The sequence below is a fragment of the Sciurus carolinensis genome, chromosome 8, assembly GCF_902686445.1.
Source record: "Sciurus carolinensis chromosome 8, mSciCar1.2, whole genome shotgun sequence".
In the NCBI taxonomy this organism is placed as follows: domain Eukaryota; kingdom Metazoa; phylum Chordata; class Mammalia; order Rodentia; family Sciuridae; genus Sciurus; species Sciurus carolinensis.
The window spans coordinates 89,908,849-90,053,027 of NC_062220.1; the positions used below are offsets into that span (position 1 = coordinate 89,908,849).

Here is a 144,179-nt window from a genome sequence, read left to right on the forward strand (position 1 = left end):
GCTCTCAGGATGCATAGCCTGGGGTAGTGAACAAAAACTAAGATCAGATGCAGGCAGGAACAATCCTGCGGGCCCAGGGAGTGGGGCAGATAGTAAGTACTCATCTGGGAGTACATGGGCTTTGTTAGGCTTCGGCCCCTCTACAACTGCCTGTGCCAACTTGACCTTTTTAGTTCTCCAGATTAAGCCTCAGTTTGCTCATGTGTATTAGGTCGAACAGGACTACAATAACAGTAGCAATAGCAATTTATTCAGCATCAGTGAACAAATGAAACCAATGAAAACTACTCTGGGATGCATGTACTATTATAATTTACTGTTGTTGTCAAGAACCTGGGAGTATATACTAACATTTCCTTGTGCATATGAAGAACTTGGGGTTCAGAGAGGTCAAGTCACTTCCCCAAGTTCACAGAGCTGGCAGGCAGGCATTCTGATTGATTTAAAGACACCTCTGTGGTGTAAGCACCCTGACCCCTTTTCTGGTCATAAAACTTTCTCCAGAGCATTACATTTGAGGACATCCAGATAGGTACCACAAAACTAGCTAACCCCGACTCCTTGTTAGGCCCGGGATTGTGGGGTCAGAGAAGAGCCCAAGGAGGGTCTAAAACATGCTCGGAGGACATAGTAAGGAGAAAAGGACTTTTTCCCTCTGGGTGTCATGCAGAGGGTGGAAAGGAAGGAGGCGAGACAGGGGAAGGCCCCACTCAGCCCCGGAAGCTCCGCGACAGTTTTTTTTTGGGGGGTGGGGGGGTTGTGGGATGGGATGGAGGCTGTCACCTCCGCATTTGCGCTCGGGGGCAGGCTGGTCCGGGTGCCTCTGCTCCAGCTAGGTCTGTGCGGCAGGCAGGGTCCTCTTCGCTCTTGGCACCGACTCCCCTCGGCCTAACCCCGCCCCGGGAGCTCATTGGTCTGCACCCCATCCCCAGCCTGAGAGCTCCGCGGAGGGAGGCGGTGGTCGGTCGCCTCCCTCCGGTCCCCCGCCTGGCTTCGCGGCGGAGGCGGCGCCTCTCCCGCAAGACAGAGCCCCGCTGGGCGGCAGGGCGGCGCGGGGCGGGCGCGGGGCGGCGAAGGCAGGCGCGGGGCACCGCGCTCCTGCACCGGGCGGTGACTGACGGCCGCGGCGGCGGCGGCTCCAAAGCGAGCGCGGTCCCCGCGTGCGCACACGCACACGCCGCCGCGCAGGGACACACGGACCCCGGCCGCCCGCGGCCACACGGACGCGGAGACTCGGCTCGGCGCGCGCGCTCCTCGGCTCACACGCTCCGCATCCCCTGGCGGCGCCGGGCGCGGACTCGCGGGCTGCGCGCCCTCTTGGCGGAGCCTGTCCGGGAGGACCCGGAGCACCCGCAGCCCCCGGCCCCGCGGCCCCACCGCCAGGCCCCGCAGTGAGCAGGTAAGGGCCGCCCGGCCGCCCCTGCCCCTCCACTCCCGGCAGCCCTCTCCCAGCTCCAGAACCTTCGTGGAGCAGGGCCCCGGGACCCCCTCCTCCAGCTCGGCGGTCTCCCCAAGCCGCGTCCTCCACCGACGGAGGAGCGGCGCGGGCCAGCGCGGGGCAAAGCTTCGGAATCGGCGAAGCTCTCCCGCCGCCGCTTGCTTCCTGCGCGTTAGTCTCACCCGCCTCCTAGTGTCTGGGGCCGTTGCTTGGGGGACCCATCCCTGCCGTTCACTGGTGTGGGGGTCGGCCGTGCCACTTCGCGTCCCAAGAGGCAATCAGGGGCAGGGATGACACTGAGGCCAGAGGGTCCCCAAGGGACCTGTCTTCCTTCCCCCAAGGCCGAGGGACGCGCCTCCGCGGATTCCAAAGGCCATGCTGGAGGGTCCCCTGGGACAAGGTGCCGCAGTCAGCGCGGGGTTTGAGGGGTGGGCAGGTGGTGTGCTGGAAAGGGGTGGGGTGGGGGCCAGTGTAGAATGTCTCCCTGTGGGGGTACACTCGGAATCGTTCGAAAGAGCGTAGTAGTCCCTCGGTTTCCCGCGGCTCCAGAGGATGGGGTTAGGAATGCCAGGGCTTTGGTGGTCCCGCAAGGAAACGCCCAACGAGGCCTATGGGACAAACGCTGGGCCTTCCCGGGCTGAAGTGGGTCCACCCAAGACCCCTGCCGGCAGCCTTAAAGGCCCAGGCACCTGCAGCAGCTGCGGGAGTGCGGGATACATCCTCAGCTGGATCCGGAGCGGATTGGGGACTCAGAATGGACCCGGGTGCCAGTGAATGGAGCTAGACCTTCAGGAAGAAGCTCGGCGGGAAGGTGATGGCATTTCACATGTGGAGCTGGGGAGGGGGACCCCTGAAAGGAGCTTAGGCTCCCTTTGGAAGATTCTGGGGGTGGAGTGTTGGAGCCCTGCTAATTTTTCAGACCATTTCCATCTTTCAGTGCAGGTGCGTCAGATTCCCTTTCTTTACCTCCCCCAGCCTCCTGGTGTGTACAACAAGACCCCCGCCCCCAACAAAGACAAAAACAAGATAGCATTTGGCTTTTCCTGTGTGCAGCCCTGGAGTGGGGGGTTTGGAAGGGACTAACCACAGTATGTGGAGGGCAATTTGCTGGGACTGCAGTTGGCCAGAGGCAGACTGATACCCTGAAGGTCAGCTAGAGGCTCTTGGTGGCTGTGGGCTTCTGAAGGAGATGAGAAATTGTGTGAGCCTTGAGGGCCAGGGCGGCAGCAGCACCTAGGTGTTCTCCAGAGGCCACATCTGAGTTTGGTGCAGGGTGCATCAGGGGAGTGAAGCACCCAATCCCAAGCTGAGTGTGGGGTTCCAGCTCCTCACTGACCTTGGAGAGAGCAGGCAGGAGCATCAGTCTGGGCACAAGCAGGAATTTGAACATTACAAACTAGACAGAACTCACTGGGGTGGGCCCTGAGCCAGATCCTCCAAAGAATCCATCAACAAGTGTGCGTGGTGTGACCAGGAGGCAGATGCGGTTCCTTCCTTCTTCTGCCATCAGAACTGGCTCATCGGTAGTGGGGGGTCTGCGACAAGACCCCTGGGAGTCTGTCCCTGAGTGCAGTGAGGGGGTGTCTGTGGGGACACTCTGGGAGGCCCCTTTCCTGCATGTTAAGGACTGACCCAGGCAAGCACACATTAAAATCCTGTTTTGTGCAAGGTTCAGGCCGGCAGGGGATTGATTGCAGAAAGATTTTGGGACCCATTCATTTTCATATGGCCACCTCTCTCTGCCATGCTCCCATGTTGGGACACTTACTAAATCTGTGTTGATGTGTACATACAAAGGCTGTTTATAGGTCAGTGCATGTGGGAGGGGCTAGGAAAGACCGCAGCTACGGCCACAAGGTGCTTTTCTCCTGGGGAGGTGGCTGAGGCTTGAGTGTCCCAGGCTTGCTGGCCTCCCTGGGATGGACATTTCGCTGAGCAAGGGCTGGCATTGATTAACTGGAGGACACCCTGTGCTGCCTGCCAGAGGGCAGGACCAGGGTGTGCCAAGTGCAGTGCACCAGCTCCGCTTGTGCCAGGAGGGCTTTGCTTGCCTGAGAGCCCCTCACCGTGGAGCTGACACGAGGGCTGACGGTGAATTTCCTGTCCTGGAGAGGCCTGAGAGCAGAGGTGGAATGCCCCAGACGGGAAGTACGTGGGGCTTTCTGCCCAGAAAGGACTACAGGCCTCAAGACCCCCTCTCACCTCTGAATAGAAGAGTCTAAGGGGTCTGAACAGTGGTCCAGCTGCCTGGCAACATGGAGGTTGGACACTCCTCAGATGTGATGTGTTTGTACTGAGCTCTGGATGCCGTCAGAGGCACACGGTGACAGCCACCCCCACAGTGACACACAGGGAGGGAGTGACACACAGCCGGGGAGGCATGTAGGCTTCCTATGACACCTACCAGGGAGCTGGGACAAAATAGAGTAAGAGAGATGAACAGGGAGAGTCCTCACACAGACCTGGGCAAACCTGGGGACTCAGGCATTTGCCCAATGATCACAAAAGCCTTCCTCAAGGAAGGTCCAGATGCAGTTGAATTGAATGGAGAAAGTGTGTGTGTGTGTGTGTGTGTGTGTGTGCGCACGCGCTTGTGCGCTCGAATGCAGGCGTGTACTTTGTGCTGCATGAACCTAGAACGAGGGTCAGCAGCCTTTTTTGTAAATACAGTATATATTTTAGACTTCATGGTCATTATTCCCTGTTGCAGTGATTTCTTTTGTCTGTTGTAGCCTGACAACAGCCATAGACAACCGTCAAAGATTTGTAAACAAAAACAAAGCATAGAGGTTACGCTCTGATAAACATTTGTGGACACAGAATATATTAGTTTGGGGCAAATTTGCACGTGTCCTGAAGGGTGCTGCTTTTAATTTTTTCTAACCATTTAGAAATGTACAAACCATTCTTGGTTCACTGACGGCAGGTGATAGTCTGGTTCCAACAGGCTGGAAGGGTTTGCCGACTCCTGGAGCAACAGTTAGAAAAGAGAAAGGGTCAAGAGAGGAGGAAGGCCGGCAGTCGGTGCTGGGAGCTCAGAATGACTGTGGGCACCTTGGTGCTTCACCCCGGTCTGCATGGAGCTCACAGAAGCCTGTCCACACACTGGATCAGGCCCCGGAGAGGTCCTGCCTGGGCTGGGCACCCCACCCCAGAGCCCCCAGTGCATACAAACAGTAAATCTCGACTCTGAGGATACCTGGAGATAACATTCACGAAAAACTAATTGATCACACCTGATCCCCAAATGGTTCCTAAGCCGAGCCCCTTTTCCTGTGTGCCCTCTGTGGCCAGGTCTGTGCCCACCCCTGCTGGGAGGGATACCACCCTGGAAGCTGGCAAGCACCTTGTTTCCAGCTACTATTTTGAGTCTCACATTGAATGTGACAAGACGTGAAGCAACCTGGGCAGCAGACAGGGGTTCTTCATCCCAGGATTGGGGGTTCTTGGAAGAGGGTGAGATTGGAGGGGGAGGTGGTGTAGGAGGTGAGGTTGGCCTTGAGGAGTAGCTGGGCAGGCTCCTCCTGGCTCTCTGGACTCCATGCATGGCCCTGGCTGGCCTCACCTTTCCTCCTGAGAAATGGGCACCACAGAGGGTTGGCTGAGAGTAAAATGTACAGCTCCTGTGTAGGTGTCTCGGAATCTCCCAGCCTCTGAGTTATTAGACTGTGTAGTGAACCTGCACTGCTTTCTGTTTCTTCCTCCCCCCTGCTGTCCCTTTGGGACATTTCTTTCCTGCCACCTCCCCCAGGGTGGGCCAGGGAGACTTTCTGTGTTTTTCTGAGTCTCTGGATTCTGTTTGTCCTTTCTGTTCCAGCTGCCTATCATCTCTACCCTGATCCAGAAAGGGGCCTCAGGAAGGGGTCCACCTGCACCCTCTGCTCTGCCCTGCTCACCAGCCTTTGGAAGGCTCTTCCCTAGGGTTCAAGCAGAGCTCCCTGCTCCCCTGCTAGACCTCTCCAGGGCCCATCCTTGCCTGCATTCCAACCCGCTAGCTTCCAGCTCCCACCTTCTCCCCTACCTTCCCATCTGCTGATGTTTGGCCCTACCCAGACACTGTGGTCACCTTCCTGGGCCACCCTGCAGGCACTCGTGCGCTTTCTGGGCACACATCTTGTGTGTGCAGGTGCCGGGAGCGCGTGCAATAGAGCTGGGCTCACACCCTTGGCGTCCGTGCAGAGTAAAGGTACCATCCGTCCATGGGGCAGGTCACCACTCCCATCCTAAGCCACGCCCCTGCCTGGAGGCCCTCAATAAGCATGATCCCCTCAGCACTGCCTCCGGCTCCGCTTCCTGTTCCCTCCCGCTCCTGCTCCCGCCGCCCACCCTTCCATGCCTCTCTTCCCTTTCCTCTCTCCCCCAGCCCTTGTCTTCTGCCTCCTCTTGGCCCTTCCTCTAGCCTGGCCTGGGACCTGGCAGCTCCCCCTGATCCTCCAGGACGGGAGGCATTCCTGTGCTCTCCGTTGTGGAAGGGGTTCCTCACAGGACATTTTTTTTGGGGGGGGAGTGGGCGGGGAAGGACTTTGCAGTGTGACCTTGTAAAAGCTTCTTGAGGTCCCCCACACTCACTGGTGGAAGGGAACGATGCTGCCAAAGTGCACATGCGCGCCCCAGCCTGGCCTTTCCTATCCTGAGTCCTGTTCCCCACTCAAGCCTGTGTGATTTGTAGGGTGTGGGTGGAATCATTGCTGGGGTCTGTCTGGTGACCTGGTTCCTGTGGCACTGTGGACAGAACCTGAACAGCTCTGAAAGGATGATTTAGTCACCAAAGAGGAGAATCAGTGTGAGTGACTCATCTTGGCATTGCCAGGAAGCCCCTCACTCAGGGCTTGGTTTTCATCAGCTCTGGCCTACTGAGGAGGAAAGAGGTGTTAGAACTCACCTTCCTCCCCTGGGACAACTTTGGTCCCTCCTTTTGAGGGGAATGGGTAAGGGGCGGTGTTTCCTCTTTTGTGCCTTCCCTCTCTTCCCAATCCTAGGAGGGAGAGGAGGAAGTGGGGGTGGGTCCTGTTTGGTCTCATTAATAAAGGCAGCATGTGGAGAGCAGGGGAGGTGAGTGATGTTCTTTTCCTGGCCATCTTTGTCTGTGTGGTGTCTAAGCTTGGCACTCACTGCTCTGTGAAAGGAAGGGATGCTGAGCCAGAGGATGCCAACAGGAGGTGACTCACATGACCCTTGCCTTATGCAGTGCAGACTAAGGACCCAGGGCTGTGTGGCCAGAGGAGAGGGAGAGGATGGTGCTGACCTCACACCCGTGTAGGGGCGTCTGTAGGGCAGAAGAACGTGTGCTGCTCAGGGCTGGCTGGAAGGATGCCGGGAGACACCAGAGCTTCCCTCTGAGTTCCGGGACCAGCTGCTAGAATGGGACAGGCGACCCGTGCCAGGAGCCAGACCCTCAGCTGGGGTGCTGCTGAGGGCGCCCTCTGTGTCTGTTGCAGTGAGGGGCGACCGGAGGGTCTCTGAGTCCCCTCCTGCTCAGATGTGGAGAGCAGCACCCAGTGAGTCACCGCTGGCTCGTGTGCTGACTGATGACGCGTCTTCCGTGTGCTGGGCCACCGCCGCCTGAGCCGCGGCTCGCAGGACACAGCGGCTGCTGCTGCTGCTGTCAGTTCCGGGCTCAGGCACTGGGCTTAGGGGGCCTGAGGAGGGTAGGCTAACCCCAGTTGAAGGGGAGATGGAGCCACTGGGTCCCCTCAAACTCGCCTCAAGCTCAGTTATCTGTTACACATCCCATTCATGCCAAGGTCACGCTGTGACCTTGGAAAGTGTCTCCCCTTCTCTGACCTCAGTTCCCCACGGGTACCACGGGGAGGTGGCCTTTAATGTCTGTTTCAGGCCCGAAATGCTGTGTTGATCATTAACTCTTCCCAAGGAGGCAACCAGATACAGGTGGGTGGGCAGGGCGTAGCTGAGGGCCGGGGTAGCAGAGGGCCTGGCCAGCCCCGAGGGTGCGGCAGGGTCACCATGGGGCAGCGGGAGACTCTGAGCTGATGTTCCTTTTGCCAAAAGCAGAGCAGCAGAAGCCCAGGATGCACAGCCTTCGGAGCCAGGCTGCTTGGGCTCACTTTCCCAGTCTACTGTGAACATGCAGTGTGACCTTGGGGGAGTCTCACCGCCTCCCTTGGTCACCTCCTCTGTAGATGAGGATGGTGCCAGGAACTACTTAGTAAGTTTCAGGAAGTTGAAGGAGTTAATGCACATTTATTACTTGGAAGAGAGCCTCGCACATACTGAGTGTTTAATAAATATTAGTCATTGTCAAATAAAGGTACAGCCCTGCTGGGGGTGGAGAGAGACGCCAGGGTGGGAAAAGCCTGGGCCGGAAGCAGCGCGGCCACAGTACAGTTAACATGGATAGCACCCACTGGGTGCCAGGCTCTGGCGCACTCTGCAGTTTATGTAAACGGTTGAGGCCTTGAAGCTGTACCCATGAGACAGGCACTACTAGCACTCCCATTTTGCAGATGTTCAAAGGGAGGCACAGAAAGGTCAAGCCACTTGCCTAAGGTCCTGAGGCAAAAATCTCTAGCAAATATGGTTCCCCTGTCTGCCCCATTAAATGTCGGGAGGCAGAGATTGTCTTCAAAGCCCATTGCCTCTCAGAGCCTGGACCCAAGAGCAAGGTCATGGGATGTGGGTGACCAGAGCATGCTGAGACATTTTACATGGTTGGGTCCAGGAACCTGATGGCCATCCTTATAGCTGTGGTGGCTTGGCCCTTACAGAGTGGGTCACCTGAGGAAGAGGCAGTGGGGATGGGTGGAGGAGGAGCAGCTGATAGGGTGGCACCTGGGGGCCTCAGAAGGCTGTCCTCTGGCAGAGGAGCCACACAAATGCCCAGACATGTGACCTCAGACTGCAGATTCTGGGCTCTGTCCATTAGGGCCAGTATAGAGTGTGGGCAGGGACAGAAGTGCCTGGAGGGACTGAGGGTATCAGCATGCTGGAAAGGCTGTGGAAAGTGATCCTGAGGTCCCCAGAGGTAGGTGATTGGGAAATCAAGGCCTTGGAGCCCCCAGGTCCTCACTCCCCGTCTTTGCTGGGCAGTGCGTGCCCAGCTGTACAGGGGACGGGCAGGGGCACAGGGGAGCGCAACACTGGAGTCGAGAACCCTGGGTCTGGTTCCAGAGGAGGCGCTGTGCCAGGAGCCCCCAGCCTCTTCACCCGGTGCTGCTGGACTGGGACACCTCTGCTGACTCACAGTGGCTTGAGCAGCCTGAGGGTAGCGCAGGCTGCTGGGGAAGGGCTCGGCCGGGGCCTCTTCTCCGGCTTGTTTTCAGTCCACTGAAGCTATGGTGGAGGAGCTGCCTGCAGAGCAGGCAAACCTGCAGGCCAGGGCTCCTGCACGTGTGCACATGCTCACGTGTACCCGTACCTGCACCCATATCTCACTCATGTGTGTCTCGTTGCCTTGATGTGTCTGGATGGCTCTGCAGACGGAGCACGTGCATCAACATACATGGCCTGACAGATGTATCTGAATGTCCCAGGCTCTGCCGCTTGCCTCTGAACGTGCCTTGGTTCTCAGAGTATGTGTCTGTCGCTGTGAAAGAATGCGTGTGCAGCATTGTCTGCTGGTCTTGGAAGGAATTGCTGCCGTGTGTGTCCCTTCTTGGGAGTTTGTACTGATACTTTCAAGTGGGAACTCTGGGGATCAATATCTCTTTGTGTCTGTGCGGTTGACATGTCTTCACGCTCATCTCCGTGGACCAGTTTCTGTGTATTTGTGTGTGGGTGCACAGCGTGTGGATCAGAGAGTTTTGGAGAGCAGCCAGCCCGCACCTGCCCCTGCTGTCATCTGCCCGCTCCTGGAGCCCTCAAGCCTCAGCTTTTGTGTGCACACTTTCTGGGTTCTGATAAAGGTGAAGACAAACCTTTGCAATTCTAACTCTGCACAGTGCCGGCCCCGGCTGGCTTGCGGAGAGGCTCTGAAGCTCTGCTGGTGACTCCAGTGGGCAGCCCAGGTTTCACACTGATGCCGCTGAGCCATCAGGACTGAGGGAGGAGGCACGGGCCACCACTGGGGGGCAACCCCATCCTATAGTGGGCAGTGCTATTGCTGGCTCAGGGTATCTCTGAGGACAAGGAGCTCTGTTTCCCTGTTTTTGACCTGAGATTGTCCAAAGTCCAGGGAAGTCACCCCCTGATCTCAGAGACTTCTGTCTTACAGTATCTTCTTCTCCCATCTGCTGTCCACGAGAGATGGACTCCAGCTCCTGCTGAGGATCACTGGGCTCAGGCACTGCTCTGTCCCAGCCAGGAAGGGCAGGAGGCCATCTTTCTTTAAGCAGGATCTTGTACTTCCCAGGGCAGGTGGAGGTGACAGTGCCCTTTAAAGAGCCCCCCAGGGCCATGTCAGAGGCAACCTGTAGCCACCAGGGCTATGTAGGAAGCTGGGAAAGGGTACAGAGAGGGAAGTTCCGGTGTCTGGTGTAGCCCATCTTTGGTGTCTGCAAGTGCTGGGGCCAGGGCTTTCCACCCTCCCTGACCTGCCATTAGCACCGCTGCAGCCCCCTGAGCTTCTCAGAGTAACTCCTGGGGTCCCCGAGGCCTCCCTCAGCGTCCCTGGGTGGAGATAACACGGGGGCCCTTTCCTGCAACAGTTTTTATTCCTCCTCCAGGTGCTTGCTGATCACTAGCTTGAGCTTGCAGAGGCTGTAGGGGACGCCAGAAGAGATGGGGGAAGATGGAGTAGGCAGAGAGCTGGGACGCAGGGGACCAGGGGTCCCGGCAGCTGTGCCCACCAGGCATGCACTTGCTAGGCCTCGTGGTTGCGATGCAGGAGGAGCGCTTGCCCCAGCCCCTCCTGGCCCAGCCAGACACGTGCCAAGCAGTGCTCCTAATTTGGGCCTACTCAATCTTTTTTATAGCAATATAATAATAACAGTAATGATCATTTTAAGCTGACGATGTGGTATTCCATTGTGTGGCCCTGCCAGGGCCTGTTAGCAGGGTGTGCGGGGTGGCTGCTGCTCTGTCCCCTTTTTTTTGTCGCAGATGCTATTTTAAATGATGCTGTAGTAAACAGCCTTGCATAGCCTTCTTTTGGTTCAACTGCAAATATTTCCCAGATGTGGAGTTGCTGGGTTGCAGGGTGTATGTGTTCGTCATCGGTTTCGGAAGCAGAGTGTGCTCTGCCGGCAGTGAGCTGGGCCCCCGGAGCTCCTCAATCAACTCCCTGCAACCTCTCTGGTCCCTTCCAGGGCCCCAGTCTCTTCACGCCTGTCTTCTTTAGCTCCTCCAGCTCTGAGGCTTGAACACACCCTCTAGCAGTCATTGGGCTTTCTGTGTCCCTGTATCTTGAGGACAAAGTGGGGTGACATAGGGCAAAAGGAAGGTATATTTGTTAGGGTACCAGCCTAGGTGACTGGAACAAATAGGTCCTTAGGAGAGTAAATCAGATGGAAGTTTATTTCTCTCACAGAGCAGTCTGGGGCTAGGTAGGCCATCCAGGCTGGAGGGTGACTTAGCTCCACAAGATTCCTCAGTGGTCCTTTCAAAACGAGGCTCCCCACACCCTCAGCTGGCTTCCTTGTCTGCACTCAGGAAGGACAAGAGAGTCGGAAGAATGGCATGCCAAGCCCTTGTGCACAGATGCTGCACTCGAGGCTCACGTTGCTGTCTGTCGTGCTCCTAGGATGCCAGCTTGATCACATGCTCTGGAGCAGGGGAGAGGGACGTGTCACCTCTAGGTGGGCCTGCCCGTGCCAGTCAAACCTGTCCATTTGTTTTGGAGGAAAGGGAGCATGCCAAGGTGTGGGGAGACAGCTGGTTTGCTACAGACCACACCGGACAGTCCCGTAGACTGATGGGGCTGAGCCAGCCTCTACCCCACTGTATCCTCAGCGTCTAGAGGATGTAGACCCTGGCCGCACACGTTTGTGGGAAAGGGAAGAATAAGATGGACGCAGGGGTTTAGCATTGGGGGCTGGGGATCATGCTGCAGATGGGTGGGGAACAACCCAGGACTCACGCCTTTCCTTCCTCCCTAGCCTGTGGACCCCTTGGGGCTGACCAGCGGCAGCTGGCGTGGGAGGCCAGCAGTGCCGGCTGAGGAGCACCATGGCCAGCATCCTGCAGGTCTCCCTGGCTGCACTCCTCCTGCTGCCTGTGGTAAGACCCGGGACCCTCCCCTCCACGAATCTGCAGCTCAGGCTCACCTGAGGCTTCCCCCAGAGAAGCTGTGTCTTTCCCTGCCCTCAGCCAAGCTGTTCACCTGACTGGTATCTCTTTCAACACCTCACCAGACCATCTAGCACCTTTGGTGAATTAGAGAGGTGCCCTTTTTTAGGAGGCTGGACTGATTGGACCTGAATTTGTTACAAAATTTCAAATTTATTGTGATAGTGGCATGCGGAGTTGTGCAGTCACAGCCTGCTCAGCTGGTTGCAGGTGACCTGGTTAGGTCTGCAGGAGGCTCTTTTGATCTACTCTCCAGCCTGGGAGGCCTGGCCGGATTTGAATTCAGAAGCCTACTCTCTGCTCATGTCTTTGCTGAGGAAAGATGAGGACAGAGAGTGGGAAGAGGAGGCTTCCCAGGTACTGGCCCCATCATTCCACCTGGACTGGCAGTGGGTGAGGCTGTCCTCAGAGCCCTGGATGCCAGTCCTGTCTCTGTCCCGCTTCCCTGTGTGACCACAGACGAGTGCATCCCTCTCTGGGGAAGCCACCTGCACATCTGTGAGCATTCAGGATTGGAAGTGTCCCTGAACTTGGCCCTTGGCAGTTTAGATGTCTGGCGACTGCTTCTACACACTGACGGTCCCCTGGGAAACCATCCTGCCGGGGGGTTGAGTTGAAGTGACAGCATGCAGAGGCAGCTGTCATGATAGCATACATGGCTGTGAAGTTACTTGATACCGAGCTAGAATCCAGATCTGCCAGCAACCACTGCCTGACCTTGCGCTGCACTTCCTTAACTCCTCTGAGCCTCAGTTTTCCCTCTCAGTAAAGGAGAGTAGTGAGCAGGCCTCGCTGCCTGCAGCCGCGGCTCCTTCACCTGCAGCAGCTAGGGGGCGCCCCTTCTTCAGGAGCCAGGAGGAGAGAGACCCTGAGCCCCTCTTCCACCTCTTGATTGCCCCTCAAGTACAGCTGGATCCTTGTGGTCTCTGGAGCCAGACCATCTGGGTTCAGATCCCGACTTGACGTCTACTAAGCCATGTGATTCTGAGCAAATAACTTCTTATCTCCCTAATTATTTTCACATATGGAAAATGATCAAAAATATAGTACTTACTTCCTAGTGCTCCTGAGATATGTGTACCACACACACACACACACACACACACACACACACACACAGCTCAGAATAAAGTATGTACTTAGTAAAGTGCTACATATGAGATTGCTAAAATTATTGTAAGATGTGGAAACTGAGGCCCAGGAGGGGAGTGGTATCTGTCCAAGACCAGGCATTGAATTGCTGACTGAAGAGAGCCCTCATGGCTCACATGACTAAGAGGATGTCCCCCCTGCTGTCCCTGAGGTCTTTCTGCCACTCTCTTCTTCCTGTTTCTGCTCCTCATTCCCCCCAGGACACTCCCCTGGGATTTAGACTGGAGGTCTCATAGGTGGACCTTCCCCCACCCATACCATGTGTCCCCTGCAGGCCACCACCATGCACTCTGACTGCATCTTCAAGAAGGAGCAGGCCATGTGCCTGGAGAAGATCCAGAGGGCCAACGACCTGCTGGGCTTGAACGATTCCTCCCCAGGTGAGCCGGGTGGCAGGGAGAGGGGGCGTGGTGTTCCCAGAACATGAACGCTGGCCTTTAGCACCAGCTTCCTGGCCTCAGGTCCACCTTGCGCAGGGTGGCAAAGGGTGCAGGCCTCTGGGAGGTGGTGTCCTACATCTACTCGGGGCAGGCTTGGGGGTTGCCCTGATCAAGGTCAGTCTGCCCTGGGTGACTCAGGGCTGTTTAGGGTGGCCAGGTGTGGCCACCTTCTCTCACCTGGAGGCTTGATAGAGCTGGTGGTGTGTTGGGCAGCGTCTGTCAGAGAGCTTGTTAGCAGGCCACAGGGGCCTGGTGGCAGCAGGGACACAGCTGTTGCTGGCAGCTGGGCTGTGGAGCACCTGGTCAGCTTAGGGCAGAGCATAGGGTCATTTCCTGTCTCCTCTGCTCATTCCATCAGAAGCCAGGGGGAAAGGCAGCAAGCTCCCCAGTCCCAAAGACTGTCTGGCGTAGGGGTGGCCACATCTGGGGAGGGGTACCATGCCTTGTGCTTGACTCAGCCACATACTGCAGGATATTTAGCAACCTTAGCTTCTCCTCTTAAATGTCCACAACACCCCTGATCCCAAGGATAACTAAAAACGTGCCTCCCAATCTTTCACATGTCCCAGGGAATGGTGCAGCCCTGATGAGCCCCAGTGGTTCCATGTCACCCTCTCCTTCCAGCTCCCCTGCTGTGCAGATGGGCCCACCGGGCCCAGAGAGGTGAAGGCGCCCTCTGCTCCTGTCTGAGGGGCTTTCGGGAGCTGGGACATTCCAGGGGCCTCTCCAGCCTTGCTCATGACTCCGTTGCTGGAGGGCTGGCTGCGTGTCTGCCCGAGGTGGGGCTCTCTGCTCAGACCAGAGGGATGCGCTTTTCCCTCTGGATCCGCGCAGCTCTTCTGAGCACCATCTGTTTGAAGACTTTATTAATCTCCAGTCCAGTTAAATGTAGCAGTCCCGCTGGGCCCGACTCCTCAGCCAGCTGCTGCTAGGTGCAGACGGACTGGGAAGGCGCTGCTCCTGGCTGAGCCCGCGTGCCCCAGCAGCCAGCGGACACTGCTTAGCCCTGACTGAGCGCAAAGGTGGATGCTTGACCCCACCAACGAGGGACACTATAGAAGGGGGCCAGATGGGACCCTCTTCCAGATGGGTACAGTTGGAGGAACCTCAAAGACCATCTGAAAAATATCCAGTCCAAGTCTCTCATCTGTGAGATGGAGATGAGGACAGCCCATGCTCAGACCACATGGCTGGGTCTGGATTTCAGGTGTCCTGCCTCCCACCCCAGGGCCGTTGTTCCTGCATCCATGTCTCAGGGTGGAACAGTACAAGCATCCAGCCGGCAAGAGTAGAGGTTGGGGGTGGGGTGGAGGCAGGGACCACGGGGAGAGCTGGGTGCCATTTAATTATACCCACCTGTTGGACCCTGGACTGAGAGAGGACAAGATAGGCTTGCCCACAGGGATGACCTGGCTGAAGCAAGAGAGCGAGATGAAGGGACAGACACCGTCCCGGGACAGGCTGACTAGTGTTGGGGAGGTCTCATGGCAAGTGTGCTCAGGGCAGGATCAAGAGGTAAGTCCTCTGTGAGGAGATGGGGAAGGGCTGATGGGGAAGGTGACATTGAACCTAGATCCTTGGCTTTCCAACCTGGCTGTATGCCAGGAATGCCAGGAGAGCTTTTAGAAGAATGTGTTCAAACCGTGATCCAGCAGATTCGGTCAGAGCCTCATGCAGTCTCTGTTAGATTCAGAAACTTCTAGTGAGAAGCTGAAGCTGAGAAACCCTGAGCTAGGCCCCAGGGATGGGTGGGCATTTGACCACAGCTGAGAAGTGAGAGTGGGTGAACAGGAGAACATTCCTGGCCAGGGAGCCATAGGGACAAGAGGCCAGGAGGTAGGCGCCTGACCTCTGAGGGAACTGAGTCCCCTCTTTGCAGCCCTGTGTGGGGTGTGGGGTGAGCCAGTCCCAGGGCTGGTTGTCCCAGGGAGTGGGTGTCTGCACATTTCATGTCCATTTCCACTGGAGGTGGAGGTAGTGGAACAGCTGTGGCCGGCCCCCACTGGGCTGGCAACCCTGCAGCTTCCCCAGAACTCCATTGGGCCCTCCTCAGGGACCCTGTGAAGCAGGGATGGCACAGATCACTCCCAGACCTGAATTGGGTGGGGACCTGAAGACTGTGGAGGACACTCACTCACACACGCCCCCGCCCCTGGGTCGTTCGTTCATCCACTCTCTGGCTCCTTCTCTCCCTATTCACTCACCTTTCCTTCCCCTATTGAACTCACAAGGAAGAGTTGGGTTCTTAGGTGTCTGGCCTGGGTGGAGTGAGGCAAGGCCAGGGTCAGGGGAATGCAAAAACATGATAGCCCTGAGGTCAGGTTCAGAGAGGTCAGAGTCAGTGGGGAGAGCTGGAGCCAGTGTGCTGGGAATTCAGGGGAGAAGTCGTTTCTCATTGGGCAGATGAATGTAGGGATGGGCAGGCTAGGCCTAGAGGGGGCAGGGAGTGAAGGGTTCTTCAGGAGGTGAGGACATAGATCTCTTCTGAGGGAGGGAGGAATGAAGAGAGAGAGAGAGAGAGAGAGAGAGAGAGAGAGAGAGAGAGAGAGAGAGAGAGAAAGAGAGAAGGCTTTGCCCTCCCATGACCTGCTAGAGGAGAGGAGAGTCTCACATCTCTTCCCTATCTCTGCCCTCCCTTGAGTCAGAGGGTAGGACTTCGTAGGATAGGGCTGAGAGTGAATTAAGCAGAAGGAAAGAACAGCTATCAGTAAAGAGGGGGACCTTGAGGGCCCAGTGAGACCACTGACACTGTGACTCTGGGCTTTAAGCTCTCCTTTTCTAAAATGAGGAGGGTGGAATGGATCATGTTAATGGCCAAATACTTTATACAGACTTACTGTATTTCAGGTACTGTGTGAGTGCTTTATTCAATCACCAAAGCAGCTTAGGGGGCTGGGTCTATGAGCGCCCCTGTTTTATACATAAGGAAGCTGAGGCATCAAAGGAAGTTATGCACCTTGCTTATGGACGCAGTCCATTAAGGGGTAGAGGTGGACCTTGAACCCAGGCAGCCACTGGGACACACCGCCTCAGAACCACATGCTTGGAACCTAGCACCTGTTCCCAGATCACCAGCTGTGGGACCTTAGAAGGGCACTAAACACCTTAATTTTCTTGTCTGCAAAATGGAGGAAAAAATAATACCTACCACATAGGATTATTGTGTTAAATGACAAAGTCAGTGGAAAGGGCAAAGGATGGTGGTGGGTTTACTAAGTTCCCAGCAGAGGCAAAGGTTATTACAAGTGGTCATGTCGCAGCATGAGGGCTTCCAGGGTCTGTGACATGTGGAGACTTTGGTAGGCATGCAACTTGGAATAGTCCACAAAGGCTTTCTGGAAGAGCAGTGGGAAGCTGCTTAGACCTCGTAGGGAAGGAGGGAAGGCAGAAAGGCGGGTCAGTGAGCCAGGTGGGGATGGCCTGGGTGAAGGTGGGAAGGGAAAGAGGTGGGTGGCAGGTGGCAGGGAGCATCACAACCAGCACTTCAAGCCAGTCCGTGGCTTCTCCATGTACACAGCACACGCTCATGTAAACTGCATCACCTCTGGGCTGGACGGTTTCTACCCGTGTCGTACAGATGAGGCTGCTCTGATCGAGCCTTTAGTTCCTTGCCTGCTACCAACTGAGCCCACACAGAGGGTGGAACCGTGTGCATTTGGTTGGTTCCAGAGCCACCCTCTCTGCCACTGCACTGCACTGCAGCTCAGGAATGAGGAGGCATCGCTCTTCTCTCCTTCTTGTTGGAGGGAAAGGTTAGATGGCAGCAGAGGAAGTTGAAGTGAGACTGGAGAGTGGAACTGGGAGAGGTGGGCCTTGGGTATGTGCCCCAGCCCTGCACTTTTCTTAGCTAGTGAGGGCTGGAGGGTGTTCATTTTTCCAAGAGCCAGGATAGTGCAGGTTCTCAGCTTCCGGTGACCTGCTTGGGAAGGAGAAGGGCAGGGAGCAGGACAAAGGGAGGCCTGTTGGGGAAGGCTGACCTAGAAGGAGCTTGCATCTGGTCTGTGGTCTGAAAAGTTTGTCTCCGCAGACTGAGGTTGCAGGACCCTCTTGGGCTTTAGAACAGGCAGCCTCTGGGTTCCTTTGCAGGGCTTAAGTTCAAGGACAGTGTTATCCCACTGTCAGCTGCCAAGGAAGGGCCTTAATTTTCCCCTGAGCCTCATAGGAGCCTCAAGCCTGCTCCTAGGAGTGTCCTTGGCTGGAGCTGGGCTTTGTGGCTCCAAATTAAACACACTTGTGCAATATGAGCAGTGACCCCTGGGCATGGTGCAGTCCATGATAGCTCCCTGGGACATTGCAAGATGCTGATGTCCAGGCCCTCCCCAGAATCATTAGCATTTGTACAGCATCCTCCACGTTGGTATGTGTTAAGATCCTCTCGTGATTCTGAAGAGGATCCAGGGTTGAGAAACACCTGTTTGATTTGAGAACAGCACCTGCCAGGGCATGTGATGTGAGGCCTGAGAGCAACTCCCATGGCACAGCCCAGGGAGCCCCTTCCCAGCAGAGACCAAACCTGAGAGTAACCATGATTGACAGTTGTGCATTAGGCTATTAACCTGGGCTGGGGATGAATTGAGAGAGACCAGCCCTCCTGCTGCTGGGATGTCCCTAAGCAAGCACACCTGCAGAGAAACTGGCCCAAGGGCAGCTGATGCCCTTGAAACACAACTGAACATGGAAAAACAAAGTCTGATGGCTTGTTCTGGTGCCTGTGAGTGTGAACTCAGGGCAGTGCTTTTACACATGTATGTGCACACACATCTACCAGCATTCCTCCATGGGCAATAGTGAAACCCTCTTAGAACTGCTTCATCCGTGATTTGGTGGCGGGTGGTGCCTCATGGTGCACTTGCACAGCCTGGGTGCTATAGGCCAGTCCCTCCACATGGCCCCTTGGCTCCACCAGGAGATGCTGTGACTGTAAGACATATGAGGCTGCAGAGAGTGGCATACAGTTTTGCAGTAAACTTTGATAAGTAGAGGTACAATCTAAAATGGTGCAAATTATAGTGTGGTAAGTATGAAAACCAGCAGCATAGCTGTCTGTCATCAAGTACTTTGTACTGTACATCATGACATGGGTTATACATATTTTTTTAGCATAGCAACATTTTACTTATCACTCATGCTCTGCTTCTACTGCGTGTCAGCTGGGGGCTCACTCAGTCCAGGATTTAGGTGAACGGAGCAGTCACCATCTTGAACATGCATGGCCACTACAGCAGGAAAGGGGACTTAGCAAACCATGTTCTGGCTCTCACAGCCTCTGCCCGGAAGCATCGCATCACTTCTTCCCATATTGTATTGTCTAATTCAAATGATATGGCCACGTCTTGTTCTTTTTATATATATATATATACACACACACTTACTGGGGATTGAACCCAGGGGTGCTTAACCACTGAGTCACATCCCCAGACCTTTATTTATTTTTTAATTTAAATTTTTTATTTTTTTTGTTCTAATTTGTTGTACATGACAGTAGAATGCATTTATACATTTTGATAGATCATATATAAATGGAGTGTAATCTCTCATTTTTCTGATTATACATATCGTAGGATCACATTGGTCATGCAGTCTGTACATACATGAGGTAATAATGTCTGTTTCACTCCACTATCATTCCTTCCCACATATTTTTAAACGACTGGTGGTGCAGGTTTGTTTTACCACGAATGCAGGAGTCATGCACTGTGTTACATACAGTACAGTGACTGTGACGTTACTCAGTCTTTGGAGTTTTCAGCTCCATTGTAATATTACGGAGCCACTGTGGTGTGTGTGTTCATCACTGACTTAAACACTGTTATGTGGTATGTGGCTGTACATGGTTTTCATATGCTTATGTACATTGAGTTTCTCCCTATTGTCTTTTAGGTCTAGTAAAGTAGATCAGTTGGCCCTGGTGTGTTAGAGGTGAGGGGTGGGCGTGTGGCACTGTTTGATTGCGGGTAGGGGGTTTCCGGGAAGCCACCTGCACTCCCTCAAGCTCTGGCTCTTTGCTCATTCTGGAACCACTATCCCAGAGAAAACATGGGATGGTAATGCGTATGGTGACCTTCAGAGTGGAGGCCACCAGAGCTCTGCAGGCAACTGGGAGAAGCCAAAGATACAGGCAGGGAGGTGGCCACGGACAGAGGAAGCAACTTGCTTTCTGACTGGATTTTTTTAACATCCTCTACATGTCTTAAAGGAGTTTCTGGAGAAGAAGGGAGAGGTCTTCATCTCATTCCAAACCCCTGGATGCTGAATGAGATTTGAACCAACCCTAGTCCAGCTCTGTCACGTGACCCAGAGCCGCTGAGGCCAGAGGTGGCAGTCAACTGGCGAGTCTCACCAGGGTTAGAGCCAACTCTGGGCCAGTATCCAGGTCTGCCACCCCAGCCAGGGGGTGCCATTCTGCGGCAGTGCTCTTGTGGCCAGAAGAGGCGGAGAGAGGACTGCTCTGCGTGGGAACTGCTGCTCCACCACATAGTGCCCCGGGCCCTGCAGCCCTCAGGCAGCACCTGCTGGGAGGCACTTTGTTCCCGCTGCTGTCCTGGGGCAGCCCGCCAACCCAGGGACAGCCAGCACCTCCTTTTCCCAGGGCTATTGATTCCCGTCAGCCTGGAAGCCATCCCTGCCTCCTGGCGGGGTTGTGCAGGTGTGGTTCTCCACGGGACCTCACATGCTGGAGCAGATGGAAGAGGGTCTTCTGAACCCTGTCCAGAATGCCAGGTGCCTCAAATCAGCTCTTCCACCTTCATCAGAAGGGAGAGGCCTGGAGGAGGGAACCTCTTCAGCACCAGGCCGGGGCTTCTCCATCCTTGAAGCAGGATGAGCTTGTGGTCTGATCCTTGAAGCTGCTCAAGGGTGAGCAGGCACCAGGCATGGGGAAACAGGTGTCTGCAGGTTCTCTCGCTCTGCTCTGAGGGAAGTAGGGCTCCCTGTAGGGCTCAATGCCAAATCTGACAAAGGGCTCCATTTCTGTCCAGACCTACGTCTTCCTAGCTGGGTCGTTCTGAAACTCGAGCATATAACAGACTCTCTGGAGGTTTGTCAAATGCAGGTTATTGACGCCCATCCCCTGCGTTTCTGATTCCTAGTTTTCAAGTGGTGTTGCTGGCCTGGGGTCACACTTTGAGAACCTCTGACTTCCAAGGGGGAGGGCTGTGTCTGGTCCTTCCCCTCCCCTCCAGCACTCACCTCTTGTGGAGGGGGGGCGGTCCTCATTGTATGGAACTGAAGCCTTGGCTGTAAAGTGAATTTCAGTAAATCGAATCATTTTTTAATCTTTGAATTATACGCTTAGATGGGGGCCTCGTTCTCACAATACCTGTGGTGCCTTTTTAAGGGAAGGACCACGGCTTTGTCTGTCGCTCTGGCATCCCTGGTCTTAGGAGTTCTGAACACTATCTGGAACTGGACAAAATCATCACCATGACAACCTGAGATTAGCTCCTTATTTTGTTCCAGCTGAAGGCTAATAGCTCTTGTACACTCTCTCAGTCCGACCTGCCTAAGTGGTCTCTATCCCTCCTGCTGTCACGAGTCACTGCCATCCCTTGGCTACTTGTAGCATGTCCTAGGTAGGAACAGTTCAGAGAGTGTACAGAATCGCTGGCTGCCCACTGCCCAAATTCCTCTGACCAAGTTCCTCAGCAGGGCCTGCGCAGATCAGGCCAGGAGGCATTGGGGTGGGGCTGGCTTCGAGTTTCGGGATGATAGGAGAGGTAGGGAAGTCTGCCGGGAGTGGAGAGGTCTCTTGATGCTTGGCCTTCTCTGGAGGAGGAAGAAGGGGAGGAGACTGGATGCTGGCTGCACTTGACTGTTTTCTCCCTGCAACATGCTTTCCTGGCTGCCGTGGCGCTTTCCTGTCCTGGTTTCCCTCCTCAGTCTTCCCTGCCAGCCAGCTCCTCTTCTAAATGTTGGCATTCACTCTTCTGTCGGAGCCAGGCTATTCTCCCTCTTTCTTCTCTGAGCTCCACTCTCTTGCTGAACCATCCAGTTCATGGCCTAAATAGCATCCCTGCTGACCCCATCCACTCCTCATCTCCAATTCCAACTGCTGTGGAACCCAGACTTTAAAAAAAAATTTTTTTTGGTACCGGTGATTGAACCCAGGGGCACTTAAGCACTGAGCCACCTTCCCCACCCCCTTTTAAATATTTTATTTAGAGACAGGGTCTGGCTAAGTTGCTAAGGCTGGCTTTGAACCTCAGCCTCCTGAGCCACTGGGATTACAGCTTGAGACACCACACCCAGCAACCCCAGATTTATTAACCGCCTGTTTGATATCTGTCTCCACTCTGCTCTTAGCGTCTCTCAAACTAAACATATACCAGACCAAAGTCTTTATTTCCAACTTGCCTAATTCCTCCTACAGCCAGGCATGGTGGTACAGGCCTGTAATTGCAGCTCTTAGGAAGTCTGAGGCAGGAGGGCTGCAAGTTCGAGGCCAGTCTGGGCAACTCAGCAAGATCTGGTCTCAAAAAAAAAAAAAAAAAAAAAATTCCCCTCCATCTGCTGCTCGCCCAGCCCTTCCCACTGTGGTAAATAGCATATTCATTCATCCTTCCAACTGTCTATCTGTCAGTTCATCCATTCATCCATCCATCCAGACACCCAAGCCAGAAACCTGGGTGACATCATGGTACCTCTCTCCCCTTCCCTGTATGACTCAGGATAGTGACAAATCAACCTCACAGTCTCAGAGATATAGCACAGTGACATTTCTTGCTTGATATGTTACAGGCCAGTGTGGCCAGCAGAGTGGAGGTGGAGCCCTGATAGTTTATCAGTGATTCAGACACCTCCCAAATTGGAAAACTGCCACCCTCATGCGAACGCTGCATGTGACATCCAAGGGTCCTACAGAGAAGGAAGAGAGACAAAGGCTGCAGAAGCCTGTGAGGGGCATTTTAGAGACTCGTTCATCCCTTCCTGCCACTTGCCAAGGCTCAGAACTCAGAATGTGATAAGTCATGTATAGATATGGGTGAGCACTAATCATCTCTGGCACCATGGCCAGCCGGTCTGTCACCAGGACCTGTCATTCCTGCCTCCACACTGCCCTACACAGGACTCTTCTCCATCTCTGCTGCCATCCCTCCATGTCAAACTCCTTCATCCCTCCCCTGGAGGTCAGCTGGATTCTGACATGTCTTTCATGTCTGCTTTCGGCTCTTGAAATGTATTGTCTCCATACACCACCGAATGAGACAAGTGAATGCTTGTTTTAAAACCTCTCTGGTAGGCAGAATAAGGACTCTGCCACTACCCAGAGACAGAAGGCACATCCTAATCCCCAGAGCTGTGTGAATGTGACTTTACATGGCAAAGGGATGCAAATTTGGATATGCAGTTATGTTAAGGGTCTTGAGATGGGGAGATTATCCCAGGTTATTTGAGCAGAGACAGTATAAGTCCTTCTAAGTGAAAGAAGACAAGAGGGTCAGAAAGGGAGAGAGATTTGAGAATGCTAAGCTTCTGACTTTGAAGATAAGGGAAGGGGACCGTAGGCCAAGAAATGCAGGTGGCCTCTAGGATCTGGAAAAGTTAAGAGAAAAGATTCCCCTTTTAGGACCTCCAAAAGTGGAGACCTGCGGACACCTTAACTTCAGCCCATTGAGACCCTTTTCAGACCTCTTAACTCCAGAACTAATAAGTTGTGCCATTTGAAGAGAGTAAGTTTGCTTACAAACTTTTAGCAGTAATAGGAAACTAAGACACCACCTGGTGGCATCTTAGCTTTTAGCATAACATCCAAAACCATTAGCATGATCCAGCAGACTCTTGAGTTCCGTGAAGCAGAGGAAGATCCTTTCTCTTCCCTCCTGTACTGTTCTGCAGAGTCTGGCTTGTATTTCTTAAATATGGATCATAAGGGGGACGGGAATAGAACAGGGAGAAGAGAAAAAAAGAAAGGATAAAAGTAGGAGGGACAGGAGAAAGGAGAAAAGGCATCTTTGAGCTTCCAGACCCATCAACCTAAGGTGTGTTGAGAGACTGGAGTGTGAAATGAATGGGAATGTGGAAACTGGTCGCATTTTACGTGAGTGGCAGGAAAATACCTTGCTGTCCTCAGCTGGAGAAACCTAAGGCCCTCTCAAAAGCCCCCTCATGCTCTCCTCAGCTCCAAGGTCGTGAGTTCCCTATGGCTCAAGGATGTCCACCAAACCAGACACTGGGATTAGGGTCTGGGTCACCAGGTCTCGTTTTAGGGTTCCTATCTACTCTGGTGCCACAGGAGTTGCCCCTAGGACTGGAGGGAAGCCAGGATGGGGACAGATGAAGGCACCATGAAGACTTGGAGAGTTATGGTAGAGGGATCCTTAGCCTTCCCAGGTCATGTGGTGGGGTTGGGTTGGGAGCCTTGGCCAGGGCCCCTTGGAGGGCAGCTTCTGCCTGCACCAACCATCCCTGAGACACCAGCAAGTCCTTGCGGAATCTCTGTTCCCGATTTGAGCTCTGATCACTCAGATTTGGGAGTCTCAAGGGACACAAGGCCCTTGATGGGCACATCAGGAATGTGAACCATGACAGAGGTGGCCAGAACACAAGTCTGAGACTTCCAGTGCGGAAGACCCCACCCTTCCCTGGCTCTGCCCTCAAATGTAAACTTCACAGCTTTGTCTGTTTTCTCCAGTCCTGTATCCTGGTGCCTAGGTGGTCCCTGGCACATGGAAGGCACTCTAAGTGATCATCAGGAGAATGCACCCCTGTCCTGCTGCCACACCTCTGACCTCCAGCCCAGGAGCCCCTGTCACCCCTCATGCCACCTACCTGGCTCCTACTTTCCTCCCTGCCCCTCTGCCCTCACATCTCTGCTCGCTGTTCTGAGTTGGTTGCCCCCGCCCCCCAACCTCAGCAATGTCAGCTGGCAGCACCAGCTGGCTGTGCCAGGGCTTAATGCTCCACATTACAGGAACATCTGTTGGCTGGGGCCCCTGAGGCGTGGGCCAGACATGGTCACGCTCCATGGCTGCTTCACGGTCAACACAGGCTGTGGTGGCCAAGGATGGGCTGTTGGGTCTCTTTCAAGGACATAATGTCACAGCCAACGGCGTGCTGGCTAGATGTCCTGCTGTAGTGGGTAGACAGGCATCACTGACAATAGCCTATTCCTGGGAACCAGGGCTGGCTCCCCTCCTGGGGCCCTCAGTGTCCTTGCCCTCTTCGTGTACTGTACTCAACTTTCTACAGTAGTCCCAGCTCCCAGACTCTGTCATTCCATGAGTAGAATGCTATCGGTCAATGCCACAGGGTGTGAATTCTAAAATAGCAAGGTCTAAATTCTGGGAGACAAGGTTTTCTGCACCTAAAAGCCATAGATATCTCTGGGTCCTAATGGCACCCAACAGCATGGACCCTGACAGAGACCATGGCCTCATGAGGCCTGCTCCAAGTCCCCTCCCCTACCTAGCACCTGTGCAGGGACACCTGATTGGAACAATGAAATTGATGCTAATGACAACAGTGGGCCTGCAGGGAGTGAGCCTGGTGCTATTTGAAGAACTTTCCATGTAGGAACTCATTAGTCCTCCTAGCAACCCAGTGAGGTGGAATGCTGGAGGCCACTTGCCTCCCTGATGTGACATGGAAGCCGTCTCTGTGGCCCAGGGACTCTCTGCAGACTAGGTTTCTTTCCTGACACTGCTCTGCAGTGTGACGTGCTGTGCTTCTGCCACCCCACTGCACCTTGGCACACTGCCTAATTGCATCTCGGTGTACTTCCTTGGCTTACCCCGTAGATGCCAGTGAAGATCCCCAGACTGGCCCCCTCTGTGACCTTCTCACTTCACCTCCTTTTCTCATCACTTCCTTTATGCTGGAGTTCAGGCGAACAGTGGGACTCGGCTGAAGAATTGGGGCGCTAAGAGCACAGAAAGCTTTTAACTGCTGGTGGGGTGTGTGCGACCTAGCTGGATACTCCTTTTGAAAAACGTACAGTCATAGCTGTGTGGGGTGGGTGGAGAGGCAAGAGGAGGCTGTAACTGTGGTCCCAGGGAAGGGTGACGGACTCCACAATCCTCTGGAGGGAAATTCAGCACGATTTGTTACAGACCACAAAGAAGGAGGTGGAAGGAGGTGGAGTGCGGCTCCCAGGCTTCTGGGGCTGGACGGTGCTGAGGAGAGGCAAGGACTGCTCCTTCTGCTTTTGAGTGCTCTTGGGTCCCCCAAGGTGGGAATGTCCAGCAAGGTAGGTGGCCATGGGCTCAGCCCTTGGGGAGTGGCTGGAAACAGAGGACTGGGCGTGTCATTCTGTTAAGAACCTGAGTAGAGGGAACTCATCCGGAATGATGGCAGGTGGCTAGGGCAGGGCAGCCAGCAAAGTGCTGAAATTGTCCTTTGAATTTGGCAGCAAATAGGTCACCATTGACATTGGTGAGATCAGCTCAGGATAGAGGAGGGACGGAGATAATGAACAGGAGGCTGGCAGTGGCTGGAAGGAGAGAGAGTATACAGTAGGCAGAGGGGACAGCGGGGCTCCCGAGCTCCCCAAATCCAAAAATCCCATTCCTCTTCCTCACAACTCATGTCCCATGAGTCACCAGATCCTCAGGATCCCTAAACACTTCTCGGCGCCTCCTTGCCACCCTCTCCATCAGCCTGACCCTGTGACACGGTGCTGGCCTCCCCACGGTGGTCCCTGCCTCCTCCATCTCTTCCCACTCCAAGGCTCCAAGTCCTTTCACAGTTCCAGCCTGGCACACGCAGCCTTCTGCCTGGATGGCTTTCCCTTCCCATCTGAGGAATTTGTGCTCTTCCTCCAGGTGCCAGCTGGATGCCAACTGCAGGCTCCATCCAGGCCTGCCCTGCAAGTACTTCCAGCCCCACCCCTAGGGCGGGCGACCCCCACCGAGGGGCAGAGCTGAGGCCAGACCACACAGTGCTGGCTGGCACTGGCAAGGCTGCTGGAAGAGGCAGGGAGGCTGGACCAGGTTGTGTGGCCGGGGCTGCTGGAGACACCCAGCAGTCCCTTTCTTAGGGGTCCTGTCCTGGCCTGGTGCTTCTTCCCTCTGCACCACCCTGCAGGACTAGGGGACAGGTGAGGCCCCCTTTCTATCCCAGGACCACCTGCAGAGGCTCGCACCTCATCTCTTTGAGGGGTTTTCAGGTACAGGCCTGAGCCTTGCCTCAGACAGGAAGTCCACTTCCCACTTCAGCTGCTCCCACCGCCCTCAGCAAGAGCCTGGCTCGTGAGCCTCTGTGTATGTGTGGTGGGGAATACAGGTGTGCGTGCATGTGTGTGGCGTGTGTGCTGTACATGTGTACATGCACATCAGAGCGCGTGTTGTGGGATGTGTGTGTGTGCACGTGTCTAGCTGGTTGTGCGTGCTGTGTGAATAGTGTGTGGGCACATGTGGTATTTGTGTGTGTGCGTGTGTGTGTGACTGGACCCATGTTCATCATGGTTCTCTTCCCCCAGGCTGCCCCGGTATGTGGGACAATATCACCTGCTGGAAGCCCGCCCATGTAGGTGAGATGGTCCTTGTCAGCTGCCCCGATGTCTTCCGGATCTTCAACCCAGACCAAGGTGGGTAGAGCCCAGTCTTTAGGCCACACCGGTCTAACCTGCTCTCTGGACTCAGCCCAGGCTCCCAAAGACAAGCACCAAGGACTGGCCACCCTGTGAGCAGATATCTTTGCTCCAGAGCATGCGATGGGGGTGTTGATGGAACCACAGCCCCTCATACACTTGGAAGGACTTGTGAGCTCTCCTGCAACATGGCACTCAGTACCCAGGGACACCTGGGTGTGCCTTGGTGTGGCTGGCAGCAAGCTGGACTCTGAGGTGTGGGGTGGATGCCAGCTCTGTCTCTCACCCTCCTAAGAATCTTGAGCAAAGCAGTTCACTCCTCTCCCCTAAGTCCCTGGTCTGCCAGGTGGGAATACGGCATGGGGCTCCCTCACAGGGTGTCTCTAAGGCTAAAGTGAGGTCACACATGTGGATCACTATGGAGTGCAGGACTTGGCACATCCTGAATTTCCAGTGGTAAATGTTAGCTGATGTTGTCATTGCTGTCACTTAGCCACAGAGATTCTCAGAGGTCCGAGGGATGCGTGGACAGGGATCTGCAATTGGACACCCTCAGGCCGAGTGGGAGTGTGACGAATGCAGTCAGGCTCAGGACACCCACCCACGTCCACACTCACAGGCCACTCGATGTGGGCCTGGTGGCCAGGCCTCACAGCAGGCAGGCCCCCACGTCTGCTAAGCAAAGCATTTCCTCAGCCCTCGCTGCCCTTAGGCAGTGGACAAGGATGGGTGTCCTGGCCTCCAGGGACTTCTGGGCTGCCAGGAGAGGACCCTAGGCACAGTGGAAGCAGTGTAGTCCATGACTTATGGATGCCAGTGTGGGCGTGGGTACATGATGGCACCCTCCCTGCCAGGGAAGGTTGGCTGAGTGGGGATCACAAGGAAGTCAGTTTTGGGCATGCCTGAGTTTGAGATCTCTGGGGCCATTGATATTCTGTGGGGAACTCTGGGGGCCCCAGATTGTGTCTACCCTGTGCCGTCGACACAGTAGCTGAGCTCTGTGATGCAGGATACAAAGACATGGGGCAGGGAAACAAGACAAGGCCCAAGTGGCTTGGGAGGCTGAGGCAGGAGGATCGTGAGTTCAAAGCCAGCCTCAGTAATTTAATGAGACCCTAAGCAATTTAGCAAAACCTTGTCTCAAAAAATAAAAATAAAGGCTGGGGAAGTGGCTTAGTGGTTGAGCATCCCTGGGTTCAATCCCTGGTACAAAAAAAAAAAAAAAGTAAACCCTAATGGCTGCATCTCCACTGGGGGTGTCCTGTGCTGTGTGAGAGGTAAAAAGCAAATTCAATTTCCAGCCTCACACTCCAGCATCCTGGAGGGCAAGAGATTTGCAGGAGGTGGCAAAGAGAGGTAGTGGCACATGTTGGAGTCCCAGGTCTCATCCTTGGCTCCCATTCCAAGAAGATAGGGTCTATCTACCACATACCCCACCTTGCTTTGTCCCACATCCCTCACACCTCCAGACCTCTGCCAGTGCAGAAGGAGGGTGAACCCCCCATCCCAAGGGCTTCGGGACTTTGAGTGACCCAGAGCAGGCCAGAGAGTGAATATTGGCGGAGGAGACTGGCAGGGCGGGCTAGAGTGAGGAGTACCATGAATGGAGGGTTGCGAGGCACAGTGGCAGCCTGTGATTCAGCCCTGTTCCTCATTCATTCCTTTAGAAACCAACTTAGTCACTTCCCCCATGCATGTATGGCTTCCATTCAGTCATTTATTTAAAGTTTCCTGAACGTCTACTCTGGGTCAGATTCCATGCCAAGAACGCTTCTTGCTACAAAAGGCAAAAAGAATCTGCAGTGAAGTGAGATTTCCTGGAGATACACTTTCCTCCGGCTTCCCTCCCTCAGCAGTGGGGCGGTGAGGTGACACCCCATTCCTAATGGTTCATTAAGGCAGGGCCTTTTAGCACCTCTCTTCACAGCCTTGATTGGTGGGGCTTGCCTTTCCGCTTAGAAGTGTGGGTTGGGTGTCTCCTTTGCCTTCTCGGTTCCCAGGAAGCTCCAGTGGTAGTGTGGCCATGCAGGACCTTGGAGATGTTGGACATGTAGGAGCCCCACCCTCTCTCCTCCTCCCGATGCCTCTGCGCATTTCTGTTCTGGAGGTGGAGGGAGAAGTCTCCCCTGCCTGCTGGTGCCCAGCTTCTAGTCCTATTCCTGCACCCCTGCAGAACTCTTTCCAGAATTTGGGGGTGGGGAGGAAGAGGAAGTGATCAGTGAGAGCAGACCTCCACTGCAGACCCCCGCTTACCTCTGCATTTTCTTTCTTTCTCTCTTTCTCTCTCTTTCTGTTGCAGTCTGGGAGACGGAAACCATCGGTAAGAGGAACCTTGGTGAGGACAGACCGCTGTCCATCTGTCCATCTGTGTATGTAGCAGGAGCCTAGCCTCAGAAGATCCCAGGCTCTGGCTGCTGGGATCAGCACTGAGTTGGGGTGGAATGGCAGGCTCCTCAGGGACCAGGTTCTTCTCTCCTTCTCCCCTCCCCACACCCTAATTCAGCCACCCTGAAGGTGGCAGTGATGGAGGACACAGCCCTTGGCTTCCAGGTCCTCAGGAACTTGTTTGGAAAGACTAGACTCACGAGAAGGTAGAAAGCAAGCCCATGTGTGTGCCTAAGCATGTGCACATGTACACGCGGGCCTGAACCTGTGAGTGAGTCCTTCCAGGTGCTGACATCCCTAGTTGCTGAGAAGTTGGAATGTACAGGAATCGAGAGAATAGAAGAGACCTAATGATGTAGCACGTGGGCAGAGCAGTGAGATCATGGGAGGCTTCCTGGAGGAGTTGGCATGTCTGCTTGGAAACAGGATTTTGAGAAAAATGTGGGTTCATTGCTAGGCTAGCATGGGATTTGGGCATAAGGAGAGGGTGGAAATGGGAATAAAGAGTAAGGAGAGAAGGAGTAAAATTCTGGGGATGAAGTCTTTGGAGTTCTGGGTTCCCTTTGATGAAGAGTAGTGTCTGGAGACTGAGATGAGCACCAAAGAAACTCCAAGTCCTGGACCCATGTTGCTGTTTTTTTGCCCTTTTCCATTCCTTCTCCCTCCTCTCCACTCTCCAGGAGTCCCTCCCAGCCTCCTGACAGCGCAGGGCCCATTTCCTGTTTCCTTGGGGTGGGGGTGGGTGGCTGAGTCATGGACCATCCTGAGCATCCAAGAAATGCAAATCCAATGAGATGGGTGTCAGAAGGTGCGTGAGTCAGAAGGGTGTGCAGCCGCTGTGCCTGCTGCTGCCTCTTGAGCCCGCCCCCAGGCCCTCCAGACCAGGCATATCAGGGAAGGCAGAGAGTGGTAACGTGGCAAGTTGATCAACCAGGCATTTTGACACATGCCCACATCTGTGTTTTACAGGAGAGTTTGATTTTGCTGGCAGTAACTCCTTGGGTCTCTCAGGTAAGGGACAGGCTGGGACCCACCATGGGCTGGCTGACCGGAGGGCGTCTGCTGACATGGGAGCTTTGAGAGTCCCATTGCAGGCTGGGCTCTGCCCTCTGTGGCTCTGTGATCTCTAAGACTGGTGGGTCACTTTCGAGATACAGGTACAGCTTGTCTCCATGGGCAAACTGCACTTAGGTGCAAAGGCAGAAAATGGTACCTACAATTTCACAGGAGCTGCAGATCTCTGGAAGCCCCTTTGTGGATTCTAAGCAAATAACCCCTGTATTAGATGGTTCCTGATAGTTTTGAACTCCAATATGTAGACTAGAGGTTTTCAACCTAAATTTAAAGTTGCACATCCTAGTCATCTCCTGGGCTGGTTAAAACACAGATTCCAGGGCCTCACTCTCAGAGTCTCTGATTTACTCAGCCTGAGGATGATCATGGGAATTGCTAGCCAGATGTCCAGGTGTGTTTTACGGTCTGATATGGGGAGGCACCCACTCAGGAACCTCTGTTCTAAAATTCTGGGCTCTTATGAAGCTACTGGAGCAAAGCAGCCTACTGATGTGGGCACTGTCACTGCGGGGTTCTGACTCTCTGGAGAGCGCTCTTTCAGAGATTTCTATCAGAACAATATTCATGGAACAGTTCTGGAACAAAAAGGTTTATACTTTCCTACATTAGGCTATAAAAAGAAAAAAAAAAAAGGAAGAAAATAAAAGAAAGGAAATGACTTTTCTCTCCAGGACACTTTTATAAAAAATTGTTTTTCAAAACTGCTTCCCTTTCCTCTTCCCACCACCTTGAGGAGGCAGAGTAGGGAGGGGATGAAGCCCAGATGAGGGCAGGGGCTTAGGCAAGGCGCTGGGGCAGTCGGACTTTCTCAAGAAGTATTTAGAGGGCCTTGGAAGGGATTGCACGTGGCAGCCCGAGCAGATCTGCTGGAGGAAGGAAGAACTTGGCACCACACTGTGGGATGGAAGTGAACTCTTTGGCTTTGCCTGGGCCTGCCAGGCTCCTCCCCAGCCTGTCCACAGAACTCAGCACTAGAGAAGTGATAAAGGTGACAGAGACCAGACTCCCCATCCCCGCTGCTGGGCAGAACTCACCTTCCGGGCAGGGCCCTTTACCCCACGTCTCCAAGTCCCAAGAAAGAGTCTTGACTCCTGGCTGAAGAGGACTGGCCTTCCATCTTCCAGTTCTGCCAGCAAGGATGGAGGCTGGAACGGTAGAGGAGCCTCCCCTCTCGGCCTCCACCTCCTATGATGTGTCTCCTTGACCCACTGCTCGCCTTGTCTCCTTCCTAGCTCCCCACAGGTGGCTCAGGTCACAGAGGGGAGGATTCTGTCCAGCAGAATGTGCCCTGTGCTCCTGGTCGCTGAGTCCTATGAAAGGAAGAACCATCCCCATGTGTACTAAGAGGCCAAGTAACTCCCAGAAACCCATTCTGGAGGCTGATGTCTATCTGGGGCCACATCGAGGTGTTGACTGGAGGAAGGGTCTGCTTACCTTCCCTGATCATCTGTGGCTGTCCCTCACAGAGGGGAGGTGATGGGAGAAAGAAATGAACCAAGCAGCCTTGAGAGGCTAAAACAGCCCCACGAAGGGTGAAAATCAGGCTGAATGCTTCTTTGTAGCTAGCAGATGGCTCCATGGCTGTGTCTCACTCTGCTCCCCTGAGTATCGCACAAGACCTCCTTAAAGTCAATCAAAAGAAAAACTAAGTGACAGAAAATAGACCAGCAAACCCTGAAAGGCAAAACTTAACCAAAAACCAAACTGGAGCATATATCTTAATAAGGTTCTATGCTAGTTCAGTGGAGTTCTGGTCCTTGTTAATTAAGCAAGATGTCCCATTGATGTGGAATGTCAGCTGCTTGGGAAAATGCCACCTGTAGTGTGGGCTCAGGGCACAACTCTAGTCACCTGAGGCGATTCCTGGACATACCCAGCTGTCCTGCTGAGAATCCCTGAGGCTGCGGGGACTGGAATCTGCATTTGTGATCAGTCTCAGGACAGTTCTTCTGCACATGGACCTTTGAAAAGTACTGATCCAGGGCCCCAACCATTTCCTGGCAAGCATTTGGGAATATTCCAGAAGGAGAGCGGCAGGGCTGCCAGACTCGCGGGCTCAGTCCCCTTACCCTTGGTTAAGAGATAACTTGCTCCAGCCCCATGGCTCTTAGTAAAGACTGAGCTGCAGGCCATCGGCTGTCACTGATTCCTTGGACCTCTGTCCCATGCCTCCCAGTGGACACATGGGTTTCTGGTTCCTACTTAAGCAGTAATGTTTGTATCTGAATCTCGGGGCTCTCTGAAGTCATTCTGTGCCTCACTGAGTGTTCTCTTCTCTGCAGACATGGGTGTGGTGAGCCGGAACTGCACGGAGTATGGCTGGTCCGAGCCCTTCCCTCATTACTTTGATGCTTGTGGCTTTGAGGACTATGATTCTGAGACTGGGGACCAGGTGAGTGTCTGTGCCCTGTCAGGCATAGAAGTGGTGGGGCAGGGGAGAAGACAGGTCTCTAGATAGCATTCATTAGCACCTACCCTGTACCCAAGCCAGCTGCTGTGACTGAGAAGCAGCTGTCATGCTGCCTGATCCTCCAGTCCTTACTTCCTGTCCCCATAGCCCTGGTAACACTGTCTTGCCTAGGACCCAGCACCTGAGAGGTTAATGCTGGGCCCCATAGGACCCTCCCCATCCCATCTTCCACTCCTGACTACAGGGTACGTCTGTACTGACTGGTTAGTGCTCTTGCTTTGAGCAGGTGCTGGGGATGGAACCCAGGGCCTGGTGCATGCTGGGTAAGGGCTGGGAGTAGGGGAGGTGGAAGTCAGATGGCTAGGAGGAGACTGGGAGAAGCTAGGCCCAGAAGTGTGTGGTGGACAGACTGGCTGGGGAGACTGGGTGCAGGTCAGGGGGGTGAGGGATGGGTAGGGCCTGCCCCATGTGGATCCCTGTGTGTCCTGTGTCCTGCTCCAGGATTATTACTACCTGTCGGTGAAGGCCCTCTACACTGTCGGCTACAGCACCTCCCTCGTCACCCTCACCACTGCCATGGTCATCCTGTGTCGCTTCCGGTGAGACTCCAGTGATACTGGAGCCCGTACAACCCACCTCTGCTGAGAGTAGTGCCTCCTAATCCCTCCTTCTGCATGTCAGCCCTGGAAGGCCCCTTGGAAGCAGATGGGAAGCTTGGCCCCAGAGAGGGCAACTGACTTGACCAGAGCCACACAGTCAGGCAGAAGCTGGGCCAGAGGCCTGCACTCCTCACTTTCATCTTCCTGGCCTAGATAGAGAGGCCATATGGAGGAGAAACCCGGACGTGTGTTAAGGGCCTAGAAGTCAGGATCAGAGAGGTGGGAAGAAGCAGGTAGCCTGGGTGGCAGACCCCGCTGAGACAAGACCAGGAGCAGGTCCAGGGCAGAGCCCAGAGTGGCGGGTGTGAAGTGCTTTGGGGTTGCCTGCTTGGGGTCAAGTCCTCCTCTCCTCCCCTGGCCTGCCCCTGCAGGAAGCTGCACTGCACCCGAAACTTCATCCACATGAACCTGTTTGTGTCCTTCATGCTGAGGGCGATTTCTGTCTTCATCAAAGACTGGATCCTCTATGCTGAGCAGGACAGCAACCACTGCTTCATCTCCACCGTGAGTGAGCTCAGAGGACCCCAGGCCCCTGCTGCCAGGAAGCCCCCTCCCCGCATCATCTGGGACTTGCTCTCCCTGCCTGAGGCCTCGAAGGCCGAGTGTGTTCCTGGGATGAAGGCGCTGTCCGCCATTCACATGGAAGCCCAGGAATCAACATGTCCCTGGCGTCACTTCTAGCCAAATTATCTTTAGTCCCTCAGAGCAATTGACTCCCTCAGGTCAGTTGACTGGAGGAAATTGAGTCCCAAGAAGGCTTCTGTGGGCCCTGGCCACTTAACCAGCTGTGCGAAAGCCCCAGTGCTGATTGGCTAGGGGTCTTTCCATACGTCTCCTCGTGCCCCGGGCATTTGGAGGAGGTGATCTGCAAGTACGCCAGGGTGGGAAGAATGGTCTAGAGTCCAGCCCTGGACTGGGAGGGCACACTTGAAGATTTTTCTGTGAGAAGGGGTGTCTGGGGCCAGGGCGAGCACTCCCTCCACCTGGGAAGTATCCAAGTCCCATTTTGCCAGGAGCCCCCTGTGGGGGCCCTCTGGCTGCTTCCTCCTGCTCATCTTCCCTGTGGGGGGAGTTGCAGAGGGACAGGATGAGCCTGGTAGACTGTGTCTGCCTGTCCTTTTCCTGCCAGTACAGACATTTTCCACTTAGAATCATAGGATGCTACAGATCTCAGCACCATTCAGGAGTGTTGACTGTCTTAGATCCTGGGAATGTTCGAGCCCCAGCATGCTGGAGCTGAAGGTCCTCAGGACTCCCCTAGGTTTCAGGGGTTTGCATGGGGGCAGGAGAGGGAGTGTGACTTGCCCTGCCTGGTGGCTCTTCCCGTAGGTGGCATGCAAGGCCGTCATGGTTTTCTTTCACTACTGTGTTGTGTCCAACTACTTCTGGCTGTTCATCGAGGGCCTGTACCTCTTCACGCTGCTGGTGGAGACTTTCTTCCCTGAGAGGAGATACTTCTACTGGTACACCATCATTGGCTGGGGTAGGTCCCCGACTGGGCCTGGATGCACTCGGGCCTCATAGCCGGTGTGTCTTTGGTCCTACCCGAGGCTGACTAACCGTCTTTCTCTTCCTGCCTGTGGGAAACCCCCTGTTTGAGGAAGAAGTACTGCCCAGGAGTCCTCCTGAGAGACAAGATGGTCTGAGGTCTGGGGGAGATGTTGACCTCCCAGGAAGCCTGGGTGTGAGGGACTGTAAGAGTCCCCAAGAACTCCAAGCGTGAGAGGTGTGGTGGCCTCTGGGAGCCCCATGTCTGAGGGAACACTGTACATACTGGCCCTCCTGCTGTCATGGGCCTCTTTTTCTTGTTCTCCAGGGACCCCAACTGTGTGTGTGACCGTGTGGGCTACCCTGAGGATCTACTTTGATGACACAGGGTGAGTATGTGCCCAAGAGTCAGGGCCAGAGCAAGAATAGACACCTACAGATGGGTCCTCAGTGTCTAGCGACTTCACAGGAACTTTCCCAACCATCCATCCAACACCGGGCACAGACTGAAGCCCAGCCCCAGGTGCCACCTGAGCCCTGACCCCATGCAGGTGGGCCACATCTCAGCCAGCAGCCCAGCAAGGGAATGGGCAAGGTTTCTGAACTCTCTTTGCTCTGGGCCTAGCTCTGAGAGTTTGTGTTCCTTTTGGGGAGGGTAGGAAGAACATTGATGGTGAGCTTAGTCCTCAAGAGCTCTGGGTCTGAAAGGGAGACCTTTCCCAGGAGCCCACTGGTGACCCCCAGCTCTCTGACTCCAATCCCTGTCTTGACAGGGATGCAGAGGGAAAGAGCAAGGCTCAAAAGACAGGTATTCCTATGACCAGAACTTGACTTCTAGGTGATCCCTCTTCAGGAGCTGCAGGGGAATAAAGGTCAGACCCTTAGCTAGCCAGGGCAGTGTCCTGCAGGCATCTGGACTCACCTCTGGTCGTGATGTGATCTCCTTTCTCTCTGACTGTCTTTCAGCTGCTGGGATATGAATGACAGCACAGCTCTGTGGTGGGTGATCAAAGGTCCTGTGGTTGGCTCGATCATGGTGAGTGTCCTTGGAACAAAGAGGAAGAGAAGAGACAGGGCCTGGGCAGAAAGGCATGTGAACAAGAAGGGGACATAAAAGAGTCACCATACAAATTGGGCTTCATCTTTGCCGTGGCTGCATTATATTCAGGCACACAAATTATGTTCCCCTAGGGGTGAACATGTGTCTTACTGCATTTGTTTTTTATTATGAAAGATGCTACCAGGAATAGTTTTTGTGCATAATTTTAAACATTTATAAATATTTCTTTAGACTACACCTCTAGAAGTGGGATTATTGGGTCAAAAAGGGTGTACATCTAAAATTTCAGGCCCCAAATTGTTTTGCAAAAACCCCTTAATAATTCACACCTCCTCTGGAAGGGTGGTTCATTTCCCCGTGTCATTTTCTGCACTTACAATATCAATCATCTAAGTTTTTACACATTGTTATGGAGGATAATGGTAAACTCACTGACTTAACATACATTTCTCCATATTGCTAGTTAATTGGCCAATTTTTCTGAACATTTAATAATAATTTGTTTTTCATTCTGCATATTCCTATCTATCTAAATTGTATTTCTTACTGTTTGAAGGATAATAACCCTTCATTTGTTATATGAGTTGTGTTTCTAAGACAGCATAAGTGCTCTGCAGTGGAATCCTCAGGCTTTGTCTTTATAAATTCTTGCCTTTATTATTTCTTATTTAAGGAGTCCTTTCCTAACCTAAAATATAAAAATATACTTAATTGTTTTGTAACACTTTTGTGAATTGTACTGTTATGTGTACACCTTTAATCCAGCTGAAATTTAATTTTTTGTCTGGTCTGAAATGATATTTAATTTTGTCTTTCTAATGGATGTACATTCTACGTTCTCAATTCTTTTTATTGCATCCTTTTTATTGAAATGTTATTTTTGGATCCAGACTTTCACTTTTATGCTACTAATCTATTTGTTTATTCCCAAGGCAGATGCCCTATTGTTCATTACTGAAACCTTGCAGCATGTTTTGGTATTTGATATGCAGATTTCTCCTTCCTTATTCTGTTTTTCTTCAAAAATTCCTTGCCCATTTACTCTTTTTTTTTTTTTAAAGAATTTTTTAGTTGTAGACGGACACAATACCTTTATCTTATTTATTTTTCTGTGGTGCTGAGGATCGAACCCAGTACCTCGCATGTGCTAGGCAAGCACTCTACCACTGAGCTACAACCCCAGCCCGCCCATTTATTTTCAGGTTGACTTTTGAATATCCTTGACAAGTTGCAAAATATAAAATTAAAAAAGTCTGTTTGAGATCTGTGTAGGAATCACATCGAATTTATAGGCTAATTTAGAGAATTCATTTTCTTAAAAAATGGAGTCTTCCTCTCCAAGAGTGTGATATGATTCTATTCAGTCTTTGTCATAGAGTTATTTTGGTGGACGTTTTTAGATTTCTTCTTTGTTGTTGTTTACCTCTAAGGCGTTTTCCAGTTTGACCTTTTATTGAATCTAGGAATCATTCTTTCTACTTTCTGATGGGTTTACTGATGGTATGTAGGGAAGCTATTGTCTTTTGTGCATTTTTTTCTTAGTTACATTTCTGAGCTCTTTTATCAGTTCTTGTGCCTTTTCTGTTGGTTCATGTGGATTTTCTAGGTAGAAATTACATTATCTGCAAATGAAAATAGTTTTGTCCTTCCTTTCCAGTATGTGTCCCTCTTATTCCTTGTTCTGTACAGGATGATGTTTTCTCTAGCTTTTGGCAGTTATCCTGCACTGAACTGGAGTTATCCTGGCTTGTTTTAGTATGAATTTTTAAAATCTCAAGCATAGATGTTGCATTTTATCAAATGCATTTTGGAGACATTGAGGTGATCATACCCACAGTGATGAACATTGAGAGTTTTCCAATCTTTCTTCATAATGAACAAGGAATATATATTTGTGCCTTTCTTTGACCATATGTGAATATGCCTTTAGAGTAAAACTCTAGGAGTGGAATTTCTGGGACAAAGGGTGTGTGCATTTAACATTTTCATAGACATCAGATTGCCCTCTATGAGCAATGTATCATTTCCGGTATTTCCCCTACCTTTGTTGATGTTTCTGTGACCAAACCATTCACCAGTTAAGGGGGTGTTAATGGAAGCTTGTCATAATCTGTTGTTATAACAAACATTAGATTTTTTTTTGCATTCCTAGGTTGAAACCTGTGGGTCATGATCTGTTTGTTCATTTAATCATTTCATACACTATTAAATTCTGTTAATATTTTATTTAAACTTTTGTCTTGCTCTCTGTAAGTTCTGTGGTCTTCAATGTCTGTGTGCCTATGCAAGTGTTTTCTGTACTTGGCTGGCTTTTGTAGCAGGATTTTGTTAGCCTCATAGATAATCTGTGAGGTTTTGTTTGCTTTGAAACAACTAAGTAGCACGTCAATTACATCTTCCATAGAAGTTCATAAAAATTTTCTGAGCCTAAAGCCTTTTAATGCATACACCTTGACTACTTTTTAAATTTCTTCTGAGATGATTACTCAGATTTTCTATCTCTTTTTAAGTTGTGTTTGTTAATTTTTATTTCCTCATTTCATTTGGTATTCTCTCATGATTTAAAATATTCTGCACATCTTGCCTTATGCTCTTTCTCACCTTTAAATTGGTCTAACTGTATTTTCTCATTTTGGATTGACTAACACATGTAGTTAGAGATATTTGCTGAGCAAATTCCAGGCACTGATTAGACAGCAGGCATGTAGCAGAGAACAAGATGGACAGAGTATGGTGTGTGCTTTATCATTCCAGTTGATCTATAAAAACAAAGAAGACAAAAACAGAAATAGTTATTTTTGTCAATTGAATCTCCTATTTTTTCTAATTTCTCTTATGACTTTTACCTATATAAAATTCCTTCTTATATAAGTTCAATTGGTGATAATCTTGTCCTTGCTTTTGATTTGAATGCTTAATTAGTTTTCAGTAACTATGATTTTTTTTTTTTAATACACTAACTTCAGGCCCCCTGTTTTTTCCTCCAAGGCTGCTTTGGCTATATCTCAAAGACATCCCTGAGCAGTCCTCTGGCACCTCAATTCTATTTATTTGCTCTCCTTCCTCCTTCTTTCTCACGTACACAGAGCTTCCCACTTTGTTTAGAAAGCATTTGTCCCAGATCTTTTCTGAAGGCAAATACTGCTATTGCTGTTCCCAGGCAGCCTTGTAATTAGCAAGGCTTATGGCTTGCCTCACAGATTCCCCATATTCCATGACTCTCATCTTGGAATTTTTCCAGAGAACAGCTCTCACCTCTGCAGTTGCCTCTTCTCTCTAAGTTGTAGCTTTTCCATCACCCTGGTCTTAGTTTCTCTTTCTCCTCCAGAAATTGCTCACTTTCTCGACTTACCCATGATACCCCTTCCTATTTTCCAGTACTCTTATGGAATTCTGTTTCTCATATCTTTTCCTTCATTTCAGTTGGTACTGTGGGGGATTAAGGAGATGCATTAGCGCTCTCCTGCTGCCATCTTGGATTAGAAGTCTGGAAGGGGTCTGGACTAGCTGGGGAAGGGTCCTAGTGGGGGAAAGTAACCTATACAGAGGCAGGGGTGAACAAAGTTTTGCCCAGAGTAATTTCTGTCTACCTTTTCTTTGGTCCTCAGGTTAACTTTGTGCTTTTCATTGGCATCATTGTCATCCTTGTGCAGAAGCTGCAGTCTCCAGACATGGGAGGCAATGAATCCAGCATCTACTTGTAAGTACCATCATGTGGATGCCACAGCCATTTCCAACAGCCACACAGGCCTGACATTCAGTCACCAGCAGGAGAAGGCTTAGGCTTTGCTGATAGGGTACATCATATGGGCATTTGCAAAATTTCTTCCTGATTGAAATATGACCTTTAAAATATAGTTACCCTCCTAAGCTTCAGCCAACCCAGGAGCTCCTAATTTGCATGTCATTACATATAAGAGGAAAAAGAGACTGACAGAGCCTGTGTGACACTAGAAAAGCTAAAGTGGAAAACACCAGATTTCCTAGGGTACTTAGGGATTTGGTTGTTCAGAAGCTGGGTTTCCTTTGGGGATGCTGGTTCTGTGGGAAGCTTGTGAGCACCATTGGATACACTATTGCCTGGTAGGCTTAACCCGTAGTCCAACATGTAGAAATTGCTCAGTGCTCATGGTGACACAGGTGGACATTCTCATTGGCCTGGGTGTTGGAAGGGGGATTCTTTCTCTCCTTCACCTTCCCTCAGGGCAGCTCTGCCTCTGCATCTACCTGCTCCTACTTCCGCACTTCCCTCCTTCCTGAGCAGAGGGATATCTGATTCTTTTCTGCTTATTGGGTTCAAGTGCAGCTCTTTCCATTGAGCACAAGACTTTCCTACTTCCATGACCATTTGGTTTCCTATAACTATTTTTATAGTCATATCCCTAAGAGCATATTCCTGCTGGCACTGTTTGACCTTTCTACCAGCCTTGCCCTATGTGAAATCAGAGACAGCATCTGCCACCTCACCCTTCTGACCTTGTGAATGGAGCATGACCAGCTGGGGCTGTGAGGTGGGGGTACAGTTTGATGCTGAAGAGAAAGGTCAGTGGTCCTCTACAGTTGACGGGTGGACTCAGTGGAGGCCAAGAGTGTTGTTCCCTCGGTTCCTTCAGGAACGAGCAGTTTAGAAGGAGCTGTGGCTATCACCAGTACTGTCTTCACCGGAGACCCCAGCCTTAGATCACAGCCTTGACCACTGCCAGGGGAAAAAGAGTGGAAGCAGAGAGACCTCAGCAGAGGGCTCCCAGCACCTCAGCATTCTCCTGGAAAGAGGCAGAGGGAGGGATTGCTCCAGGGCCAAGTTCCAGATCCTTCTCGAAGGTTTCTTGGGAACTTCCTGGAAGAGGTGGAGCTTGTTCTTGGCTTGTGTGTCTGTCCACCCTGGTATTTCCCCTTGGGGAAGCCCTTTCCCTGGGGGCTGGGGACTAGCCCATGGCCTGGGTTGTTCACCATGTTTTCTTTGCCAATAGGAATTTTTTTTTTCTGTAATTTTTTTCATGTTTTTGTAAGTTTTTGCCAACTTTTACTTAATGTGACTATTACATAGTAGAAAATTATTCGTTGATATAAGCCTTAAAATCTAGTGGGGCCAGCCCTTTGCCACTACCCAACCTGCCCTGGAGACATCCTTCCTACCTTTATTTCAGGAGTCACAAAATAGGGCCCTGCTGCTCCCCTCACCTCCCTGGGGTGTTGGAAAGCTTATCCTCGTGTGGCCTTAGTTTCTCCTGCTTGGTTAGGCATTGGTTCACCCACTCACAGTTACCTCTGGTATTAGAAGCCTGCAGTAGCTAGGCCGGTAGCTAAGTCAGCCTCATTCTCATATGAGCTTCAGCCGCTTCATCTCTTACCTTTCCTGGTAGGATCTGTTTCTTCTTCTAAGGCCTCTGGAACCTCTTCTTTGTGGGTCAGGGGTGGGGTTCCTTCCAGCTTCCCCTCATTCTGCCTGTGCAGGGATACACATAGAGGTTCAGTTCAGCCTAAGCAAGGGTGCTCTGAACTCTTTGCTGACTCAAACATCCGGGCCTCGGCAGCAAGAGCCCCCAGAGTCTGAAGGGAAAGAAGCATGGGCCAAGGTTTCTCAAATTGTCCACACAGTAGTCCTGTCCTAGCATAAATGCATGGGTGAGAACCACCTGCAATTAATACATGGCTTAATTGTTAATCCAAGACATTTGAAGAAACAGCTCATTGCTTTTCTTCTATAGTGAAAAGCATCTCCTTGACAACTCAAAAAATCCCTTTTTTAGAGAAAGCCAAACCTCTGCTAGTTGCAAGCCCCACAGATGAAAAACTCAGGGGGATGAGGGCTGTGATCCAGGTGGGCGGGCTGATGCTAGACAGGGAATCAATTTGATCCCATTGACTTCAGCAACGTGGTGGAGTGTTCCCAGGATGGAGGACACCCTTTCCACGAACATGAGCAATAATTCAGTGACAATGCTGCTAAGAACTGCAGAGCACTTTAAAGCACTTGCAGGTTGACCTGTGCACATTTCATGCTCACAAACACCCAGCACATCTGGTGGGCTAGGTAAGCAATTGGTAAACAGAATTCCCATCTTAGAGCTGAGGGAATTAGTTTCCAGTGCAATGTCATGAGTTCTGCAGGGAAGGAGTGAAGCTGTATCTACAGCGCAGGCAGGCTCCTTGCTCCAGGCCATTCCTGTCCTCGAGGATCTGCAGATGGGAAGGTGGTGTCCAATAAGCAGATACAATGAGGTTTCCTGGAAGAAGAGGCTCCTGGTGGGCTCCAACCTTGTGTAAAAGTGTCCCCAGCCCAGAGGGTGTGGAAGAGGTTCTGGCTCTGAGCGGGGAGGTGATTGCATGGGGAGGTGGGGAGAAGCTTGGGGGAGGTGGAGAAGACAGGGCTTGGTGGGAGAGAGAGATTCCAGGGCTGTGCCTGATCCTCTGGGGCACCAGAATTATATGCTGGGCTGTAAAACCACTTCATATCTGCCCACAACAGCTCTCTGGTTTTTTCCTCTGTTTCCAGAACAAATTTAAGCCTGGGAGTCCCCAAGAAAACCCGAGAGGACCCCCTGCCTGTGCCCTCAGACCAGCATTCACTCCCTTTCCTGTAGGTTGGTTCCAGCTGCTCAGATGATAAGGGTTTGTCCTCCGTAGACCAAGATGGCGCTCCTGACCCAGCCTCAGAAGGACCTGTTGGACTGTGGGGCCCCTGCAGGGTCCGGTGGTGCTGAGCCATCCACACTCCTACCTGATGCTCCTGGTAGAATGAACGGCTGGGATCAGGGTTTGGCAATGGCCAGGGATGGAGTCAGGGCCTGGGTCAGGGCTCAGCATGGGCCCATGGTTGGCTTGCTCTCAAGCAGGAGTTAATGCTGAGGATTCTGCAGGCAGGGTCAGCCTGCCTTTGGCTGTAGCTCTGAGTTTACCTGGTTCCAGAAAGGGAGGGGTGAGGTTTCCAAGGCAGACACCCACTGTACAGGGAGAGCCTCAGACCCCCCCTGGCATGGCCTGACTTCTTTCCCAGTGACCTCCAGACAGAAGAAGGGCCCTGGAAGCTACATCTGGGGTGTGGGGTAGGGGAGGGAAAGCTTATGTGCATCCCTCTTGGGGCTTCCTCAGCCCCGTCAGAGAAGACAGTGTGCCCCTCCCAACATAGACTCTGCTGTGACAAGGCAGTTGTGCAGTCAGGAAGCTCAGTCCAGGACCTTTGCCCACATCCAGAGGCTTCTGGTTCATGTGGGGCTCCATCTTCCACTCCACGGCCCCCTATCCTGCCTGGGAGTGTCCCCTCCTTACAGTTCCTTTTAGAGGTTGGCCAGCAGGGCATTGTTACCCTCATTTTGCCTATGCAGAAACTGACGCTGGAAGAAAGAAACTGATAAAACCTATGATCTCCCAACAAATCAGTGGTTGAACAAAGCTTTGAGTTTGAGTGCCTGATCCCCATCTAGCACCTTTCCATTGCTGGCAGGGAGCACAGAGAACAGGGAGCTTGACCTGTCCCTTCTTGGGGGAGGGGATGGTAGTGGACAGGAAAGCCTCCAAGGTCTGTGGAGCTGGCGGTCAGTGTGCTGGGGAGCACTTCCTCTGGACTGGGCAGAGTGCTGGTGTACATAGCACCTTAGCATCAGAAGAGACCCACAGTTATATCTGGCTCAGACCATCACTTTCTGGAGATCCCCAAGGGCCCAGCACCACACTGATCCCTAGAATCACAGAGGTGAAGAAGATGGGGTGCTGCCTGCAAAGGTTCTCAGTCTGTCTAGCATCCTGGGTGTTTTCTGGGGCCGCAGTCCAGCCAGCCCTCTGAACATAGGTCACTGAAATGCCCTTAGAGTTTAGCTACCATAGAAACCCTTTGCTGGATCCCTGGGTGATAGATGTGAATACTGAGACCCAGGATGGCCTCGATCTTCCAGCAGGCACACAGCAAAGCCCTGGCAGGGTCTGGTCTAAAAGCCAAGGGCTCCTGACTTGCAGACTGGGTCCTGTACCTGCAGCAGGGGTCTCCGGCCCTCTGATTCAGACGTCTGCTGCGCTCCAGGCAGCTCCGCCCAGCGCCCTCATCTGAGTTTCTTATCCTCCCTGAGGTCAACTCGGAACTGATGTCATCAGTCTGCCTAGCCTTATCTCTTCCTTTTAATGAAATTCCTTTTCCCTTTTCACTAATTGTCTTGAGATTCTGCCTTCTCTTTCTTTCTCACGCCCCTGCTCTGGCCAGCCTCTTGCTTCTTTTCAGTGAGTCCGTTTGCACAGCCCTTGAAGGTCTGGGGAAGGGCAGTGTTTGGGGCGAGGGGCCTCTTACCCTCTTTCTCGAGATCCACCTCCCCTGAGAAACCTCCTGGTGTCACCACCCCCGTCCCCCTTGCTGCTTGTGGATCTGCCCTCCTCTTCCCTCATCAGAGCCCCATGGCCCAGATAACTCATCGCGAAAGTCTTTAGCATACTTTCAAAAAATCTTTCAAATAGTCACAGGAGGCTGCACTTACTGTAGAAATATCTAGAATCCAGGAAGATCAGGGACACTTTTGGAACTAAAGAAAGAGGGGTCTCAAAGGAGAATGGCCTAAGCTTAGAATTCAGGGTGAAGGCGTTGGTTCAGGCACAGCTGCTGTGGGTAGGGTTCTGGCTCCTGGCCTTGGTTTCTGTGGCCCACCCTAGCTGGGGGCCACTGGCCATAAGGGAGACTGGTCAGCCTTTCTGTCCATGCAAGGAAGATAAGGATAGAATAGCTACCATTCCTATATGCCCTAATAAACCCTCTTGATTATTGAGAAAAACATCCTTGTTTGCATCTGTCTTCTTGTATATATGTAATGGAGACCTTTGACATTCATTGAGGTCACATGAAAAACTTAGACACATGAATAGCTGGGAGCTCTTGTTAAAATGCAGATTCTGGGTTGAAGCAGATCAGGGTGGCCCCAAGAGTCTGCATTTCTAAGAAGTTCTCAAGTGGGTCCTGTTGCTGCTGGTCTGGGGACCACCTTCAGTAGCAAAGCATCAAAACACACCTCACATTTCTCTTCTGCAAAATGGGCCCACAGTACCCAACTCACAGGTAGTGGGAAGAGAAAGAGGCTATTTATAAAATGAGAACCTCAAGCCCAGAGAGGCACAAAAGGTGGGCAGGTTGGGGTTGGTCTAACTTTTGAAGTGTATGATACACATTCTTTATTTTTATTTGTTATTTTTAGTTGTACATGACAGTAGAGTGTATTTTGATATATCATACATACATGGAGTATAACTTATTCCATTTAGGATCCCACTCTTGTGGTTGTACGTGATGTGGAGTCACACCGGATGTGTATGCATATGTAAACATAGGAGAGTTATGTCAGATTCATTCTACTGTCTTTCCTATTCCCATCCCCCTTCCTTCCCTTTATTCCTCTTTGTCTAATCCAATGAACTCCTATTCTACCCCGCACCCATTGTGTGTTAGCATCCACGTATCAGAGAGAACATTCAATCTTTGGTTTTTGGGAATTGGCTTATTTTGCTTAGCATGACAGTCTCCAGTTCCATCCATTAACCAGCAAATGGCATAATTTCATTCTTCTTTCTGACTAATAATCCATCAGAAACGTATGATACACATTCTTGCCTCCGCAGAATGGCATTTCCCTACATGTCAGGTGTCCAGGCTTACACTCAAAGAGGTGGAGTCAAAAAGAGCATATCTGTGAATGCAAAGGGTCTAATCTCTCCCGAATATCTTTCTTCATGGACATCTGATCCACTCCTAAATTATCAGTTCACCAGCTAGTATAGGAGTCTCAAGGCCATGAATGTGGCACCTGGGAAGGGTTTTGAAGGACCTACTCCTGTGGTGTGAGAGGACACAGCTGTTAACCCATCTCTGAAAGGAGAACAAACATCCATGGCTTGTGCCCACTCAGGCATCATCAGGAAGGAATGAAAGAGAGAGAAGTGTCCCCAGAGACCTGTGCCTCCCCCTGCAGGCCATAGAGCTAGTCTGGCTCCTGGGCCCACCTTCTTTTTTTTTTTTTTCCAGTGCTGGGGATCGAACCCAGGGCTCTGTGCTTGCAAGGCAAGCACTTTATCAACTGAGCTATCTCTCCAGCCCTAGGGCCCACCTTCTTAAAGTCACCTGTTTCTTTAGGACATGGGGCAGTGCCCAAAAGCTGTTCTCTCAGTCTTCAGCCCTTGCCCACTGAATTCTTATTAAGATGTCTAGTCCAGCACCATCCAGGAGACCTCTCCACAGGGGAATACCTGGTACCTGTGCTGTCTGCATGGTCGCCCCTGGCTACATGTGACCCTTGAGCTCTTAGGATGTGGCTAGGACAATGGAGGAGGTAGATATTAAATTCGATTTGATTTTAATTGAGTTTAATCCAACTAGTCACATACGGGTAGTGACGATCAGAGTGGACAGTGCAGGTCTAGACTACACTGATTAGCAGTCCTTTCAGCCTGACCTAGGTCTTCTGTAGATAGTACTCTTGACACTGAGAGGAAAGCCTAGGCTGGAGGAGAGAGGGGGTAGAGGGGATGACCAGGGGACACCTAAGGTGACACTTATAACCAAGCTCAGAACTACTCTGCCCAGACCAGGGAGCATGTTATGAGGCCCATGGTGTGAGTTTCTAGCTGTCTGTCTCGCTGGGTGACCTCCAGCAGACTGTGTGGGGAGCTCGGGTCTGAGCCTGGAGACAGCCTCGGGCTCCCTGCCTCAGCCCTAGCCCAGTCCCCACCTTCTGAACACACTCCTTCCCTCTAAGACCATCTGCCTGCCAGTGATCCCAGTGAGTGCTCACAAGTGTGTGTGCAACCACGCACATACCTACATGTATGTATAGGTGTGCATTTCTTTGTCCAGAGCTGACGGAGTCTTGGCCCTCGGCTTCCTCCTTCTCCTCCTCATGAGTGCCTTGGCCCTGCCTCCACCCCTTCTGTTCCTCTGCCCTCCCTCCTTAAGTCCCTCCTCAGTTTCTTCATTGCCTGGTGCCCTCAGCTGACAGAAGTGCTAATCTTGTCACACCCAGCAGCTGCGTGCAGAAATGCTACTGCAAGCCACAGCGGGCTCAGCAGCACTCTTGCAAGATGTCAGAACTGTCCACCATTACTCTGTAAGTGTGCGTGGCCGTGGCTGTGACCGGGTGTCGTGGAGGGGAGGGGGACGCATGCCGCCGCTGCCTGGAGCTTACGTCTTGCCGGGCTGGAGAGTGGAGAGACACCTGGTGTCTCCCAGCCTGACCCTGATCCCCGGCTGTTGCATGTTGACGTCTGTCCAAGTGTCTTGTGAGTTTTCTGTAGTCTTGTGGTCCTGAGGTGGGAGGGCAGGGTGTGGGGATGGAGCTGTGACCATTGTAGGAACATCCTGAGGCTTGGCTGGTGCTGAGGAGGAAGCTCTGCAGACTCTGTTGCTGCCTCGTGTCTGACCTTCCCCAAATCCCCCACTTCTCTGGGCTTCAGTCTTTGCAATTGCAGAATTATTTCTAAGGGTTAGTACTTGAGTTCATAGGGGCCAAACCCCTGCACACAGGAGGGGACCCTCATTCCCCCATTCAGAGCACTTGATGTGCAAGTTGGTCACTTGTCACTTGTCTTCACAACCACTCTGTGAGGTGGGTCCTTGTATTTTCCCCATGTTAGAGATGAGAAATCTGAAGCACAGAGAGGGGAAGTGACTCACTCGAGGCCATGTAATTGTCAGGGTGAGGATTTGAACCCAGGGAGTCCTCAGCATCACGCCTTAGGTTGACTCTGAGCGGTGAGCCTCAGTTTGGATGTCTGCATGGACTGGGGGTGCCACCGCCTCCTCGGTAGCCCCCCGTCATTTGTACAGCTCTAATCACTGGAGGTTCTTCTTGGCATTTTAGGACTCTCCTGCCTATGGAAGTCTCCTCAGGGCAGGAGGACCGAGGCCTACAACCTGTGTCACGGTCTTTCTGGGTAATCAGACCCTAGTGTGAGGGTCACATCATAAGTTCCCATTCCAGAACCTCCAGGCAGGTCAGCGGCCCACAAGATCCACCCCCTCACCCCCCGCACTGGGCTTTAGAGGTCTTCTCTGCTGTCCTCAATGCCATGTCTGCTTAAAGGTCCCCTGGAACCATGTGGGTCCCTGCCTGAAGACCGTGACTCTACTGAGGCTGCTGCAGGGTTGCTGGGGAGGGAAGCTACCCATGGCCTGTCCCATGGGATACACTCAGTGCAGCTACCACTTCTGTCCTGGGGCTGGGAAGGACCTGGGCCCCTGCATGAAAGGTTGCTCTTTCTCCCACTCTGAACCTGAGCCATCTCATACCACCATTGATGCTGGAGAGGTTTGACATCTTGGTTTCCAGGGCTCTTTTCAGACGACAAAGCCAAGTTCCTGGAAACTGTCTATTTGCAGGAGGGGAAGGCAGGAGGGAGGGAGGCAGGCACCCCAGTCCTGTGTCAGGGCCACTTCCCTTCTGGAGCTCCTTCAACAGGCATTTGTTTCAAAGTAAGCCCATTAGGCAGGACCACCATGGAGCCCCAGTGCGGCCCCCCATGTGCATTTCCAGCCGCTTTCCTCTACTCTTCTTAATCTGTCTACAGACACCCTCTGCTGCCTTCTGGTGCCAGGCCCTAGACACTCAGAGATGAGCAGCACCCGTGTGTCCAGACGTCTGGTTTTAAGGACTCTGGGCTCTTGTGCCTGTGTGGCCCGTTGATTCCTTCATGGAGCAGGCATTCCTGGGTGTGAGGTCCAAGCCCAGACGTGGTTGCTGCAGGACATGACAGACAAACAAGGAGCCACCTTGCTGTCAGAGGTGGGCAGATAAGAGGAAGGCTGAAAGGACAGGCTGCTCAGGGCTGCATCTGGGCTCCCAGCAGGCCCTGCTCTGGTTTAAGGCCCCTCAGGGCCTGCAGAACAGGCCGTGGGCAGGAAGGAGGTAGGTGGGGGCCCCACACTCCCTCGGCCTCTTCCTTTCTGGGCTGAGCTTCCTCCTCCTGCAGATCTTCTCAGGCTCCTCCTCTTCCTCCCTTACTGTGCCCTTTTCTCTTCCTTTCCTTTCTTCTCCCTCCTGCCTTCTTACAGAAGCTAAGATACCAAGACCTTGTCCAGATTTCATGGTTTCAATTTTCCAGAAATTCGGAGCCTCTGCATTCAGTAGAACATTCTTTCCCAGAAAGGCGGGGATGGGGAAGACGGAGAGGCAGATGGTACAATTGCCCCAAATCAAACAGGCACCCCTAAACTTCCTGTCCACTTTTATGGACTAGCCTCGTGGGAAGAGCATGGTCTGACCCTCCACGCTGGGTGCCGCTGAGGGGCAGATCACATCTGCAGGGCAGGACTGGACTCTTGGGGGAGGCCACAGGGACAGTATGCTGGAGCAGGTGGAGATGGTGTCCTGCTCTGGGAGAGCCCCTGGGAGAATTCCCTCCCTAGAGAGCACAGCTGCCTGGTGTACTCATCCTGGGTCTCTAAGCCCCTGCACCCTGAAGCAGGGCACCACCCCGCTCTTGACCTGGGAGCCAGTGGTGGACTGGGAGTTCTGGGGAGAGTGGCCCACAGGAAGCCTGGCTGCTCCCCTGCCTATCCCACCTTGGAGCCAACATCCTCTCCCTTTATCCAGTCTCCTGGGCAGCAGCTTCCTCCTGCCTGGGTAGAGATGGTTTATGCCCAGAGTCTGTAGGTCCTTTCTAGAATCCCTCTGTGGTCTAGCCAGTGCCCTCCCTCCCTGTGTTCAGCTCTCCTATTGCTTTCTGAGAATGTCCTCAGCTCAGCCCAGACTCAGAAACACAGAAACTCTGTCACCTTCAGAAGCAGCTCTTGGGGCACAGAGTTTCTTCCAGAACAGGAGAAGCTATGCTTTGTCCCCATCCTGTGTTTTGCTCTGACTTTATTTACCCCAAGGGTTTTACACGTCTCTCAGGGGGGTCCTATAAATTGTGTGTACATTTTTAGTGGCTCTGCAGGATACTGACTGGGTGTCTTACAGACTAAGTTCCCCCACAAAGCTCAGGGAGTCACGGAAGCCTTGTCACTGGTCAGTTACCTCTTTCCCAGGTCCCGCACACCGATATAATGCTGAGCAGATCTGTGGACAGGGACCTGGGGGAGAGCCAGGGGCTGGAACTGGGTCCTCTGTGGCTCTGGTCCCAAGACTTGGCAGCCCCTGGAGCAGATGTGTTGCTTTCTCTCCACAGACGGCTGGCCCGGTCCACCCTGCTACTCATCCCGCTGTTTGGAATCCACTACACCGTATTCGCCTTCTCCCCAGAGAACGTCAGCAAGAGGGAAAGATTGGTGTTTGAGCTGGGGCTGGGCTCCTTCCAGGTAAGGCATGGTGCCTGTGGAGGGAAGAACTCCCCAGAGCCAGGCATAGTTCTGGAACCTTTTTAACCTCACTTTCTGGTCTCAGTGTTTCTGCCTCTGAAATAAGTACTAGAATAGAAGCGCTCTGTGAAAGCACTGGCTACTGCTCTAGGAAGACACACCAATATCTGGGCATCACTATGACTGAGAATCCTATGCCATGCCAACGCTGGGCAATCTGAGATGACAGCTGTCCTTCAGCTGGGCTGCAGGGTAGATGGCTTTGAGAGCCCTGTGTGTCCAAATCCTGATTTCAGCCTTCTAGACCCTGTACCCGTGGAGGGCTGAAGTTCTGTCTTACTCATGCCAGGGTCTCTGGCACAGGAGTCCCTAGCACAGGATCTGGCCACAGAAGCTGAGTGAGCAGGGACACAAGCACATAGGTGCATACCCAAGTGAGCCAGGGATGCAGGGAGCAGTGGGGTCATGAGTCCACGTGCGGAGGGAAGAGGGAGGGAAGCGGAAGTCAGTATCCTAGTGTGAGCGGGCAGTAGCAGTAGGTCCATAAGGGGAGGGGTGGCTCCCTGGGGTGTGCTGGGGTACAGTGTCTGTCCCTTAGCTCTTTGCTTAAATTAGCATTTGAGCTTGATGGTCAGAACAATATTCTGTACATTTGACTGGCATCTCCCATTCTAATTCAAGGCCACTTTTCCTGATTCAGCTTCTGAACCTGCTCAGACTGGGACAGCGTTTCCTAGACAAAAGTTCAGAACCAGGAATCAGAACCTAGGGCTCCCATCCTTTTACTTGCTGATGTATTCCAGCCATCATTCCGTTGACAACTTCAAATGACAACTTAGGGCGCAGGGATTGCAAGAATTGGTTTGCAGCATTCAGGAGAATGTGCTTGCTTTGTGTGGCATACATGTAGAATGGCTCAACCCAGGCTCTGTGCCAAGGGCTTCCTTCACACGGTGTTTGGCTTCGCCATGATAAGGAGTATTGGGAGGAGGGTGGAGGGAGGGTGGGGAGAGAGTGATAGTTAAAGAGAACACCGCATGTCTGTTGTGTCCTGGAGGGCTCCTGAGAGCAGGAGCCTGCCGTCTAGTTGGAGAGCCCAGAGAACATTCTGGGGCATTCAGGACAGGCTCCCTATGTAAAGCAGGGTAGAGTGTGTAATCCCAGTGACTCAGGAGGCTGAAGCAGGACGACTGCATGTTCAAAGCCAGCCTCAGCAACTTAACAAGGCCCTAAGCAACTCAGTGAGACCCTGTCTCAAAATAAAAACTAAAAAAGAGCTGGGGATGCTGCTCATTGGTAGCACATCCCTCAGTTCAATCCCCAGTCCCTCCAAAAAAAAAAAAAAAAAAAAAAAGATAAAAAGGCAATGGGAAGGATTCCACCAAGGGCACATGAGATTCAAAGCCAGGGCGTGCTGGTGGGGACTGGCCCACCATCCACTTCGCTTCCTGACTGCTCATCTTGGTTGAGCAGAACACATCCTGTCCTATCCCACATCCCGGAGTGGAGCCCCTATCCAGGCCTTGGCATTTCTCTGCTTCCTGTTGTCATGTCCCCCTGACACACACCCCTCCCACACACCCCTGTACATGGCATTCTCAGGTTCCTTCTTCCTCTCTCCCCAGGGCTTCGTGGTGGCTGTTCTCTACTGTTTTCTGAATGGGGAGGTAAGACCCTGGCCACTTGGCTTCTCAGCAGTGGAGGTGGGCTTGCTGGGGAGCAGACAGCTGGGTGGATTCCCTGACAAGGGCTCTGCCAGGCTCCCGGGACCTAGGGGAGGGGCTGGTCACACAGTCGCCAGTGTCATGTCTTGCTCGGTTCTCCTGACAGCTTCCACCTGGGCCAGGATCTTTCCCACTTTGCAGCTGAGGCCCAGCCTGAGCACAGAACTCCACCCAGAGAAGGCAGCAGCTCTGCTGAGCCCAGAGCTCCTGCACGTGCACTCGTGAGAGGCAACTCAGGGAGGAGGAGGTGACAGTGAGGCAGGGCAGGGTGCAGGAATGGGTGCCTCAGGTCAGAGGCTGCGATGGGCAGGGCTGCTTGCCAGGAGCTGTCCAACATTCAGTGCTGCTCCCAGCAGGCCACCCTGCTTCACCCAAATCTGTCCCCTGGTAGAGCAAGGACTGTGAGGATTTGGAAGAGACCTCAGGGAGAGACCTGGAACCTTCCAGTAATACTCCATTTCCAGAGCTATGGTTTGGGGCTCCTTCTCTAACCTGTTGGGGTGATGCTCTTGAGGAGAACCTAGAACAGAGGTGCTGGGTTGGGGCCAGGGCTGGATGGGTGGGATGGGTTTGGCAAGGGGGCAACAGGCTTTATACCAGTGCTCTGGTCTTAACTGCATGACATGACCTCAGCAGGCTCTTCCCCTGTTTGTATCTGAGAAACACAAAGATTGGGCTCAGTGCTCCTGGAATGGCTTACAGCAAGGGTCGGATTAGGACAGATGAGGAGAGACGGAGAGGGCCCTGCAGGAAGTGCCTGGGAGAACAGAGAGTGGGAGTAGGTGTAGCTTGTCAAGAGCCTTCGGTGGAAGGGCAGGTGGGCATGGAGAGGGTGCTGCGTCCAGTCCTGTAGTTCATGCACTGTACAAAGGTACTTGACTCAAGGGCAGATGGAAGCTGAGGCTCACTTGGCATGACCCCCCACTTACCATACTAAGGGCTATGTGGGGGTGCGCTTGCCCAGAGAGGTGGACTACTTAGTGGTTCCCACCCATAACTGCACCCTGGAATCACCTGGGATGTTGTGAAAGCTAACAGCATCTGGATCTTACCTGGTGATTGGGATGTGATGGTCCATGTGGTCTGGGCTGTGGGACTTCTAAAGCTCCCCGGGTGATTCTTATGTGCAGCTCAATGTGAATGGTCAGTAAGAGTGGAGATCCTTATGCTGATCCATGTGCCCTGAGGGACTGCTTGTTAAAGACCCACCCCGCTATTTTCAGAGTGGCCCATAGACAATAGGAAGTTGTCCGAAGGCCTACCCCAGGCAGTGACTAGTGGGGAGGGATGAGGTGGCAGTGACAGCCTGGGAAGGCCAGAGGTCAGGGCAGGATCAGGTGCCTGGAGAGGATGTCCACCCAGAGGTAACAACCCCAGTTGCTCCCTGCAGGTGCAGGCAGAGATCAAGCGGAAATGGCGGAGCTGGAAGGTGAACCGTTACTTCACCATGGACTTCAAGCACAGGCACCCATCCCTGGCCAGCAGCGGAGTGAACGGGGGCACCCAGCTCTCCATCCTGAGCAAGAGCAGCTCCCAACTCCGCATGTCCAGCCTCCCGGCCGACAACCTGGCCACCTGAGTCCCCCTCCCCGATTTCTCTCCTCCTACACGGGCTGGGGCTGCCGGCAGGGGCTGCGCACATTAGCATCTCCTCCCTCTCTTTGAGCAGGCCCTGGGCTGGCATCTTGGCTCCTCCCCAAGGGGGGAGGAGGAGGCAGGACGCAGACTGGAATTGTCCCTCCTGTTTTGGTACTGGCCCTGCCCACTCTGGTCCTTTGGGCCCTGATTGGACATGTAAATACTCCTCGAATTTGGAAAGTTGTCCCATCCCTTCCTCCACTCACTTCAGCCAACCCAGCTCCATTGCACTGCGTCTTGGCCAGCCTCAGTGATGGCCTGAGCCCAGGCATGAGGCTTTGTGAGCTGAGGCTGAAGAGACCCTGCCTGGAGTGGTTGGCGTGATGCCCACCCAACAGCCCCCTCAGTTTTGACTTCAAATGTGGGACCTTTTTCTGTCTGAGCCCAGTCCCTGAGGCTAACCAGAGGTCCAGCTGGGGTGGTCAGATCCTTCAGTGCAGGCCAGCCCCAAGGCTCCCTGATACTCACCTGGCATCTTGGTGTCCAGATTCCCAACCCCTGGGTACCAGGGTCATGGGACAACTCCATGCTCTTTCAGTCAGAGACTTCAGTTGGGGGTGGGGGTTGAGGGTCAGGAAAAGTTCTGGTGCTTTTCATTTGATCCAAGAAGAGCTGAGAGCCAGAATGTGCATATGCCTGGGAAGGAGATGGAACAGTTTGGGAGACCCATGGAAGAAGACTTCCTCCATCTCCATTTTTGGACCCTGATACCAGACAGGCAGGGTTCATCTGGTAGCTCCCCTTCTGCCCTTCCTATTTCCAGTAGATGCCCCAGAGAAGCTGCCTCCCAAGTACACCCACCACAGAGTCCCTAAGCCCTCCTTCCTACTTCCCCTTAAGTCAAAGCCATGACTAGGTCAAACCAGCCGCCTTCCTGTGATGTCAGCGAATCCTGGAGCACCTCACACCTCCGTGTGCCCAAGTCCTGGGCCCAGGGCTCCCCCAGCCCCTGCCTCCAAGGTGATGAAGAGCCCCAGCCACCAGGTTTTCAGACCTGAACTCAACTACTGAACTCTGAGACCTCTGCACCACGTCCCCCTGTGTGCCCTTGACATTGGATCACTGAGGGCTGCTAGGGTGTTTGAGGGGACGCCATGCCTACACATGCATTAGCAGAAGCTGCTGGTGGGAGGAGCTGATGCCCATCCTGGCCCCCCAGCTGCAAATCGCACAGCCACCACCCAGTAATTTCAGATAGAGTAGAACCAGGTTCAGGGAAGCTTGAGGAAAGTGCTAGAGTGCTGTGGCCCTTGTGCCCCAGTTCATTCCATGTCAGCTCTTGGTCTTGTTCCTGTTTATGTGTTTGTGGACTTGCTTCATGATCATGCTCTGAAATGCTTGGGAGTTTGGGTGGAGGGTGGTGGTGTTTTGTCTTGGTTTCATAAAGAGGAAGGAACCTTGGGGCCCTTGGCAGTGCTTCTGGAGACACCTTCAAAGGGACTGGAGAAGGATCTAAAGGATCTAGTGGCACTAATTTAGAGATGTCTTGTGTCCTTGGCAGTGGAGTTAGTCCCTGGGTCTTTGACAAAGCCAGAGGGAGAAAGGAACTTTCCCCACTTTTCTCAGCACACTGACTGACTTGGACGGGCTATGGGATGTGCAGTCCCTTCTCCCTGTGCCAGACCCCCTGATCCCCTCACTCTGCTTGGGGAGTCAGGTGTATTACCCAGGAAGTGTCTTCTGGTCATCTTGCACTTGGGTCACTGCTGGAGATCCTGAGTTGCTTGGAAGGAGCCATGGCCTGGGATTCAGAGACCAAGATTCTGCCCCAGCTGGGTTCAGATGCTTTGACTCTGGATGCAATCCTCCCTCTTCTGGGCTTCAGTTTCCCCATTCATGAAATGAGGTGGCTTCTAATGCTTCTCTGGGCTCTGTACTGTTCAGCAGTTTTCCAATTCAAAACTAAGGCAGATAAAGGGCACGCATGATCACGTGTATCATCTAAGGTTTTGGGGTGTGTGTGAGGGTGAGGGAGGAATGCTGTTTATTTTCCCTTAGAAACCTGGCTCCTTTCCCTTCCATCTGGACACCACAGTGGAAGCTGGTAGAATGGAGGGGAGGCTCAGATCATGGACATTTGAACGGGTGCCTTGGGCGTGATGTGCAGACCAGTGCTCAATACCTGGCTTGGGCAGGTTGCCATGACTGGGTGACAGCCACCAAGGAGCAGTCATATGGACCCCATTCATTTGTCACCACCCCCACCAGCAAGGCTGTGTCGCTGTGGAAGAAGAAACTGTGACTTTATAGATACATCATCGTAACACAGCAAAAACAAGTCAGCCCTGAATCCCATGGACTGCACTGCTCCCGAGCCCTGGGCTCAGGAGTCCTAGAGGTTCCAGGTCCTGTTGGTTTGTTTTCTGTTTGAATGAATTTTTGCCACTCTTGTGAGAAGATGTACTTGCTGTGTTCTGAATGTTCCAGGAGGTTCTGGTTTAGGGTCACAGGCAGTGGGTCAAACCCCTCCCTCCCAGATCTTTTGTTTTCAACTCTGTCGCCTGGGCAGTAAGACTAGATGATCTTTCCATAGCCCAACACATCCTGGAATTCTCTCCAAGTACCAGCCATCTCCTTGGAATGGGCCCCAGGTAAGGGCTGCATCATTGCCTGGACCCACAAAAGAGAAGGAATCCTGCTGTGTGAAGAGGGAGGGAGACAACTGGGAAATGTTCTGCTTGAGAAGAGCGGAGCAGGGTTGTTGGGTTCTATGCCTGCTGAGGATTGTTCCTGGGAAGGGGTTTTTTTTGTTCTATGCAATCTTAAACCTCACCCATGGGAGGCCAAATTCGTCTTGGGATAAGGAAATCTCACCCTCTGTCATGACTGTCCAGGTGTGGGACAGGAAGCTAGTGTCAGGAGAGGCACAAGTTAGGGAAGCTGAGGCTACCATGGAGCCAGTGAGGGACCAGAGAGTGGAATTTAGGGGTTCAGCAGCCTTCTCATGGTCCCCAGCACTGTGAGCCTCATGACTTCCCATCATGCTTGGGGCCAAACTACATTCTCTGTCTCAGGGGGGAGCCCTGTGACCATTCGTGGCATGTCTACCCTTCTCTAACCCCATCTTCTGTGAGCTGTGTCCTTGGGAAAATAAGGCCAGGGAGCCAGAACCTGGCTTGAGGCTGGAAATACACCTGCATCTGTGTTCTTATACCAAGGCCCCAGCTCCTTGATCTGCCCCTTTCTCTTCCTGGAAGAGGCTCTCTTTTAATTCTTTGAGTACCCTTATCCCTTTCATGGCCACTCCAAAGTGAAAGTAGTGAACACTGAATCATATGAACTGCTTGAGCCCAGGCAGCATGGAAACCAGCTGGAAGAGCCCCTAGCAAGGAGCGGGGACTTGGGCTTCTCCTCGCTTTGCCACTGACCTGCTATTTGACCTTGACTCATTCCCTTATGACTTTGGGGAAACACAAAATACTAGAACTGGGAGAAACTTGGAGATCTGCCATCAAATGTCATCTTTGGACTGATGAGGAAACAGGTGGGCCAGGCATAAATCTGAAGGAGGAAATGGCCCCACCAGTACGTACACATTCCTGCACATGAGCCAGAATGTGGTGCTCAAAGCAGCCACATGTAATAAACACTTCGCCTTGTGCAGCAGAAGGGCTCTGGCTACAGAAAGCTGTTTAGGACTCCAGACTGCAGGAGAAGCAAAGGAGTCAGCCTGGTGTGGGGAGAACTGATGGGCTTTGCCACCTGCTCTGTGATGCCAGCATTACCCTCTCCAGGCCTCTGCTCCCTAATCTGAGAAATGCATGAGTGTGACTGAATCATCTGCTGCACAGGCCAGGAATGAGATTGAAGCGAGAGACCCTCTGCATGTGAAAGAACTTTAAAAATGACCCAAGTTTGGGCTCATTACTGGGGTGAAGACCCCTGAAAGGGACTCCTTGCTGTTCATCTACTGCATTGAGCCCTCCTGGGTTTACCTTTATCCCATTTGTAAAACCACCAGCACTGGGGATGAAGAGGAAGCCAGAGGGCTCTGGTAGACACAGTCTCAGCTTTATCTTCAACTGATTCCTTTTGCACTTGGGATTAGGATGGGCAGAGGACCATGGGGGTGTTTTGAGCATTTGCATGCTATCCTCTTGGGTATCCTTCGAGGATGTAGGAAAGTTCTCCAGTGGGCCATATGCCCATCCCTTCTCCTTTCCCTGAACTCCAGGTCTGGGAATTGTCTGCACTCAGTCACGTGTGTCTTGTCTGATGTCTGTGTTCTGTCGCTTTGTGCCTGCCAGGGTTGGAGTCGTGCAGCCCCTGGCATCCCAGGCGTGACTCCAGGCTCCTTTGTGGGAACTGGATCAGCCTGGGTTTCATCTCCCATGATAAAGATGAGCCCCATAGACCTCATTGCTACTGCTGCTGCCATTAATGCTGTGCTCACAACCTTGTCCGGGTTTTAAGGATGTCAAACTGCTGTAGATGACTCAATAAATGTCTTCTCATTTTTTTTTCCTGGTGGCTGTAAATTGATGAAAGAGGAGGTCATGAAGGAGAGGAAGTGGAAGGGGAGGGACTGATCACCCTATAATGATACAGTCTATAAAACCCTGTGACTCTTGGGAATCCAAGGGAGCTGTACAAGAACGTGAGTATTGGTCTCAAAAGGATCTTCATGCAACTTGAAGTGGAATCAGGGTCACTTGGATATCTTGGGTTCCTAGAAATGGAAACAGCGTACCCTGTAGTCTTTGCTACTTCATGTCCTTCCTATTGTTCTATAGGAGTGGCCACCAGGTACTCTCAAATCTCTTGCTTACAGGGAGGATTTCATCCCAGGTAGCTGCAGTGTTCCCTTGGTTGCAGGAGTCTCATCCCCTAACCTTTCTGCATAGTCAGGGCCATCAGTCCCTGCCTGACCAGGTATCCAATCCCATTTCCTAGAAGTTCTGTTGATGGTGACAACTGTGGTGCCCACTTTTATATTAGTCATAAGTTTCAGTGTTAGCAGATAATTTTGACTGACAAATCAGGAATTTGTAAAAAGAAGAAAGAAAAAAAGTTGGGCAGATTATAGAATTCATGGAAGGCTAGAGACACCAAAAAAGATATCTAACGCCATGTATTATGACCCCAAACTGATGGTGAAACTGCTGCCACTATTACTACAACCAGCCCAGTGGTGTGTCTTTCGTGCTGGGGACTAGCTGTCCCAATTACCACCATCTCCGAGGCATACAGAGCATGTAGTATTGCTTCCATTCTCATCAACAAATCAGATCTAGATGCCACAAGCAGCCTCCTTCCTCAGTGGCTCACTTCTGAAACAGTTCCCATGACTCCCTTGGGTTCCCAGTGGTCCACCCAGGGAAGACTGGGAATTATACTTCTCTGGATTCTATCTTGGGGAGGTCTGGCTCACAAGTCTGGAGACTTTCTAAACATTCCAATGGTATTAAAAAGTCCTGTGAATAATTAATGTCCCCAACAGACTTGATCGAGGTCTATGGCAGTGACATAGACCTCAGGTAGCCAGATGGGTCACTGCAGAATTGCGTCAATGAAAACGTGAGTCCTAACCCAATGGGATATGAGACCTACAACTGGATAAGCTTGAGAGGCATTCACCAAATGTACTCAGGCTTAGTTGGGGTACCCCAAGTTGGTAACCTGTGAGGTGCTGCTCCTTAAATCTGAACCTGCTTTTCCCTCCGTTAGGGAGATCCGCAGGCTATGTTCTATGGCTCATTTAGCAGACACCTTCAGCTGCTTCCAAAACGGAAACTACCCTTAGAGGCTATGACTCTTGCGTGTCACACTCTGTTGGCTGCTTTCACAGAAAAATTCCTTAGTATTTAGACAAACATCATTTTCACTGATGTGACCATGATGAATCGAGGTTCCATATGTTTCATTCTTAGAAAGAGGACACATTCAAGAAGCAAGTGGAGTGGCTGGAATTACATAGTAAGCTTGAGATTCTTGGTGACTATGAAGAGCAAGCTCCTTAGTGCATGTAAATTCAGTCCTGATTCATGTATCCACTCCTCAACATCAAGTGACTCTTCCAGCCCTCTTTTCTCCTAAACCCCTTAAAAGAATGCCTTGAACCTGGTTATTTCTAGGTAATAATTCCTGGTTATTCGTGGGTACTCACACTAAGTGTAGTTCCTCTTGGGAACTCAGTCATTCTCCAGCTTTACCGCCTACATCAGAACTGCTTGAGAATGGTTCATGGAACTGGAGTAGAATCAAGATCACGTCTATATCTTGGGTCCTGGAATGGAAGCAACTTACTCTGTAGTCTTTGATGCTTTATGTATTTTATATTCTATGGGAATGACTGCCAGATACCCTAAAAGCTTGCCTATAGGGAGCATCTGTTAAAATACAGATTGCTGGACCCTCTCCCAGAATTACTGATCCCCAGCCTCTTGGACCTGGCCAATGATTTGCTTCCTAGGAGGTTGACAACAAACACAGACATTGTAGCAGCTTGGACTTTAATTTACTTTGCTTTCAGGCTAATGTCTTAGGATCAGGAGGCAAAAAGGTCCAAGGGGCTATCAGCCTATAGATTTTGATTTAATCTCAATAAAGTAACTGTCTCTAACTCCAGGTCCAAGAATCCAAGACATCTTGAATCTCTGCCTCCCTGGACCATCTCTGAATCAATCAGGATCAAGTTCAGTGAGCTATGACAGGAAAATCCCACTAAAACTGGCTTAAAGAAGGCAGCTTATTTTTTCTCATATTAAGTCCAGATATAGAAAATCCAGAACTGGTATTGTATTTATGGTCTCGCTAGGGACGCAAACTTCTAACTTTCTTTTCGCATCCTTAGCATGTGAGTCCTAAGGTCACCTCATGGTTCAAGAGGGCTCCTGGAGGTCTGGGTGTCAGTAGACTCAAGTGAAGTGGGAGAAAGGAAACTATCTCTCTTCTTTCTTTAGTCATCATCTCTTAAGAAGCCTTATATCTCCTTGCAATGTTTAGTCACATGGCCACACCTCACTACAAGGCAGACAGTGTAGTGCCCCCTTAATTAAACTGGAAGGAGAGAGTGGATACTGACTGGCAAAGAGTGATTTTTGCCATAATCTCAGACCCCAAATCATTGGACAGTCTCATGGTAGTCACTGGGCTCATCTCACACCTGTGCAAAAACAGAGGTCAAAAGGCATATGTATGCTCCACTCTATTGGAAATGACAAACCAGGGGGTACAGTCTCCAATCGGACCACAGGATGACTTTGAAGGATCCCTTGATTAGAACTGGGGGAACTGGTTATGTTACTGTCTGGGGTTGCTGGTTCATTATCTCCATTCAGCAAAGAATTGAAGAACAGAACACAGGCACAGCAAGCAAGAAGCAGGTTTATTGTAAAGTGACAGAGTTACAGAGATAGACTTTTCCAAAGAGAAGGAGGCCCAGAGCTGGGAATCTGGTGGGGTAGTTTGGGCCTGTTCTTTTGATGGTCTCTGGAATTTCCTCCTTTCTTATCTCCTCCCCTGTCCACGTGCTCCTCACCATTATTGACTGGTGCCCCCTCTTATGCATCTGTTCTAATTTTTCTACTGGATTCTCCCACTTAGGAACATGAGCACAGAAGTGTCTCTATGACTGGGTCCCCCTCTTGTGTCCATAGCACTTTGATCAACTAGGAAGTTGGCCTCATCAGAAGACCCTATCCATTCCCCCTTGTTCTGGCCCTGCTCCTGGCCTCCTCACTCTTCCAGCTTGCCCTGGCTACCTAAGCCCCTCTTGATGTCCCTTGGATATTCCCACCCACTGAAACCTAGTCTAGTTTCAAGGAGTGAGAATATAACGATGTCCTTTCTGATTCCCTTCATCCTTTGAACTTTTGTTCACAGCTGCATTTTCTTGAGTGGATTCTGCATTCCAGAGACTACCACATGAATTAATCTCTTAATTTGGGGGATTCTCTGAGATAATTTTTGGGGGAGGGCAGAATGAGGGTCCTCTAATTCAGGATAATCAGTTACCCCCAAGTGAACTCAATTTAGATGCTTCTGACCTTCCAGCTGTGTTAGCCTCCCTCTTGGTGGAGAGCATGTTGCAGAGGCTCTGATTATGAACAAGAGATGGCTCCTCCATTCCAGATCCTAGATGCAAGGTTATGAGTCCAGATCCTAACTCTAACAGGCAGGCATCCAGAGAAGGCTAGGGATGCAGACATGTGTGCACTTGAACACTCCAAGACTCCCAGCCTTATTAGACCATTTCCTGTGGGCCTCTGCAAGAGCCTATGGTGAAGGCATCTCAGGCAGAGAAACCACCAGCAGTAAATGCACCCGGACATGACATGAACTAACACGTAATCTCTCTTAGTTTCTTAGGGCTGCCTTAACAAACAGTTACAAACTGGGTGGCTTAAGACAACTGAAATTTGTTCTGTAGACATCTGGAAGCTAGAAATTTGAAATGAAGATGCTGGCAGGGCCATGCTCTTTGAAGGCTCTACAGAAAAGGTTCTGTGCTTTTATCCTAACTTCTAGATTTGCTGGCAGATCACTCTTGACATGCCTTGGCTTGGAGAGGCACTACTCTAAACTTTACCTGTGTTATCACATGACTTTCTCCCTATGTGTCTGTTTCTGTATCTTCTACTTTTCTTTACAAGGACAATAGTCACATTTGATTTTGGGCCCACTGTAATCCAATGCAACATCAACTAATTAATTACATCCGCAAAGACCCCATTTCCAAATGAGGTTCCTTTCATAGACACTCAGAGTTAGGATTGGTATGTCTTTGGGGGAGAAGTAACTCAATCTATGACAAGTGGCGAGGAGTTTGGAGGTTCACTGGCTGAGCAGGCACACTTGGGCTTGCTTGAGATTATCTATTTGGAAGAGATGGGGTGTTGATGGTGAATATGTGGGGCAAGAGGGGGTTGAAGCCCCACCCATGGTCACTATCAATGCAGTTAAATAAAAGAACAAAATAAAGTTTAGCAATCCTGATTCCAAGCCCTCCAATCTTGGCTCAGGCATGGTCCTTTCTGAACATTTCTCATTTCTTGTGTAAATTTATAGCTCCTGAGTTGTTACCTGACCCCATCACAGCTGCGTCTAGACCCTCAGGGGATCCAGGCTCAGCCGTGAAGTTAGGTGAAATTCTTAAACTCTTTCAAGTGGACTGGACACTGATTTTTTCTTACCGCCCCCAACAAGTCCAATTTTCAAAGGAATTGAGTGTCTCTTTCCAAACAACAACAACAAAACATAAAAACTAACCAACATTCAAAAAAGACAGGAATATTCATGAAAGGCAAAAGACTTGTACAAAGCCATCACGTGTCTCTATTCTGACTCATACAGACTCTTGAATGGATGGTAACTTGGGGGTGAGACCTCAGCTTCAGTGGACTCGTCTTCCACCAACTCAACAAGAAGTTGTTTCTGCCCCTCAGGGCTCTCTCAGGACATTCCCCTCGGCCACATTCTCCTCCCTTCCAGAGAGCGCCTCCCCAACCCAAGGTATTCTAGCTACTTCCTTTACCTCACACAAGGTCCTCCTCCTCTCTGTCCCTGCCCTAGACTTGGGCATGGCTTGGTGGTCCGTGTTTTCCTTGAGCTGACACTCTTGTTTGTGCCCCTGTCCTTGGGGGTTCCCTGATACTTGGGAGTCACATGTGGATTCTCCTTAAACCTCTTCTCTTTAGACCCTTTCTCCGTGGGCAAAAGCATCCATTCCTATGGCATTAACCATACCTTGGTTGATTAACCCGACTCTTCATCTCCAGGCACAATTTACCAGCCTGGGCAAGGGCTTGTGCAGTAAGTACCATGGAGAGAGCTTGGCAAACTTTGGGTCCAGCACCACAGACAGTTCCGAGATACCCCACCTACTGAGGCATCTATGGGCCTATTTATCTGGGATGAACAAGAGCCAATCTAAGTTTTATGTGATCTGAAACTCATGTAATTTGGGGAGTCCCCTTTAATACAAAAATACAAAATTTTAACTTCCAAATTAAGTATAAAACAAGGGCTTTTTAATAATAAGAAAAGCTGACAATTATCATAAGCATCACAAACTCCAGAAAAATAACAATGTTTGTATTGATCACTTCATGATAGCCTTTGCCTATATTTTTTAACTGCCTACACGTGGACAACACTTTTAGTGGACAACAGTTTCTATGTAGACAGTTGAAATATAATCTAATCATAGGGTTAATCAAAATCTGTGATTTAAGGCAAAATGGGTGGCTTCCGAGAGCTTACCTGAAGTTGAATTCCAATGTCACTGGACCCATGGAAGTCCTGCAGATGATCTCTGCCTGCAGCAGTAAGGCTTTCCAAGGACCAGCCCTGGGTCTCTTCAGTGGTCCATGGTGCAGAAGCAGGTTTGGACTTGGGGTTCTCAGCTTCTATTCAGGTCCCTCTACCACCAAACTGCAAAGGCCTCTGGGGAACCATGACCCCTCCTCATCTCCAGCCCCACAGTCCTCACCCAGGGGCCTCTAGTGAGTGCACTTTAACCCTCTGCCTTTCAGGGAGGTGGGGTCCTGAGATAGCAGGTCATGGCTCCTCTGTGGTACAGAGGAGGCCATCGAGGAAGTGACAAAGAGGCCAGGGGACAACAGAAACCCAAGACATTGATGAAGAAGAGAGTACAGCGATAGAAAAGCCAAAAAAGGTTCCAAGAGGTGGGGAATGGTCATCTGAATCAAGTGCTGGTAATAGTTTATGAAGATTGGGACATAAAGCTCAGTTACAGGTCATCTCTTGCCTGGGCTAGATCTCAGTATTTGTAGGAACCAGAGTGGCTTCTCCTGTGACTCATTCTGGCCTCCCCAGGAGTACCAGGTCTTGAAATCATCTAAGAGTGGCAATATAGGGAGCTGGCTCAAAACAGGTTTGTCCATTTTTTTTTCAGTATTTGGAATTAAAGCCAGGAATGCTTTACCACCCCCAGCCCTCTTGATATTGTTATTTTGTGACAGGGTCTCACTCAGTTGTTGAGGCTGACCTCGAACTTTCAATCCTTCTGCCTCAGCTTCCTGGGTTGTTGGGATTACAGGTGTGTGCCACTGTGCCTGGTGGCTTGGTCACTTTGTACTCCTCATTTATTTCAGCTGTTTGGGGACAGACCCCAGCACATTTAAGAGATATGGGGCCTCTCTCACTAAAGCCCAGGTCTCAACCAGCCTGCCTTGTGGCTCCAGAACTAAAAGCAAGGCTCAGGAACTGGCCACAGGGAAGAACTGCAGCTGGCTTGGAGGAGGCGACTCATTTGGGAGTAACCTCCAAGATTGCCTGGGATCAGCTCTAGGGCTGGTAGAAACCATGGGACTTCTCCCAGGAGAACCAGTTCTCATCCCTGCTCTTAGAGGATGAAGGGTGCAGCTTTTAGGCCTCTGAATCAGGCCCTGCAAACAAGAAAGCCTTTTGCCTTGAAAGGGATCCATCATTCCTAGTCCTTATTTGCTCCCCAAAAAGAATTTTGCTGGAAAGGAGCCCTTCCACTGGAGTCAAGGAGATGCAGAGGAAAGGAGCAGGCAGAAGATGCAGTGATTTTTATCTTTCAGCAAGTTCAAGGAAATCCTGACCTCTGTGGTCCACTCATACATTCCTTTGAGCTATCAGACCTGCATCTCAGAGTACCTCTCTCCTCAGCTTTGACTGGAACCTCCAGGACCAGCTGGCCACCCTGATTGGAACCCCACGCTCAGTGCTGAAGAGTCTGCATGGGCCTGCGTGATACCCAGGCTGCACGAGCCCTCTTGGTGATACCAAGGCCTGAGGTCTGTAGGCCAGAGGGCAGCCTGGTGGGCTCTGCCAGAGGCCTGGGGAGAGTCCTGCCTTCTCATTCAATTATCTTTACAGACAGAGGAAGACTTCAAGCAGACCAGGACACAGCCACAGGTATTAAACCTGAAGGATAGACAAGGGAGGCAGCAGCCAATATGATATACATAGGAACTGAGGGCCATTTCTCCACCGGCAAGTTCTCTGACCTTTAGTTTTGCAGGGCAAAAATCAGAGCACGGGTCTTCAGTGCCCTCTGCTGGCCACTCAGTTGAAGACAACAGCTGTGCAGGCGCTCTCCTGGAAGTCACAGGGAGTCCTCCCAGCCCATCAGCCTTGTTTCCACACAGTGACTCATAAATGAGATAACAAGGGGCCAGAACAAGCTGAAATATTTACTATAATTAACATCAGGAGGAAAACATATCTTAAGTTGCTTTAGAAAAAATATGACCCACAGAGGATTTCGTAGTGATTCAACCCTGCGCATTTCCTGTTGATAAAACTCACAACAGCACTTTGGTCTGACCACATAGAAACTTTGTTTCTGGAAAATATGCAAATATAAGAAGCACGTCTTTGGGGTCACTTAGGAAGTTCATGTGCATCTAAGAATCTTGACACTTAACTGTAAACACCAATATACTAATATCCACCAGTTTGTTCACTTCTTAGATTTTTCATTGAGATAATTAACTAAGTTCTCATTCCAGTGAGAATACCTATCCAATGTGGATATGAGAGTGAAAGAGACAAGAACCTCTCTCAAGGAGCTTATTGCTTGTAGGGAAGTTAGTACATGCACTTAGCGCTTCATGTCCAGGGGTTCCGTATCTGAGGATTCAACCAAACTCAGATGGAAAATATTACAGAGAAAGAACATTATGTGCCTGCACTCAACAGGTACAGACTTTTTTGTCATTTATTACCAGTATAGCAACCACACACACACACACACACACACACACACACATATATATAAAACACTATATTAGGTATTGCAAGTAATCTAGATATGATTTAAAGTATAAAGGGGAATGTGTGTAGGTTCTATAAAAATGCTACACCTTTTTGTATAAAGGACTTGAGCACCTGTAGTTTGGTATCTATGGGGGTCCCGGAACCAGTACCCCGTGGATTTGCAGATACAGGGGAGGACTGTAGACGAAGGTAGATGGGGAAGTGTCCCTAGCAGATGCCGCTGGTGCTGCCCAGCCCCCTTCTCCATCAAGTTGCTATAGGTGTGGGTTGCTATGACTTTCGCCCCCTTATCCAGATGATTGCTGACAGAGGCCTGAGGGGTAGCGCACCCCTCCCACCTCCTTGGCCATTCGGCGTGCCCTGTAGTCAATGACTGATGGACCAATGGGATTGGAGTGGACTGATGGGTAGGACAGGCCTGGCCCTGGCCTCTAGGAAGGGCAGCTTCCGTGGTCCAGTGCACCAGCCCTCCATGCAGGGCCAGGATGTTGAGACATCTCCACCCAGCCCTTTCTCCTGCCCTCTGCCTCCTCCACTCTTCTACAGCACCACCAGGGCATTTCCTCCCTAAGTGACTTGCTCAAGAATCTCCATGCCAGTCTCTGCTGGGATGGGAATCCAGATATAAACATGTGCCGTCGAACAGGCTCAGAAAAGATGATGTCCAGGTTGAGAATCAGGGAAAACCGCCTTCAAGACCAGATCCAGGCACCTTAGAAATACGCATTCCTTCCACGCAGCTTTCAGGAGACCACATGCTCTCTCAAACCCTGGAGACACAGCCACAAATGTAAAAGAGTCTTGTTATCCCTGGAACTCGTATTCCAGTGGAGAGGGAAAGGAACAAGAAAACAAATCATGCCCACTCAGACGAATTCAGTTAGACTCTACAGTGAAAATAAAATATTGCAGCAACTTAATGTTATCAGGTCTCTTTCTTACAATTCTCCAAACCTTTGCCCTTGGGGGAATCGGGTGATTTAGTCCAGCCTTTCCGCCGGGAGTAAGAACATAATAATTCTTTACCTCCAAGCATTACGACTTCAGTCAATGTCAACTTCTATTGAGTTTCTGTTGTGGACACTCATTGTAAACCATGGCATGACACCAAACATTTTTCAGACACTTCCAAAGACTGCATTTAGGATCTTGGAACGTTCTCCAGGCTTTCCAAATTACATGAAAAGCATCAAAATCTTTGGTTTAGGCTCTGGATTCTAAGCAGAGAGGTTGTGTGAAGGACAGAACAGGAGGCAAGTGCCAGTCCTTGGCAGCAGCACGTACCTGTGGCTGGGGTCAGGGGAAGCGGGCCTTTTTGGGATTCTGGGGTACACTCATCCTGCACAGGCGTCGGTTCCGTTCTCCGGGTGGTTGTCCTGCAACCAGACGGTCCTCTGATTCCACACTCTTCTCTGCAGCCTTCGGCCTTAGGAGCTAAAGTCTCCTCTCTGGCCTGTAAGCTCTCCACGGCAGGGTGCGTTTTATTCATCGTCCTATGCTACGTGGGCACACACACAAAAACTCCATCACACGGGTGTTAGAGAAGTGTGTGGAAATAAGTGAATTGAGGGCCCTTTAAAATGCAACTCGCTCCCATTCCTCATGTTGCCCTCTGGCCGGGTTAGGGTCCTTCTCCATTCCACAAACCTCTCTGCTTTCCAGCGTGGTGCGGCTGCTCAGCCTCTCCCCCAGCCCAGTGGCTGTCTGGTGTCATTGAAAGACCCCCCGCCCGGGCTTTCGGGATAGTCAGACTCATGCTGGAGCCCCCAGTGTCCAACTCAGGGCAAGTGGCTTCCACGTGGAAATCCATGCTCAGCTCCTGCCTGCAGAGTAGGCTGGAAATAGACTGCACGCTCCAGCTCTCCTGCTGCAGTAGCTGAGTGCTCGTGTCCCCTAGAGTTGGTATAGAAACCTATTCCCCAGGTGATGTTATCAGGAGGTGATCACGTCACAAAGGAGCCCTCCTGAACGGGATTAGTGCCCCTGCAAGAGGCCAGAGACAGAGGCAGGGCACAGAAAGATGTAAACCAGCACATGGACGTTCAGCAGGCTCTGAATCTGCCGAGGCCTTCCTTTTGGGCTGCCCAGATCCAGAACCGAGAATGAATCTTGTCAGTAGTAGTCACTGTTCTCTGGGTTCTGTTACGGCATCCCGAATGGACCAAGACACCTATCTTCCTGCTGGTCTACTTTTGGAAAATCGTCCTCTGTTCCCATAATCCAATAGCACCCACTCTTCATTCACCTGGTCCACAGTGCCTCCCACAGCAACCTGGTAGTCAGAGTTATTTCTCTCCAATCTGTGTGGGATGGAATCTTCCTAAAGCAAGAAGGAACACTTCTAGGAAATTCATCTTCCTTGCTTCCTTCTTTTCCTTTTCTTTATTCTTCTTTCCTTCCTTCCTTCCTTCCTTCCTTCCTTCCTTCCTTCCTTCCTTCCTTCCTTCCTTCCTTCCTTCCTTCCTTTCTCTTTCTCTCTCCTTCCCTTCCCTTCCCTTCCCTTCCCTTCCCTTTCCTCTTTCTCCCTTTCTCTCTTTCTCTTTCTTTCCTCCTTTCTTTCTCACTGATTTGCCATTAGGGCTTTTCCAAATATTCTGCTCTCTCTAGGAACACAGTGGGATGGCATCCACCCAAGGTCCCTGAAGTCAGGCGTGGCCCTGTGACAGGCCCTGGCTACTGCGCTGTGAACAGCAGCGAGCTGGCCACTTTGCCGTTGGAATGTTAAAAGCCTGTGTGAGTTTTGTCATGCTCTAGTCCCCTCTGCTGGAGTGAAGAACAATGTGCACATGATATTTAAGCCAGAAAGACCCTTTCGCTGTTTTCAGTCACAGAGACTAACACGGGGGCGTGGATTTCTGCATTACAATGTAGCTCCTTGTGACTGAGGGGTCCACTTTACTCTGCTGTGGTTCATCTCCCCAAGGGTCACGTGTTGGGAGCTTGGTTCCCAGTGTGCCGATGTGAGAGGTGTTGGAAACTTTAAGAGATGGAGTCTAGAGGGAAGTCACTGGGGCTACTGCACTTGGAAGGGAGTAATGTAGTTCTCGTGGGATCCCCAGGTAGTTCCCACAAGAGAGGGTTGTTAGAAAAAAGCAAGACTGGCTCCTCCCCATTCTCTCTGGTTTCCTCTTTTTTAAAAATTTTTATTTATTTACTTATTTTCATTAACATTTTTTGGCAATGATAATTTTTAAAAATTCTTTTCATACATGTATATAGGGCAATAATGTCTGTCTCACAATCTACCGTCCTTTCCCTCCCCATCCACCCCACCCCTCCCCTCACTCCCCTCTGTATAATCCAAAGTTCCTTCATTCTTCCCTACCCATCCTCGACTATGGATCAACATCTGCTTATCAGAGAAAAAATTCAACCTTTGGTTTTTTTGGGATTGGCTCATTTCACATAGCATGATGTTCTCCAGTTCCATCAATTTACCTGCAAATGCCATAAGTTCATTCTTCTTTAAGGCTGAGTAATATTCCATCGTGTATATGTACCACATTTTCTTTATCCATTCATCTGTTGAAGGGCATCTAGTTTGGTTCCATAGTTTCGCTATTGTGAATTGGGCTGCTATAAATATTGATGTGGCTGTGTTACTGTAATATGTTGATTTTAAGTCCTTTGGGTATAATCCGAGGAGTGGGATAGCTTGATCAAATGGTGGTTCCATTTCAAGTTTTCTAAGGAATCTCCATACTGCTTTCCAAAGTGGTTTCACTAATCTGCAGTCCCACCAACAATATATGAGTGTACCTTTTTCCCTACATCCTCGCCAACACTTATTATTGCTTGTATTCTTGATAATTGCCATTCTGACTGGAGTTAGATGAAATCTTACAGCAGGTTTGATTTGCATTTCTCTAATTGCAAGAGATGGTGAACATTTTTTCCTATGTTTGTTGATCGATTGTATTTCTTCTTCTGTGAAGTGTCTGTTCAATTCCCTAGTCTATTCATTGGTGCTGGGGACTGAACCCAGAGCCTTGTGCATGCGAGGCAAGCACTCTACCAACTGAGCTATATCCCCAGCACTACTTAGCCCATTTATTGATTGTGTTATTTTTGTGCGTGTTGTTTTTTGAGTTCTTTGTATACCTTGGAGATTAGTGCTGTATCTGAGGTGCCTGTGGTAAAGATTTTTTTCCCATTCTGTAGACTCTCTCTTCAAATTATTGATTGTTTCCTTTTCTGAGAAGCTTTTTATTTTGAATCCATCCCATTTATTGATTCTTAATTTTACTTCTTACACTTTAGGAGTCTTGTTAAAGAAGTCAGGTCCTAAGCTGACATGATGAAGATTTGGGCCTACTTTTTCTCTTGTTAGGTGCAGGGTCTCTGCTTTAGTGCCTAAGTCTTTGATCCACTTAGAGTTGATTTTTGTGCAGGGTGAGAGATAGAGGTTTAATTTAATTTTGTTACATTTGGATTTCCATTTTTCCCAGCACTATTTTTTGAATAGGCTATCTTTTTTCCAATGTATATTTTTGGTACCTTTGTCTAGTAGGAGATAACTGTATATCTGCAGGTTTGTCTCTGTGTCTTTTATTTTGTACTATTGGCCTATATATCTATTTTTGTGCCAATATCTGGTTTATCTTATCATGTGACCTCTCTCTTATACATACTTCTCATGCCATGATGTCACTCAGTAATTCAGCGTGATTGATGTAGCCAGGGGACCCTCACCAGATCCAGTTATTTGGACTTGCAGTCTCCAAAATTGTGAAGTAAATAAAACTTTTTTCTTATAAGTTACCTAGGCTCAAGTATTTTGCTATAGCAATGGAAGATGGACTCTCCTAAAATGAAATCGATAATGCCTATGTGTCTGTGTATACAAATGCCTACATGTTTATGCATTTTTTTTTTATAGGTGTGATTACATTTGGAGCATGAACCTTGGAAAGCTGTAGTTGTGGGTGGTAGAGTACATAAGATCTACTATACATCCCCCAAGGTTGTTGGCTACTCCATACTACCAGTAAAATTCTCAGGAGGACCCTGCGATCCAGATGACCAGCAGAGAGATTTGCATCTACCCTGCTCTAGGAGTGTATTGCTCTAATCTCTGTGGAATAGATACCACTCAATAAAATTCTAAAGTTCCATTCTGCGCTAGACCCCAACCTCAGCAAACTCCTATTAAAACTCTGCAGCAGTCTCGCCCTGGGAGTGCATTGATCTAGGCCATCCAGAAAAAGCCTTCAATAGAGGATACTTTTCATTCCATCCTACCTTTATATGGGTGAGCAAAGAAGCTGAGAATCATTTCAACCAGCCTGGACTACAGGCCACTCCAGCCAGCAATTTGGTGAGCAACATAAGAAGGAAGGGTTTAGGTGGGTGTAGTGGCAATCCCAGCAGCTCTGGAGGTTGAGGCAGGAGGATAACGAGTTCAAAGCCAGCCTCAGCAAAAGCAAGGAGCTAAGCAACTCAGTGAGACCCTGTCTCTAAATAAAATATAAAATAGGGCTGGGGATGTGGCTCAGTGGTTGAGTGCCCCTGAGTTTAATCCCTGGTAGCCCACCTCAAAAAGAAGAAGAAGAAGAAGAAGAAGAAGAAGAAGAAGAAGAAGAAGAAGAAGAAGAAGGAGAAGAAGAAGAAGAAAGGGTTCGATAACCCCAGCCCTTGATCTTGTTAAGGGAGGCACAGCCCAAGAAAAAATGGGAACAAGAGCAGTCTGACTTTGGCAGTGAGCATCCATCCTTGTTCACAGTTTCAACCAGCTCAGGGGAGACGATTTTTTTGCCTCCTCTCTTCTGCTGTCTCTCTTTTCACCTCTGGAATATTCTCAACTTTATTTTGCCTCCCTTCTCCATTTTCTTTTCTCTAAATAAATGTGTTTTTACCATCTCCTTAAATTCTTCAACTTATGTAATGAAAGGCCCCACTCCTCATAGTGCTGTGGTGTTAGCACTGTTAACATAGGTGTTAGCATAGCTGACACCTGGTGTTCATTTCAGTGCTGTATCTAGTTGGTGGCTGTTCATTATTGTTGTTAATTTCCGACTCCACCATTTCTGTTTCTGTGGTTATTGGTGTAGCATATGTCATATTTGGCTCCTGGTACTTACTTTTATGTTGTGTTATTGTTCTCTGTTATGTTCCCCTTTCTGTGGGGTCCTGGGGATCTACTGTAGCATTACAAGTTCGTGGGGAAGATACTGTGCTGCTGAGTTACAGTCTCACCCAGCTAAGACAGCACACCTTGCTCCACAGACACCATAACCCTGTTCAAACTGCACGATATGGTAACACAAAGAATATGGAAAACAAATAAACCAAACTGACAACCAGGCCCTGCGTAAGAATGGATAGGGAGGAGCCTCAGGTCCCATTCGGGGATATTCATGCCCACAGCAGCAGCAGAGAGAAATAAGATTGGACACCACACCTATGAGGGGCCTCAACCTAGATTACTTCCATGCTCTTTCAGAACATACAGTTGTCAAGTCCAGAAGAGCAACCACAGAGGGTTGCTGTATAAAATATGCATGCTGCATAAAACACAATTGATTGACCCACTAGAAGGACCCCATGCTTGTGAGACCTACAGAAAAAATGAGCTCCTCAAGCTCAACACAATACACACTACGTCAAAGTTCACTGATCATCACCAAAAAACTTACAGGGACACCACTTCGAAATATATTCAATAATTCACAATAACTGGTATCTCAGAACTCTTCACTAGAGAAAGCTGGGCAATAAATAGACCCTCACATTAAAAGTGGAGAAAATTTCATGCCAACCCCTGCACAAATCTCAACATACAAGAAATATGAAAAAAACAAGGTAACATGACGTGAATCCTAAGGCTTGTGACTCACTAGCAAATGACTCCAAAGATATCAAAGTGAATGAAATAACAGATAAAGAATTCAAAATAATGATTACAAAATAGATCAATGAATTCTAAGAGAACACAGAAAAACGAATGAATTAAATCCATACATGTGTTAATGAGCTTTTTGTCACTGTGACCAAAATGCCTGACAAAATTAACTCAGAAGAGGAAATGATTGTTTTGAACTCACAGTTTCAGAGGTCAGCCAACTCCATGGCTCTGGTTCTGAGAGGAGGCAGAAGGTCATGGTGGAGAAAAATTGTCAGCTCGTGGAAGCCTGGAAAGAGAGAGGGAGGACAGACAGAGAGGGAAAGAAATGGGCCAGGGAAAGGATACAGTTAAGGTCATGCCTCCAGTGACCTACCTTCTCCACTCACAACCCAAATGCCCACAGTTACTACCAAGTTGTCCATTGAAATTATTAATCCACGAAATGGAATACTCCACTGATGACTTACAGCTCTCATAATCCAATCCTTTCACCTCTGAACATTGCTATATTACCTAATACATTAATTCTTTGGGGAACATTTTTAGGTCCAAACCATAACAATACAGGATATGAATGAGAAATGCAATAAAGAGAGAGAAATACTGAAAAATAATGAAACAGAAATCTTGGGTATGAGTGGCACAATGAATAAAATAAAAATTCAGTTGAAAGTCTTTCTAAAACAGTAGACCAAAATAAAAGACAGAATCTCAGAGTTGAAAGACAAAATGGCCCACCTTGAATATTCATATAAAATTAAAGGAAAGTAAGTAGCCATGATCAGCATACACAAGAACTCTGGAACATTAAGAGACTAAATTTAAGAATCATTGAAATCAAAGAGGGTTCTGAGATATGGGCTAATGACAAGGGTAACCTTTTTGGGGAATTAATAATGAATAATTTTCCACACCAGGTACAGGAGTCATTTATAACCTCAAATAGACAAAATAGTAAGAAAACAGCTTCATGACACATCATAATTGTGATATATGCCTAATATACATCACAAGGGTAAGGTTTCAAAGGACTCAGAAGAAAATGTCAGGTCAATTAGAATTACTCCTTACTTTTCTGAACAAAACCCTTAAAATTCATATTAATATTGTTCTGGGCTATGAAGGAAGATGACTGCCAACCAAGATTGCTATATCCAGCAATGCTATCCTACAAAATTCAATAAGAAATAAGAGGTTTCCAATATAAGCATAAACTAAAAAAAAAAGATGACTAAAAGTCAACATTACAGAGAAGATTTGAAGAAATACTACACAGAGAAGAAATTCAAAATAATCCCAGAGCTCATGAAATGACAAATATTATTAGAAGAGAAGCCAAGAAAATGAGAAATAGTGCTCAATCAAACATTAGAAAGAAATGAAATGGGAGAATTTAAAGACTATCTCTCCATAGTAACACTTTCCAATTAAAACACACATATAGGAAGAATGGTTTTAGAAACAAGACCCAATTATATGTGTTTGCAAGAGCCTAATTTTACAAGCAAAGACTGCAATAGGCTGAAAGTGACAGAATGGAAAATGATAATTCATGCAAATGAAGCCTTAAAACAAGCAGGAGTAGCTACTCTCATATTCAACAAAGCTGACTTCAAACCACAATTAACCAGAAGAGACAAAGAAGGTCATTTCTTGCTGGTAAAGGGAACAATCCAACAAGAAGATAAAATGACAATAACCATTACGTCCCACCAAACATTGGTGCACCTAATTATGTAAAACAGACACCACTCAACAAAGAATCAGATAGACCTCAATACAATAATATTGGGTGATTTAAATACACCTTTATCATCCTGGAATAAACCCAGTAAAGACTCTTCAGACCTGAAATATATTATAAATCAAATGGACCTTATAGACATCTATAGAGTATTTCATCCAATGATATCCAAATTCATTTTCTTCTCAGCTGCTCATGAAACCCTCTCCAAAATAGAGTACATTTTAATAAAATTCCTTGCATCTCATCAGATCATAGCGGAATGAACTTAAAACTCAACGCAAGAAAAACTACAAAAACTAGCAAAATACACAGAGATTGAACCACACTGCTTTGAAGAATTAGTGGATCATAGACAAAATCAGGGAAGAAATTAAAAATGTCTTAAAATAAAACAAGAATATAAATACAACATATAATGATTTCTGGGACACGATGAAAATGGTTCTAAGAGGAAGGTTTATAAGTATGAGTGACTACATTAAAAAATCAGAATGATTATAATAAGCAAGCTAGTAATACATCTTAAGGCCCTAGAAGAACAAGAACAAACCAATTCCAAAATTAGTGGAAGGAAAGAGATAATTAAGATCAGAGCCTAAATTAATGTAATAAAGAAGTTTAAAAATACAAAGGATCAATGTAATGAAAGGTTGGTTCTTTGAAAAAATAAAATTAATAAATATTTAGTCAAATTAACCAAAGGAAATAGAGAAGATCCAAATTAACAAAATTAGAGATAAAAAAGAAGGTATCAATATAGACATCACAATAATACAGAGGATAATTAGTGAATATTTTGAAAACTTATACTCTTCAAACTTGGAAAATACAGAAATGGATAAATTTCTAGATGAATATGACCTACCAAATTTAAACGAAAGTAAATAGAAAAACTAAATAGACCAATAACAAGCAATGAACTTGATGTAGTAATAATAAACTTTCCCACAACAACAACAACAAAAACTTAGGACCAGAAGAATTTTCAGCTGAATTCTTTCAGAATTTTAAAGAAGAACTAATACCAATTCTCCTCAAAATATTCTATAAAACAGAAGGGAGTGGGGGAGGACTTTTTCAAATTCACTTTATGAAACCAGTATGGCCCTGATACCAAACTCAATAAGGACATATCAAAGAACAAAAAGTATAGACCAATATCCTTGATGAACACAGATATTAAATTCCTTAATAAAATAAACTATGATCAAGTTGGTTTAATTCCAGGGATGCAAGTATGGTTCAATGTACACAAATCAATAAATATAATTCATCACATAAATAGAATTAAGGACAAAAATCACAATCATTTTAATAGATGCAGAAAAAGTCTTTGACAAAATTCAGCACAGATCATTATAAAAACCAGAAGAAACTAGGGATAGAAGAAATTAATTTCAACATCATAAAGGTTATTTATGACAAACCCAAAGCCAACATCATACTTAATATGGAAAAACTGAAAGCATTTCTTCTAAAATCTGGAATGAGACAAGGATGTCCACTCTGACTCCTATTCAATATAATACTTAAAATTTTGGCTATGACAATTAGGCAAGAGAAGGAAACAAAAGAAATACAAATAGGAAAGTAAGAAGTCAAATTATCACTGTTTGCAGATGATAGTCTATATGTAGAACATGCAAAATTTCCATCAGAAGACCCCTAGAGCTAATATACAAATCCAGCAAAGTAGCAGGATACATAATCAACATAAAAACCCAGCTTTTTTACACTCCAATATTGAATCTGCTGAAAAGGAAATTAGGAAAATAATTCCATTCATGAAAGCCTTCAAACAGAAAAGGCTCAGAATAAATCTGAGCACTGAAGAAAGAAATTGAAGAGGACAGTAGAAGATGGAAAGACTTCCCATATTCATGGATAGACATAATTAATATTGTTAAATGACCATATTACCAAAATCAATTTATAGATTCAATGCAATCTCTATCAAAATTGGTGGAAACATAGACTTGGACTAGAGAAATGGTGATGGAAAAACTGGATATTCATATGTAGAAGAATGAAACCATATCCCTATCTTTCACCCTGCATAGAAGCCAACTCTAAATTGATCCCAGAAATTAGACCAGAAACTTTTCAATGGATACAAGAAAATATACAATCCACACTCCAACATTTAGGCATATGTAATGACTTCTTCAGTAGGATTATTCAGGAAATAATACCAAAAATTTGTAAATGGGATGGCATCAAATTAAAAATCTTCTACATAGCAAAGGAGAGAAGAGTGTGAAGAGACAGCCTACAAAATGGAAGAAAACCTTTGCTAGCTACTCCTTTGACAGAGGATTGATATCCAATATATATAAAGAACTTAAAAAAATGCCCAAACTTCCCAATTAATAAATAGGAAGATGAACTAATCATTCATTTTTCAAAAGAAATACACATGACCAACAAACATATGAAAAGAAATGTGTGACATCTTTAACAATCATGGAAATGCAAATCAAAATTATGCTGATGTCATCTCACTCCAGTTAGAAAGAATACAAAAAATAGTAAATGCTGGTGAGGCTGTGGGATAAAGGGACACTTAGACGTTGTTGGTGGGACTGCAGATTAGTAAAACCACTATGGAAATTAGTATGGAGTTTTTTCCAAAGACTGGGAATAGAATAACCACATGACTCTTCTGTAACGCTCCTTGGTATTTGTTCAAAATAAAGTCACCTTACTATAGTGATACACACACACACCCATGTTTGTAGCAACACAATTCACAATAGCCAAGTTATGGAACCATACTAGGTATCCATAAACAGATGATTAGATGAAGAAAATATATGTATACACAACGGAGTTTTATTTGACCATAAGGAAAAATGAAATTATGCCATTTGCTGAAAAATAGAGCTTGAGATCATTATGTTAAGCAAAATAAGCTGAACTCAGAAATTAAAGGTCATATGTTTTCTCTCATATGGGGAAGGTAGAGAGAAAAAAGAAAAAATGGGGGAAGCCAGAAGCTCATGAAAATAGAAGGGAGATCAGTAGATTAGAAGAAGGGGAACAAGGGAAGAGAGGAAGGAAGGAAAAGGGGGGATACTAGGGAATGAAACTGACCCAATTAGTTAGGTGCATGGATGAATATGTCACAATGAATCCCGCTATTATATACAATCATAATGCACCAATAAAAATTAATCAAAAAACAAATTCCAAAACATATCTAAAATCCAAAACACTTCTGGTCCTACACATTTCAGATAAGGAATACTCAGCCTGTATTTTTTAGCCATTGCTATATCACAAGCCACTCCAAAACTCAGAGTCGTGACCATCATTTACTCATCTCGTGATTCTGAAGACTGACTTCCGGGCTGGGATCAGTTGGGCGATTCTCCTGTTTCTGCTGCGTCCACTTATGTGACTGTGGGTACTTTGCTGAGCTTGACTGAGCTTTCCTTATGCCACGGTGCATGGCTAGGGTGGCTTGTCTCTGCTCCCAGTGTGTTTGCAAGCTCTACCGGACCAACTCAGGAACCAGGCTAGCCCTGGGTTATTTGCTCAGTAGCTAGCAGGGGTCCAACAGAGTAAAGCAGGCCTACGGCTTCCTGAGGTTCAGGTTTGGAAATGGCCAATGTCCTCCCCTGACTTTTGTTAGGTAAAATAAGCAAAGGCAGCCCAGATTCAAGGAGTGAGTAAAAGGAGGGGAATGATTCTGACCACTGCTGCAAACAATGTGCTTCAGTACCAATCTTCTGGCCCGAGATATGGTCATTTTTATGACATGCCTTGGACAGAAAAGCACCCTACAGACTCTTCTTGGAGTTGATGGTGAAGGAATTCTTTCTTTTTAAAAAATATTTTATAATTTGTTCTTTTTCGTTATACGTGACAGTAGAATGCACTTTGACATCTCATACATACGTGGGGTATAACTTCTCATTCTTGTGGTTGTACATGATGTGAAGTTACACAGGTTGTGGGTTCATATACAAACATAGGAAAGTTATGTCAGATTCATTCTACTGTCTTTCCCATTCCCATTCGCCCACCCTTGCCCCCACCCTGCCCTGTCCAATCCAGAGAACCTCCCTGTCCCCACCCTGCCTATTGTGAGTCAGCATTCATATATCAGAGAGAAGATTTGGTCTTTTTATTTTGGGAAAGGCTTATTTCACTTAGCATGAGAGTCTCCAGTTCCATCCATTTACAGGCAATTGTGATAATTTCATTCTTATTTATGGTTGAGTAATATTCCAGTGTGTATAGAAACACATTTTCTTTATCTATTCATCTAGTGAAGGGCACCAAGTTTGGTTCCATAGCTTAGCTAGTGTGAATTGAGCTGCTAAAAACATTGATGTGGCTGCATCACTATAGTATGCTGCTTTAGTCTTTTGGGTATATGCCAAGGAGTAGGGTAACTGGGTCAAATGGTGGTTCCATTCCAAGTTTTCTGAGGAATCTCCATACTGCTTTCCAGAGTGGTTGCACCAACTTGCAGTTAAAGGAATTATTTCTAACACCAGTTTTCATTAAATTCACTACGGCAGGATTTGGGGACCTTAAAAATGAACCAGAATTGAGACCTAAAGTGGAAATCCCAACTCTTGTTATTCTCTTCCCACAAGGATAAGAAACATCAGTGTTATTAAGTGCTGTGCTTTACTACAAATATTAACCAACAACAACTGACCCTCTCTGGGATTTTCCACTTATTTACTGGAAGCTGTTCTTGTAATTTTCAACAGTGCTGTTATTTATGCAATTATCTTTCTTTTAGCTGTGCTGGGTTTTCAGATGCATTATATAGCTTAATATCTCTTCCTGTTGCTTCTCTAATTAAAAGCTTGTTGGATTTCCAAATAAGAAATAAAATATCCAAAGATATAAAGACTGCTAATAATCAGGGGAAAAGCATCGACGAGGGACGACATCAACCAGACATGAGGGATCTTCTGATCAGGGAAAGGAAAGGGCCTGGGGGGTTGGGGAGGACCTCAGGCTGTGATGGGCTCCTGGAAGACAGCCTGCCCACAGAGGGGCTGTCGCTGATGAGGACTGCCAATGGGCAGTCACATGCTGGTCACATGCCCTGTTCCAAGTTGGACGTGCGAAACCTGGGTCCCCGGGGAACAGTTCATGTTTTCCTGCTTCGCTCAGCTCAGTCCCTCCTTCCTCTCCTGGCTGCCCCTTGATCCTCTCAGCAGGCAACGGTTTCGCCCGTTATAAGAAATAGCCACTAGATGGCACCAGCTGTCCGTTTTAAAGCGCATTCCTGAGCCCCACAAGCCCCGCGCGAGTGGAGGCTCGGAAGACAGCTGCTCTCTCTGCCACGTCCTTCTCACGCTCCAAGTGCGCTCTCCCTATCCTCATCCCATCCCATCCCACGCAGTGTAAAACTAGAGTCCAAACGGTAATCGCAGCTCTGGGAAGATGGCGGAGGAAGAGCAAAGAAAAAAGATCCCTCTGGTTCCAGAAAGTTTGCTGGTGCAGAGGACCATTGCAAGACTTCGTCTGAAGAAAATATTTAGTGGTGTCTTTGTTAAAGTCACCCCAAAAAGCCTAAAAATGCTGCGGATAGTAGAACCTTGTGTGACTTGGGGATTTCCAAATCTGAAGTCTGTCCGGGAACTCATCTTGAAACGTGGACAAGCAAAGATCAAGAATAAGACCATCCCCTTGACAGACAACACAGTGATTGAGGAGCACCTGGGGAGGTTTGATGTCATTTGTCTGGAAGATCTCATTCATGAAATTGCCTTCCCTGGGAAGTATTTCTGGGAGATCTCTAAGTTCTTGTGCCCTTTCCATCTCTCTGTGGCCCGTCCCTCAAGGAGATGGGCCCACCTGGTTATCGGGGTGAACGCATCAATCAGCTCATCCGCCAGCTGAACTAAACCCAGAATATCTGAAAGCAGTGCATTGGAAGCACATGTTTTTGTTTGATAGAATTGTTATCAAGTATCTTCAGAGAAGATTATTTTCTGCCTTAAGAAAATGGAAGGAAGGGATTGGGGAAGAGACAGTAGTTATGATCATGACAGGCACCTGTCATCACAGACAAGTTCCAAGGAAAAATTTCATTGTTTCCTACATTGACCCACCTCTGTCTCTGAAATCAACACATGCCATGGAGAAAGAAGTCCTGCTTTGTCAGGGGTTTAATGTTGGCGAATGAGTAACCCAAGCATGTATACAAGGCCCCCTAAGACTTGTAGCAGTTGACCAAGTTTAGGAGCATACTTGAATCTAGAGGTCCCAAGAGTCTTGTTTTGAAAAGAATTGAAATACTTAGGAAGAAAAGTACAAAATCTGTGCTCTTCTGTCTCTGTTGAGTCCATGTTCCACTTTTTGAACAACAGCTTTGTGAACTCTGAGACTTGCCTTGGCTCTAAGTGTATCTGGGGACTTTCTATCCTGGCCTGCAACAGACTTAAGTTCCTTTCACTAGCTCAGAGTTTAAAAGAGGAAGAACCTTTGCCGTGAACACATATACTCAAAATTTTGCTTGGAATTTCAGGGTTTTCATAGACCCTTCTCTTTCAGGACCTATACATCTTCTCTGAGGAAGTCCTGTTCTTATAAGCATTTGGACTAGCCTTCTGGTTCCATGTTCTGTAGAAACCAGCCAGTTGTGTTTCTGTTAAGAACATAGTGGCACACACCTGTAATCTCAAAAGCTCAGGAGACTGAGGCAAGATTACAAATTTGAGGCCAGCCTCAGCAATTTAGTAAGAAGACCCTGTCTCAAAATTTTAAAAAGTGTGTGGGATGATGTAGCTCAGTGGTAAAGCATCCCTGGGTTCAATCCCCAGTACCAAAAAATAGTGACAGATTGTTCACTTTTGCACCATCTATAATTCTACATTACTGACCATTTCCCCCGCCTGGGGTTCAGGATGAATTTTCCAGGTTTCCCTGATCAGCCTTCTCCTTAAAATCCAGATTAGGAAGAGTCATTTTCTTGTTTTGGCATGGATGAAATTAGCACTATTTGACTTTTAGGACTAAAACAGGCAACTCGCTTGGGTTTGTTTTTTTCACATTCTGGACTTAAGTGTCCTTTATCTTTCTGGTAATGAGGTAGATCAACAAGGCTTCTGGGGATGTTAATCCTGAAAAAAGTGGATACTATTTGTTTTCTGTCTACCCCTAAAAGTGGTACTTCCTCTGTTCCCTCACTTGCTTCAGCTTGCTGTCTAAGTTGTTGAGAATGTCAGAGCCCAGATAAACTGAAAACATGCTTAATCATTATGCTTCTTGGTCTTTTGGATCAGCTCTGCTGCACTTTTGGCTCTTGGAGACCCTCAAATACAGCTATGAAAATTGAGTGAGATGCATAGGAATGTCTTAAAATGTGTGCCAGCTTATGAGGTAATTAATTAGGTTTGGTTCCAGAGTTTAACCTGTGAGGAAGATTCTATAAATGTGTTACTTTTCTATTGAAAAAAAAAAAAAAAAAACTAGAGTCCATGACGGATGTGATCCTACAATATGTATAATCAGAAAAATGAAAGATTACACTCCATTTAGGTATGATGTATCAAAATGTATAAATGCATTCTACTGTCATGTACAACTAATTAGAACAAAATAAAAATAAAAAAAAAAAGAAAGAAACCTAGTTTCTTTCCAGCAGCAGTTTTTGAGCAATTTTGCAGGTAGCAGTTATTTCCTTATTTGTGTGTGTGTTTGGCGTGGGGTGGTGATGGGGTAAAGTGAGGGGGTTTGTTGGTTCACAAGGATCTTGGGAGAGATTTCTAAGGGCCCAGATTTTACTGTAGGCAAGAAAGGTACAATCGCGGCTTCCTCTTCGCATCTCTTGAGCATCCCACCAGCCTGTCTACAGGCATCCCACCTTTCACTTAAAAACTCAACTCCTTGCTTCCTTCTCTCCATCCTTTCCCACTCTGATCTACTCTTCTTCTTATAGTTCCATTCTCATCTCTCATGCTGTGACCAAAATACCTGACAAGAACCACTTAGAGGAGGAGAAGCTTATTTTGGGCTCACGGCTTCAGAGGTGGGAGTCCACGGTCAACTGACTCCATTGCTCTGGACAGGAGGTGAGGAGGTCATGGCGGAAGCACGTGGCAGAGGAAAGTTGCTCAGCTCCTGGTAAGAAAGCAAAGAGACAGAGAGGGAGGAGCAAGAGGGACAAGGTATCATCCCCAGGGGCATGCCCCCAGTGACCCACCTTCTCCAGTTACCCCACGTGCCCACAGTTACCACCAGGACAGCAGGCCTTTCAAAGTATTAATCCTTTTTATGGATGGATGTCACTGATCAGGTGACAGCTTTCCTAAACGAATTGTTTGCTTCCTGCATTCACACAGAAGCTTTTTGGGGGCACCCCATATCCAAACCACAACGATACCCTTTTAACCCAATTATTTCCTGAACCTAAAGTCTGTCCTCTTTTCCTGCCCAACTCTCATGCCGAACCCAACCCAACCGACTTGATGTCTGCTCTTCACACCTTCCTCTCCATTGGCTGCAATTAACACTCTTTATCTGATCATCGATTTGATTCCACTACCTCTGATATTGTCCCTGAGGACACAATAGATGTAGAAACTTGAAGGATGATTTGAAGTTGGTCAGGCAAATGCGTCAATGAATTCTTGACGGAGCAGTGTTTTTCAAACTGGGGCGATGTGGTCTCACAAGGGACATTTGGCCATGTCTGTAGACATTTTGGGTGGTTAAAACCTGGAGAGGGAAGGGGGATTGCTGCTGGAATCTAGCAAGGAGAGGCCAAGGATCCTTCTCAACATCCTACAATGCGCAAGACAACCCACAAACAAAATTATTCAGCCCCAAGTATCAAGAGGGCTGAGTCTGAGAAATGCCAGGACAGAGAAGGCAGCAGAGGGAACATGGTCCTTTGAGGAACTGCAAGTTCTATCATGGTGAGAAGGATTGGGGGAAGATGTGACCACAGACAGAGTGTGCGAGGTCGTGTTCAAGGGTGGGACTCCCTCCTAGAGCCAGTGGACAGTGAACGGAGCCAGGCAGCCCTGGAGACTGCATGCTAAGGGCCTTTGGGAGCCAATGGAGGGAACTTTGGAGGCTTATAAATATTCAGCAATGAGCATGCTCCATTTCAGTCACTGGGGTGGACTAGGCCTTCTTGTCCAGATCACGGAAAATACATTGGTATGTAATGAGCCTTTGGGAATAAACTAGGAGTACTCACATCCATTTATTTCATTAAAAGAATAATTAGATGAGTTGAAATGACTTGCCAAAGCTTTGTTCTGAGATTTTTTCCTCTTTTTCTCCCTTTCATGGCCAGTGCTATAGTTTGCATAAGTATTTCCCAAAGACCCATGTGGTAAGGGATTGGCACAGGCCGGGTGGAACCTTTAAGAGGTTCCTGTTAAAGGAAGTTGGGGCACTAGGGCATGCCCTTGAAGGGACATTCGGGACCTCGGCGCCTTTCTGTCCTTGCTTTCTTGCTGCCATAAGATGAGCAGCCTCCTCCACCACATGCTTTTGATACCACAAGCCCAAGGTAAAAGCATCATCAGTCAGGGACTGAAATCTCCAAATCTGTGAGCCAAAATAAACCTTTCCTTCCTGTAAGTTGATTTATTTCAGGAGTTTATGATAGTAACAGGAAGCTGACTAACACAGTGTTTTCCATGTCCAGTCCAAGAAATATTTGCCCATTCAAGATTGTAAAGACTTTCTTCTGTTTTCTGTCAAAGTGTTATTGACTGGGTCTCATGTTTAAATCTATGATATTGCTCAAATTAATTTTTATGTATAGAGGGAGAAGAAGGTCAAAGGTTTTTTTTCTATTTATCTGTCTAGTGTGTTCTTCTGTTTCTTTCATAAGGACTCATTTTTTCCTTATGTTTATAACATGTATTTATTAAAATGTAGTGAACATAACAAAAAGAACATAAATCCTAAGCATGCAGGTTTGCTCAGTCATGATAGTCATTGGCCATGTGGTGGTTTAGATATGAGGTGTCTCCCAAGGCCCACGTGTGAGACCTTGCAGAAATGTTCAGAGGTGAAAATATTAGATGATAGAGTGTGACCTAATCAGTGAATGAATCCACTGATGTGAATTTACTGGGTGGTAACTTGTAGGCAGGTAGGATATGACTGAAGGAAGTTGGTCACTGGGGTGTGCCTTTCAGGTTTCTATTTTGTCCCTGGTGAGCAGAGTTCTCTTTTTGCTTCCTGGTTGCCATGTCCTGAGTTACTTTTCTTTACCACACCCTTCTGCCATGACATTCCGCCTCACCTTGGGCGCATTGCTATGGAGTTGGCTGATGGTGGATAAACCATGAACCAAAATAAACTTTGCCTCTGCTGCATTGCTCTTATTGGGATTTTTGGTCACAGTAACAAAAAAGGTGACTGAAACAAGTCGCTACTCAGATTATCTAAAAGAATATTAGCAGCCTGTGCCCTTTGGCAGTAACCTCTCTTTTCCCCAGAGGAACCTACTATCATGATTTTCAACACAGTAGATAGGTTTTTTCTGACTTAAAATTTTTTAGTGCGTGTCTGTGCTTGGGACTGAATCTAGGACTTCACATGTGCTAAGCTCTTGCTCTGCAACTCAGCTACACCCCAGCCTGGACACTTAAACAAATGGAAACATATGATATATATTATTTTATATAGAGATTGTTTTACTCAAGATTATATCCTAGATCTATGTTTCTGTGTGTAAGTAGTTAGTTCCATTTTATTGTTGTATAAACTCCTTTTGTGTTATTTTTAATTTTTGACTGCCATAAAAAATACCAATAGGAACACTCATATACACAGTTTTTAGTACATTTGAATGCATACATGTTTGTTGGGCATATATATGAGTGGAATTTCTTGTGTAAAGTGACTGTACAAATATACACACCCATTAGCAGTGATTTATTTTCTTACCAGCACCTAGTTGTATCAGTATTTTCAGCCCCAGCTCTTCCTGTGAGTGTACAGTGGCGTGACATAGTACATTCTGGTTTCATTCCAGTGTTGGGTAATGACATTGGGCAATTTTTGGTATGTTTACTTGGACATTTGAATATTCTTTTTTTTGTCAAGTGTGTGCTAAAACCTCTGGCAAAATTTTCTATGAAGCCAGCAGTGTTTCTTGTATTGATTTGGAGCTGTTTTAAACGATCCTTTCTGGATATCAGTCTCTTGGGGGTTATATATTTATTTGATACTGTCTTCATCTATTTGTGACTTCCAACTTCACTCTCAAAATAATTTTTTGATGAGTAACAATTCTTAATGTTTTAGTCCAACAGATCAATCTTTTCTTTTTGGGGAGTTCTATTTAAGAAAACTTAGTCTGCTCAAAGTTCACGAAAATATTCCCCTATTTTATCTTTTTGCTGTCTTTTTCAAGTTATTTACATTGAGGTTTTTGGTTCATCTCAAATTAATTCTTGCGTGGGTTGTGAAATCAAGACCCATATTGACCTTCCACTTCCAGAGCAGAGGCTCTAGGGGAGAATCCATTCTCTGCTTCCAGCATTCCTGCTTGTAGTCACACCATCCCATTCTCTGCCTCATCTCCTCTTCCCCCGCCCCCATGCTGGGGATTGAACCCAGGGCCTTGTGCACGCAAGGCAAGCACTCTTCCAACTGAACTATATCCCCAGCCCTTCTGGGTCATCTCCTCTGCCTGTGTCATCTCTCTTTGCTTCTGTCTTCATTTTCATTTTTATTTTTGTACTAAAGAGTTCTTTATTTTCTAGACAGTTTTTATTTTAAAAAAGATAATTTTTAAGTGTCACTTATTAATAGTCACTAGGTTTTTTTTCCAGTCTTATACCATTACAAATGATGCCTCACTGAATAATCGCACTGTACATTCATTCACACATATGTGAGCATACTATTTCTGGAGTATAAATTCTTAGAAGTAGAATGCTAAATCAAAGGGTATTTGTATCTGAATTTTTAAATTAATTTTTATTTGTTCTAATTTGTTGTACTTGACAGTAGAATGCATTTATATATTTTGATAGATCATACATAAGTGGAGTATAACCTCTCATTTTTCTGATTGTACGTATTGTAAGATCACATTGGTCATGCAGTCATATATGTACATGAGGTAATCATGTCTGTTTCACTCTACTATCCTTCCTCCCCCCATACTCCCTCCCCTCCCTTCACTTCCCTCTACCTATTGTAAAGTAACTCTGTTCTTCCCTAGCCACCCTCCATGGTGAATTAGCATCTACCCATCAGAGAAAACATTCAGTCTTTGGTTTTTTGGGTTTGACTTAGTTCACTTAGCATGATATTCTCCAACTCCATCCATTTACCAGAAAATGCCATAATTTCATTCTTCTTTAAATCTGAGTAGTATTCCATTGCTTCTGTCTTTATTTTTCATTCAAATAGTTTATGTACTTATTTAATTGACAATTAAAATTGCGTATGTTTATCAAGTTCACCATGATTTTTTTGAAATATGCATACATTGTGGAATGACTAAATCAAGTTAATCAATATATGTGTTACTTCATGTGCTTACAATTGTGTGTGGGGAAGTAGGGTAAGAACACTTGAAATCCACTCTCTTGGCAATTTTAAGAGTATAATACAGTGTTACTGCTGTATGCACCATGTTGTACAATGGATCTCTTGAATTTATTTTTCTCATTCAACTTAGGTTTTGCAACATTTAACAGTTGTCTCCCAGGCTCCCTTGGCCTCTCTAAGGACACACGTGATGGCATTTAGAGCTGACCAGAATATTCCAACACTTACCAATGATGTTTCTAATCACTGTGAAAACTTTACCATATAAGGTGACAATTCACAAGTTCCATGGATAAGGGCCTGATATCTTTGGGGGAACATTTTTCAGTTTACCACAGTCACCAACTATTATACATCAAATGTCATACATGTGTTTCTGGACTTTTTGTTTTATTGCATTGTTCTATTTGTCTCTTTGTGTTTTTATCACATTATTGTGATTTTACTGTAATTCCATTTTATATATCTTGCTATCACAAGTCTCCCAGTAATGTTACTTTTGAATGTTTTGAATTTTTCCCCTTTTGTAATTTTTAATAAATTCTAGAATCAACTTGCAAGTTTCCCCAAAAATGCAGACTAGGATTTTGATGGAAATTCCTTTGCATCTGTAAATCCACATGGGGGTAATTATCATCTTTAACAACACTGAGTCTTCCAATTCATGAACATGACAATAGCAGTCATTTATATATATTTACATATTTATTTATTTATATATTTACAAATATTTAAAAAATAATTCTTAATAATGTTTAATAGTCTCCTATAAAGAGAGAACATCTTCTATTAGACATCTGATATTTTGAAAATGTTATATTTAAAATTTTGATATTTTGGAAATGTTATATTTAAAATTTTCATTTTATAATTGTTGCTTAGTGGAGAAGTTAATTTTTTCATAAAACAAGCTGTTTATTTATTAAATATTATGCATTACTTGTATATTTAAAAAATTTTCTACATACTCATGTCATCTGCAAGTAATGATTTGTTAATGAACAATTATAGTATATATAATAATATCATGGAACTTAGTATTTTACCACTTTTTTTTGTTAAGGCAGGGACCCTAAAACAGCTCTCACTTGTTTTAATGTTATATGCCTGTTAATATGTTATATGCCTGTCCTCAATTACTGTTTTTATACATTTGATATATACTTAGACTTACTCTCATAGTTACCTTTTTCATTTTTCACTCTTTTCTGCATATTCCTGATTACTCAGGGATCATTTTCTTCGCATCTTTGTATTTCATTTAATTGTGGATCTACTGCTGATGAATTTTCTCATTTTTAATTGTCGGAAATATCTTTATTTTTGTGGAATATTTTTGCTGAGAAAGAATTCTAGCTTAGTGGTTATTTTTCTTTCCGCACTTTGAAGATGTAAGTCTCTTGTCTTCTGGATTGTATTGTTTTCATTCATAAGTCAGCTGTTATTTCTTATTTACTTTTTCTCATTTATGTTTTTTCCCAGCAGCTTTGTCATGATAAATCTAGGAGTGTTTTTTCTTTATATTTTCCTTTTTGGAGTACGTAGTATTTCTTAAGTTTGTGGTTAATGTTGCTAAAGAATCTCTGAGTGGAAAAAGCCAGTTGAGCCTCACAAGTGACCTCAACCTTGCTTAACTTGCAAACATAAAAAAAGAAAACAAACAAAAAAACAAAAAGAGCTATTTTTTTGTAAATGTCTATGTTAAAGAAAAAGAGAACTAAAGTCTAAGCAACTACATGTAGTCAACAGTCTTATAAAGATGTTAACTAAAAAATTTACAACAGGGTAGAGGTAGAATAAATAAATATGGCATCATGTAAGTGTAACCAGTGAACATTTTCTTTGCATTCCTGTGTGTGCATCCTGTAAAAGCCTTACCTCTCTCCTCGTTCTGTAGACTCCCCACGAACTTCTGGTTGGAGCTGCCCAACTGCCACTAGTTCAAATAAATTCTAATTTCTTACTGGCCTCTAGTTTACTTTTTAACAATGTGTTTCACTAGTTTAGACAATTTTTTTGTGTGTGTGTGTAGTATCACTTCAAATATTGATTTAGTCCCCTTCTTTCTCTATTTCTGCTTGGATTATGGTTATACAAAGACTTTATGTTTCATATGTCTCTTGCTCCATCCTTTCTTCTTATCTTTTTTTTTTTTTGGGAGGTGGGCACTGGGGATTGGACTCAGAGTCACTCAACCACTGAGCCACATCCCCAGAACTATTTTGTGTTTTATTTAGAGACAGGGTCTCACTGAGTTGCTTAGCTCCTCGCTTTTGCTGGGGCTGACTTTGAACTCACGATCCTCTTGCCTCAGCCTCCCGAGCTGCCAGGATTACAGGCGTGCACCACCACATGGGCACAGCAGTTCTTATCACTTTTGATATTTCCTTCTGAACTTTTACTAGTTTACTAATGATGTACATCTATATCTATATCCATATGTATATTTATATTAATATCCATATTTATATCTGTATCTATGTTTATGTCTATGGTTTTCTGTTAGACACATCTTTTGAGCTTTAAATTTCAGCTTTGTATTTTAAATGCTTTTTTTCTATGAATTTACAGTTCTTTACTGAAATTTATCATCTTGTCATCTAATTTTTGGCATCATATAATCATTTACTTTAAAGATCATTTTTGCTAGAACCAATATGAACCACCTGTGAGTCTGTGTGAGTGTGTTTTTTTTTTTTTTTTTTTTAACTCCTCCTTATTTAAACCATCTAGTTTTATTCCCTGATCTTACAATAGTTTAGTTTTGGACTAACACCCTATTTTTTTAAAAAATATTTTTTAGTTATAAATGGATATAATACCTCTATTTATTCATATGTGGTGCTGAGGATTGAACCCAGTACCTCAAACGTGCAAGGTAAGTGCTCTACCACTGAGCTACAACCCCCGCCCCTTAAACCCTATTTTTAAAAATAAAAATATTGCACAAATGCTCTGAATAGTGTTACTTTATACCTAGAAGAGCTTATTTTGCTTCTGATAAGTAGCTAAAGTAGGATACAATAATTTTAATCCAACAATTCAATCGGATATTCAGTTATTTTGAAGCAGGTTTTCAAGCTTTGTAAGAAATGCTCTCTTTCTGGTTCGTTCTTTGTTCCACAGTGCTGGCCCTTTAAGGGTCTCGACCAAAATCTTGGGAATTCTGTTAGAGGGGGAGTTTGGTCCTCCAGTTATTTCCTTCAAGTCATGGGGGGAAATCCTTGCTCAGCTCACTGTCTCTTAGCTACTGACCATGAATCTTCACATTTCCTTATCAGGAAAGCAGTATGAACTTAACACCAACCTAACTTCCTTCTCCAGGATCCTGGTTCAAGTCCTTCTGCTTTTTTACCTTTCAATTGTTTTCAAGTGCATATTTAAAAACACATTTCTAAGCACCTCTAGTTCTATTTAGTGAGGCAGCTGCTCTATCATTATCAGAAACATACATCTCTGATTACTAATCTCTGATGTGTATGCGAATTTAATAGACTAATTCTTTAGAAGAACTTCATGTAGAGTAGTAATCAGGGCTTGTTATCAAATTAGGTAAAAAATCCATTTTTATTTTTTTTTTTTTGACCCAGGGTTTGGTAGTAAGTTCACATAACTTTCATTTTTTTTTCTATAAACTGAGTGGACATCTGTGGGATTTTTCTCATTTGCCGCTGCTATAAAGAAAGTGTTCATGGTTTCTGTGTTGACAGCTATCATTCTTGTCTTTACCTTCCAAAGATTTCTAGGAGAGTAAATGGAGAAATTCTACTTTTATAAGGCTGTCTTCAAATCAGAAGTCTGATCTCATTTTCATTTTAAATGGATCGTTTTGGCTATTGCGAAGAACATTATTTCAAATAGCAAAAGATTGGAATTAATCTAAATGTACATGAATACAGAATGGTTAAATAAATTATGATAAATTCATTTAATACAGCATCATAGCAATTAAAAATAATTAGGTTAGCTTTCTGTGTAATGACATGGAACTCTTCCAAGACTTATTGAGTGAGGAAAGCGAGATGTAGAGTAATGTGCGTGGCACTACCACTACCATTTGTGTGAAAAAGATATGTACACATATTATTATAAATGCATAAATTATCTTTGGAATAATATATAAAGACTAGTAAAAGCTACCAGTTTCTAGAGAAAGTACTTCCAAGGAATGGAACAAGATCACTGGGGTACAGGTCTAAGAAGAGCATTAACTTTTTATTTTTTGTTTCAGGGAATTGAACCCATGGGTGTGTTATGGCTGAATTATGTCCCCAGCCCTTTTTATTTTGAGATATGATGTTGATGAGTTGCCCAGCCTGGCCTAGAACTTGTGATCCTCCTGCCCCAGTCTCCTGAGTTGCTGGGATTACAGGTGTGTACCACCACACTCAGCTGAACATTAACTTTTTGGTATATATACTTCTGTGTCTTTTGGCTCCTGTACTGTGGGCATGCATTACCTATTCAAAATGTGAAGAAATTTTTTTTTTAAAGAAAACATGCATTTAGCTTTTCTACTGTGAAATAATTTTCATTCATGAGCATTGCTTGTTAAAGTACATATTTTATAAAATTATAACCAGAAAATTTTGTGGTTTCTTGGTATGTGTTAGCTTTCTGTCACTACAACAAAATACCTGAGACAATAAACTTATAAAGAGAAAAGTTTCATTTTGGCTCATAGTTTTGGAGATTCTGGTTCATGATCAGCTGGCCCCATTGCTTTTGTGTCTGTGGCAAGGTTGCACATCATGGTGGGAGTGTATGGTAAACAGAACCTCTTACTCATGGCTATGGAGCAAAAGAGAGAAGAAGAGAAAGAGGTTATGGTCCCACTGTTCTCTTCAGGGCATGCCCCAATGATCTAAAGACCTCCCGCTAGACTCTACCTCTTAAACTTTCTATAACCTTCCAATACTTCCAACTTTGGGGCCAAGTCTTTAACATATGTACCTTTGGGTGATAGTCAAGATTCAAACTATAGAAATTTGAAAATATTTCTCATATTTTTTTCTCTTGCCTTTGAAATTATTACCTTAAAAGTTTACATATTATTTTGTTTGGTTCATGTATCCTAATTCTTTTACTGTTTTCCCAATAATGGCCACTTATATTCACAATACTTTTTTTTTTTCCTTCTTTTTTTGCGGTACTGGGGATCAAACCCATGGCCTTATGCTTGCAAGGCAAGCACTCTACCAACTGAGCTATCTCCCCAGCCTTGGCCACTTAAATATTGAAATATTTCCTTCTAATGTAAAACATTGTTATGAGAATTTTTGTGAATATATACACATTTGGCCCCTACAATTAATTAGCTCTGACACTTTATGATTATTTGGTATGGAGTGAAGGAAAATAAAGCAAGCACTATATGGAGTTGAAAAAAACGGTTGGAAATAATTATAGATGATCCTTGGAGAGACTCATGATAAGTACAGCAATTTTCATTCATTCTAACATTTGTCTATATGGGTAAAACAAACAGAATTGTTGCTCTTTAAATATACGTAGAGTGAAAATTGAACTCACAGGAAATAGTGCACTTAAAGAATCATTAATTATTACCTAATTACTTGCACCACTGTGGCATGGACAGAAAAGTGCTCTGCGATGATGAAGTTGTCAATTACAGTTGATAATTAAGGGGCCAGGTGCATGTTTAACTTAACAAGATAAATATCTGCCCAGATGTTGTTTGTCTGCTGCTTCATTACCAGGTAGGTTAGAAGATTTTCATAAACTAGAAAGACTATTAAATGCATAACCTTGCTACATCAAGAAACCTTTAACAAACCTGTTCTTATAGCCAAGTTCGTTTAAGAAAGCTGCTCATCAGGGTTCCAAGAGGGTTGAAGAAGTAAGCACATCTATATAATAGCCCCTTTGCAGATTCTGAACAAATTGGCTATTTGACCATAAAAAAGGGCAAAAATTCGACAGTGCTGAGAACTGGAAAAGTTGCTTCTTTATGCCAGAAGCATGCAGGAATTTTATGCAATATTTAAAATGCCTGTTTAAAAGAAGACAGCATAGAATCAATTCATCTCAACCATTCTAAGGAATACAAGATCTTTGGATGTGAGCGATGAAGATTCTGGAAGAATATAGTAAATTAACATAAGTTAAGAGGAAAGACTGAGAAGAATAGACCGAGGGAAAAATGAAGTCAGATCAAGTCATTCCTTGTATTAGGTTTTTAGGCTGCTACAACAAAATATCACGCATTGAGTGGTTTCATCATCAAGAATTCATTTTTCTCACTGCTTAGGAAACTGATAGTCCAAGATTAGGGTGTGATCAGTGTTGGTTTCTCTGCAGGCCTCTTCCTTTGGCTTTGCATATGACTGCCTCTCACTGTCTTGACAGGCCTTTTCCATGCATGCAAATCTCATCTGTTTTTTCTTCTTACTAGAAGGACATGGGTCATATTGGATTAGGGTCCCACTGTTATGACCTCACTTAACCCTGTTACCTTTTGAAGTCCTATCTCCAAATCAGTACAACTTAGTGCTTCCACATATGAATTTGGGGCAGTTCAGTTCATAATATCCTCACAGTAAAACTCTCCAAAGTCCTTATAATGTCCTACAAGGATACTTATACTCTGATTCAGTGCTTCCTCACTGGTGTTTTCTCCCAGTACGCAAGCTCTTCACCTTTGTATATTTTACTATAGCCACATTGACCTTCTTACTGTGTCTCTGACACCAAACATACTCCCACTTCAGTCTTAGCCATGGCTATTCTCTATTCTCTGGATACTTGCTTTCAGAGAGTCACAGAGCTGGTGTCCCCATTGCTGGGAGTCCCGGTTCAAATAGCTTCTTGCTAATGACATCTTTTCTGACCATGACATATGAATACAATTCACTGTCACTTTCTTTGCCTTCTCACCCAGCTTTTTAAAAATCTTTTTTTTTCACAGCACTTAAATCTTGTGGTATAAATTTGTTTGCTTATTACCCACTAGGTAGGCTTTATAGATTTAGGCAGTAACCTACGGGAGTTACAAAAGAAAGACAATTTCATTGACAGCAGATGTTAGCAGCTACAGTAGAAGACAGCAAGTAATGGAATAGTTTCAATTTGTTGATAGGAAACAAGTACCAACCTACAAGATGGTCCTGCAAGACATTTTCAAATAAGCCCAAACAGAAGTAATTTGCTTAAAGAGACATCCATTAAAAGAACTTTGGTTCAGGCAGAAAAAAAATGACCCTACAAGGTCTTTAGTCTAAGATACAAGAAGGAAAAGAATAATAAATAAATAAATAAGTTTGTAAGTCTAAGTACATATTGGTTAAATAGATAATAGTGCATAATTTATGGAGTTTATAAAGAGAGATTCAAAATATAAATGAGTGTAAAATTCCAAACCAGTGGAAGAGCAAAATGTATTAAGAATGAACAAAGGCTTATCAACAAATATCAAAAAATATCAATAAAAAGGGTGGAAAAAAAAGAGAAATGAAGTATAGAAAAAATGGGACAAGCTGGGTGTGGTGGCTCACACTTGTAATCCCAGCAGCTTGGGAGGCTGAAGCAAAAGGATCGTGAGTTGAAAGCCAACCTGAGAAATTAATAAGGTACTAAGCAACTTAGCAAGACTATCTCAAAATAAAAATAAATAAATAAATAAATAAAAAAGGTTGGGGATGTGACTCAGTGGTTGAATGTCCCTGGGTTCAATCCCTGGTACCAAAAAAAAAAAAAAAAAAAAAAAAAAAAAAAAAAAAAAAAAAAGTGATGGGACAAACAAGGATCAATTACTATGTCAAAATATATCATGACTCACAATGAAAGTAAGTTGAATCCACCAGTTAAAAGATGAAGTTTGTCAAGTTGGGTTAAAGTTTAAAAATATAGCCATTTGTCTTATTCAAAAAGGAATAAAAAAGAATCTTGAACATACTGAGAATAAAAGGAAAAAAAATACATACCTTGCAACACTAACCTCTGAAAGCTCAGTGGCAACTTTAAATTTGGACAACATAAAATTTAAGTGAAATAGAATAATTCAGGACAAAGAGGTTCACACCCTAGTATGGAAATCCTCATTGCCAGGAAAACATCACCATTACAGATTCTATGTATTTAAGAAAATAATTCTAGAAAAATATAAATATATAAGCAATTCCAGAGAATTATAGATATAATTCTGGAGAAATAAAAGTAATATAAGTGGCAATGTATAGGTCAGAAAGGAGAAATGGATAGTCACCCTCATCAAGGGAGGCAGCATAGCTTATTCCATTATGGATAAGCAGACAAAAATGAGTGAAGCTGCAGAAAATTTGAACAGCACAATCTAATAAGTTTGAACTAACAGGGTCTCTAAAATTTTCTTCACCTGAGAGTATACTTTCTTCTCAAACACAATAAAGTATGTATAAACATTTATAGCAATTTCAATAACAATATTTTATTCTCTGAATAGCTGCTTTAGAAATAAAAAATTAAAAATCTCATATTTGAAATAAAAAACATACCTTTAAGCAATTCATATATTTCAAAGAAGAAAACCCAGTACAAATTAAAAGATACATAGTGACAATGGAAATGTTGTACATTAAAAGTTGTATCATACAAAAATCTCTGAGGAATATACATAGTGAAAGGGAAGATTTATACATTTAATGCTTAATATTTTGGAAATTCTAAAATTAGTAACATAAAAGATCAAATTCAAAAGAAATAATAGGAATAAAAGAAAATCTCAAGGCAGAATCCTCAATCAAATAACTAACATCTTAATTATTAATCTAAACAAGTTAATCCCTGAACAATTACTTTCAGATTGACTTTAAAAATAAGCTATAGGACTGGGAATGTGGCTCAATGGTAAAGTGCTTGCCTGGCATGCATGAGGTCCTGGATTCAAATCCTCCAGCACACATTCACACAAAAAAACTATAAACCCACCATGTGCAATATACAAAGTAAACATCTAAATTCATGTGATCCATGAAAGTAAACTTAAAAGAAATGGATTGAAATGCATCAGGAAATCTCTACCCCAAATAAAGCAAGAGTCAGCACCTTGATAAAGAACCCAATCATAATGCAAATTGTGTGATCATAATCATGAATATTTGTGTACAGAATGACACAGTATCATATAAAATAAATATAGTATTAAAATATGAGGACAAATGACATGGAATGATATTCAGACAGTCTACTAAGACTTCTTTGGCCTCTGACTAAACCACAATCCCAAAGCAAGAATATAGGGGTTTTTTTTGGCTTCAAAATTCATCTGATTGATTTAATAGGTACATAAAAAAAATCTCCATATACAATCAGAAATTCACTTTTTACCAAATTTTATTTTCTGTATAATGAAGATGATTCTATAAATTTTCCCTCACTAAATTAGATTGTTAAAAAATATATAAACAAAAATAGTATCAATAAATTAAGTGTTCTATAAGTACTAGGGAAAGACCTACAGTGGCCACAACTGTGTAAGTCAGAGTTCTTTGGTTGTAAGAGACAGAAACCCAGTGCCAATTATCTCAAGTCAGGAAGGAGGACTTATGGACACCTACCCAAACTGTGGAAAGAATAGGCAGCACTAGTCTCAAGGTTAAAAGGTTCAGAGACTGTGAGCCTAGAAGAGTTTTCTGAAGTATCTTCCATTTCTACTCTTCTCTTGTTTCTTCCTCACAGAGGGCTTCTCTACGCCTCCGGGGAACATAATTTGTCTCCTTCAAGATGTACACTCCTCCTTCCATCTGAACGGCTGCATCAAAGAAACTTACTGTGTGTTCACAGCCCGGGGGCCTCTGATCACAAAGAAATATGGTATTTCCTCACCTCTTTTACTTATTCTCAAAGTATTTTTCCCAAAATATTTATTAGTTACACAAAAATAGTAAGTTTAAAGTTAAGAAACCCAGTAGATACACCCTTGACCAGGTAACCAGAGTTAACATCACAAGTAACAAGACAGATTGATGGCAAGTCCCCCCTACCCCGGTGTGATGGACCAGAACAACATCACGTCTACATGTTCATGCTAAAGATGCATAATCTCAAAATAATCATGAGAAACCACACAAACGCAAGTTGAAAGCTTTGTATAAAAAAACAGACTAGGACACTTGAAACATAGCAAGGTCATGAGAGAGAAGGAAAGGTTGAGGACTTGCTGAAAAATGGAGGACACTAAGGGGTCACAGCTAAATGCAATGTAAGATCCTGGATTGGGACTCGGCATAGAGAAATGGCAGTTATGGGGAAAATGGTGAAATTTAAACAGGCTTATAGTTTAATTCATAGTCTTGTACCTGTATTAATTTCCTGTTTTGATCATTGCACTGTGACTCTGGGAAGCTTGAGCTAAAGAGAAACCTGGGCAAAGGGTATGCAGGATCTCTCTCTCTCTCTCTCTCTCTCTCTCTCCAACTGTTCTGTAACTGTAAAAATCATGTCAAAATGAACGCTTAAAATTTGTATTTCCTTTATTTCTTAGGTCAGTTTTGCCACATAAAAATGGAATCTTAGGCCTATCTATTTTTCTTTTTTTTAAATTTTTTAAATTTATTTTTTATTTATCTTTTAATTTTTTACAGACTGCATTTTCATTCATTGTGCACAAATGCGGTACAATCATTTCATTTCCATGGTTGTGCATGATGTAGATTCATACCATTTGTGTAATCATACATGTACATAGGGTAGCAATGTCTGTCTCATTACACCATCTTTCATACCCGCCTCCCTCTCATTTCCTTCTACATAATCTAAAGTTCCCCCATTAAAAGGCACACTTTTACATGGCTGGTGCGGTTGCAAATTGGTGCAGTCACTCTGGAAAGCAGTGTGGAGAATCCTCAGAACACTTGGAATGGACCCACCTTTTGGCCCAGTTATTCCACTCCTCAGTTTATACCCAAAGGACTTAAAATCAGCAAACTACAGTAATACAGCCACACCTATTTTTCTTAAGTATTACGAATTGTTACTCTATAGTCTTGGCATATCGTATTTCTATCAAAAATAGAATGCCAATTTGATTTTTTTCCCTTGCCAGTGACTTGTTCTTTTTATCTAGATATGCACAACGCATTTTCTTTGTTTCTTCTTCTAGATTTGATGAAATTATGTTTTAGTGTTGGCCATTTTGGGTAAACGTTCCCAATATTCAGTGTGCTCTTTCAATAGAAATTTTTTTATATTTTGAAATGTATTAGTTTTATATTTTGAAATGTAAAGTTTTCCCACAAATTTTATTTTGCAAAAGTTCCAAATGTTCAGAAAAATTGAATGACTATTACAGTGAATATTTATCTGCTTCATTTATATGTACTCATTGTTAACATTTTTTTACTACATTTGTTCTATATTTCCATCTGTAAGAGAATGTGTGCTGTATATTCATTTATATGTGCCCAAACTTTTGAGAACAATTTGCTGACATCATGATTCCTCATCTTTACATATTTCTGCATGAATTTTCTATGAACAAGGACATTCTCTTACATTAGCACAAAGTAACAAACCATTGCACTGAACAATGATATAATATCATCACCTAAAATAATCATATTCAACTTTCCTCAAAGCTCTTAATAGCTTTCTTTGTTAGTTTGTTTAAATCTAGATTCTAGTAAAGAATCAGGCTTGCTTTGGGTGGTTGCATTTCTTAAATCTTCTTTAATTTAGAACAATCCCTGCAACAATCATGCTGGTAAGGCTCCATACAGCACACTCCGGTAAGGCTTGAGCAAAGTAGGAGATCTGGTGCATCTAACACTGAAGAGCTGCAGGACTTTCAGGACTGCCAGTTATCTAGCATTGCATTGGACATAGTTATTAGAAAATGCAAACAATACAGAAAGATATAGCCAGAAAGTAGAAATTTCTTTCATCCTTTTACAAATTACTATGTAGAGGATACTTATTATGTCCTGAATACTTTATATGCATACCCTATTGTATTTCTTGCAATGACTGTAGGAGTGGGCATTTTTATTTCTAGTTTGCAAGTGACAAAAATGAGGCACACAGACTAAATCATCCATCTGGAAGGTCAAAACCTGTTCTCATCCTTGCATGGGGTTGCACTGGATTCTTGCTTTGGTGAATTCTGATCTTTCTCACTTAACTCTCTCCATAGTGGTCTTTTCTCCCCACATGATCTTTGTTAGTATCTTTTGTCCCCTCTTTGACTTCAATTATGTTTCCTTCCGAAATGGCATGTATTTTGAACTCATGATCCTCCTGTCTCAGCCTCCTGAGTCTCTAGGATTACTAGAGCTTTGCCAGAGCAAGAAGTAGTTATGTTTACTTGAGTGGCTGCTGTGCCTATAGCACAAAATCTGCCGTGGAATTTCTAAGCACTAAATCTTTTATTTTTTAACCCTTTTATTTTTTAAATATATTTTTAAATTGTAGGTGGGCACCATACCTTTATTTCATTTTTATGTGGTGGCAAGGATCAAACACAGCGGCTCACATGTGCTAAGTGAGCACTCTACCACAGAGCCACAACCCCAGACCCAGCAGTAAATTTTTATGGAATCATAGAGGGCCGAAAGGCCCTTGGTATGTATGATCTCATTAAAATAACTTCCTTTTTTTATTTTTACAGACTGCATTTTGGTTCATTGTACATAAATGGGGTACAACTTTTCATTTCTATGGTTGTACACAATATAGGTTCATACCATTCGTGTAATCATACACATAAATAGGGTAATGATGTCTGTCTCATTCCACCTTCTTTTATACCCCTGCCCTTCCTCCCTCCCATTTCCCTCTATGTAATCTAAAATTCCTCTATTCTTCTCTCAACCCTCACCCCGCACCCCCATTATATATCATCATCCACTTATCAGGGAAAACATTTGGTCTTTGGTTTTATAGGATTGGGCTTATTTCACTTAGCAAGATATTCTACAATTCCATCCATTTATCTGCAAATGCCATAATTTTATTCTTCTTTATGGCTGAATATTGTGTATATATATGACAGTTTCTTTATCCATTCATCTGTTGAAGGGCATTTACGTTGGTTCCACAATCTAGCTAATGTGAATTGAGCTGCTATAAACACTGATGTGGCTGAGTTACTGTAGTATGCTCAGTTTAAGTCCTTTGGGTATAAACTGAGAAGGGGGATAACTGGGTCAAAAGGTGGGTTCATTCCAAGTTTTCTCCACACTGCTTTCCAGAGTGGCTGCATCAATTTGCAACTCCACCAGCAATGCAAAATATGCCCTTTTCCCCACATCCACGCCAACATCTATTATTGTTTGTGTTCTTGATAATAGTCATTCTAATTGGAGTAAGATAAAATCTTAGAGTTGTTTTAATTTGCATTTCTCTAATTACTAGAGATGTTGAACACTTTTTCATATATTTATTAATCACCTGTATATCTTCTTCTGTAAAGTGTCTGTCCAGTTCCATGACCCATTTATTGATTGGGTTCTTTGTATTTTTGGTGTAAAGTTTTGTAAGTTCTTTATAAATTTTGGAGATAAGTGCTCTATCTGAAGTGTGTGTGGAAAAGATTTTCCCCCTCTCTGTAAGCTCTCTTTTTCACATTATTGATTGTCTCCTTTGCTGAGAAAAAAGGTTTTAGTTTAAATCCATCCCATTTTTTGATTCTTGCTTTGATTTCTTGTGCTTTGGGAGTCTTGTTGAGGAAATCTTGTCCTAAGCCAACATGATGAAGATTCGGGCCTACTTTTTCTTCTATTAGGTGCAGGGTCTCTGGTCTAATTCCTAAGTCCTTGATCCATTTTGAGTTGTGTTTTGTGCAGAGTGAGAGAGAGAGTTTTAATTTCATTTTACTGCATATGGATTTCCAGTTTTGCCAGCACCATTTGTTGAACAAGCTATCTTTTCTCCATTGTATGTTTTTGGTTCCTTCATCTAATATGAGGGAACTGTATTATTATTATTATTATTTTTTTGGTTTGTCTCTGTGTCTTTTATTCTGTACCATTGGTCTGCCTGTCTATTTTGGTGCCAATACCATGCTGTTTTTGCTACTATTGCTCTGTAGTATAGTTTAAGTTCTGGTATTGTGATACCTCCTTCTTCACTCTTTCTGCTCAGGATTGTTTTGGCTATTTGAGGTTCTTATTCTTCCAGATGAATTTCATGATTGTTTTATCTATTTCTATGAGGAACATCATTGGGATTTTAATTGGAATTGCATTGAATCTATATAGCACCTTTGGTAGAATGGTCATTTTGACAATATTAATTCTGCCTATCCAAGAACATGGGAGATCTTTCCATCTTCGAAGGTTTTTGTTAATTTATTTCTCTTGTGTTCTATAGTTTTCATTGTTGAGGTCTTTCACCTCTTTTGTTAGACTGATTCCCAAGTTTTTTTTTTTTTTTTCAGGCTATTGTGAATGGAGTGGTTTTCCTAATTTCTCTTTCAAAGGATTCATCGCTTATGAATAGAAATGCATTAGATTTATGCATATTGATTTTATATCCTGCTATTTTGATGAATTCATTTATTAGTTCTAGAAGTTTTCTGGTGGAGTTTTTTGGATCCTCTAAATATAGAATCATGTCATCAGCAAACAGTGATAGCTTGAGTTCTTCTTTTCCTATTCTTATCCCTTTAATTTCTTTGGTCTGTCTAATTGCTCCAGTTGGCATTTCAAGGACAATGGTGGATAGAAGTGGTGAGAGAGGGCTTCCCTGTCTTGTTTCAGTTTTTAGAGGGGATGCTTTTAGTTTTTCTCCATTTAGAATGATGTTGGCAGTGGGCTTAGCATAGATAGTCATTACAATGTTGAGGTATGTTCCTACTATCCCAATTTTTTATAGTGTTTAAGCATGAAGTGTGCTGTATTTTATTAAATGCTTTATTAGTATCTATTGAAATAATCATATGATTCTTAACTGTAAGTCTATTGATGTGATGAATTACATTTATTGATTTCTAGATGTTGAACCAACCTTGCATCCCTGGGATAAACCCCACTTGATCATGGTGTACTATCTTTTTAATATGTTTTTGTATGTGGTTTGCCAGAATCTTTTTAAGGATTTTTTGCATCTATGTTTATCAGGGATATTAGTCTAAAGTTTTCTTTCCTTGATAAGTCTTTGTCTGGTTTTGGTATCAGAGTGATACTAGCTTCATAGAATGAGTTTGAAAGGGTTCCCTCTTTTTCTATTTCTTGGAATACTTTGAGGAGTATTGGTATTAGTTTTTCTTTAATGGTCTTATAGAATTTGACTGAAATCCATCTGGTCCTGGGCTTTTCTTGGTTGGTAGGCTTTTGATGACTTCTCCTATTTTGGTGCTTGAAATTCATCCGTTTAAATTGTGTATGTCATTTTGGGAGGATCATATGTCTCTAAAAATTTGTCAATGTCTTTGATAGCTTCTGTTTTTTTGGAGTATAGATTTTAAAAGTAGCTTAATTATGTTATGTATTTCAATGGTGTCTGTCATGATCATTCCTTTTCCATCATGAATTCTAGTAATTTGAGTTTTCTCTCTCCTTCTTCTTGTTAGTGTGACTAGGGGTTTATCAATTTTGTTTACTTTTTTTAAAAAAACAACTTTTTGTTTTGTCAAATTTTTGAATTGTTTCTCTTGTTTCAATTTCATTGATTTCAGCTCTAATTTTAATTATTTCCTGTCTTCTACTACTTTTGGTGTTGATCTGTTCTTCTTTTTCTAGGGCTTTGAGATGTAATGTTAAGTCCTTTAGTTGTTGACTTTTCATTCTTTTAATGTATGACTCAATGCAATGAACTTTCCTCTTAGTACTGCTTTCAGAGTGTCCCAGAGATTTTGATATGTTGTGTGGTTGTTCTTGTATACCTCTAAGCATTTTTTTATTCCCTCCCTGATGTCTATTATCTTTGCATCATTCAATAGCATATTATTTAGTCTCCAGGTGTAGGAGTAGTTTTTGTTTGTTATTTTATCATTCATTTCTAATTGCATTCCATTATGATCTGATAGAATACAAGGTAGTATCTCTATTTTTTTGTATTTACTAATGGCTTCTTTGTGGCATAGCATATGGTCTATTTTGGAGAAGGAGTCATGAGCTGCTGAGAAGAAAGTGTATTTTCTCAATGATGAATGAAATACTCTATACATGTCTGGTAAGTCTATATCATTGAATTATTATATTCTGTAGTTTCTTTGTTCAGTTTTTGTTTGGAGGATCTGTCCAGTGGTGAGAGCAGTGTGTTAACAACTTCTTTTGAAATGGACAACATACACTGTTCCCCTGCTGACTCAGTTGTCAGTTTCATACTATTGATACAAAGATTTAATAAGAACAATACTATGAAGAGTTTAGTATTTTTGATGTGCCCTCTGAAGAAGCCTGATGTTCTTTTTTATCTATCAATGTTGCTCTGCCTTCATCACGCTCTGTGGTTGCCATTCACATGGGCCTTTTTCTCTCTCCCCCTTTTCAGGAGTAACTTGGCAGAAAATTTCTTCCCAGTTCTTGGATATGCTCTGCTTTGTGCATCAGGATGGCTTCATAAAAGAGCCGACACATCAGCCTCACTCTTCACTTATTCCTCTCTCCTTCTCTCCCAGCATCACTGGGAGGATGCTAAGGGGTCATAGCTAAATGCAATGTAAGATCCTGGATTAGAACTCAGCATAGAGAAAGGGCAGTTATGGGGAAATTTAGACAGGTTCATAGTTTAATTCACAGCATTGTACCTGTATTAACTTCCTGTTTTGATAATTGCACTGTGGCTCTGGGAAGCTTGAGGTAAAGGGAAACCTGGGCAAAGGGTATGCAGGGTCTCTCTCTCTTTACCTCCCCCCCCCTTTATCTCCCTCTCTCTCTCTCTCTCTCTCTCTCTCTCTACCTCCCTCTCTCTCTCTCCAACTGTTCTGTAACTGTAAAAATTATGTCAAAATGAACTCTTAAAATTTGTATTTCCTTTATTTCTTAGGTCAGTTTTGCCACATAAAAATGGAATCCTCCTTGGGAAGAGGATTTGAAAATGCATGCTGACTCTCCTTTGGGTTTGCATTCAAGTCCTCTGGGGTTGCGCTCAGTTCCCTGGTTTTCTGTTTGTTCTCTGTGAAATTATGTAAGCAGGTAAAGCCCAAGGGATGGGGTACTTTGGGAGTATCCTTCACAGAGGGCTCCACACAACTGGAAGAGGGCAGACCTGGGGTAGCCTCGTTGGCTGTTGTGGTCTCCACTGCACACCCTGCTGTGTCTCCCGTGAATCTTCATCCCCTCCCCATCCGGGTCAGACTCACCCACCATGTTCCTGCTCCTCTCTGACTTAGCCAGGATCCCAGAGACAGAAAACCTGACTCAATCTCCCAGTGGCTGGGGTTTGACCTTGAAGTTGGTTTAAGTTTTGTTTGACTTCCTGGGAAATGGAACTTATTTCAGAAAAGAATGAGTAGGTTAAGAGTTGTTACAAGTCACACACACACACACACACACACACACACACACACACACACAGAAAAACCACCAGCTAAAGGAGTTAATTATGCTGGGGTTTCTCCACCCATTTTGTTGATGAAAGAGTTTCCAGAGCATTGCCTGCCAATCTGAACCTTCAGATAGAAATCTCAGCCTTTGAAAACAGTCATCATATGAAAGTCTGGGAGCCTGTATCAATATTTATTAGGGGACGAACACCCCTCCTGTCCTGTTGTATCATGGATTTGTAGGATAACCCGAGTTCTTGGGCTCCCTAAGCTCTTCCAAGGACTGTGTTAAAATTAAATCTGTCAGCTGTTCCCTGGGAGAAAAACAAAGTTTCAGACACTCTTATAGCTGACTTGCCTGCAGAAGTACAGAGCAGCATTTTTCTCCTTTCCTTCTCTTTCCTCCTCCTCTTCCTCTTCTACTTCTCCTTATCCTCCTCCTCCTTCTTTTTCTCCTTCTTCTTCTCCTCCTCCTCTCTGCTGAACTAAACATTTCTTCTTTTATTTTCCTGCCCCTGTAGTTTCTGGTGACTGGTATCCAAAGGCAGAATTTCTCTGGAGATGCCTGATGAATTCTTCTCCAGCTACATACATCAAAATGGAAGAAGAGATGTAGGGTGGCTACTGAGTGAAGGGAGAAACAGAGACTAGCAATCTCCAGAAGCTGTACAGGAAGAAATCATGCACTTACAACTGAAAGAAAGAAAAAAAAACTTTGTTGTTTAAAAGTTGATTTTGGAGAAATATTGGGTCAATCAAGAGAGTTAACAGAAGCTCCATGTCCATCGTGAGGAACAGAAAATGATTTAGTGATTCACGTGAGGTGAAATTAGGACCTGGAGAAGTGTAATCACTAGTCAACTGTCACAGCCAATGGTGTTGATCTGGGTATCAACTAGATAAAATTCCTGTTTTGGAATCTCCAAGAGCTTAGGAACAAGCATGGCAGGCTCCATTGGTTGAGTGAGCTGGAGAGTGAGTGAACGAATGGAGTGAACAGGGGAAGGTGGACAATGATGCTCTCCGACCTGGTCAGCCGGCCCTGCAGTACTGCACCCAACTGAAGGAGCGCTGAGATGAGCAGTCTGGAAACATGCTACATGAAAGTTTTGAAGGAATAGGGGAAAATTAACTTTTGAGAGCACATTTAAAGTTATGGAGGTACCTTATGTCTGCTTCCAAGTATTTAAAGCCTGAATGGATTAAATAAAAACCGAGCATCAATTCCAAACTGGTCACCATGTGTGGTGCTGGAGGTGCATAGAGATGAATATGAATATATCCCAGCCTTCTGAACTCTTCTCATGCTGAAAGGAAAATGAGACTGATTGTACGTGGTTTTTAAAATTTTTGTATTTGTTCTTTTTAGTTACACATGACAATAGAATGTATTTTGGCAAATTATACGTACACAGAGTATAACTTAGTCTGTTTAGGATCCCACTCTTGTGGTCGTACAAGATGCAGAGTTACCCTGGTTTTGTGTTCAAAGACAAGGCAAGGAGAGGTTTGTTCGGTTAATTTGACTGTCTTTCTTATTCCCCTCCCCCCTTGTCTAATACAATGAATTTCTATTCTTGCCCTCCCCAGCCTCCCTTGTTTGGGTTTAGCATCCACAAATCAGAAAGAACATTAAGCCTTTGGTTTTTGGGGATTTTCTTATTTCACTTAGCATGATATTCTCCAGTTCCATCCATTTACTGGCAAATGCCATTATTTCATTCTTCCTTATGACTGAGTAATATCCCATTGTGTATATACACTATATTTTCTTTATCCATTCATCTGTTGAAGGACACCTAGGTTGCTTCCATAGTTTGACTGTTGTGAGTTGAGCTGCTATAAGGAATAAAATTTTTAAATAAAATAATTATTCGAAAAATTATACAGATAATTGAGTATAGTGGTACGTGTCTGCAATACCAGCTACTTTGGAGGCAGAGGTAGGAGGATCACAAGTCAGTCTGAGGACAATCTGGACAATATATTGAGACCTCATCTCAACATTTTTTAGGTATATGTTATAATAAATGCTAAGAAAAAAAATAATTGAAAACCTCAGGTAGGTATTGAAAAAGTCTGTAATTTTAGTTAGGTTAATCGAGTATGGTCTCGCTGAGATAATATTTCAAGAAAGTTCAAAATAAATGAGGGAGCAAGTAGAATGATAACAAAGTTGGCAACGTGCTTTTACTCCCACTTTGATCAAAATGCAGAATGTATTCCTGCCCCCTTTAAGGAAAAAAATATAGGTTCAACTACAAGCTTACATAAGCAATTTCTTCACTTCTGCAAAGTGTGTTGGCCTTCCTTCTACCTATTAAAATAATATCTAAAGTTCAGTTTTTAAAATGCCTTCTGATATATTCATCAAAATGAAAATCATTGAAGATGTTATTACTTCTCTTCCTCCCACAGTTGACGCTGTGGAGCTCTTCTGTGAGGGATCACTGCAGTACCTCCTCATTGGAATCCCTGCCTCGTCTCTAGTCCCTGCCTTTGGTCAATTCTTAACACAGCATTCCGAAAGAACCTATAAAAGCTAAGTCAGATCATGTCACTAAAAATCCTCCAATGACTTCTCATGTCACTGGAAGTAAGCACAAGGGTCCTTGCAATGATTTATCAGGCATATGTCACCTTGAGTCTCATTCCCTATTTTCTGCCTGCCTTGCTGTGCAGTGGTACATTCTAGGCACACTCCTAGCTAGCCTCAGGACCTTTGCACTTACTAAAGCTTCTCCATGGAATTCTTTTGCCCTGGGTATCTACATGACTCAGTTGCTCCCTCGCTTACATTAATCTTTCTTGAAATATTATCTACGAGCTTTTAAACAGCGAACTCGGAATAACAATGGTAGTCACAGAGGGAGAGTTCAACTTAATAGAAGAAATAGTGCTTTTACATACAGACCTTTTCCCAATTGGAAGGGGCTACTTAGAAGAAAGCAAGGCTTCCTGTGGCGTTGGCTCAGGAAAATGGAGATGATAAGGTAACTTAGAGGTCATTTCACAACCATTCTGGGAGAGACTGGGTGACTACCTGTTTGGGAGATCCTGGTGCAGAACTCTTAGTTCTCTTATGAATCTGTGTCTTATGTAATTTTGTTTTTTTTGTCAGAGATTGAAAGCAGGGGCACTTAACCATTGAGCAACATCCTCAGCCCTTTTTATGTTTTATTTTGATATAAGGTCTTGCTAAGTTGCTTAGGACCTTACTAAGAAGCCGAGACTGGCTTATGAACTCACAATCCTCCTGTCTCACCCTCCTGGGCCTCTAAGATTACAAGCATGCACCATTGTACCCAGCACAAATCTATGTGTTTCTGAGTCACAAAGTTTGAGAGAAGAAAGAAAACAGAGTAGTCAAATAATAAAGGGATTGTAGTTTGAAACAGTAAGGCCTCAAAAATAATTGCCAACTTTAGTGGAGAGAATACCAGGTGCTTGGGCATCAGGCAGTACTGATCTGGGGAGGTAGTACTCTCTGATCTACTTCTCCCAGCAGAGATAACTGAGCTAACGTACCTTTCCAGAGCACACAGCCAGTAACGTGGCAGGGATGGCCCGCTTAAGTTCTGTCCTCTAGTCTGTGCTGTCCTGCTCACCCACATCTTGTTTCCTTTCTTAACTCAAACTCGTATATGCTTGCCAGGAATGCTACCTGCAACAATTCTTGGGGATAGCTTTAATGTGGCTATCACGTGTATTAGCACATGTGACTATGTACCCAATGTCATCATACTGAGTAGAGTCGCTGTGGGAAGTGATTAAGGGCAGGAGTTTTTAAGGTGAGGGCCAGGTCTAAGTGTGAGTCTTTGTGCACCATAGGTTCCTGTTAATCTCTGCAGAAAGCCTGTAACTTTCAATAGGTGCTGAAAGGGATGACCCACAGCCTCGTGAAAGCATAGGAAACACTGATTTAAGGTCTCCTTCAGCTTCTGTGCAGAGGAGGGGAACTGCCCAGTTATAAACTTTCATTCACACACAGGAATTAAAACAAAAACTCCAGCAATTGAGCTTATTAAACCAATTCATCCTGATTGTAGAAGCCGTCTGATTTAACCTGTTGGGAGTCACTTCACTAGGTGTTTCAGACCTGGTGCGAGGAGGCATTTTAAGGGATGTTTCTTTTTCCCTGAAGGAAACTGGGAAATGCAGGCAAAGTACCAGAACCGACTTGGATGTGGAAACGAGGTTTCTCGCCGGCTTTTCTCAAGCACCCTCCCCTAGGCTTTTGCAATATTAAACAGTGGAGTCTCTGAGCGATCGTTTTCTTCCCACAACACTGCATTTTCCTGCCTTCAGTCTTTGCCTAACATCACCAAGCATCACCTGCCAGCAGAAACATAGGCTGCAAGATGGAAACCAGATAGATCGAAAGCAATCAGATTTCCAAGTAGAAAAAATATTCATCTTTGTTTCTGAGCATCCAAAAGCACTCCCACCATTCTTGCTGAATGCTTCAGATGCCAGAGAACTGCAGGAGAATCGAACTCTCCCTGCATAATGACCACATGCTCATTTATACTATCTGTTGAGATGGTTCTTTGGCAGAAAAACTTCTGCAGAAGCTATTGAGAGAAGGGAGGGTTTGCTTATATTAACTAGACTTCTATTATGCATTTAATGATCACATTTCCACATTTCTATCAACATGACATAAAATATCAATACCATTTTTTATTAATAGTTCATTCTCTTGAATTAACAGTTTAAAGGAATTAAAATCAGATACTTACAAAGTAAAAAAAAAAAAAATTAAAGTATTGCCAAAAAAAAAAAAATCAAATATTTTCAACCAATTAAGAAGATCAGGTCTGCTCTGACTCTGCCTTCCTTTCCCTTGGCTAATTCCTACATTTACTGTGGCAGGATGGTCCCTTGGTCTAAGTATCCATCTTTACCATAACTTGCTGGAATCTCAGGTTCATAACCTGCTTGGGCTTCCCAGTAGAGCTTTTAGAAATTAAGGTTTTATAGTTTTTAACATCAATAGTTCTTGATTTTTGCATGAGGCTTGGTCAGTAGAGATTGTGTTTGTCAAATATCTCAAGGTAGAGTAATATACCTTATATAAATATATATGTATGTGTGTATATACACACATATATTCATATATATACACACACATATATACAATTCATAAACTGGTTTCATAGTCTTATCTCTTCTAATCCTATGAAATAAATGTTTGCTCAGAAACAATTCAAGTAAAACATTTCAATTGTTTGTGTGTTATCTTGCAAAAAATGACTGGTTTAACTCTGTACTTATCTGAATGAAATAGCTGATTAGCATGTTTAGGGGTCTGTCCCATGATATGCCATGGGAAGGACAGAGACTTTGGAGCTCATTGCCATTGTCAACTCTCAAAACAAACACCATGAGAACCCTTAGGAGGGCTGAGGGCTGAGGGCCCTAGTGTGTGGGGAGAGAGAGCAGCAATGGCTGCCTGGGGTAGGGAAGGGAAGCCAGGTCCTGCAGAGGGGTAGGGCTGATAGAAAGCGTCTGTCCCCATTGGTGCCCTGTGAAGACCGTTGCTTGCCTTTCTCTACTGTATTCTGGCTGGGCATTTTTTCTTAAAATATAAATATTCTAAGAGGGTAGGGTTTATTTTAAAAATGCAAAGTAGCAGAGGAAAGAGCAAGTGCAGGGGCCCTTTGAAGGAACAGTGCTGCCATGTTAGAGAATTCACAAGGGGTCAGTGTGTCTTGAGAGAAGGTGAACCGAAAGGGCAGAAGGAGAGGTAGGAAAGAAGTTGAGCACCCTCAGAGGTCAGATCTGAAAGCACCCAGAAAACCACTCCAGATGCAGGAACTCACACAAGAGATTTTAATAAGCAGAAGAACAGAGTGTCTGCCCTTAAGGGTGAGAGAAAGAGAAAAAATGCACTAAGAGCAGGGGAACTACCCTTAAGTAGTGGAAGCTCATGGGCCCATTAGACCAATGACTAACAAGGAAATTATCAATCTAGATTGAAAAATAGTGTATGGGGAGGGGCAGAATCAGGGGAGAAATGGCTACAGCCTTGTTCTTTTTATTCCCCTGATTTTATTTTTCTAAGAAGATCCCCTTTGGGCAGATGGGCAAAGATCCATCTTCAATGACTGCTTCCTGCTGGACATTGGTGTAGAGCTGATTCATGGGAGGGAGATGTCATTGCAGTAGGTGAAGGTTGGGGACTGGATAGCTCCCCTAGGGAGTGCACTCGTAGCCAGGCTCTGATTCATCCTTTATAAGGTCCTGAGAGTCCTGTAATACAAGCTGGACAGATCTATTGGGGAAAATTTCCAATAGTTAGGAAAATGGTAGACAGGGCAAATAGCAAGAAAGGCAAGAATGGAGCTGGCAGTCCAATCCTCGTGGCTGTGTGTGGTTGTCTGGTGCCTTGGTGTTCTGGTCCTCAGTCTCTGGAATGGAAAGAAGGGTGGAGGGCTTGAAGACCTCCAGCCTGAGGTGGAGAGGTCTCACTGGGGTGGCCGAGTATTGGTTGGAAGAATCCTGAGAGTTAAAAGCTGGAGAGGGGTTTGTGGATTGAAAGTAGAGCTTAACCCAAGAAATGTGTAGCCATCCTGGTAACTCTTGCACTCTTGCACCAGTGATTGGCATAGCCAGGATCACTGTATGGGGTCCCTGCCATTTGGGAAATAGAGGGGATGTGGCCTCCTGAGGAGGAGAGATAAGAACTTGGTCTCCTATTTGAAGAGGTTGAGCCAGGAGGTCAAACAAGGGTCAGGACAAGGAAGAGTTGGTGCAACCCCATAGGACTGCCCAAATGTGGTTTAGAAGAGGAATGAGTATATGAGAAGGAAGAGGGGACAGAAGGGGCAATAACCCTGGGGGAAGGATGGGACGACAGTGCATCAGTTTAAAAGGGGAGATATTGGCAGGTTTCTTTGGGAGTGAACGAAGACACAGGAGAGTAAGAGGCAGGAGTTTAACCCAATCAAGGTGAAGTTCTAAAGAAAGTTCGGTTAAGCCATTTTTAAGAGTTCAGTTTATTCGTTCTACCTGACGACTTTGGGTGAAAGGGAATTTCATGAAGGATGAAGGCAGAGAGAGTTAGTGCCCTTTTGTTGGAAGTGGAGATGGTTTCTACCCATCCTGAGAAGGTGTCTACCATGACCAAAAGGTATTTAGATTTTCTTACTATGGGCATATGAGTGAAATCAAGTTGCCAGTCTACCCCTGGAATGGCACCATGGGCCTGCTGAGTCAGAAAAGTAGGGGGTCTGATGGCTGTAGGATTAGTTTGTAAGCGAACTTCACAAGTGGGGGAGAGTTCTTTCAGAAATGAGATGTCAGAGTAGGATAGTTACAAAAGAGTCTTAGCATCTTGTGAGAGTGAAGAAAGGTTGGAATGAAATAAACGGCAGAGGTATGAAAGTATCTCCCTGTTGGGAGGTGGAGGTAAAGGATCATGGAGAGTCATGATGGGGGCTGGTGTGGATGATAGGATCGCTCTTCTAGCCTTCTCATCTGCCTTGTTATTGCTGAAGAGATGAATGATTGGTCTGTCGGATGGGTTTGGCAACATACAAGGCCTATGGTTGCTGGGAGGGGAAGAACCTCAAGGAGGTTTTGGATGTAGCTAGAGTTGGTGATGGAGTTCCCTTTTGTGGTAAGAAGGTTCCTTTCTTTCCAAATAGCAGCACAGGAAAGGATAATGTGAAAAGTGAATTTAGAGTCAGTGTAGATTGTGAGGGATTCTCCCTTTACAAGGGTGAATGTGCAAGTGAGGGCGATTAGTTCTGCCTGTTGGTTGGTGGTATGTTAGGTAGTGGTCCTGACTCTACAACCTTTTCCAGGGAAACAATGGAATATCCAACCCATTGGATCCCTTCATGGAGAAAAGAGCTCCCATCAGTGAACTATATGAAAGTAGGGTTGTGTAAGGCCCCCTCCTGAACCTTGGAGGGGCAGGGAAGTAACTCTCCCAGAATCTCAAGGCAGTTGTGGGTTGCTGCAGCATGTATATTGGAAGACAGGGGTAAGAGGGTGACTGAATTTAAAAGAGGCCATGTTTTAAAAAATATGGAAGAATCCTCAATAAGAGTAGTTTGCAAAGCTTAACACCGGACAGGGTGGTAGAGTTTGCAGACCCTTATAAGTAAGACGCTTGGACAGATGATGAGGTGAGAGCACTTCAGTGGGCATGGGAAAGTTTTTTGATTTCTGGGTTAAGACAAAAGCTGCAGCCAATACCCTGAGACATGGTACCCGACCTCTTTCAGTGGGGTCTAACCTTTTTGATAGGTATGCCACTGGGCCAAAGGTAGGACTGAACATGTGTCCTAAGACCCTGAGAGCAAACCAATTTTCTCAGAGACATACAGGTAGAATGATCTAGTGATGTCAGGGAGGTATAGGGCTAGGGTTTGAAGAAGGGCTTTCCTTAGGGTCTGGAAAGGGGCTTCTGCTGGGTTGAGAAAAGGCTCAATGAGTGTACCTTTAGAAGCCTCATACAAGGGGGACACCAGGATGGAAAAATTTGGAATCCAGGATCATAAGTATCCTGCTAGCCCTATAAAGGAAAGAATTTCTTCCTTGGTAGATGGAGTGGGCATGTTCTGTAACAATGCTTTTCTCTCTATGGTGATGACCTTAAATCCAGGTGAAAGGCTGACTCCTAAGTAAATAACCTGAGGTTGGGAAAGCTGTACCTTTGCTGGAGAGACCCTATATCTTCAGTTAGTCAGAAAATTTAGCTTAATAGTATCTCCTTGGGAGTCCTTGAGAGAGGCACTAAATAGAAGAAAATCATCAACATACTGTAAGAGAGAGAGGAAACAAAAGTAAGAGAGGCAAGATCATGAGACAATGTTTGGCCAAAGAGGTGAGGGCTGTCCCAAAATTCCTGTGGGAGAACTGTCCAGGTCAGCTGAGAAGAAACTTGAATGAGAGGATCAGTCCAAGTGAAAGCAAAGAGATCCCGCGAGTCATGATGAAGAGGGACAGTGAAAAAGACATCCTTCAAATCCAACACAGAGAAGTGTGTCATGGAGGAGGGGATACAGGAAAGCAAGGTGTAGGGATTGGGCACAATGGGGAAGATGGGGACAACTGCCGAGTTGATGATGTGGAGATCTTGCACCAAACGGTAAGATCCATTAGGCTTTTTAACAGCCAGGATGGGATTGTTATAAGATGAGTTGGCAGGGCGCAGGAAGCCTTTCTGCCTTAAATCATGGATGCCTGGTTGAAGCCCTAAGAGACTCCTTTGGGGAAGGGTAAATTGAGTCTGGGCTGGGTAGGATGTTGGGTCCTTCAAGCAACTGAGTACAGGCGAGCATGTAGCTAAAGGGTGTGTAGGCGTCACAAACCTTGGGGTCAACAAGGGAGGGAGGAAGGGGATATGAAGACTCAGGTTGGGTTATATATTCCTGCGAGGTCATGAGGAGAGAAACAGCAGAGGGATCTTGGTGGAGGTGCATGGTGGGTGAGAAGACAATAAGAGGCATTCAATTTAGTTAGGATGTCCCTTCTCAAGAGAGAAATGGGACACATAGGAATTATCAAAAAGGAATGAATGAAGCAAATTTGTTGTTTGGCAATTTATTGGAGGGGTTTGTAGGGGGTAGTATGGTTTTCCCTCTACCCTGACAATAGAGGATTTGGCAGGAAAAGTGTGTCCCCAAAACCTCACAGCACTGAAAAGGTGGCTCCAGTATCTATAAGGAAAGATATCTGCCTGCCTGCCACTGTAATGGTCACCCAGGGCTCCTCAGTGGTGATGGTCATCAGGTGTAGAAATCTCAGGCCCCTTCAGTCATTCATTGCCAATTCCAGTAAGTCACTGGGGGGAGGGACAAGGGTGACCTGGCACTTCTCTGAGCACCAGGGCGATCCACTACCCAATGTCCCAGTTGATAGCATTTTGGACAAGGGCCAGGGAGCTGCTAGGGGTTGGGACAGGCTCATGTCCAGTGGCCCTCTTTTCTGTACTTGAAGCATGGGCCTGGAGGTCTTCTGGGAGCTAGGGTGCCCCTAATAGTGGCCAGCTGGGCAGATCTAGCTGACTGAAAGGCTTTGGCTAGCATTAGGTATTTTAGTTTTCGCTTTTTATCTTCCCTTCCATTATACACCCTGGATGCCACCACTAGAATCTCTGACTGTGGGGTAAGGGGCCCTCTGTCCAACCACCTCAATTTAATCTTTATGTCCAGGTAACTTAGAGAAAAAAAAAAAAAAAAGTCATGAGTAGCTGTTGTCTCTCCAGAGTTTCAGGGTCCTGGTTAGTATACTTGAGCATGGCCTCTGTAAGATGACTCAAAAAGGCAGATGGGTTTTCAGTTTTGCCCTGTTTTACTTCCTGAGGTTTATCATAATTAATGGGTTTAAGGGCAGCCTTTAGAAGGCCTGCAAGGATGCAAGTTTGGAACTCATTCCACTACAGACTCCTGATCCCCATGTTTTAGTCCCATTGGGGCTCCCTATCTGGTACTGCTTTAGCTCCAATTGGGTAGGTGGGGGTCCATTGGTGAATCTCATCTGCATAATTGCAAACCTGTTCCCAGACTCTCCTGTGTTCCTCAGGGGCCAAGGTGTTGGACCTGATCATATAAATATCATGCCAAGTAAGGTGGTAAGACTGAGTAAATTACTGAAATTCCTTGATAAAGTTCTCAGAGTTGGAAGTGAAGGAGCCTAGCCACTTCTCTATCCGGGAAAGATCAGAAAGCAAAACAGCTCACTCCCTCCATACCAGTCACCTCCTGTAGAGGGACTAGAACATGTGCGTGGAACCACATGATTGGAGGAATAGGTAGGCTGGGTGGAAGTGTGGAAGCAGAAACAGAACAAGGCAAAGGAGATGAAGGAGCAGGGACTGGAAAGGCCTCTGCCACAGAGACCGGTATGGAGGTGGTTTGTTAGCTGGGTGGAAGTTGGAGAAGGAGGAGGTATTAGGAGGGAGAAAAGAAGCCAAAAGGAGGTGTTCAGGCTTGCAGGAAGAGCAAAGATCAGGTTTAGTGCACAAGAAAGAGAAGTTTGAAGATAAAGAATTTCTTTCCACTTGCCTGCTCACTCACAGTAGTTGTGTAAGTCCTGTAAAACATTAGTATCCAAAGTGCCATTAATTGGCCATCTAGATTGATTACCCAAAGAATACTGTGGCCAAATATCATTACACAAGCAAATAAGTTTTGGTGGCTCTAGGTCAGGGATCAGGGGAAGGGATTTAAGATTTTCTAGTAGACATCCCAAGGCTGAATCTACCGGAATGGAGGGCTTAGATCCCATTGTGGAGACGGATACAGCCCAGTCAGTATCCAAGGCGTCCCGAGGTCACAGACTAGTTGGCTGGAGACGAGGAGGCAGCACAATGGTGGAAGTTGTCACCCCCATCAGTGTGTGCTGGGCAAAAGCTGAGAGGGTTGAGGACCTGGTGCCAGGATTTTCAAGAGGGAAAGTAAAGAGGAGCCTCAACCAAGAGAGACATTCTCCACCATAAAGATCAGGGACCCACCTGTCAGATAAGGTCAACTAAGGGGGCCAACCATAACTATAAAAGTTGTGACTGGGGAAAATCCCACTCCTCAACTGCCTCGAGGGTGCCAGATGATCAACGGTCATATCTCAGGTCAGCAGAGGAGTGTTTAAGTCGACCTGGGGGAAAACTCACCAATCTGAAAGCCAGTGGTGGATGTGGAACTGAGTGTCCGGGCAAATGGAAGGTGAGACCAGCATCCAGTGGGTCTCGGGAGACAGATGGGGTTCCACTTGCCTAAGTGGCAGTAGAAGAGCCCAACCAAGTCATGGTACCAATGAAAGCACCCAGAAAACCACTCCAGAACGGGAACTCACACAAGAGATTTTAATAAACAGACAACAGTGTCTACCTTTAAGGATGAGAGAAAGAGAAAGAGTGCTAATAGCAGGGGAACTACCCTTAAGTAGTGGAAGCCCACAGGTCAGTTGATCCAATGACTACCAAGGAAGTTATCTATCTAGATTGAAAAATAGTGTGTGGGGAGGGGGCAGAAGCAGGGGAGAAATGGCTACAGCCTTGTTCCTTTCAAGATCTCATCCAATGTCATGGACACACTGAAGAATTCAACCTCATTGAATGCATTGGAAATTCAATGCATTTCCAAGTGCATTGGAAACCATTGGTGAGTTTTGAAGGAGGAGTTAGGCTACCTGACTTTTCAGCAGAAACACTGGCTTCTGGATGAGAAATGGACTGGAACAGGACAGGAGAAACAAAGAAACGTTAGAGACTACTGCCATAGCTCTGGGAAGAGGTGGTGCCCCATGAGGTCAGTGTAGGAAATGAAGAGAAGGGGTGCTCTGGGACATATTTTGAGAGTAGAGCTGACAGGGTTTGCTAACAGACTGGACATAGAGTGTGAGAGAAGGAGAGGAATCAAAGGTGCTTAAAGATTCCAGCATGGACAACTGGAAACATGGAGTTGCTGTTTACTGAACTGAGGAGCAAATGTGATGAGCAGATTGTGGAGGAAAACCAAGAGTTTAATTGTGTGCTTGGTAGTGTTGTTAGATGCCATAAATTCCAATGGAGACATGGAGTTAGCAGTTAACTCAATGAGTCCTGTGTTTGGGGAGAAGACCAAGGCTAGGCATTAACATGTATATTGATTAAAAGTCATGGAAATACTTGCGAGCATCTATGATCCTGTATATTAATAACGAAGATTATTAAGAGTCCTGCTGCACTCTTCAGGCAGATTTCTGAGCGTTCCCCCATTAGGGTTCAGTGAAAGAAGGAGGAGCCAGAAAGGAGACCGAGGAGGTGGCTAGTGAAAGAGGATAAACTGTGTAGTTCTATGGAACCAAAATAATATATGATTCCAAATGGAGGCAATAGCCCTGGAAAATGCCTAAGATTGAGGATGGGAGCAGTGAACAGCCATTTGGGTTTGGCAACATGAGTGCTGGTGCCCCTGCTGAGAGCAACACAGTTGTGCTTGATGAAGTGAAGCATGCATGTACAGTGAGTCCCAGCAACTGCGTTTATATATGTACGACTGAGAGAAGCCCTCTGACAGTCACATGGGAACATTTATTAGGATTTTCATTGTAACTAAGTATATAGCAGCAGGGAATTGGCAGCCTCCTAGAGGACAAACAATAGGAAAATGGATCAATAAAATATGTTTTCTGCAAAACATAGAATGCCATGCAATAGCCAGAAATAATGGACAAAATTATACACAGCAATCTTGACTAGATGTTTAAAAAATATTGATTGAAAACAAGGAAAAAAGTTATAAAAAGCAAGAAACTGTAAGATCTGTGCGATTATGTTAATTTTTAAATGACAAGGTCAAAACTTGGATGGAAGTCAGGTAATTATCTCTTTTGTCTTGAGGCCTCATTGAAATAGCAATATAGGAATGATCCCATAGTAGCAATGAGATAGAGAATAGTCACATTAGTCAAAAAATTTCAGAATAATAAAAAAATGAAGTCCATTGATGGTTAAAAGAGCCGGGAGGCTATAACCCAGAAAATCCAGAAGGGGCCCATTACACTGGATAGTATCAGCTTGCAGGAAGGAGACCCAGAGGTCCTTTAGGATGAGAGCTGATGCGAATGAGAATTGGTGTGAGAGGAAGTGGCTGCAGAGGGAGGGATGCAGTTGGCTGACAGTCTCTCTCTCCAGCAGCTTCTCATTGATGACACTGTTGACATTTTATGCTGGATCAGTATTAAATAAAACAATCCTGTCTATTTTCGATTATTTGGCATTCCTGACTCCTCTCATTAAATGATAGTACCAGTGATTTTCCCAGACATTGGGACAACTAAAAATACCCATGCTGTAGTTTGGATCTGGAATGTTCCCCAAAGGCCCAGGTGTTGAAGGCATGATTTTCAGCATAGAGCTATTGGAAAGTGGTGGAAATCTTTAAGAGGTGGAGCCTCCTAGAGATTTTAAGTCACTGAGGGTGTATTTTCAAAGGGAATTGTGGGACACTGGTCTTGCTCTCTTTTCTTTGTGTTGTTATCCTGTGGTGAATAGCTTTTGCCACCATGATGTATTGCTTCACCACAGACCTCAAATCAACCAGTCATGGACTGAGAACTATGAACCCAAATAAGCCTTTTATCTAAATATGTTGATATCTTAACTATTTTATATAGTAATGGAAAACTGACTTCCACAGCCTCCATTTGTTTCCAAATAAAAGGTGGCTTTACCTCTATTCAAGAACCACTGCATGGGGTGGTTGAGCTGCTCCCACACTCTCTTTTCTCTTCTGCACATAAGGCAGGTACCCTAATTTTTGCCCCCTCCCCTTCCTAGGCTACATATCAGCTGTCTTTAAAGAAATTGGGTGAAGTTTATAATAAGAATTAAGGAAGCAGGTTGGAAGGTGATTACCTTCTTGTTGTAAAAGACTGCCCAGTGACAAGTCCCACTTACAAGCCTAGAAATGGTCAAATTTTCTACTCTTGGGCAAAACTTAATGATGAGGTGATGGTAAGGAAGTTGTCTGTAGACAACAGCAAAGAACATATCACCAGTGACATTGGAAACTTGTATCCAGTTGTATACCAGCCTTCACAGAATAGGAAAAAACAAAACAAAACAAAACAAAACAAAAAAAATACCAAACTGGTAGCAGGAAAAGAAATAGCACAATGGACAGGGAGGATAGTAATCCTAGCAAAAATATGTCAAGTAAGGTAATAGGAAAAAATTCTAAATCTTTTACTTATCCCTGGAGAGGTTCAAGAAGGTTTTATATATCCACAAAGTAAAAACAGTATGCTTTGAAAAAAGAGCAATCATCAGATAAGAAAGAACTCTTGGAATTGAAGGATCTGTTTTTTTTTTCCAAAACTAAAAATGCAAAAGTAGAATTGAAAGGTAAGTTGAATAAGTTTTCTACAACATGAAAATAAAGAATAAAGAGACAGAAAACTTAAAGTGAATCATCCTGAGAAGTGTGTAAACAGATGTTATTGCATACACATCTTATCAATGGAAATCAGTTAATGCAAATCTGGGTCAAAAGAAATTCTTCATGTATTTGTTTTGAATTTAAATGGACTCTTCCATGAAAATATGAATCTTAGGATTGCAGATTCACTCCTTCCCCTTTTGGTATTTTTAGGGCTCATGAAACAAGTTAGTCTTAATGATGATCAAGGTCAAAGCACTTTTGGGATGCAGACTAAGAGGTCTTACAGGAAGGAAACTATAAGGACAACCACACTCACTTGCTGTGCTTCAGTAGCCTTGAGAAGGGAACTTGGGCTCTCCTCCACTTCCCCACTGTAAGTTTAGGTGCATAGACACTTCTCTTGGATATTCTTCTGGATATCCTTCAGTCAGATCTCTCCTCGAATATTGTGTAGTAAAAGAGGTCTTTATTGATCTTTTGAACAAAAAAAAAAAACTTTCCTACCCCAGCAGTCTCTGTTCAACCAGTTTCTTAGTCTGTTTTCTGTTACTATAATGAAATATTTAAGGTTGGGTACTTTATGAAGAAAACACGTTTAGTTAGGCTTACAGTTCCAGAAGTCCAAGATTGAGGGGCCATAATGGATGATAGCTTTCTTGATGGCAGAGTCCCAAGGTGCTACAGGGTATCACCTAGTAGGAGATAGGAAGTGCACATGTCTCTTCTGACGCTTTTCTTCTTCTTATAAAGCCACCAGGATTCAGTCATTGGTGCTCTGTCTTGATGACCTAATCTAGTTCTAGTCACCTCCGGAAGGACTCACTTTTAAACACCACAGTCAGGTTAGATTTCCACCATCTTAATGCCTTGCGATTAGGATAGTCCTTGCCTGTGAACCCTTGGAGGATGTACCCTAACCACATTCAAACTGCAGGGCCAACTTTGCATTTCTGCTTAGAACCACCTGCCATTGTGGTGTGTGTTTTCTGCCATCCATGCAGGAATACATCCTCCATGAAACACAGGACTTAGCTTTGTTTTTCATGGTATTCCTAGTGCTCAGCACATAGTAAAAGATCACAAAATGTCATTTTTGGCCAACTCTATGAGGAAGCCATGAAGGGACTTCCATGGTATTTTGCTACTTCGCGGAGCCTCTCTCTCTGTTTTCCACTTGGGCCTTTTGCTCCATTCCTGCTGGGGCACTGTGGGAGCCAGAATGACTGGTAAGGACAGCAGAGATACGAGCAGAAGGGCAGTGGTTGTATATTTATTTTAGCCCTATATGCTGTTCTTATGGAAATTTTTACCCTTAGTTCTCCAACACTTTCAAACCACGTGGCTATGTAAAGTGCCAGAGTTCAAGCTCTTGGGAGTGGAAGTCTTTGAAGCTAGGAGGAAAATATAGAGAATTCAGATCATATGCCATTTGTTCAGCTTCAGTTACAAATGACTTAGCAAAACATAGTTTAAAGTTCCCCACTGAGCATTTAAAATAAAAATAGAATTTTGTGAGGAGCGTAATACCTTTCGTTGCAAGAAAGAATAATCAGGCAATGAGGCTTTTCTGAAAAATGGCATGATGGAAGAATCCAAGGTGGTTGTCCAAGGAGACTGGGAATTGGTGAAGGAAACTAGAAAACTCTAGCTACTGATAACCAACTCACTAGTGCAATACCATGAGAGGTAGTCAGCAAGGTACGCGCTTGGTTACTAAAAATTCTTGAGCTCTCATGTGCCTAGGGGATTGACTTGGAGGTAGTTACCTAATAGTGGCTATTTTAACTCCATGCAAGGTTACAAAAGTATGCAGATTTATTTCCTTGTACTTGGGAAAACTAAAAGGAAGACTTTCTTTTTTTTTTTTTTAACCACCTTGCACATTCTATCACTGGCCATAAATGAGCACTTATAAAAGTCAGCACTAGCAGAAAAAAGGATGTGAGTGACCTACATCACACATTTGGAAGGGACAACAGTTGGAGGTGTAAGCCATCTGATACAAAAGGCTGTGAAATCATCAGAAACAGCTGAGGGAATGACATTTCTCCCAGCCTGATCTCATGTGAAGTCTATCAGTTGTCACTCCTGTTGTGCAGTCTTCCTTGACCTGGATGGAGTTAGTTGCTTTCTCCTACAAGTCCTTCTGTCTGTGCCCCTCTTGTACATCCTATAGCAAATCGTAAGTAAGTATCTGTTTGGACCATTCATTAGATCATGAAGTTGCCAAGGGTAAAGATCCAATCTTCTGCATTTTCTGACCTCTCGGGCTTAGCAGAGTGTTTGGCTCAGACAGTGAATAAATGAGTGAGATCAGGCATTCATAATGCAAACAGATCTACCCTCACTCCAATTTTATGACCATATTCTCCCATGAAACACTCTACTAAGGAGGATCTGATGCACCCTCTGCCCGTGGATCAGGTCATTGTCTGGGAAGGCCTCCTCTGTGTCTCTGGGATGAAATTATCCAGAGCGACTAGATAATAGCAGTCATCCTGATTCCTGTTGATGTCATGGATCGTAACTGCTTGATACACCATTATGTGTTTTCTTCCCATTTTAACAACTTTGCACCAGACCCCACAGGCTCAGTGCTCTACCTGCTCCAGATGCAGAGTTCTGGCTGACAGGAAACTTAGGTCCATTTCTTGCTGCTCTCTACCTGTGTTTGCTGAGATCAACCAATGGCAGCATGGAGAAGCTCATCCTACTCCTTGAAAATAATTTACCTTGCTGATCAGAGTCTCTGCTTTCTTAAAAGAATGACCAGATGTCTTTGAGTGCCTCTGGCAGGCTTGGCACCAGAAGATACTGCCATCTATCCCAGTGTAACTCCATCAGGATGCAGGGCCAAGATGCTGGGACAGGCCTTCCTTCTGCCCTGATCATGGGGCCTTATTCAATACAGCCTGAGTTCTTATCTGGCTATCCAGGGCCCAGTAAATATGCCCTAGTTAATTTATCAACAGGCCCTAAACTAAACTAACAAAACCTTGCTAAGATCTTCTTGCTAAGGCGTGGAGATAGCATTCATTAGGTCAAGTTAATTGTTTCAGAGGCATCAGGATTTTACCAAGTAGGTGTGGAATGTTTCCATGCTGAGCTGCTGCTGTGCCTGGGAGCAAGGATCTAAGAAACCTTTCTCAGAGAAATGCCAGTTAATCTTGTTTATTCCTGTTAAAGGATCTGTATAAAGTCCAGTGATCTGCCAGCCAAGTCAGTGGACTGGTACCTCAACTGATAATATAGATTTCAATCCTATCCTTAGTTTCTTCATCTAACATGTAAGAAATGAGTAGGTCACTGGAGGAATTATGAACAATACTATCACTGCTCCTGGGCTGCTTTGTTGTAGGATCCTCAAGGCCCTGTGCATAGATGGAGGAAACACTCAGCAGGAGCTCTGCCTTCTTGGCTATCCCTGCCAACATCCTGCTGGGTGGCTATGGACTAGTCAAATCACTTCTCTAGGCTTCATGATCATTTTACCAAAGATGAAAGCTCCCTCCATCTCTAAAAATCAAGCATGGAGCCAGGTACGATGGCACATGTCTGTAAACCCAGTGGTTCAGGAGGCTGAGCCAGGAGGATGGTGAGTTCAAAGCCAGCCTCAGCAACTTTGTGAGGCCCTAAGCAACTCAGAGAGATCCTGTCTCTAAATAAAATACAAAAAAGGACTGGGGATGTGGCTCAATGGTTGAGCCACCCTGGGCTCAATCCCTGGTACCAGAAAAAAAAAGAAATCAAGCATGGAGAGGTCACTTGAGGGATTCTGATTTTCTGCAAGCACAGAGGCCTTTTCCCCTCAGGTTGTTCTTTCTAGAACTTCAATCCATTCCTGTGCTCCATTTTCAGACTAGAGTCCAGTGGTGCTCCCGAAATTGTGAAACAAAAAGTTTGCCGTATTTCTTTGAAAAGACAAGTTTACTTTCAATTTCCCAGGTGCAATTAAATGGATAATGGTATATAAGCCATGAGGCAAAGCATGTGTCTTAGTCTGTTTTCTATTGCAATAACTGAATACCACAGACTGGGTCATTTATAAAGGAGAGATTTATTAAGTTTATGGGTATGTAGGCTGAAAGTTCAAGAGCACAGCCCTGGCATCTACTCAACCTCTGGTGAGGGCCGTTGTGTTACATGACAACATGGTGGAGGGCATCCCACAGTGACAGGAAGTGCTAGCTCAGATGACTCTTTCTCTTTTTATAAAGCCACAAAAGCCATTATGGTGGCCCTACCTTTGTGACCTCATCTCATCTTAATTGGCTCTACAAGGCCCTACCTCTACATATCATTACCATATTTGGGGATTAAGTTTCTGATAACATGAACTTTGGGGGGACATTATCAAACCACAGTAGTACAATTTTGTAAAAAGAAATCTGCACATTCCCCAGAAGCAAATAATGAACTCAGAAAAATAGCTGCATCATAGACAACAGCAGGCCTGTCCTTCTCTGCTGGCACCAGTGGTTCAAAGTAATTATTCTTTCTGAATAGCCTCCCAAGTTCAAAGTCATCTTTGCCATTTCTGTTCCTGGTCTTTTCTATTCAATCTGCTGTTGATTCTTGTGTTTTTTACTCTTTGCTTTTTGATTTCTGTCTTTTTTCTTTCCCATACCTTTGCTCAAGCTTTCACCATTTTCTTAGAGATAACTATTGTGTCTTTTCATTTCTTTACTTCTGGTCTGTTTCTTCTCCAAGTCATGTCACATGCTGGGGAATCTTCCTGAAGCCCAGCCCTTATCCTGCATGGATATACCCTGCCTACAGCACTTTAAGCTGTAGGCTGGTCAGTTAGCTCCTCAAGATCTTGCTAACTCTGTTTTTGCATATGTTATGGAACCAACAGCTAACCTCACTTTTTTCTTTTGTGAGGTGGAATTAATTATCGATTCAATACTAAAGAGTGTCATGTCACGTAGGAATTGTCAAAAACATCTACTCTTTTTAACTATTAGTATTTATGGCTCTTCTGAATCTAACCTCAATATCTTGGCCCAAATGTATGTATTACTATGCCCCTTTATATACCCCAAGCTAATCTGGATTGTTCATCCTTTTGTACAATATGCCCTGATGTTTCTACCTCTGCACTTAAACATATGTAGGGTCCCTTACTGTCCCATGGTTAAAGCAGTTGTTTAGGAAAAAATATGAAAAATTTCATATATATATATATATATATATATTTAATGTGTGTGTGTGTGTGTGTGTGTGTGTGTATATGAAATAAATACAGAGATAGTGAAATAAATCCTCATGTATTCATCATCCAGCTTCAAAAATGATCAGTTTTAGCTAATCCTATTTCAACTGTACCCCTGAATAGATTATTTGGAAGCAGATCCTAGGTAACCCATATTTTTTTAATCCATAAATATTTCAGTATTTCTAAATGACAAAGATTCTTTTAAAAGCAACTACGACACATTTTTTAGTATCAAAGATCTAGTTAATGTTTAGTTTTTCCCAATTGCTTCATAATTTTTTTATAGTTGGTTATTCAAATTGGGATCCAAAGTCTACCCATTGTATTTGGTTAAGAGGCCTCCTGAACCTCTTTCAGTCTATACATCCCCTCTCCTTCCTTTTCCTCATAATGTTTTTCCTAAAAAACCTGGATCATTTGTCTGATAGAGTTCTCACACCCTGCTCTTTGCTGATGCATTCAGTGTGGCATGGTATAATATATTCTTTCACCTGTATTACCCATCAACTGACAGGCCTACAGGCTTACTCAGACTCGGTTTGGAAATTTTTGGTGAGAATCCTTCACAGGTGATGTCACGAAAGGCTTCTGAGCCACGAGCACAGTTCTGGGTATGCAGGTGAATGAGTCACTCCCCCTATCCCAGGTTACTCATTTCTCCTTCTGGTCCACTTCACTATAATTTCTTGTGAGTAAATATTTGCCTATATGAGAGTCTTCTAAGGGTGTCTTCCTTTCCCCTCTGTGATGTTTAGTCTTAGGTGTCAATGAGACTTGGTTAAAGGACACCCAGACAGCTGGTAAAACCTCTTTTCTGGATGCAGTGTCGGAGTTAGTGGTCTGAGTAAGGAAGACCTGCCCTCTCTCAGTGTGGGTAAGCGCCCGCCAATCTGGTGAAGATCCAGATGGAACAAAAAGGTAGAGGGTCAAACTCCCTCTTTTCTGGAACCAGGGCACTCATCTTCTCTGGTCTTTGGACCTCAGAACTTCAGGTTCTGTGGGCTTTTGGACTCAGACTTGCACGTGAGGGCCCCAGGTTTTCAGGTCTTCAACCTGGGACTGAGACTTACACCATGGGAGTCTGCTTCTCCAGCTTACAGAGGACCTATCTTGGGACTCGTCAGCCTCCATAATCGAATGAGCCAATTCACTTAATAAGTCTTTCATTCCTCTCCATCTTATTGGTTCTGTGTCTCTGGAGAACTCTGACAAGTACACCCTCCATGTGAAAATCAACTTCATACACATCTTTCTCTCTACCACTTAGGATCTACTGAGTCAGTTTCCAACAACAATAAAACCACAGGAAAAATCCAGGGACCTTTTTGAGGGCTTAGCCCAGGCCAGGAACTGTGCCGAGCCTTTATCATGCATTATTTATCTCACATAATTTCCTAACAGCCTTATGATAGAAGTATGTTACTATTCCCATTCAGGTAAGAACACTGAGACTTCATCCAAAGGAATTTTTAATAAAGTGATGGTTTGAATGGTAGGGGGGACCTCCAGTGTTAAGTCTTCACCCATCACAGGGATCCAGTCCTGTGGACAACCTTCCTGCCATTTCCCTCATGAGAAACCTTGACTTTGCCATGTGAATCAAGGATGCTGGATTACTTAAGTGTTCACAGAAATTTGCTGTTAACAAGTGAAGACACTGAGAGTGTAAATTTGGGTTTGAAAATGCCTTGAGAGCTTCAGGGAAAAAAAGTGGGAGGTTGGATTTCAGTATAGCTGTTGAGAGGAGAGTGTGACTGTAAGCATTTGACATCTAATCCTAATTCTGCAACCCTCCAGCTGGGTAACTTTGCACAAGTCACTTAACCTGTCTGGGCCTTACCTGCCTCATAATAAAATGCCTATTATAAATGAAAGCGCATAGCATGGTGCTCAGCACACAGGAAGTACTCAGCAACAGTTAACCGATTGCTGCAGTTACTGTCATCATTATTCAAAGTGTTGGAACATTTACCAGAAAGAAACACAAAACGCTAAAAAAGAACTTATTTCCTGCCTCGCGTTGTAAAAAGGCTCTCTCTCTTCTTTCCTTTAACTATTTATTCCTTTTTTTTTTTTTTTCCTCACTGAGGAATTGGAAGTAAGGAGGCCTTTTCCCATTCCCCTCCCCCCACGGCACACATTTTAATTAAGGTATCTTTCGAGAAGGAATACTTTAATCCGAAGTGATCACTTTGATACTCAAAGAGACACATTTGGAGGCTACTTGGCGAAGGGGAATTAAAGACAGAGAAGCTGAATAAATAGCAAGCAAAATGTTAATGTTTTGGCTTTGTGGTGTCTGCATCTGAGAGCACTCCACGCCGGTTTTTTGGCCAGCTCCAGCTGGAAGCCTCTGGTGGCTCCTTTTGTGTGCGCCAGAGCCCAGGCTGCGGATTGCGGCGCGGCCCCTAGAGGTCAGTCTGATCCCGGGATTGTCCCGAATCCGCGCAGCTCTGCGCTGGCGAGGAGCGAGGCTCAGGGCCGGGGACAATGCGGCTTCCAAGAGCCAGGCAGGGCGGCGGAGAGAATCCGGAGCTGCGCTGGGCGCAGCGCCCCTCGGGGCGGGGATGCGGCGGTCCCCGCCACCGCGCGCAGGTTGGCCCTTCCTCAAGTTCTCTTCTTTCTGACTAGGGTTTGCCACCATCAGAAGGGAGTCGAATTTTTCTTCCCAACTTCATATAGGACTAGGTTTAGCGTCACTTTGTGGTAAAAAGGAAAGAGAAAAAACAAAAACAAAAAACAAAGGACTACTTTGTGATATTTTCTACAGTTTTTGCTTGTGTGACATTCGCCCTATTGCATCCAGGAGGCACACTGTGTTGCAGCTGGGACACCCTTTAATGAGCCCTCCATCTCGCAGAGAAAGGAGACCCAGAGAAGAAAGAAACAAACCCGGCTTGTCACACTTGACGTCTTGTCGTCTTCATTCAGGGATGTCTGCACCATACGTTCTCTCACTGGGTTTTCTTCTTTTTAAGTTTTTAAATCGTGAATGATTATTAGTTTTAAAAGTTTCAAACTGATACAAGAAGTGGTTACACAACAACCTAGCATAGTGGTGTTCAAGAAAAACTTAGTTGGCAGTACTTGTTAATGTAAGGCGAGGAAGATTTTATTTAGAATCTTCACAATAGGTATTGGGTTCCCTGCAACAGGGTTTTGCAGTGCAGCAATGAGATGGCCTCACCTATGAATCCAGCATTGGCAGGTGCAAATTTATGGCCAAGGAGCAGGGTGGGGGTCCATGGATGGGAAAATCACTGAGGAAAATCACAGTGGGGGTAGAGGGATTCAGGTTAAACCACTTATCAGGATTCTGACCAAAGACAGGCCAGCAGGCCCATGATCAGATATCACCTGAGGAATGGTGGAGGAGGAGGACCTAATCAAATATCAAGGGTAGCTGGTACTTGCTGAACTGACTTAACAGAGTTCTTAAGTGGATCTTTCAAGGAAGTACCCAGATGGGCTTAGGGGAAGGTTCAGAAACCTGACAAAGATTGGCCAATCTTTGTAGTGGTGAGGCTGGTGAAACTCAGAGGCAGTTCAGATGGGAGGGTGGAGGAGGCAGAGGTTTACCTCTATTTTTGAGCTCCCAGGCAGATTACTTAACCTCTCTGTGCCTCTGTTTACTCATCTGTATATTGAGAGGCTTTAAGAAAAATCCATCTAGAATAATTCAGTGAGCATACAGTGAATGGTGGCTTTTATTAATCAGTATGAATAGAAATAGACAAGGGAAATCCTTGAACTTGAAGGAAGGGGTACAAATGCTGTTTTTCATCTTGGGGAGAACAACCTTGTTCCTTCCAACTTATCACTCACATGATTATCAAAGTTATCTTCTTTAAATATGTTTTATGAGGTCCTTCTCCTCTAACCTAATACAAAAACCTCAATGTACTACCAAGTCAGGTGTGTCACAGGGGAATCTGGTGGCAGGATCAAGATTGAAGGGATAAGGGCCAGCATGGCAGGTACTGGAGAGGCAGGTCCTAGCCTAAGACATTTCTAAGGAAGACTTCCCAAAATTTAAACATTCCCTCCAGCTCAGATCCTAAAGGCACAGGACCTTCATGCAAACTTTGGCTATTTTATTTCTTGCTCTATGGCTCAGTAAAGTGTGTCCTATTCACTCAGATCTCCAATTGCAGCACACTGGAGAATAGAGATGCCATCTCACACTAGCTTCCTGCATAAGAGATGCTTATGAAAATGCTTCCCTTTGATGCAGATTGCTAGACAGATGCTCACTGCAGCCTCCTCCTTACAAACTGTCTTGGGTACCACTCTTTTAATGCAGACATCCTACAGAAGATGAGCTCTTTCATCTGTTGACCACTGCCTTGGGGCTTTTCTGTCTTTTTTCCATTGACTTTGCTATGTTTGTGGCATTTGAAGATCTTGCCATGGACGTTTTCCCCTCATTAGTACTTAGTCTTCTCTCTGGAGAAGAGCAGACATCAAATCCTCCTTTAACCAGGCAGGTGTTGGGATGTTTGAGGACAGCTACCAAGATTCCTCGAAGTCTCCTCTTTTGCTCGTCTCCAACAATTCCTCCAAGCACGATTTTCACATCCATCATTGTATTGCTCCCCATTTGTTCCTAGATTTCCTTCACTTTACAGATGTCTTTCATCACCTCTGAGATTTGATACCATGAAGCAAATGTGATCCTGAGGAGAGGGTCTGATTTTCCCACAGTGCTACTGTATCACCTGCTTCATTATGAACACTACATTGTCATCAGGACATTCCAGGAATACATTAGTGTCTCTGAGGGCAACATTTTGCTCTTGAATAGTGGAGCATGTAGCAAAATAAACTCCAGAGTGTTTTCCACATCACTGCCATTGAGCCATACACTCCCCATGCTGTCCTTAATTAGCCAATTGTTGGAATCCAAAAGCTGAATTTTGTATCTATCTCAATACCAATTTGTTAATTTTGCAGGCTGACTATTTGTCTCTTTGGCCAGACTATGAATTCCTTGAGGTCAATGACTGTGTCTCTCAACTCTCTATTTCTAGTGCCTAGCATTTCATAGGTGTTTATCACATGTTTGTGGAATAAAAGAATGGGGCTATTGAGAATCTTCAAAATCCTAAGTTTCTTATTCATAATTATTCACAATATTATTTGTAATGTATAAATAGGTTACATATGAATATGTTAAGATGGCTTATGTTTTCATCCCAAATCAGTAATATTTCAGACAGAACAATATATGACCTAACTACATAAAACTTAATAATAAATAAAAATAATAAATATAGTAATCAGCACTGATTCGACAGTGGTTGATCACTGTGCCATACATTTTACTTTATTTTGCTAATACTTAAGTTCAATTTTTCAATCTTGGCCATGAGGATTTCAGGAAGTTTTATTAAATGTTGCTTTAAAATCAAGATGCCATAATTCCCATAGCATTCCTAAGATTTCAAATGCAGTAACCAAATGTAGGTAATGAGGTCAGTGTATCACAACTGCAGTTTTGATGATCTGCTGTTTCTCTAGGCAAATCGCCTTATTTCTTAAGGTTACTGCAACACAAACTGAGAAATGTGGATAAAATAGTAAAATAGTATGTGTTGCAAAAGAAAATCCACATAAAGTATCCAGCACAATGCCTAACATGTATGCTTAAAATGCTAACTCCACAGATTATTACTTTTATTTGGCCAGCTATGAACCCACTCAATTGGATTAGTATCCAATAAATCATGCATCCTCCTGTTAAGTCAGTTTTGAGTTTTTAAATCAGTTCAGCCCATTTGGTGTCCTTTAGCCAAAAACCGTGGTTGGCTTCATTTTTATCATATCAACCTTTTCTGTTTACTTGTTTGTTTTGTTCCTTTGCCTGGAAGGGACAAAGACCTGAGCATGTTTTCTTGTGAGCAGATGCATGTGTTTACTTAAGCTGGTGGCACAGGGCTGGGGCGGGAACGAGATAGAATGGCCAACAGAGAACCTTGTAAATACAGGTCAGGCCAATGCAAAGACAGTGTGTTGGCAGAGTCATCTGCATCTCAGAGGTTTCTGAAAACCAAAGGCAGGGCCTTTTCTCCATCCATCACCAACGTGGTTGAAGCATAGAGCACAATGTCTAGCATTCTAATGCAACTGTATAAATTAATAAAATGCAGAACCCAGTATCAACTGAGGTTGTGGTCCCTTGCCTCGGTCTGGCATGATCTTTTAACTTGTGTCACATGGGCTGCTTTGCAGTTCAGTTGATGGAATGTCTCAAAATCATCATTTATCAAGGGGATAGTTTTGGGTGGTGGTTACCATGAACTGATCTTGATCATGCCATTGCACTAGATTTTTCTAAATTGTCTTTGTGGTCTTGATGTTATTTCATCCTCAAACATTCTCCATGGGTTAGATGTTATTGTCTTAACTTTCCAGAGAGGTTAAAGAATTTCTTCAGAGAACACAGCCAGTAAGTGACAAAGCAAGATCTGTTTGATCTCAACATTTATGACTTTAATATAATACTGTCTTAGCCTCTCTCTTCTGTCTTTTAGATGATCTCAGATGACCTCTTCTGATCATTTCAGTGAGTTTTGGGAATTCTTTGTGGAAGTAGCAGTAGCATATATGTTATTAAAAAGAACTAAAGGACCATATAACTTCTTGTTTTAAACTCTGAGAGTAAATCAAAGGAGAAGTTAGATCTAAATGATTCATAAATAGCCACTTATTGTCAGCTTTTGAGTTTTAAAATTGGATCCTTGGAATTATTCAATTCAGAATTGTCTAATTAATAGTTTAATTAATTCCACAAATATTAATGAAGCACTTACCATGTGCCTATCATTGTCCAAGTGCTAAGGAACTCTGCCAAACTTAAAGTCTTCCTGTGGGTTTGGAAATTGGTCCCAACTGAATATTCACATAGATGGTAGCCTCATTGTGACTTAAGTTCCTGCTAGATTGGAGAATTCTTTATCTCTCAAAAATAATTTCTCAAATATGCATACACTTGCCCCTGGGTCCTGGCCCCTTCTTGCCCACACATCTTTCCAGGTCCCAGGGCCTGCCTTCTCCTTGAAGCCTTTCCTGACCCCAGAGTTTACATTCCCTCTTCTCCTCTAAGACCCACATGTAAGTTTTTGTCCCTTAATAATATGACTGTTGGATTTTCATGTTTCAAAGGGTCTTAACTTAGAATGGGCCCCAAATCACCAATAGAGTTCTATCAGCATTCAAGGGCCCACCAAATGCTTTCTGATCCAGTGTTTCTGGGGCTGAAGCTTGAGTGTGTGTCATTTGAGACAACTCCCTGAGTGACTCTGAAGCATAAGGCAGGTTATGAAACCACAGTCTTACATTGTCATGCACTATTATTGAGCCCTATATTTTATGGACAATTTTTTAAGTCAAGTATTACCTCGGACTACAATTCAGCACCTGGAAATCTTAAAATTAAAATTCTTTCTATTTTCCTAATTATTCAGCCTGATCGTGGACATAATTACTCAGTAGTCACTGAATGGATGATCAGGGAATGGGGTTCATCTCATTTCCTTTTTCTTCACACAATATACTCCATGTTACTCAGCTTTGCATTACCATAAACCATACCCGAGAGAACCAACTTGAAAAAGAAAATGTTTGTTTTCATTCATGGTTTTGGAGGTTTCAGTCCACAGTCAGTTGGTCCAGTGCCTTTGGGCCTATGGTGAAGCAGTACGTTGAGGTGGGAGCACAGAATAGAGGAAGCTGCTTATCTCACAGCAATCAAGAAGAGAAAGAGAAAGGAAATGAGGGACCAGAGTCTCCATGTCCGCTTGAACAGGACACCCCGATGACCTAATTTCCTTCTAGTAGGCTCCTCCTGCTTAAGGTTCCACTGCCTTCCAACAATGCCACAGGCTAGGTACCAAATGCATGCATCTTTGGGGACCATTCGAACACCAAACTACAGCATGGTGAGAGAATTTCAGGAGTGAATTGAGCAGTCTGACACCTTGGAGGCAAACTCCCTGACCTAGGCCTATGTGCCAGATAGGAGAGTGGGTCCCTCCAGTCCTAGCTTTCTTCTTTTCTGACATGATATAGCAGCACTTCTCCAAACCTTTGAGGTTATTGGCGGGAACAAGGGACTTGTTTTGGTCAAAGAGTCAGAGAGCGCTCTCCCAGGGTTTGGGATATAACTATGGATGCCATACCTGCCAGGTTCCCTTTGCAGCCTTGACAACCAGCAATGCCACAGATGTGGAGCTCCAGCAGGTTAGGTTCTTGAGTGAAGAGGCATGAAACAGATTTTCCAGCTGACCTATAGGGAACACAGAGCATGAGTAAGAACTAATGCTTTGTGGTTATAAGCCACAGAAATTTGGGGGATTGTTGTTGCTGCATCTTAAATCTGTCTTGATTGAAATAGCATTGCATTAAATCTGTATTAGATTGTCCTATGCATTTTATATGTCTTCACAACTTTTTAAAAATTTGATCATGAAAAGTTGAATTATTTTCTGCAGAGGAATTGCACACAAAGTCCATAACACAGACCTAGAGTGGAAAGTCAACGAACTTGGAACCTCTGTTTATGTGGCCACTATGGAAATATTTTTATAATATATGTGCTGCTTTCTTGTTAAAATTGACCTAGTTTTCATTCAGTTAATAACATAATGAACTATTATTAAAAGGGATCGACACCCTCTTAAGTCTGCTGATACAGAAGACTGAGGACTGAACAAAAGGCAAATGCCCAAGGAGATTGAGTGCCTTGGTCACACCCTTAATTGATCATTTGGGATGATTCACTGAGAAGACTGTGCTGGTTTTGCTTCTGACTGAACAGTGCCAGGAGAACTGTTCCACTTTACACAACCACCAGCAATTTATAACAGATTGTACTTTCAACTCCCCACAACGATGGGTGGTTTCTTTTGCTAGGTGTTGGGTAGTTTGATAGGTGAGAAATGGCATACTGTCACAGTTTGCATTCCTTGGTGTATGGCAAGGTCAACCAGCATTACATGTGCTTTCAGATTCCTTCATTTCTGCTTTTGAGACTCATTTTTGAGCCTTTGACCAGGGAAATCTTTAAAAGGCAAATTTGCCTGCTGAAGTTGGACAACAGGGCCCCTCAGTCCCCCTGCTCACCTTGGGGCTCTGTGACCACCCCAGCTGTTCCTGCCAGCATCTCAGCACTCAGGCTTGCAGCAGGACCGGGGTGTGCCCGTGCAGCCACCACCCACAATCTCTGCCCCCAGCCCAAATATTGGTATCCCTCTTCTTTTATTCCCAAAGCTCCAGGATCTGATCCAAATTCTAGAATGCCAAAGATTAGAGAGAGCCTGAGAATAGAGGACATTGTCAGAATCCAGACAGTTTTAAGAATATGTGTTTCTTTTCCCTTCCTCCCTCTTCTGGCTTCCCTGGTAGAGAGGGCTGTGGTGGGGGTATCATAGTGGCACTCCGGCAGCTGAGACTCTGACCCTATGGCCCCCCTGGGAGCTGCCGGCAGCTTGTTCCATGGCCACATGCTACTCCACAGGGGGCTTGGGCTCATTCACCACCTTCCCCACCTTGTGGAAGGTCACAGCCCAGGAAAGCTGTGGTTCTCCTTCCTCCCTGCCCTGAGCTCAGGGTACTTTCATCCTCTTCTAAATTCCCTTCTGTTCTTCTATCTCACAGACACTGCATCACCTTTTATTCTAGTCATTTTACCTGTACTACAGACCAGGGCCCACCACCTACCTATCAAGCAGATCAATTCCATGCTCTGTTTGATCAGTCCTTGATCGTCTGACTGGTTTACCTTTGATCCCATGTCTGGTGGTATGCTTGACTAGTAGGTCAGGAGTATCTGCTATGCCTGAAAGGAGAGACTGAGGCCAGATCGTAGTGGGCTTTGCTAGCAGAACCGAGGAGTCTAGATGGAATCCTTTAAGTGATAGGAAAATAGTGCGAGTGAGTAGGGTGTGATCAGAGGTAGGTTGGGAAGGTGGCCGATGACACACTCCCCCCACCCATTTTGTTCATAATACCTTCCAGTCTGTTTTCTGCTGCTAACAATACCACAGAGTGGGTAAGTTAGAGAGGAAAGAAGTTTCTCTTTGCTTTGTGGTTCTGGCCCTAGGTCAAGGCACTGCATCTGGTGCTGATCTTGCTGGCAGAACCCCAAGGCAGCGCAGGGCTTTGCATGGCAAGAGAGGGAGTGTGCATGTGTGTGTAGGTTTCATCCTCTTCTTATAAAGCCACCAGGATTCAGTAACAGGGTTCCACCTTGCTGAGCTGATCCTCCTCGTCAATCAGAGGTCCATCTCTATATAAAGTAGGTTAATCTCCACCCTCTTAGTACCTTGCAGTGTGGATTAAATTTCAAGGTGAGTTTTTGGAGGGACCACACCATATTCAAACTACAAGCAACAGCTGAGCAGCTCAGGGTAAGTGGTTCCCTCCTACACTGGGGCCAACATGTGTCTTGCTAGGTGAAGCTCCAGGAACTCTGTTTTGAGGAATCAGTGGAACAAGAAAATAGGGAGGCCTTTGGCTATGATGAATATTAGAACTGAGAGTTCTGTTCAAAAATAGAAGACAAAGTCTTTCTCTGACCTCTAAAAGAAGTGTCCAGCTAGATGTGGATTTTACCTTGTACAGAAGGGACTGAATAAGGTGGAGCTTTGTTCTGGAGTCCAGAGGTGGTGCCCCAGGGAGGACACTTTGGTGAACACAGTGTACATTATTTCTCAATTGACATCTCACCCAGCCCTGAGGAGAAGTAATAAACTTTCTCCCTAAAAAGGGACATAAGAATATTGTTCTTTACTGATAAGTGCTGGAATGCCGGTTGGGCTGCCCTGTTATCCACTTCATCTTGGTAATAAACGTGAGGTCAGCAGCATAGCTGGCAAGAATAGCAATTGTGCTTTCGTGCCCCAAGGAGCATGAAAATGTCAGCCTGGGCTCTGCTGCCAAACAAGGAGAGAGGGCTGGGAGCAGGAGCAGAGATGAGGAATTGAATGAGCCTCCAGATCCATGACTGTCTTCTGTTTCCCTGCACATCAGTGAGGGTCTGGCAGGTGGGAGCATATTCAGACTGGGTACTCCGAAGGAGTTTTATGCAGACCCATTCACAAAGGTAGAGTCCAACACAGGAAAACTTCAAGGGGTGCTGTAGTACCCAGGGGCTACTTAGGACACTATCACTCCTAGATCAGAAAGGGCAATAAGGGAGAGCAGTGATCAGAACTGGGAGCCAGAGTTGTGAGAGAGAGCTCCCTTGTTGGAGTTAGGACTTTGATTGGAGGACACAGCCCATGGTGACCCCACAGCAGTGGGGGAACAGGGGAATAAGTACCATGACTTCATTCTGCCTTCCTCAGCGTTCTTGTTAAGGTCACCCATTGGCCAAACCCATCTGGAAACCAGGGGACAAGAGAACCTGCTGAAATAGTCCATACAGGAGAGGCTCCTGGGGACAGTGAAGGGCAGGAGCGAAGAGGTGCAAATGGAAGATATCCATCATCCTCCTGTCCCACTGTAGGAGGGGAAGATTTTTCAGTATCCACTTGGATTCAGTGATTGAAGTCTTGTGAATTAAACTGAACAAAGACAGGTTAGCAAGAAAAAAAGAAATTTAATCATGTAGAGCTGGGAGTTCACAAGAAAATATGACTCAAGGAAGTAGTTAGAATTGGGGGTTTATAACTTAGCTTCTAGGGGAAGGGACAGGGATAGAAAGGGAACTTATGGAAAAACAAATGGCCTTTGGAAAGAAAAATAGACAGAGGAAAGTAGATGGGAGCTTGATAGTTTGTGACACTACTCTTTTGCTGAATTAATCTTCCCTGGTTTCAAGATAGGGATTTATGGCAGCTGAATTCTTTTGAGTTCTTTTAGAAGTTCTGCTTTTCTGCAGATAAGGTATTTTAGGAACTCAAGTGCCTTCTGCCCTAAACAATTGTTGTGCCTCAGTGACTGTTATGATTTGGATATGAGGTGTCTCCCCAAAGCTCCTGTTAATGCAGGAATGTTCAGAGGTGAAATGGTAAGAGCTGTAACCTGATCAATCTATCCTGATTTGCATGAACTGACTGGTGGTGACTGTAAGCAGTGGTCTGTGGCTGGAGGTGGGTCACTGAGGGCACGCCCTGGAAGGGTGCATCTGCCCTGTGACCCCTTCTTTTTCCCTGCTCTTTCTCTGCTTCCTGACCACCATGAGGTGAACTCCTCTTCCCCTCCAGTGGGCCCTTCTACCATGATGTTCTGCCTCAATCAGACCCAGAGTAATGGAGGTGACTGACCATGGACTGAACCTCTGAAATAGTGAGCCCAAATCAACTTTTCTTCCTCTAAATTGTTCTTGTTGGGCCTTTTGGTCACAGTGATGAAAAGTTGACCATCACAGTAGCATATTCTGGATCCCTTCACCACAAAGGTTAGCATGACCCTGAAGGAAACTGTAGAGAGACCATTTCCCATTTCCAGAGCTATTATGTTTGAGAGACCTAGAGAAAGGAGGCTTGTGTGGGCCATGTAGGCTTCTACGGAGAATGCTGGTACCTCTAGGATCCTCTGCAGCAGCATCCAGCTTCACAGGGCCTGCTTCCAGGAGGACTGTCCTGACAGTTGAGGCTGCTCCAGGGCATGGCTCTTGGGGACTGTACTCATGTTTCCACAAAACCCACAAGGGTTAGGCCTTGCTCTTCCACATGCTGGGAAGTCAGCATCCTATTTACCTTTCAACTTTGGAAAATGTACTGTTTCTAGGACAGGTTCTGACTGGAGTCAAGAATCAGAGGCCATAGTGTCAAGAGACCTCATTTTCCTCCACACAGAGCCCTCTGGAGCATTCTAAGGAGAAGATTCTATCTATGGTCATAAAAGTTTTTGGAGTTCAAGAAGAAAGCAAATCTCTCAGGTGTGTGTACTTTTTCCAGATGGCAGAGAGGGCGAAACAGATAAGGTGGTAGAATTTCCATTGTTAGATGCCGCTTGTTGGTCTATGAAAACCGCATGAAGGAGCTATACTGAGCCATGAATACTAAAAACACTGTGGTGTTTTTCCATGTGTGAAAACGTTACCCTTTGAAAAATCCAGGGCCCACCCCGGGCCACACATGTCGACTCCGGAGCTCAGCTGTTAGGCAGCTCTTCACCTGCGCCAAGTGCAAAAGCAAAGTGGTTCGGCACAGACATTGTTTAAAATGGTTGCGTTAAAAATACCATCTCTGCTTCACAGATTTCTGGAACTGTGAGGAGCATCCTCATTTGTGTGCTCTGATGAAGGTGAGTCTGGGAGAAGTACACACACCAGTTAAAAGTGGTTCTCTAATTGGATTATGCAACAGTGTTTGAATCTCTGATGCTTAAAATTTAAAGAACCAGCAACCTCTCTGAACCTCCAAGCCTCTGTGGTTCCCAGTAAGGATGGAGGGAACACAGGGGTGAGACCCTGGCAGCTCTATCCCAGGGCCACTTTGGTCATGTCTTCTCCAGTATGATGGAGAGCTGAGGAGAGCAATTCTTGGTGTACCAAAGGGACACATGCAAGGAACTCCAGAAGACCTGAGCCTTTGTTTCCAGTCCCAGGTAAAGATATAGGTGATAACCTTGGTTCAGGTTTGCTTCAAAAGCCAGGTGATCTTCAGCACTCTAATGCTGAGCATGACCTTAGTCCACTCATAGTCAACTCTTAGAGAACCTAAGTCAAGGTCAAGTTCTCAGCTTTCCTTTTCAGATTACAGTTGTTTTGTGGCTTCAGGGAAACATTTTATGAAGGAGTCTCACCCCCTAGTAACAAACTTAGCTACCTACCAACCCACCAGCCCACCAGCTTGCCCTCCAATTTGTTCAATGCAGGGACGGTGGAATGGCCAGTTTCCATTCCAGGGTCCCAAGCTTAATGGGCTTGTCTAGGATTCAGAGACCTTGTGAAGTGTGAATCATGGCAATGAACCCAGTGTTATTATTCTCCAACTGTTCTTTGAGATATAGTCAGAACTGATAATGTTTCTGTGGTCTCTGCCTACAAGGGTGGTGGGGTTGAGGATGAGGTCAGAGGAAAGAAGGCAAGGTTAGGAAAGATGGCCAAGGTGGAGGAACCCATGCAGAGAAAACTTCTAGTATTTACTCTCAAGGAGAAAAAAAGTTGAAAAAAAAAATCACCCAGAAGCTAGAGGAAAGGACTGTAAAAACAGAAGAAAGAGGAAAAATACTCAACATGTGTTGATTATGAATTTTAATTACTGAGTTATCTGTTCAGTCAACAGGCTGGGAAAGAAATGTGCGCAGGAAGAGCTCTATGAATGTTACAGATGATACAATTCTGTTTTTAGGAAATGCACAATTAGACTGTGTCTACACAACCCAAAGTAAAAGCAGATGTATCCGTCATCAGACTATTTTGATTAATGGGGAAATTTGGAGCTTAAATTATCTGTTTCCGCCAGCTATGTTGATCAAATGAACTGGATCATTGCCAGATCTCCATTCCTCACAGTGGGGTGTAGATACAACTTTTGGGGTGAGACAGTTTCAGGAACAGGATTCATCATGTGAAGCAGCAGAATTGAAAAGGGAGGAAAAAAACATCACAAAGCAAGAGACGATGACATCTTGACATTCAAATAACCCATACTGAGAGGTCATGACTTAATTAACTTCCAAACCACATAATCAACTCAGCAGACCACATAATCTCTGGTAGAGACTCATCTTCTTCATGCTCTTCCTGGGAGTTGGTTATCCAGTTAGGGAAGGGTCTTCATGCTATTGGTTTGTGTTGAGGGGACTAAGTGACTGGATAGCAGTAGAAGATTGGTAGAAGCCCTCTGACGGCAGGGTTGAACTCTTTCATAATAACCTACTCTGCAGAGCAGGCTACTGCCATGAAGATGGACCACTTCTGCCATCTTATCAACTGGATCAAAGTTCTTTCTTGACATGACAAATAAAACTATCTGCCCTTCAAGGTTTTCAATAAGCCACTCTATTTTTTTTCCTTTTTTTGGAACATATTTATTTGTGGGTACGTATATGTAGAGTCACTTGCAGATTATGAACTCACTATATTCTCTTGCACATCAGGACTGTTTTTAGAGCACTTGTCTAGAATGACAACAATGTCCGAGAAAAGAGAATGATTTGGGTCATGGTGGATGCTGTTCACCAGAAACTGTCTTTTGAAACAAGGTCCTCTTGGAGTATGGGTCCTTCAGAGTTAACTGATGTCTTTTATTTAAAAAAATGAGATGCCAATTAAAAACAAAAAGGAATAGCTACATTGAAAACCATTAAGAATGGCTGATTCAGAAGTGGCTATAAATGACCTGAATGTCCATCAACAGAAGAATGGATGAACAAATTACGGTTTACACATACAATGGGATGTTAGACTGTTACAAGAAGAAATGAAGTATTGAAACATGCCAGAAAATAGATGAACCTCAAAAACATGCTAAATGAAAGAACCCAGACAAAAAGCTACCTACTATACATTTCCATGTATATGAAATATCCATAATAGATAAATTTCTAGAGAAAGGAAGCAGATAGATGGTTTCTAAGGACTGAGGGGAGGGCAAAATTGGAAGGGACTGCTTTAATAAGTACTGTTTTTCTTTGGGGAATGATAAAAATGTTTGGGAACTAGATAGGGGTAGTGGTTGTACAACATTGTGAATGTTTTATATGTCACTGAATAGTACAGTTTATAAAATTGTTAATTTTATGTTATGGTTTATGTTATATACCACTTATTCCCTTTTTCTAGTGAAGAGGTACAGAGTTTAGAACCATTTTGGAGATGTTTCCTACAGGCAAGAAGAACAGTGCTGCAAAGGAACTTAGTGACCATTTCTTCCCCTCCTCTCATTTTGCAAAGAAGTGATGTAATTGTTCTTGGAGAGTAGATAGGGAGAGATCCAGGCTAGTATCAAATTGCTTGATTCCTAGACCAGTACCTAACCCAGAAAAGTGCACTGTGTTCTGAGAGAGGGTGACACAGCATGCTGAGAGTCTGTCATGATTTGAATCTTAAATATCCCTCAAAGGCCTTCCTATCAAAGCCTTGGTCACCAGCCTGTGCTGCTATTGTAAGGTGGTGGGACCCTCAAGAAGTGGCACCTAGTCAGGGGGCTTCAGGTCCTTGGGGACATACCCCTGAAGAGGATTGTGGTACCACAATCTCTTCCTTTCCAATCATGACATGATGCTCCTCCCAGCTACAGACCCAAAAGCAATGGGACCAATTTACCATGGACTGAAACCTTGGAGCCAAAAGAGATCTTTCCTCCTTTGAAGTTGATTTATCTCAGGCATTCATAACAGCAATGAGAAGCTGACTACTATAGATACCATCCAAAATGTGCAGAAAATTCACAATAATTTCTTTTCTGCTATGCTTTGCACCATTATGATAACAGGTTTTTTTTTTTTTTTTTTGTGGTGCTGGGAATCGAACCCAGGGCCTTGTGCTTACAAGGCAAGCACTCTACTGACTGAGCTATCTCCCCAGCCCCATGATAATAGTCTTAATAATAATAATGATAATGATAATAATGATAAAAAATAAAATGTGTGAGGTAATGCATGTTAAGTAGCTCATTTAGTCTTTCCACAATGTACATAAATTTTTCCAAGCATCATATTGTACATGATAAATATATAATTTTTATAAATTAAAAAATTAAAATTAAAAACATAATAAACTGATAGTAAGATAGTTTATTATGCTTTTATTAGGTACTAGATACACTTTTTATGCAGAATCTCCCCCCAAACCTTATGAGGTCATTGAGAAATGTGAGTCCCAGAAAAGTCAAATAAAGGCTACCACTTATTTTCATTATTATGCATTCAGATAAAACATATTTTCATGCCCTTAAAGTAGAAGAATCTAATCTCGGAATGCAGGCAGTCTTATAAGTGGTTCTCTTTAGCTTTATGAAATCTCTTTAGTCATTTTGCTATCCTGGAAGATGTCACAGTGGAAGCTCAGAGTTGTTCTTTGCCGGTGGTGCTTTGGGCACTCAACAATGCAGGAAGCCAAGCCAGCATTGAGGAGGGACTGTTCTCTTGTTGTGCCATATATAGCTTCTATTTCTGTCACCAGAGTGCTTTGTACATGGGACCACTGAGTAAGTATTGGGGTGACTGGAGAAAGACATTAACAACCACTAGATAGGTTCCACCTTGTCCAGCAGGTTGTGGAAACACTCTTCCTCAGTATGACCTATGGTAGAAAGTTATGTGTGTCTCAAATATCTTCACAATTTGGGTCCATTCCTAGAAATTACCCACCTACCTCCCCTTCAGACCTTGTCATTATTTTTCCATTTTTGTCCTTTCCAAACATTTGATCTATTGGTCAATATTTTGGGCACTGAATGGTGAATCAGTGTAAAGTGATATATTTAGGCCAGCTCTCTTTGCTCATGAAGTGGACAGCTAGATGTATTGCTCACAATTTGGCTCACTGGGAGAAATTTTCTCCTCCAGTCTTTCAGGATACCCCTAAAATAAGCTGTAATTCAGTCAGCTTTCACTTATAGCTGATGCCAGGAGACAAGAAAGTACATCAGTAGACCTGCCCATGCCTTTTCTCCTTCTGTGAATGAATAACAGAGAACTCTCCAGAATGTCCTAGGTTCATGCTAGGAAAGAGGTAATCAGTAGGTGGAGCAAGTGCCATTGGAGCCTGAGCCATCCTTCTGTTCTTCACTTGTCCCTCCTAAACTTGCTTGGGCCACTTATGCAGAATATTTCCATTTGACAAAGGAATGTTGTCATGAACATCCAATTTTGTGATATGATCAATGAAATAACACCCAGTTTATGACAGGCAGCCACTTGTCCCACAGTCAGGCATTCAGTTCCTACCAGGCACAGACGCATAACTGGATCAGCCTTCCTAATGGGCAATGTTGTTGGCAGAAATTGCCATGACCATATGGAGAACCTCAAGGAAAGCATTTTGTGCTTCTGCCGCTTGGGCTGGCCAGAGGCTCCATTGGGCATCTTTAATGTGATATAGATACTTCAGTCCAGTAGGGTATGATTGGTTATAAGACTCAAGTGACTTAGAAGTTCGAATGGTAGTCTAGTTAAGCTACATAGGCTTTTAGAATCAAAACTGGATACCTCAAAGGTGGCCCAGAACGTAGGTCAGAACAGCACATATATGTAATTCTAGAACCCAAAAAGACCCAACAAACCTATGTCTCTTTGTGGAAAGTGAGTCAGGCTAAAATATTTACCTCACATTTTGGAAGAGATACCCTGCTATGCTCCTGGGCTCCTGACAACTGGAGTTCTTGCTATTCCCTGTATTCCAGATTCAACTAGCATGCTATCAGTAATAACTGGAACAGTGTTATACTCTGTAGGGGATCAAGGCAATCAAGAGCCCCCTGGACAACAATATGACAGGTTAAAGGAGTGGACACAGTCCTCATAAAGTATGTACTTGTCCCCTCCACATAAAGGCAACCTGTTTGTATCATCTTTTCAGATCTCTTTTCTGGCTTCTGGGCAATTACCTGTGATGATTAAGCTCAGCCATCTGGTTTCTACCACCCTGAGATCCCATGATTTCCATGGAAATCAGGAAGCTCAATGCCAGCTTCCATCACTATCTCCTGAATAACATCACCACCTCAGAGACTTTCCAGGGTGCTAGTGCTTCCCTTGCCAATCGTTTCTACATGCCTTTGTAAAGCATCGTCCCATCGTCTTAAGGCATTGGTTAGGGAATGATGATGGTTTCAGTGTTCATGTTGGTAGCACATGCCACTAATCATCAGTGTCTATTTTCCCTCGCAAAGAATTTACTTGTTTTCTTTTTTCATGAACTACATGGGCAACTCAATCCCAGAATCCCACTTCTAGAGTTTTCTTTCTAGAACTTTTCTGTAGTAGCCAACATTCTTTCGAGAAACAGATGTGGCTTAGTCTATTTTGTGCTGTAATAAAATACCTGATGCTGAACAGTTATAAAGAAAAAAAAAAGACTTATTTAGTTCATAGTTTTGGTGACTGAAAATCCAAAATTGAGTGGCCCCATCTCATGGACCTCTGGTGAGGGTCTTTTAGTTGCATTATAACATGATGGATGATCACATAGAACGTGTGAGAATAGTAAGTGAGAGTATGGAAGATACCAACCACACAAGGTGGCCTTGCTTTAAAACAATCTGCTCTCTTGGTAACTAATTCAGTCCTACAAGACCTAATCCACTCCCATGCCATCAATTCCTTCTGATGGTAGTGCCCCAAGACCTAATTACCTCCCACTATATCCTATTTCTTAAAGTTGTACCACCTCTCAATTATGTGACATTGGGGACCAAGCTTCTTCTAACACATGAAGCTTTGGGGGACAGACCATATTCAAATCATAGCAAGGTAATACACTTAATTAGGATAAAATTGAATTGTTTAATGAGGGAAACT

The 144,179-nt window shown here is 45.6% G+C and overlaps 1 protein-coding gene across 8 annotated transcripts; it reads left to right on the forward strand.

Moving 5' to 3' along the window:
* The first annotated feature begins 800 nt into the window (after positions 1-800).
* Adcyap1r1 (ADCYAP receptor type I) lies at positions 801-57,902 on the forward strand. 8 transcript variants are annotated; one of them, XM_047561097.1, is made up of 18 exons: positions 801-1,399; positions 11,431-11,551; positions 13,047-13,152; positions 26,627-26,734; positions 29,037-29,057; positions 30,092-30,133; positions 32,479-32,588; positions 33,108-33,205; positions 33,637-33,769; positions 34,595-34,748; positions 35,082-35,142; positions 35,720-35,789; positions 39,422-39,513; positions 42,310-42,393; positions 46,802-46,885; positions 49,944-50,073; positions 51,699-51,740; positions 53,188-57,902. In XM_047561097.1, the coding sequence occupies exons 2-18, from the start codon at positions 11,501-11,503 to the stop codon at positions 53,374-53,376; spliced, it is 1,575 nt and encodes a 524-aa protein (XP_047417053.1). In that variant the 5' UTR covers positions 801-1,399; positions 11,431-11,500; the 3' UTR covers positions 53,377-57,902. The 8 variants fall into 8 exon arrangements, with proteins under 8 accessions (XP_047417053.1, XP_047417046.1, XP_047417045.1 ...); XM_047561090.1 differs by lacking the exon at positions 46,802-46,885 and having other exon boundaries at positions 803-1,399; XM_047561089.1 differs by lacking the exon at positions 42,310-42,393 and having other exon boundaries at positions 803-1,399.
* Positions 57,903-144,179: the final 86,277 nt, after the last annotated feature.

Excerpts from the sequence above, each read along its gene's own strand:
- Adcyap1r1 (XM_047561097.1), top strand. The coding sequence starts at position 11,501 with ATGGCCAGCATCCTGCAGGTCTCCCTGGCTGCACTCCTCCTGCTGCCT. Across the intron at positions 11,552-13,046 it reads CACTCCTCCTGCTGCCTGTG|GCCACCACCATGCACTCTGA; the intron begins GTAAGACCCGGG and ends TGTCCCCTGCAG. Across the intron at positions 42,394-46,801 it reads CAGCATTCACTCCCTTTCCT|CAGCTGCGTGCAGAAATGCT; the intron begins GTAGGTTGGTTC and ends TGTCACACCCAG.